Source organism: Balaenoptera borealis (assembly GCF_965194805.1).
Source record: "Balaenoptera borealis genome assembly, chromosome: 2".
Classification (NCBI taxonomy): Eukaryota; Metazoa; Chordata; class Mammalia; order Artiodactyla; family Balaenopteridae; genus Balaenoptera; species Balaenoptera borealis.
The window spans coordinates 183,246,529-183,360,523 of NC_138867.1; the positions used below are offsets into that span (position 1 = coordinate 183,246,529).

The window sequence follows — 113,995 nt, forward strand, 5'->3', positions numbered from 1 at the left end:
AATGGGAGACTTCCCTGGCGGTCCAGTGGTTAAGACTCCGTGCTCCCAATTCAGGAGGCACAGGGTTGACCCCTGGTCCTGGTCGGGGAACTAAGGTCCCACATGAGCACGGCATGGACAAAAACAATAAAAATTAAAAAATAAACGGGAGGCACCACACCCCAGTAATTTCACGTCTTCCTACCTACCCTGGAAAAGCCAACCAAGGGCATTAGACAGCAGGTTGGGAACGTTTGAAGCAGAGGCTGCAATACAGTCATATCGAGAAGGACCAGAACCTGCGTCAGCCAGGGCTCGTTAAACAGGCGGTGATGCGGTCCTGCTGTGGAATGTTACCCAGCGCCAGAGGGAACGAGGCACTGCTCTGGACCTCACATATAAAACCACTGGGAGAAAGGCTATGGACTCACAGTTTGCAGGGGACGTTCACAGCATGATGGCCATGTGATCCCAAAAAGCAAGATGTGAGCTCACATTCCTTATAGGAATACATTCACACTCGTGTGTGTGTGTGTGTGTGTGTGTGCGCGTGCGTGGGCACGCACACGCGTTGTGTGTTTTGGGTTTTTTTTTAATTAATTTATTTGGCTGTGCCGGGTCTTAGTTGTGGCACATGGGATCTTCGTTGCCACACGCGGGATCTTTGGTTGGGGCATGTGGGATCTAGTTCCCTGACCAGGGATCGAACCTGGGCCCCCTGCATTGGTAGCGTGGAGTCTTAACCACTGGACCACCAGGGAAGTCCTGCACGTGTTGTGTTTTGCACTGTGTCCCCCCAACATTCCTAGGTGAAAGTCCTAACCCCCAGGACCTCAGAATGTGACCTTATTTGGAGATAGAGTCACTGCAGATGTAATGATGTAATGATGAGTCACAGCTGGAGCAGAGTGGGCCCTAGTACAATATGACCGGTGACCTTAGAAAAAGGGGAAATTTGGACACAGACACATAAGCACAGGGAGCGTCATGTGCGCATGAAGGCAGAGATGCCGTGATGCTTCTACAAGTCAAGGAACGCCGCAGATTGCCAGGGACCCCCGGAAACTGGGAGAGCACACAGAGCATGGGACAGACTCACGGCCTCAAAAGGAACCAGTCCTGACCAAGCCCTTGATCTTGGACTTCTGGCCCCAGAACTGTAGCCCTAGGAGACTCATAGAGTGCGTGTGTGTGTGTGTGTGTGTGTGTGTGTGTGTGTGTGTGTGTGTGTGTGTGTGTCTAGGAGAAGTTTTGCTAAGAAATGTAACAAGCTGATAATGGAGAGTATGGTGGAGGTATGGTGGCCTTCATACACTACTTTAATTTTGTACAAATGAAATGAGTTTGCACATTATTTGCATAATAAAATTAATTTTGTAAACAAAGACATTTAAGCCATCCTTAACAGATCTCATATTTCTAGGACCACAAATCGGGATACTCCTACTGATTTCATACTATAAACATTTCCAAATGGAGCATAGAAATGAATGCAAAGAAACTAGCAAGACATTATATGACATTAGACAGCTAGAGTTCCTGGTTTTACTGAGAGCTAGGACTTGAGAGAACTTTGTTGCTAAGAAAAACCTATTTATAATTTGGGGGCAAAAGGATCTGCTTTTAGATAAACATATGAAGGATGTAAAGTCAAACAGCAGAAATGCTACTTCTTACATGTTGCTTGTTGGGGGGTGGTGTGTGTCTGGATTGCATGCATTGGACTGAATGCAATGCAGTTTGGACTCAAGACACTTTTGTTTTTTCTAGAAAATACCCATACAGCAAGAAATTTGTCTTGATGCCAAAGAGCTCCAAACTTCTTTCAAAATCAACCTCAATAGGGACTTCCCTGGTGGCGCAGGACTTCCCTGGTGGCGCAGGGGTTAAGAATCCGCCTGCCAATGCAGGGGACACAGGTTCGAGCCCTGGTTCGGGAAGACCTCACATGCCGCGGAGCAACTAAGCCCGTGCACCACAACTACTGAGCCCGCGAGCCACAGCTACTGAGCCCGCGTGCCGCAACTACTGAAGAGAAGCCACCGCAATGAGAAGCCTGCACACTGCAACGAAGAGAAGCCCCTGCTCACCGCAACTAGAGAAAGCCCGCGCAGCAACAAAGACCCAATGCAGCAAAAAATAAATAAATTTTAAAAAATCAACCTCAATAAATTGGAATGTTGGGATTGACATACACACTACTATTTATAAAACAGATAACTAATAAGAACCTACTGTATAGCACAGGGAACTCTACTCAATCCTCTGTAATGGCCTATATGGGGAAAGAATCTAAAAAAGAGTGCCTATATGTGTATGCATAACAGATTCACTTTGCTGTACACCTGAAACTAATACAACATTGTAAATCAACTCTACTCCAATAAAAATTTTAAAAATCAACCTCAAAACCTTTCATTTCTTTTAATTAATTAATTAATTTATTTATTTATTTTTGGCTGTATTGGGTCTTCGTTTCTGTGCGAGGGCTTTCTCTAGTTGCGGAGAGCGGGGGCCGCTCTTCATCGCGGTGCGCGGGCCTCTCACTATCGCGGCCTCTCTTGTTGCGGAGCACAGGCTCCAGACGCGCAGGCTCAGTAGTTGTGGCTCACGGACCTAGTTGCTCCGCGGCATGTGGGATCTTCCCAGACCAGGGCTCGAACCCGTGTCCCCCGCATTGGCAGGCAGATTCTCAACCACTGCGCCACCAGGGAAGCCCCTTTCATTTCTTTTTGATACACAGGAAGACCCCTGAATTCCTTGTGTGGTATCTTGGGAGTGGAAGGTCAGTTTCTATGCCAACACCAGCCTTGTCAATCAAGCCAAAGAGGCGGGGCTCGGAGGGCGGGTCTTCCCCTGTCTTCTAGCTTGGAATTCTCACCTAGATATCCATAGTTTCTAACCCAGCAGAGAGGCAAGTGAGAGTGGGAAGTACCACATCGGATGAAGCAACAGAGCAAGGTGTGGAATCTGGGTCTGTCAAGATTCCAGGGAACTGCTCATCTTCCTCAGCCCTGGGCTGGCTCTTCGAAATACAGGTTCATTGCGATTTAATTCACACACCAGATAATGCACCCATTTAAAGTGTACAGTTGCGTGGGTTTTAGTATATTTAAAGAGTTATGCAACCATCACCGCAGTCTAACTTTGGAACATTTTGAACACCCCCAAAAGAAACCCCGTGCCCATTAGCAATTACTCTCCATTGCCCCTCCCCACTGATTCTCTAGCCCCAGGCAACCACTAATCCACTTCCTGTCTCTCTGGCGTTGCTGGTTCTGGACAATTCACATAAATGGAACCATACACTGTGTGGGCTTTTGTGATGGCATCTTTCATTGAGCCTAATGTTTTCAAGGCTTATCCTTGTTGTAGCATGAATCAGCAATTTATTCCTTTTTATGGCCAATGATATTCTATTGGATGGATGGACCACAGCATTTATCTGTTCATCAACTGATAGACATTTGGGTTGTTTCCGCTTTTTAAAAAAAAATTTTTTAATTTTATTTATTTGGTTGTGCTGGGTCTTGGTTGCGGCAGGCATGCTCCTTAGTTGCGGCTCGCCGGCTCCTTAGTTGCAGCATGCATGTGGAATCTAGTTCCCTGACCAGGGATCGAACCCTGGCCCGCGGCATTGGGAGCACAGGGTCTTAACCACTGAGCCACCAGGGAAGTCCCTGTTTCCACTTTTGCACTAGTGTGAATCTTGCTGCTGTGAACATTCATGTACAAGTGTCTTTGTGGATGTATGTTTTTAATTCTCTTGGGAGTGCAATGGATGGATCGCATGGTAACTCCATGGTTTTTTTTTTAACCTTTTGAGGAACTGCCAGACTGTTTGCCAAAGCTGCTGCACCTGCCTGTTAGAAATTTACATGATTCATCTATTTGTTTATTCAACATATATGTATGGAGAGCGCCTGTGGGCACTGTTCTGGGTGCTGGGAATATAGCAATGAGCAAACAGGCAGCTCACAGGGAGCAAACGAACATATGGAGAAAAGATTAGACGAGGTGGGGTACAAGCCTGGGAAAGTCTCACTGAAAAGGGGGCCATTTAATCTGGGGGAAGGGCACTCCAGGTGGAAGAAAGAGCGAGTGCAAAGGCCCAGAGGTGGGAATGAATGAAATGTAGGTATCTGAGGAACATCGAGGTAGCCGGTGCGGAGTGAGGAGGAAAGTGCAGGGAGGTGAGAGCCGGAAGGTGATGTCGGCAGATTGTTTAGGTTCTAATGGGCCATCATGAGCACCCAGTAACCACAACTAGCATCCTGGGGTCAGAGGTAACCCCAGTCCAGGCTGTAAGAAGACCAGGCTGCTGCCTGGGGGTCCCCAAGATCCCAGGGCAGAGTCTCCTGGCCCTCCATCTTCACGAGGTCCTTGCAATTTTCCTGTCCACACCACCTTTTCCTAAATGCTTCCAGCCCAGCTCCCGGTCTCATCCTCGCAGCATCCCAGCCTCCTGGTCCTGAACACCGTGCAAAATCCCCATTGCACAGGAGAGAAAGCAGAGGCCCCTTCACAGGAAGGAGAGTAGCCCCTGCATCCAAAGGCCCCCGGCTCAGAGCAGGGCGGGGCACGGCGGGGGCGTCGGGGGCTACAAGTCCTGTCAAAAAGGGGAAATTTCCCCGCCAGGTTTGCTAAGAACAGGTCCCCACCTTGCCGTGGGGTAAGGGGCTGCTCCGAAAGACCTTAATCCCTCCCCTAGCAACCTGCCGCCGTCCCAGGGCAACTAGGGCGGGGCTCAACTCGGAGTCACAGGTCCCCAGATCCTGCAGGGGCGGGGAGTCTCGACTTCAGAGGGGGAGGAGGAGTCCGCGCCGCGCCTACTGGCCCTTTAAGAGGCTCCTCCTTGCGATGCTTCAAAGCATCCTGATTGGTCCCGAGAGCCGCCGAGCGCAGCCCAACTTGACGTACCCGCCCGCAGCGTTCCCTACTTACCTCCCACGCGGCTCAGCGGCCGTGCCAGCCAATCACCAACGGGCGCGCCGACCCTCATCTGCATGGTCACGCCCCAGGGGAAGTGCACACCCAATCCGACCTCTCGCCGAACCGTCATTAGCATGCCGGGGGCGGGCCAGGGCGGGGCGGGCGGCAGGGGTGGGCGGCAGGGGCGGGCTCGGGGCGGTTGGTTGGAGCGTCGTAGCAGCCGAGAGGTCCGGGAAAGTTTCTTTGGAGGTGAAAACAGCCGCGGAACTCGGGGCCCTGCGAGGGGGCGGGGGCGCGGGGGTCCAGGGGCCGGAGCGGGGCCCCTCCCGGGCTGGGGGGTTGCGTACCCGAGCCTCCTGGGGGGGGCGATTGCCCAACAAAGGATCCTTGGGGCGCCCGCCCTCGACGGCCTCCCCGCCCCCGGTTCCGGCCCCCCCAGGCGCCCCGGACCCGGCTTTCCGGGGCTCCCCAGCCCGGCCCCGCCGTCACCGGCTTGGGCGGCCCTCACTCGGCCACGCGTCTCCGTTCCAGGTGCGGCCGGGAGTGGCCATGTCCCACGGTCCCAAGCAGCCCGGCGCGGCCGCCGCGTGAGTGCGACATCCCCTCCCCCCAGCCCACTGGGAGCTGCAGCCTAGACCCCACCTCGTCCCGTTGGAGCTCCTCGACCCCGCCCCCCAGGGTCTTGACTTCCCCGACTTGGGGCAGGCCCTCCCCCTCGGGCCCCCACGGGCTTCTCCCTCAAACCTCCGGGCTCCAGTCCCTTTCAGGGGTCCCCTACTAGCCTCCCCTAGTGCTCTTGCCCGAACCCCGGATCCTGACCTCCTCTGACCCCTGCTTCCAGAACTCAGGCCCCTAGCTGCCAGCGCTAGCGTCGTGGGGGCGTGGATGACCCTGGCGTCCCGTGGCTCTAGTCTCTCCCACGCTCCCTGTGGCCCCCCCTAGTGCTTCTGCCTCAACCCCCGGATCCTGACCCTCTCAGTGCCCTCCTCTGAGGGAGGACTCAGGCCCCTCGCTGCCAACTCCGCCGTCGGTGTTGGGGAGTGGGGGGTGACCCTGGCTTCCCATGGCTCCAGGCCGGCGAGCGGCAAGGCTCCAGGACAGCATGGGGGCTTCGTGGTGGCTGTCAAGCAAGAGCGCGGCGAGGGCCCGAGGGCCGGAGAGAAGGGGTCACACGAGGAGGAGGTGAGAGTCCCTGCACTGTCGTGGCGGCGGCCCTTAGTCTTGAAACTCCGCCCCGAACTCAATTTGAATTCGCTGTGGCTCCGCCCACAGTCCAGATTTCCCTCCAGATGCTGAGGCCCCGCCCCGTGCCAGATATCACGCCCCAAGAGCTCCACTGCCACTCTAAGTCCAGGCCCCGCCCACTGCCCAGGGATCGAAGCCAGTACGGAAGCCACGGCCACGAGGCCACGCCCACAACACAAGCCAGCCCCATCCCTGGGCTGATCCTCTGTCCCCAGTACTTCTCTGATCCCTTCACCCCTGGCCAGGGGTCCCTTAACCCCAATCTCCCAACCCTGAACCCTGATCAGGCCATACTTCCAGGCCTTCTGGGTCCTACCTCGTGGTTAGGCCCCGCCCAAGTCTTTCAGGGCCCCGCCCCTTCCCCTCTGGGCCCGGCCCCAGCCCTCCAGGCCCCTCCCAATGGCGCGGCTGGGTTCTGCAGCCGGTGAAGAAGCGCGGCTGGCCCAAAGGCAAGAAGCGGAAGAAAATCCTGCCGAATGGGCCCAAGGCACCTGTCACCGGCTACGTGCGCTTCCTGAACGAGCGGCGCGAGCAGATCCGGACGCGCCACCCGGACCTGCCCTTTCCTGAGATCACCAAGATGCTGGGCGCCGAGTGGAGCAAGCTGCAGCCGGCGGAGAAACAGGTGGGGACGGCTGGGGACCACTGACCTTCCCTCACCCACTCAGATACCCACCTGCAGCCACTTACCCCAAAGGAACAGGTGTGGAGGGTCCTTCGTTCCTCCTGGACTCCAGGACCTGGAGAATTGACCACCCATTAGCTCTCTCCAGCTTGTTGAAAGGAGGAGAGAGTAGCAGTAGGCTGGAATAGACATAAAACTTAATAAACAACGTTAGACTAAAGAAGTAGGGGTGAGGGCTGGATTTCTGTTAGAAACCTTATGGTTTTTAAGTTCTGGTAATTAATTTAAAAATTGCAAAAATATCAAGGAAACGTTAGCACCAGCTTGCACCCTCTACCCTGGGATTTCAACAAGCAAAATGCGTTTGGGAGGGCAGTCCAGCCTGGAGGTGGGAGCCTGCAGACATTCAGACACCAGGGAGTGGTTTATAAAGGCTGGAATTGGGGTGAGGTCGGTGAGGTCAGGGAGTTGGGAGGTGGCCTGAGCAGCAGCCTGAAGGGTGGGGTTTTGTCTGGAGGGCAGTAGGGCGCTGTGGGAAGGTGCAGCACAGTGAGCTGAGGGATGGAGATGGGGTCTTGGCCTGCGAGGGCTACCCTGCCCCTGGGCTGGGCCAAGCCTTCTCATGCTGCCCCCGCCAGCGGTACCTGGATGAGGCAGAGCGGGAGAAGCAGCAGTACATGAAGGAGCTGAGGGCATACCAGCAGTCAGAAGCCTACAAGATGTGCACAGAGAAGATCCAGGAAAAGAAGATCAAGAAAGGTGCGAAGGGCCCCAGCCCCCAGGCAGCTGAGTGCCTGTTCTGAGATAGGTGACACAGGCAGACCAACCTACCCCCTCCAAAGGGCTCTCACGGTCCCATGGGAATGAGACACACATAACCAGACAGTTGTGAGTGAATAGGGCTGGTCAGCGCTGAGATTGGGCACACACAGATGCGGGGGCGGGGGGAGGGGACCAGGTGGGGATCTTGACCCAGGATGAGTAGGGCTGACTAGGGGAGGGGAATGATGGTGTTCCAGGCAGGGGGAACAGCACGTGCAGAGCAAAGCGTGGGGTCCGAGGAGACCTGGGAGGCTCACCCTGCCCTCCTCCCTCCCCCACCAGAGGACTCCAGCTCCGGGCTCATGAATACCCTTTTGAATGGACACAAGGTAAGCTTCCCTCCTCCAAGGAGGACACCTGGGCAAGAAAGGTCTGGAGGTATTTAGACCTCTGGGTGAGTGAGGACCATCGCTCCTCGGATGAAGTGAGCTCCCGGTCCAGATGTGTGCAAGCAGAGGCTGGACAGCCACACAATGGGAAGGCTGTAAAATGGACTCTGACCCAGGTGGCCTGAGGAGACCCTCCCAAGCTTAGGGGATGTCCCAGAGGGGGTGTGGCTGCCCTCCCACCCCCTCCCAAAAATATTGCTACCTTGTCCTGTCGTCCCAGGGTGGAGACTGTGACGGCTTCTCCACTTTCGACGTCCCCATCTTCACGGAAGAGTTCTTGGACCAAAACAAAGGTGAGCGCTGACCACAGGTTCTTGGAGCAAGTGTTGGGCCCAGAGGGCGCCAAGGGGGTAGGCAGTGGGTGCCTTCCTCTCCTGCCCCCGTAGACCAGAGAGCTGAGGTGTGGGGCTGGAGGCAGAGCAGTGACGGAAGGCCTGGCGGGGGGCACAGCTAGGGGCAAAGCGCGGCTGAGGGAAGGCAGGAAAGCGCCAGGATCTGACCCGGCTCCCCGCCTACAGCGCGGGAGGCGGAGCTGCGGCGCCTGCGGAAGATGAACGTGGCCTTCGAGGAGCAGAACGCGGTGCTGCAGAGGCACACACAGAGCATGAGCAGCGCGCGCGAGCGCCTGGAGCAGGAGTTGGCGCTGGAGGAACGGCGGACACTGGCGCTGCAGCAGCAACTCCACGCGGTGCGCCAGGCGCTCACCGCCAGCTTCGCCTCGCTGCCGGTGCCGGGTGCGGAGGCCCCGCCCCCAACACCCTAGCCCCGCCCCTCCCACCCCCGCGAGTCCTGCCCCGCTAACTCGGCCCTCGACTACCTCGGGCTCCGCCCAGGCTACCTCGAGTCCCACCCCCTCTGGCCCGGCTCCGCGAGCCCTACCCCTACCCCTTCACCAGTCTCTTCACAAACCCTCACCTCCCTCCCATCCGCCGCGCCCCTGCGGACCCCGCTCCCGGCTACCCGAGCCCCTCCCGTCCCGCTGCCCCACCCGTCCCGCTGCCCCACCCTGCTGCGCCAGCCCCGCCCACGCTGGCCCTCGCGCCCCGCCTCGCCTCGTCTCTGACCCCTCCCCTCATTCCGCGTTCTTTCCTCAGCTGACCTGGGCCAACTTCCCCTCCCCCACTAACCCCCGCATCCCCCCCCATCACGACCCCGCCCTCTCCAACTTCCATCGTCTGACCCCTGCCACAGCTGACCTTGATTTCCCGCGGTACAGACGCCCTGACCGCGCCCTCCCGGCCCCACTGAAGTGCGCCCCTGACCCCCTCCCCAGGACCCCGCGCTTACAGACCCCCACCCTCTGACCTCTGCTTCGGTGGAGACCCCACCGCGGTGACTCCTCCGCTGGGCTCGGCTGACGGGTCCTCCCCCCCCCAGGCACAGGCGAGACGCCCACGCTCAGCACCCTGGACTTCTACATGGCGCGGCTGCACGGCGCCATCGAGCGCGACCCCGCGCAGCACGAGAAGCTCATCGTCCGCATCAAGGAGATCCTGGCTCAGGTCGCCAGGTATGTGCCCGGGCAGGTCTGCCCCCCAGGCCCGTTCAGCCCAGCTGGGGCTGCCTTGCGTAGGGGCTGCCTCAGGCTAAACCTTCGCTGGCGGGGCCCGGCGAAATAGACTAGCTTTAGGCCTCCAGCGGGGTTTCTGGGGTCTGTGGGCGCTGCCCGGTGGGATCTGGCTGCCGGCTCTTTTACGGAGACCACAGCCCATGCGGGATCTACTAGGTGGGGCTGGTTTGATGCAGGTGGCTAATGGCCTAGCCCCTGGGGGTGCTGATTCGGCCTGGTACTCTATTACGACTCTGGGGAATCGTCCAGCACCCCCTTGGCCCAGGGGACCCGAGCTTCCCCAAAGCTTCAGGGTGGGTTTTTCTGGGTGGCTCCCAGCTGCCCAGGATAGGTGGGATCAACTCCAAGCTCCCCCCGCCCCGGCATCTGAAGGAGCAGAGGGGCATGGCCTCTAGGGTACCCAGGAAGGGGGTGGGGCTGAGAGATGATGGGGGTCCTCCCTCACAGATCTCCTCCCTTCTGTCACAGTGAGCATCTATGAGGGTGTCTGCCGCCCCATGATCCAGAGAAGACCAAGCCCTGGTCACGGCCCCTCCCCCACCCCATGGAGGAGGGGTGCGGCTCCATCCTTTGGGGCCAGGCCCAATCCTGCACCTTGGGGGCTCCAGCCCCCCTAAAATTAAATTTCTACAGCATCCCTCTAGCTTTCAGACTCCCCAGCGCCCCAACCCAGAAAAATCGCCCACCACACACAGCACACATAGAACCCCATGGCCCCAGGGCCCAGCGAGGCCTGCTCGACCGACAGGGCACATCACACCACGCGGACGTGGGAACACCACGCGTGGACAGCGTGACCCGGGACAGGAGGAGACCCACAGCCGCTCATACGCCCGGTGTGGGGAGACTTACACACCCTACACCGGCTCTCCAGGACCAGTCCCTGGACACAGGGCAGAGAAAACCCACACCTGACACACTGGGACTCCTGCCTGGCAGGTGTCACCCTAAGTGCCCACACGGCCGGGCACGCCGCAGGGATACACTCTCACACTCCGGGCGGGGCCCTCTACCGTCGCCCTCACATTCCTGCACCCCAGAATGGGGGGGGCTGGTACTGACCACCCCACCCTCATCCAGCTGAGGGACCCCCGTGGAGGGGGCCCCTTTGCCACTGCTCAATTGGACTTTTTAAATAAAAATGGAATTTGAATTTCAAGCTTGTGAGTGTGTGTCTTTTGGAGGGAAACAGGCCAGGACCCTCTGTTGGGGTCCTAAGCCTACTCTCCCCAGCCCCTGGCAACCAGGAATCCACTTTTTTTTTGGCCACACCACGTGGCATGTGGGATCTTAGTTCCCCGACCAGGGGTGGAACCCATGCCCCCTGCACTGGAAGCCCGGAGCCTTAACCACTAGACCACTAGGGAAGTCCCACGAATCCACTTTCTGTCTCTGGATCTACCTGTTCTGGACATTTCATGTAAATGGAATCACACGCTGCGTGTCCTTTTGTGTCTGGATTCTCTCACTGAGCATCGTGTTCTCAAAGTTCATCCACATTGTAGTGTATGTCAGTGCTTCATTCCTTTTTCTGGCTGAATAATATTCCATTGTGTGGATGGACCACGCTGTGTTTATCCAGTATCTGTTGATGGCCATTTGGATTGTTCCCACCTTTTGGTTGTTGTGAATCGTGCTACTGAGAACATGCACGTACAGGTTTTTGTTTGAACACCTGACCTCACTTCTGGGTAGATCCCGAGAAGCAGACTTGCTGGGTCAGATGGCAATTCTATGCTTAACTTATTGGGGAACCCTCACAGAGACTTCAGCCTTTAATGGAATGTTTGGGGCAGCTTAAAAATTCTGGGGAGTAATTTGACAAGCACTGATGTTACTGGTTGAATTTTGTCCCCTCAAAGAAAATCTTGAAGCCCTAACCCCCAGAACCTCAAAATGTGACCGTATTTGGCAATAGGGTCACTGCAGATATGATTAGTTAAGATGAGGTCATCTTGGAGTGCGGCAGCCTCTAATCCAATATGACTGATGTCCTTATAAGAAGATAAAGATTTGGGCACAGACGCAGAGAGGAGACAGCCACGTGACAACAGAGGCAGACACAAGCAAAGCACGCCTCCAAGGAAAGCCAAGGATGACCAGCCACCAACAGAAGCCAGGATGGGCAGGAAGGATGCCACCCAGGGTGTCAGAGGAGCTTGGTCTTGCTGATTTCTAGCCTCCAGAACTGTGAGAGAGTAAATTTCTGTTCTTTATAAGCCAGCCAGTTGGTGATACTTTGTTACGGTTGTCCCAGGAGACTCGAAAAACGATACTGTCACACACCCAGCTCCAAGTGTGTGCTCCCTCGTCTCATCCCCTCCCTGGCTCCGTACCCTCATCCCAAATTTGGAGTTTACCATTCCTGGGCAGATCTTTACCTACTTTTAGCACAAAAGGATGTCTTCCCACAAGAGTACCATTTTGATGGATTTTTTTTGGTTCGTTTTCTAAAGGTTCGAAAGTAGACGACTCTGTGGTTTCTAGTTTAATCACAAAGTTGTGCAACCACCAGCACAACTTAATTCCAGAACATTTTCATCACCCCCAAAACAAACCCCCCTCCCGTTAGCCATCACTCCCCATCCTCACCTCCCCCAGCCCCAGGCAACCACGAATCTACTTTCTGTCTCCATGGATTTGCCTGTTCTGGACACTTCATCTAAACGGCATCACACGCTATGTGGCCTTTGTAATCTGGCATCTTTCAATGAGCATCATGTTTCCAAGGTTCATCTGTGCTATAGTGTGTATCCCATTTTGCACGTTTTTAAACTTTACATAAATTTTCTTACATCGTCCAAAGCCTGCAACTTGCCTGTTTTCATCAATGCTTGGTTTCTGAGATCCATCCAAGGCGAAACACCTCTCTTTGGAGCTGCTATATGGCATTCCACTGCTGTTTATTGAGCCAACCAACGTTCCTGTTGGTGATGCCTAGATGCTGTGTTCCCAGGGGATTCTGAGAGACGCCTCCTGGTGCCGAGAACCTCCTTCTTTATCTGTAACCCCGTGTGCCCACTGTGTGCCAGGATACAGCAGGGGATAAAAGAGACCAGAACTCCTGCCCTCCTGAAGCTGACATTCCAGTTGGAGAGACAGAGGAAACACAAGATGAATAAATAAACTATCTGCTATGTCAGGTCATGCTCAGTGCTAGGGAGGAAAAAAGCCAGAAAGAGAGATTGGGAGGTGGTGATAGGAGGTGACAGCTGAGCCAAGAGCCGAAGGAGGTGAGGGAGTGAACCTTGGAGATCTGGGAGAAGATGTTCCAAGTGTAGGGGCACAGCCTGTGCAAAAGCCCTGGGGCAGGATTGTGCCTGGTGTGTTGAATGAACAGCAAGGAGGCCCGTGTGTCTGGAGCAGAGTGAGCAAGGGGGAGAGAGGGAGGCGGGGAGGGCAGGGAGGGGCCGGGGCAGGTCGTGCAGGGCCTTGTGGGCCAAGGGGAGGACTTGAGTTTTTACCCCAAGGGAGGTGGGAGCCCTGGAGGGCTGTGGGCAGAGGATGGACGCGATGTGGCTCAGTTTATACCAGGGTAAGCGTCCTCCCCACCTCCTATGGTTGTTGCAAGGATTAAATGAGTGCGCCCAGCAGAGAGCAAGCGCCCGGGCACCCGCGGCTGCCCCATCCTTATTTGTGATCCTTATTTTTCCCGCTCCCCGGAGAGCTCACAGCTGGCCCTGGCAAGGCCGGCACACCTGGGGCCCGCCCCCCCCCCGCCCCCACCCCGCCCCCCTGCCCCACCCCGGCCCCTCACTCCGCGGTGTCGCCTTCCCGGGAGGCTCGGGTTCCCGGATCCCCTTACCCAGGCGGCTCGGCTGTCGCTCCTTGGGCCGGGGGAGGGGAGGCTGCAGGAAGCGGCGGATCCGGCGGCTGTGGCCGTGGCCCCGGTGGCCGAGCTCCTCCTGCCATGGAGACCACAGCGGCCCGCGAGGCCCGGGGGGCCGAGGCCCCACGCCTGCCCGCGCCCCCGCCCTCGCCCGCCGAGCCCCCGGCTGCGTCCCCCACCCCGGCCGCGCCCCGAGCCCGCCCGCGCCTCGTCTTCCGCACGCAGCTGGCTCACGGCAGCCCCACGGGCAAGATCGAGGGCTTCACCAACGTCCGCGAGCTTTACGCCAAGATCGCCGAGGCCTTCGGGATCGCGCCCACCGAGGTGAGGCCCCCGGACCCCCAGCACCCGAGGCCCACCGGCTGACCGGGGGTATGGGTGGACCCTGGACGCCGGGACTGGGGCCCCAGAACGCCCATCTTCGGATGGAGGGGATCCCATCTCCGGATCTCAGAGACGCACCTCTCAGATCCTGGGGTGCCCATACCCGGTGGACCCCCTGCGCAAAACATGAGCACGTCTTAGGGTTAATGGATGCCTAGTTCGTCCAGGAAAACACTGGGCTGACCCAGCTAGGAGTGGACCCCAGCTCTCAGGGAAGCGCCTATGTTTCCTGGGCGCGGCTGCGGGGCTGTGTTTCCAGGCAGCCCCCTTTCAGGTGAGAAGTCAGAGGCCGCGGGGGGTCAGGGGCTGGGTTGTAGGAGCGCCTCGCAGCCCCGAGGGGGCGCCAGCAGATTTAGAACAGTCTTAAAAGATTGGGGGTGACAGGGCACCGAAGGGTTAAAAGGGGAAGTCTGAGGGGTGGGAGAGGGGGCGACCTCCTGCCCGAAGTCTCCTTCTCACCCTGCTCCCCATTCTGGGGGTCCCAATCTCCTCGCCTCCCACCCCATTCTGAGAGGATCCCATACTCTGCCATTACACGTGACTGCGATCCTGGTAGGGGATGATTGGAGTCAGTTTCGTGCCTCTGTGCGCCTTGGTTTCCCTATCAGGCCCCTGAGCCCAACCCCCGGTTGTTCTGCGCAGACGGTGGGGGATGAGGTCTGTCGTTAATTTTGGGCTCCCCCTCCCCTCGGGACAGATCTTATTCTGCACCCTAAACAGCCACAAAGTGGACATGCAGAAACTCCTGGGCGGCCAGATAGGGTTGGAGGACTTTATCTTTGCCCACGTGCGCGGCGAGACCAAAGAGGTGGAGGTCACTAAGACCGAGGACGCCCTGGGACTGACCATCACTGACAACGGGGCTGGCTATGCCTTCATCAAGGTGCCCGTGGGGGCGGGTGGCTTCCCGGGTGCCCCTCTCTGCCCCTCTCTGGTGTGAGCAGGACCTGAGAGGGGTCGCTGGGGTGGCCCTGTGAGTGACTCTGGGTCCCTGCAGAGGATCAAGGAAGGCAGCATCATCAACCGAATCGAGGCAGTGTGCGTGGGCGACAGCATTGAGGCCATCAACGACCACTCAATCGTTGGCTGCCGCCACTACGAGGTGGCCAAGATGCTCCGGGAGCTGCCCAAGTTGCAGCCTTTCACCCTGCGCCTGGTTCAGCCCAAGAGAGCCTTTGGTGAGGGCCACCTGGGGCCCAGGGGGCAGGCTGGTGGGGGGGGGGGGGCGGGGAAGCTCTTCCAGAAATTGGTCCTTTGGATGCACGGGGTGGCAAAGGGTGGGGGGGATGGGACAGGATGGAAGGTTCTAGATGCCTCTGGTGACAGGACAGGGAGCTTCTGGCACTGTATGAGGAACAGGAGGGTCATTTCTAGATTGTTATAGAGTTGGTCTGGGCATGGGGGTCGGGGGAGGCTTGGGAAGATTGGGAAAGGATGAGGAGGTATCTGGATCTATTTTGTAGCTGGTCTGGGAGCTTTTAAAGTACTGCTATGAGACTCTGGTGAGTTCTTGAGAGTGGCTCTCAAAGGGAGCTCTAGAATGGAGGTTTTCAAAGAGAAGTCTGTGACTGGTCCATGGATGAGATAAGGAGGTCCCCGTCGAAGAAGGATTCTTAACCTCAGCACTATTGACATTTGGGGCTGGATGATTGTTGTGGGGTGGTCCTGGGCACTGTCAGGTTCGACCTAACAGGTGCCAGTGTCTCCCCCGAGTTGTAACAATCAAAAGTGTCTCTAGGTATTGTCAATGTCACCAGGGGTGGGGGCAAAATCACACTTCCCACCCCGTGCCAACTGGGTTGAGAACCTTGATCTAGAATGTAGATCACCTTGTTTAGTTCAGCAGACAATTTTTTTCCATAGGTAGACTTTCTCAAGGAAGGAAGCAGGAGGCTTATTTCCATTCTGGCACAGCCTTCTTATCTCATCATGGACTGGCCCTTTGAGTCGCCCTGTCCCAGAACAAGAGGCTCTAAAGTTGCCCTGGCCCATCTGGAGGGAGGTCCCAGGAGAGTGTGACAGGATGGGGTCCTAGATCTGCCCTGGAGCAGGACAGTGAACTCTGAGAGCCATGAGCAGGTTAGAAAGAGCCAATTCTAGAGCAAGGAGCTTTCTAGATTGACCCTCTGGGCACAAGGAGAATCTTAACCAGTCTCTTCTAGAGAAAGTCATTTTGAGAGGAGGAGGGAAATTTGAGGGAAGAATGGATTCTCAAGCATGGTCCCTGAGGATTCACCCATGGACATAAGGAGGACTTTGAAGGGTAGGAAGGTTCTAGAAAGGCTCAGCTGGTGGCTTCTGAGTGTTTAGGAAGATATGGATCTGCCCAGAACACATGCACCTCCCCCACTCTGTCCCCTCCAGATATGATCGGCCAGAGGAGCCGGAGCAGCAAATGCCCCATGGAGGCAAAAGTCAGCAGCGGGAGGGAGACCCTGCGGCTTCGGTCTGGGGGGGCCGCCACCGTGGAGGAAGTGGTGAGTGGAGGGGAGAAGGGTGGACTTCAGGGTCTCTTGCACCTAGAGTTCTATCACTGACTCAGCATGACCTTGGGTAAGACCCTCTCCTTTGCCCAGCCTCAGTTTCCCTACGTGCAAAGTGGGCCCTTGTCAGTCAGGGCAGTAATGGTGGGACCAGAAGCATTGACTAATGGGTGGTCCCAGTCTGCTGTCACCTAAGGGGTGGGGGACTGGGGAGGGGGCTGGGCCGGAGGGATCCCAGGCTTCTGACCCTCTGCTTTGCTCCCTACACCCCCAGCCTAGTGAATTTGAGGAAGAGGCATCTCGGAGGGTAGATGACCTGCTGGAGAGCTACATGGGCATTCGGGACCCAGAGCTGGGTAAGGGGCCAGGGTAAGCCGGGTGGACCCTGGGGGGAGGACAGCCCACGGGGAGGAGGCAAGGGTCCCAGGGGAAGCTGGCGTCCCCCCAGGGAGCGCCCTCACCCACTTCCCCTCGGCTCGGCCTGCAGCGTCCACCATGGTGGAGACATCCAAGAAGACAGTGAGTGTCCAGGAGTTTGCACGCCATTTAGACTCCGTCTTGGGCGAGTTCGCCTTCCCGGACGAGTTTGTGGTGGAGGTGTGGGCCGCCATCGGCGAGGCCAGGGAGGCCTGTGGCTAGTCTGCCCCGGGGCCGAGCGCAGCCCCAGCCCGGAGCCCAGCCCCCTGCCCCAGCCCTCCCGGCCAGTTCCCCAAGCCCAGCCCTGCTCTGGAGTCCAGAAGCCCAGATCTGAGACCCAGCCCTGCTCTAGAACCCAGCTCAGCTTGGAGACCAAGCCCAGATCTGAGACTGGTATCACCTCTAGAACCCATGCCAGTTTTGAGACCAAGCCCAGCCCTGAGACTCGGCCATGCTCTAGAACCCAGCCCAGCTCAGAGACCAAGCCCAGATCTGAGACCCAGCCCTGCCCTAGAACCCAGCTCAGCTCGGAGACCAAGCTCCCCTCTAGAGCCAAGGCCAGCTCTGAGACCAAGTTCACCTCTAGAACCCATACCAGTTTTGAGACCAAGCCCAGCTCTGAGACCAAGCCCTCCTCTGGAACCCAGGCCAGCTCTGAGGTCCAGTTCATCACTAGAACCCAATCCAGTTCTGAGATGCAACCCAGATCCAGAACCCAGCTCTCCTCTAGAACCCAGGACAGCTCTGAGGCTAAGCTGAGCTCTGATCTAAAGGCAAGTTTGGGAACCCAGACAAGTTTTAAGAGCCACCCCAGCTCTGAAATCAAACCTAGTTCTGAAAGCCAGGCCAGCTTTATGACCCAGCCCTGCCTTAAAACTCGACCCAACTCTGGAACGCAAGACAGCTCCATGACCCAGCTGTACCTGGACACCTGGTCTAGCTCAGAAACGCCAGTTAGTTCTGGAACCCAGGTGAGACTCAAGAAGCAGCCCAGTTCCAGAAGCCACATCAGCTCAGGATTCAAAGACAGTTCCCAAACCCAACCCTATTGTCATGCCCAGACCAGCTCAGGAACCCAGATACATGCTGCAGAGCAGCCCAGGTCCAGACCCCACCCCCATACTAGGGCCCAGTCCAGCTCCAGTGATGAGTCCAGCTCAGAGACTGAGCCCAGCTCTAGACCCCAGACTAGTGCAACAAGCAGGCCTGTCTCCAGAATTCAGACAAGCTCTGGACCCCCATCCATCCCTGGGGCAAGGCCCGCCTCCAGAGCTCCACTTGATGCCAAGCCCCGCCCTCACTGCAGAACACAGAGCAGCTCTAGAACGTCATCCAGCTCTGGGACCCAGACAGACTTCAAGGCTTGGCCGATTTCCAGAGTTCAGTCTAGCTCAGGCACCCCACCCAGCTCCAGAACTCAGCTCAGTTCTAGAGAACAGGCTGGCTCTGAAATCCCATCCAGCTCTAAAACACAGTCAACTGCTGAGACCCACTTGAGTTCCAGAATCCAACTAGAGTCTGGTCCTGGGACCCAGACCAATGCAGCAATAGACTTAAGCTCCACAGCTCTGTCGAGCTCTGAGAGCAGGCCCAGCTCCAGGACCCAGCCCTGCCTGGGAGCTCAAAAAACCTCTGGGACCCAGCTCATCTCAGAAACCCTGCCAAGCTCTAGAAAGCAACTCCAGACCACGCCCCCAGGCAGCTCTGGTATTGAGCCGGACTTTGGGAGACAGACCAGCTCTGGAACTCAGCTCATCTCTAGAGCCCAGCCCAGCTCTGGGACCCAGACAAGTTCAATAATTCAGCCCAGCTCTGGAGCCCAGTTCAGCTCCAGAACACAGCCCAGCTCCACAATTCAGTTCAGCTCGGAGATAACACCCAGCTCTGAAACCCAGACCAGTTCAAGAATACAGCCCAGCTCTGGAACCCAACCCAGCTCCAGAACGCAGACCAGTTCTGGAACCCAGCTCATCTCTGAGACCCAGCCCAGTGCGATAATGCAGCCCCTCGCTGGAGTCCACCTCATTTCTGGAACCCAAACCAGCTCCAGAACCCAGACCAGTTCTGGAACCCAGCTCAACTCTGAGACCCAGCCCAGCTCTGGGACCCAGACCAGTGCAAGAATTCAGCCCAGCTCTGGAGCCCAGCTCTGCTCCAGAACCCAGTTCAGCTCTAGAACTCAGTTCAGATCTGAGACTCACCACAGCTCTGAAACCCAGACCAGTTCAAGAACCCAGCCCAGCTCTGGAATCCACCTCAGTTCCAGAACCAAATCTGTTTCTGAAACCCAATCCAGCTCCAGAAGCCAGACCAGCTCAAGAATCCAGCTCAGCTCTAGAAATGGGCTCCGCCCACAGACCCCTGGCCTTGACCCCAGAACCCAGCCTGATCCCACTCCCCCAGCCCGACCTCAACACCCAGGCCCACCACCCAGAGCCCCACCTCCAGGTCCTAGGAGGGTCTCTCACCCTCAGCCCCATGATCTGGTTCAAGGAGCCCAGGCCGATACTGGCCCAGGCCGAAGCCCATCCACTTCTGCCCTGGTGCCACAGCCGTGGTCCCCCTCCGCCCCGCAGAAACCAGCCCTTCCCCCCAAGCCCCAGCTGGGACCCCAGAAGTCCACCCTGCCCACCAAATCTGTCATCCCTAGTTCTGCCACCAGGGCGGCCCTCCTGCATTCCCAGCCCCCTGAACCCTCAGCTCGGGGGCCTGCCCCCTCCGCCATGCTCAGGGAGCCAGGACCGGCTCCGCAGGCGTCAGAGCCCCTCCCCTACCATGGGGGGCTATAGCTTGGGGGTGACATACTTGTGGCCCCCATGCCCTCTCCTGCCCCTCCCAGCCTGGGTCCCCCAGAAGCAGCAGGTGACCTCATTCCCCCACAGGCGGGGTGGGGGGGGTGAGGGAGGGTGGACACAGGGGCTTCGGTTTCACCTGGGCCTGGCTCTGGGAGCTGTAAGCAGATCCCAGGTCTGTGGAGGGGAGGCGGGGTGGGGGGAGGAAGTGGGGGCAGGAGGCGGTTTCCTCCTCATGTACCTTGAGGGCTCATGGGGAATAAAGGCACCTCCCACCCCTGCAGCCTGGTGTGTCATTTTTGGGGGATGTTTGGGGGAGAGCAGAGGAAGGGGCAGGCGTGAGGGTCTGGGGGGCTGACATGACAACACTGGATGCTTCTTACGTGGCTATGATGTGCCAGGCACGTTGTTAAGTGCTAAGTGTGCAGGTGCTCATGGACCTGCAGACACACGGTGCTCTATACAAGCTCAGTCGTTCGGCCATTCCGTCTGCCTTTATTGAGCACCTACTATGGGCCAGGAGCTGCTTGTTCAAGGCATGGGGAGTCTGAAGGGCTGAGCGAATAGATGGCTAAACCACAAGCTTATGAGGGAGTGCGCCCCATCTTTCGTGGAGGAAGCAGGCGTGTACCCCATGGTCTCCGTGTGTCTTGCCCTCTCTTTTCCTCACCTGCAAAATGGGTTTAATCCCAGAACCCTCTCCTAGGGGCTGTAGGGAGGCTTCCAGGAGATCCAAGCTGTAATGTGCTTAGGGAAGACTCAATAAAGGAAGTGGGGAGAGGAGCTGGAAGCCAGCCCAACCTCTTGGGGCTTCCGCAGTCCCCCAGTCCTGCTAGGCTGCCACACGGTTGGATAGGAATATTGATACAAGAAACTTCAATAATTGACAATTTCAGAGCCAAAAGAGATTATATTTTGGCAAGAGAGGGAGTCTCTTGCCCGTTCTCATTCAACCTTTTCTAGACAGAGCTTTCTCAAATTGGGCTGTCGAAGGGAATCAACTGTACCCCAGTAAGTAGGTCATATTCAGGGGTCAGAGTCCCCCATTTCTGGAGGATTTCTGCAAGGGGAGGCTTACAAGTCTGCTTTCCTCCAGACACCATACCAGCATTGCCCACACCCTTCCTGGGATTCGGAGGGGCCTCTGAGTGGGGAGGGGGCTGAGAGAGGGGAGGAGCTTTGGAAAGGGGAGTCAGGGAAGAGTTCGAGGGTCCCCAGGGATGATGGAAGACAGCACACAATCCTGCCGCTCAAACTGTCCATCCTGCACTCCTGGCTCCTGGACTTCCGAACAGGCAGATGCGACTGACAGGGAGGATGAAGGTTTGATGGGGGACATGCTGGCAGGGTGCTCTGTCCTTCCAGAGCTGCCCCCGACGTCCAGCCCTGGCCCTACTGCATCGTGGACCTGCGGGTGAGCTGGGGTTGCAGGGAGAGCGACCTGGACCCGGTACTGAGGCGAGGGTGGAGGCGCCGGATCACCGCCCGGCGAAACAGGATGTACACCCAGGGGTCGAGGATCTGGTTCCAGGTGGCCACGCGCAGGTAGATAAGCAGCTGCTGCTCGGTGGCTCGGGACAGCTGCCCGGTCGGGCTCATGGCAGGTGGGCTCCGCAGCACCGTCTGGGCGATAAAGACCTGCGGGGGGAGGGGTGTGTGTGTGTGTGTGTGGCCAGAGCGGTCAGCCGGGGGCCAGGCCGGCCACCAGCCCTGCCCTCCACCAGCACCTGCCCGGGCCACCTGCCATCCGCCGAGATCCTGTGCCAATTCTGTCCCCGAGGTGCTGTGTGACCTCGGGAGAGCTGCCTGACCTCTCTGAGCTTCAGCTGATGTGGCCGAAAAATAGCACACTTTTCCTGCTCCTCTCCTGGGCACAATTAAACGTGGTGGACAAGAGGACTTGCACACGTGAGCAGGTGGAATCACTGTGACTGCCAGTTTCCTTATTCTATCAAACATCTATATTGTACACAAATTTTATAATATAATATCAAATTATGGTATAAAATTGTATATTAAATAATTAAATTTTATGTCGTTTATTTTATTTTAAGTCAGTTTATATTATATTAAAATTTATAGTTTATAAAATTTTATGACAAATAATTTTATGTTAAATTCTTATATTAAATCACTTTAATATATTTTATTAAATATTGGATTTTATATTTAATATTATACAATATGTAATGTAATAAGGTATTTACAGATTATCATAGGATATAATTAGTTACCTAATAATTAATATATTGTTAATTATAACTATTATATAAGTTATGTTATATATATTATATAGTATTTAAAATTATATATGTAATTATATAATATATAACATAATTATAAGGATGTGACTATAAATTACATGATTGATATAATTATTAAGTATTAATTAATAATATGTAATTATAGCTATATGTTATATAGTATTTAACAATTATATAATATATATTATATGATTGATATATTATTAAGTATGAATGAATAATATATAACTATAGTTATATGTTATATAGTATTTAACAATTATATAATATATAACTATATATTATATAATGATTGATATAATTGTTAAATATTAAGTAATAATATGTAATTACAGTTATATGTTATACAGTATTTAACAATTATATGATTGATATAATTATTAAGTATTAATTCTAATATAATATAATTAATTGTAATTATTATATTTCATAATTATAATCAAATTTATACTATATTTAATATAATTATATTCATATTGTATTGCATGTATTATATTAAAATAAAATTTTTTCTTTTTTTTTTGGCTGCACCGTACAGCTTGTGGGATCTTAGTTCCCTGACCAGGGATTGAACCTGTGCCCTCAGCAGTGAAAGTGCAGAGTCCTAACCACTGGACCGCTAGGAAATTCCCCATAAATTATTATTTTAAAATTGTTTCCTGAGCACCTACAGTGTGCTGGGCAATTCTGGGGACACTGCAGTGGCCAAGACAGACCCAGGTCCCACTTGCACAGGCTCACAGGCTCACAGCCCCATTAGGACATGTGACCAAGTTGTTGCAGCTTGGCGGTGGGAGTGGGGGTGACCTAGCAGTGATGGAGGCACTGTTGGAGCCCAGAGTAGGAGCCTGACCGGGCTTGGGAGAGGTAACCAGATGGCGAATAGGAGTTTCCCAGATGAGTTTGAAGGAAGTGTCTGTGGGCCTTTCTTCTGGGACAATAGGGAGCTATGGGAGGTTTTAGAGCAGGAGTTGGCTCGTGGGCCAAATCTGGCCTGCCACCTGTTTTTGTTTTGCTTTGTTTGCTTTATTTTTGCCTTTTTGGTTTGTTTTGTTGTTTTGCTAAGAATGTTTTTACATGTGTCAATGGTGAGAGAAAAAAAATAGAAAGTATATTTTGGGGGTTTTTTAATTTAAAAAAATTTTTATTTTTATTTTTTATTTTTTGGCCGTGCCACACAGCATGCCCGACTAGGGATCGAACCCGCAACCCCTGCAGTGGAAGTACAGAGTCTTAACCACTGGGCCACCAGGGTAGTGGCCTAGAAAGCATATTTTGTGACGTGACAGTGACATGAAATTCAAATTTCAGAGTCCGTAAATGAAGTCCTACTGGTGCACAGCCGTGCCCGTTTGTTTCCATGTAGCTTTCATGCCACAGCAGCAGAGCTGCGTTGTTGTCACAGAGACTGTGTTTAAAGGGTTTACTATACGGCCTTTTAGGAAAAATTTTGCTGCCAAAGGGGACCAGGAGTCGTTTAATGATTCAATGATTCTACCTAGGATGCCTTCTTGGTTTTTACCTAACAGTTCAACCCCTATTTAGAGCAGGGCAGGGCTCATCCTGGGTATTTCAAGAGAGTCAAGGCTGGAGGGCAGGGAGACAGAAGAGGCTGAGGCAGATCCTTCTCAGGGACTTTTTGGTGAAGGTGACATTTGAGGAAAGACATGGAGGAGTGAGGGAGTGATCCATGTGGAGATCTGGGGTAGGGGGAAGCATTCCAGGCAGAGGGTACAGCCCAGTGCAAAGGTCCTGGGGCAGGACCGGGCCTGGCATGTTGGAGGAACAGCCAGGAGGCCCATGTGTCTGGAGCAGAGTGAGCGAGGCGGAGAGAGGGAGGTGGGGGGGCAGGGAGGGGACAGGGCAGGTAGTGCAGGGCCTTGTGGGTGGCAGGGAGGACTTGGATTTTTACCCTGAGGGAGGTGGGAGCCCTGGAGGGCTGTGGGCAGAGGGGGGGACCTGACTCAGGTGTTCACAGGCACCCTCTAGATGCTGCCCGATAAATAATAATGATAATAATTATAAGTGAATATAGAAATGGGCTCAGCTCGACACAGATGTAGAGAATAAACGTATGGACACCAAGGGGGGAAAGTGGCGGGGTGGGGCGGTGGTGGTGGGATGAATTGGGAGATTGGGATTGACATATATACACTAATATGTATAAAATAGATAACTAATAAGAACCTCCTGTATAAAATAAATAAAATAAAATTCAAAAATTCAAAAAAAAAAAAAGAAATGGCCTCAGCTCTATGAGACCAGGCCTGGGAGGGACACCCCGGGTACAGAACAGAAGCACATTTCTCAGCCAGAAGCATCATCCGGTAACTGCCACTCCCCTGGGACCCATCAGCGCCTGCAGCTTCACGTATCACAAAAAAATTTATGTTCCTTTCTTTTTTTTCTCCCACCATTGACACACGTAAAAACATTCTTAGCAAAACAAAGCAAACCAAATTTGCAATCTTCCTATCCCACAGGTTTAGTTTTTGTTTTAGCCTTTATCACTTCCTAATATCTACCATTTCACTTATTTATATACTATGTTTATTTTCTGTCTTCCTCATGACCTAAGAGTTCCAGGAAGTCACTCAGTTTTGTCAGTTTTGTTCCCTGTGCAGTGCCTAGACCAGAGCCAGCAACACACTCATTGCTCAATAAATGTTTGTTGAAGGAACAAATGAATAAATGAGTTCATGTCATCATCCTGACAGTCACTCTGAGAGGCTGGCACCTTTTTAGTCATCCCCATAATAAGAGGAGATTGAGCCTGGAGGAGGGAAACCCGTAGTCAGAGTCACATGATAAGTCCTTGTTGGATGTGGGCTGGAAACCAAGTATCTGATTCCAGTCTCCAGACTTGTCCCCATCCAGTCAGAAATGGAAAAATAACCACTCCAAGCGGCCAATTACATCAATCAGTGGAAGGACTTCAGCAAGCTCCCCTGACTCAGGGAAGATCTGTGCAAGGCTAGGGTCCAGCCCAGAACTAGGCACAAAGTAGAAATGATTCAGTAATTGTACCTGGAATGTCCTCCCTGCTTTTCTCTGGCAGGTAAACTCCTCTTCATCCTTCAAAACCCCAGCTCCAATGCCCCTCTTCCAGAAAGCCTTCCCTGATATCCCAGGGAGAGCCTGGGAGCCCTTCCCTGGGCATCTCAGTCCCAGGACACTGCCTCTGCCCCAGTCCTGCCCCCAGTTTGGGATTATCTGTGTCTTGCTCATGGGTTCCTCAAGGAAGGACCCTTGAACACTGGGGTCACGCCCACATTTTCTTGGGCGGACGAGAACCTGAGGGTTATGAATTCATTCGGGAGGAACCGAGGCCCAGTCACCAAGGGTGGGCGGGAGACCCCGGCAGCCCCTGCCCCCGCCACTCACCAGCAGCGGCATCCAGCAGATGCTGGCCACCACCATGATGCCCGTGAGCTGAGCCATCATCTCGACCTCGCAGTCCCGTGGGCGCTGCTGGGCGGCCTCCTGCCCGTGGTAGACGTGGCACAGGGTGGCCACGCTGATCGTGTTGAGCAGGAAGGACAGCCCCACCGAGAGGCTGCCAAGGAGGGTGAAGAGCAAACCGAAGGCCACGTCCCCCGGCTCGGCACCGAGCGTGAGGAAGCACCAGGAGCCCGGGTACTGCACGGTGTAGCGACCCACGCCCAGCAGGGGCAGCAGGCCCAGCGCCAGCGCGGCAGCCCACACCAGCCCCACCGTGGTCCAGGCCCGGCGCTGCGAGGCGGCTGCGGGCCGTGAGAAGGGCCGGGTGATGCCCAGGTAACGCTCCGAGGCCATGGCGGCCCCCAGCAGCAGCGGGCACAGGCCAAAAAAGACCATGATGACTCCCATGAAGCGGCAGAGGTTGCAACCTGGGTCCACGGACTGCCAGTCCAAGAGGGCGGCGTGCTGGGACACCACGATGGTGCCAGTGACCAGCAGCCCCATGAAGTCGGTGATGACCAGGCCGCAGAGGAAGGTCAGGAAGGAGGATCGCGCATGGGAGCTGCCCTGCCGCGCACTCACCAGCACGCTCAACGCCAGCAGGTTGGAGGCCAGGCCCACCAGGCAGAAGGAGGCCGCGAACCAGGGGGAGGCGATCAGGCGCCGTTCCTCCAGCGTGATGTTTGTTGGCCGCAAACAGGGCCCCAGAGAACTGCCATTGGGCCACATGGCGCCAGAGCGGAGTGGGGAGGGTCACCACCCCATCAGGCCAAGGCTGCAGGTGGGGCAGACTGGCACTGGCTCAGGCACACCTGGGGAGGGGGGTGGCGGAAGAGAAGATTTGCTGGTGATTCATTCTGCATTTTAGTCTGAGCAGCCCTGGTGAACTCCTACACAACCTTCAATGCCCCAGCTCAAATATCCCCTCCTATAGGAAGCCTTTCCTGACCTATCTCACTCCCCACTCAGTAAGTATTACTATTACTACTATGACTAGCTCCAGCCCTGTCCTGCCCAGGGTCAGTGACCCTCAAGGGTGAGGGTCTATCTCCTCAGTTCTATCTCCTCTGGGAACCCTGATAAGACACCAGTTAGTATTTGCCAGGTCTCAGAGAAGGGCTGAGAAGCCCCAGTTTGAACTCCAGCCCTGGTACCCACTGTGTGACCCCAGGCAAATGATTTCTTCTCTCTAAACTTCCATTTCCCTGCTGGTCATCCATCTGAGCCCTTGGTGGACTGCAGAATCCAGAACAGATTTCAGCTATTGTAAAACAGGACACAACCAGTGTGGGGAGGGCGGCTGGCTGGTGGCCAGAGGTCGCTGGTTCTCGAGCGGGCTCCAAGGTCAGCCTTGTGGGTCACAATTTCTCATGAAATTGTGGGGGAGGCCCGGCCCCATTGGTGTTTTAGGGAGAGCCTTCCTCACATGTTGGAATCATGTAGATTCTTTTTTTCCCCCCATTTTCATTTAATAAGAAATAAAGCAGGGCTTCCCTGGTGGCGCAGTGGTTGAGAATCTGCCTGCCAATGCAGGGGACACAGGTTCAAGCCCTGGTCTGGGAAGATCCCACATGCCGCGGAGCAGCTGGGCCCGTGAGCCACAATTACCAAGCCTGTGTGTCTGGAGCCTGTGCTCCGCAACAAGAGAGGCTGCGATAGTGAGAGGCCCGCGCACCGCGATGAAGAGTGGCCCCCGCTTGCCGCAACTAGAGAAAGCCCTCGCACAGAAACGAAGACCCAACACAGCCATAAATAAAAATAAAATAAAATAAAATAAAAATAAATAAAAATTAAAAAAAAAAAAAAAAAGAAATAAACCCAGAAATCCAGTTCCATCTGGGAGCAAAACTCAGGTCATTTGGAGCAACAGGATCCCCAGGGACAGGCTATAAACAATAGGAGGAGGGTAATGGGCTATAAACTACCCTGTGTGGGGCTGGGGGAGAAAACTGGAGAGACATGTAGGTCTGACTGCCTCGGGTGTGGACGAATCAGCCAGATATGGGGACGCTGAGTAGAAATAAAATGAGACCATTCAATAAGCCAACTTCCAGGGGCTTCCCTGGTAGCCCAGTGGGTAAGACTCCGCGCTCCCAATGCAGGGGGCCTGGGTTCAGTCCCTGGTCGGGGAACTAGATCCCATATGCATGCCGCAACTAAAGGGTTACATGCCACAACTAAGAGTCCACATGCCACAACTAAGAAGTCTGCATGCTGCAACTAAGAAGTCCGCATGCCGCAACTATTCCCCAAAAGGACACAGCAGGGAGGGCATAAAGTCACCCAGGGGGCCGGCACCCCACCCTGGGTGCACAGCACGAGCCATCCTTGTGCTGGCAGGGAGGGGGCACTGGGCGGCAGGATCAGAGTGGGCAAAGGTGGGGAGGCAGGACCATAGGAGGCACAGATGGCCCAGGCAGTTAAAGATCAGAAAGGTCCTCTTATGATCCCCATTTTGCAAAGGCAGGGAACCTGAGGCACAGAGAGGTTAAATAACTAATCCAAAGTCACACAGCCTAGCCGGGGTGGATCTGAGATTTAAACTTGGGCCTCGTTACATACAAATGTGTGTAATTGAGTCAAAGGCCTGCCAGTCAGGTGGAGGCTGGTGGGAGGTGGGTGTGGAGCGTCACCATCATTGGAATTTTCCTTGATGAAAAACAGATAGAATTTTTCTAGGGAATTCCCTGGCGGCCCAGTGGTTAAGACTCCGAGCTTTCACTGCAGAGGGCATGGGTTCGGTCCCTGGTCAGGGAACTAAGATCCTGCAAGCTGTGCAGCTCAACCAAACAAGACAAACAAAAAACACACCAACGAACCAAACAAACAACAAAAAGGGATAGAATTTTTCTAAAAAGTTGGTCAGACTGGATTCGAATCCACGAACCCTCTTTGCCCCGCTCTGAGTCTCAGTCTCCCTTCCTATAAAATGGGGCGGATGATGAGAACGATTTCGTCTGTGCCCAGGGCTAAGCCCATGTAGGCGCTGCATTCGTGCTGGCCCTGGGCCCGTGCCTGTGACCTGGCCTCAGCAGTGAGCGTGCTCAGCTACCCCCTCACTCCCCATCTCATTAATTCAGCTCAGCAACTCCTTATCGAGCCTCATAAATTATCCAGCTCCCGATGGCCAGCTCCACAGAGCTTCCCTCCCAGGCTGAGAGCCAAGGCCACTGCCACTTCGATGGGGGCGGGGCCTGGAGAGGGAAACCAGAACCCCAGAGGGGTGGGGGCGTTCCACGGTGCTCGGCCATCTGAGCCGTCCACTCCCGGGCAGGGGTGTGCTCTTTGCCATCTCAGATTTGGCCTGCACTCGGATTCCCCCTGGGGCGGGGCGCTTGCTCCCTCCCTCCCTTGAGAGCTGGTATGCGCTGTTTCTAAACATTCCTGGGGACTCGGGCTGTGCCTGCGGTCACTGCCCCTGCCTCAGCCCTGAGTGACCGCCAGCTCCTCCCGGGTCTCATGGTCCCCTGGTTCCCCACCTTGCGTGGGAGCTTATGCACCCGGGGACACACACCTCGTGTCTGCCTCGTCTCCCATGTCTGGGAACAAACCTGTGGCCCAGGGCCTTTGGCCTGGGGGAGGCTGGAAACTGGCACCACTCCCTCTGGCCCCAGCCGGCGGTTTCCAGTCCCCCCGAGGGGTTCAGGTGAGAGCGGCCAGCTCAAGTTCCCCAGGCAAGCGGGCCAGAGGGGCACCTGGTGAGGCCTCCCTTCCCCTCCCACATTGGCCGGGAGGGCTGGCAGGGCCCCCACCCTGCAGGGGACCGTGCTCTTCCCAGCCCGAGGTCCATAAGCACCACTGTGTGGCCCTTGGGGAAAGTGCTCTCCTTCTCTGTGCCTCAAGAGAAACATGCACCCCAGATTTGCTGGACAAACCCAGGATTCCATGGCCCGAGAGTGGGGAGGTTTGGACTTTGAAGGTCCAGGGTTCTGGAATTCTAATGAGTTCCCAGTTCTGGAAGCTGAAGGCCCCAAGAATCTAGAATTTCAAGGGGCTGACGTTCCAGAACTTTGATGGGAATTTGGTTGGGTCCTGGGTTCCAGAAATCTCTCTCTCGGGTCCTGGCTCCTCTCTGGAGGATGGACTTTCACTGCTCCCTCAGCCTCCCTCGGTGAGGCTGGGAGGGATCTATTCACCGCTGTCCCAGAGGCCTGTGCGCTGGGTTGGGCTCGGGCACCAGGCTGGTCCTCCCTCCGCCCACTATGGTGGCCCCGATGGAATGTGGCCTTTGGTTCCCAAGGGCCAGGCCCCTCCTCTGCCTGATGGTCCGTCATCACCTGCCCCATTCTTCTCCTCCTGCTCCTGTGATCCATCCGTCTTTCAACAAGTCCCTCTTCCTCTTGACACGCCACCACCTGGCCTGCCCCGCCTGCCTGTCCTCACGCCATGGACCCACCCAGCCTCCCCCAGGGGTGACGGTGACCTCAGACAAACTCGGACTGGAGCCCGCAATCTGCCACTGCCCAGCTGGGGGCTCGACCTTGCTGAGTCTCAGTTTCCCCCTCTGTGAAATGGGGATAACAAGGACACCGACTCGCCTGCTGGCATTCTGGCTGGTCTTCCCAGGCCTGACCTGCTCCTGCCACCGAGACTTTGCCTCCGCTGTGCCCCCCCCCTCCCCACCCCGCCTGGTGCACCCTTCCTGCTTCCTGGCTGTGCTCACAGCTCGTCTCCTGGCTGCGTGCATGGGGCAGCCAGGTGGGAGCCCTGATGCTCTGTGTGACCTTGGCTCACTTCCACATTTCCTAAGTCCTTTAGTGCTGCCCAGGTGACCAACGACGATGTCCTCTGGCATGAAAGTGCAGGGACCAGGCCAATCTCTGCATCATTTCCTGCCCTTACCCGATGCAGACCTGCACGCCTGAGGGCGTGGACCCCCTCCACGCCCTTGTGCAGCCACAGATGCCCACACAGACACAAACGCATACATGCAGGGCCACTGTCAGTCCCCAGGCCCGCCCCTGCCTTCCCCCACCACAAGACTCAGTTTCCGGGATCTTTTCCTGTTGGTGACAGCAGCCAGGCCCCCACCCCAGAGACATCACAGTCAGCCTGTCAGGGCTGGAGCTGAGCCTTGGCCCGGACTCACACAGTCCCTCCCTCTGAGCCTCAGTTTCCTTATCTGTCCAGTGGGCGTCACCCAGCACCGGCGGGGGACGGATGGGTGATGAAGGGACAGGACCCAGGCCAGGAGGCAGTGGTTAATGATGGGCACAACTCTGAGTGTGCACACAGACACACAACCAACCAGACGTGTGCTCACACTCACAGCCACACCCAGCACCCTGGCACCCTCTCCGGCTGTGGTGGCACCACAGGACACGGAGTGGCCGGGCACAGACCCAGCGAAACCCACACACAAAGCACATCCTCCGCCACACTGGCCACAGAGGCACACGCAGGTGCCCAGGGCCGGTAGCACTCCAGGCACGGGACCCAAGCTCACCAATGCCCCGGAACACCCAGCACCTGGCAACTGTCACCGCCCACGGTGAAACACCCACAGCAGGGCGGTTCACTGCAGGATACACCCAAGCCACACCTGCCCACTCTCATGCCCCGCCCCTAACCTGATAGCCAATTGTCCTCAGCAGGCGATGGTCGATGGGGCGTGCAGGAGTAGCCAGCCGCACAGTCGTGTCCCGGCGGACCTGCGGGTGCCGGGCTGGAGGGGGGCGTGCGGAAGCGGAAGCAGGGTGGCCCTGCCTCCGGGGCCCCTGGGGAAACTGAGTCACGGCGGGAGGACCACGCCGAGGACCCCGGCACTGCCACGTCGCGGCGGGACACAGATGGAGGGTGGGGCGGCGCGGGGTCCCGGGCCGCGGGAGGGGCGGCGAGGTCCCCTCCCGGCCTGGAGGGGGTTCGGCGGGGGCTAAAAATAGCCCGGGGCTGGGGCTCCGCTCTGCGGCCGGCGCCTGTCTCTGCTAGTGTCTGGCTCAATCTCTCTGTCTTTCGGTCTGTCTCCCATCAGCCCCTCCCGCCCGGCGCTGGCCACGCCCCTCCCGCCCGGGCCTGGCTGATGAGGGTCAGTGGGCGCCCCCCAGCGCCGCGGGGAGACCGCGAGGCCTCCTGGGGGAGGGGGCGCCCATGGGACCCCAGGGCCGTAGGGGCAGGGGCGGTGGCGTGGGTGGCCGGTGCCCTCTCGGGAGCCTCCGCCCGCTCCCCTCCCCTCCCCCAAGCCCGCCCCAGCCAGGTCCCCTCCCGGCGCTCCGGCCGTCAGGCCCAGTGTTATTCACCGTCCGGGCAGCACCCGAGGCTGAGAGGGGGCGGGGCGGGGGCGGGCCCCGCTCCCCAGGGCGCCCAGACCCCGACCCAGGGACCCAGGGCTCAGAGCTGGTGAACCCGGTGGGGTGGGGCCTGGCACACAGTAGGTGCCTCATCAATGTAGGGTCTGTCTGAGGCCCCTGTCCGGGCTGTGGGTAGGGGTGCAGGGACGTTTAGAGGGGAGAGGCGACCACACTCTCCACCCAGGAGCTTCGTGGGCAGCCTGCTGAGACAGGCTTCTCGAGCAGGTGATCTGGGAGGGCTGTGGGTGGTGGCATTCTAGGGGGAGGGTCCTGTGAGGACACAGGCTGGCATTGGGGCCAGAGGAGGCAAAGCCCCCTGCAGAGCCGCCTGTGGTCGGGGTGGGGAGGTGTGCTTTCCCTCCGCCCCCCAGTTCAGGGTGGGGAAGGGTGCCCAGAGCCCGGCACTGCAGGAGTGATTGAGGATGAGCAGGGGGCTGGAAGCAGGGCTGGGGAATGACTCCCCAGGCAGGATCGGCTTCCTTGAAAGCCCCCAGACTCACTCAGGGCTGTGGGCCAGGGTCTGATCAGCCCAAAGCCATGAAAGCAGAGGGTGACCACCTGGGTACGGCTAGAGCAAAGGCATGGAGGCTGGACCGTGATGCAGGAAAGTGAGACGCTCCTTAAAGGTCCTTCCTGCCCACAGTCCTTGGGCCTCAGGTGGGTGAAGGGGGTCCACGGGCCTGGGGCTGGCCTTTGAAGATGTGTGGAGGGCAGGGCTTGGTCATGGAGGGGTGGCCTTGGGCCTCCTTGGCCCTCAGTTAAGGCCTGGAGTGGGCCGGGACTCTCTGGCTTGGCCTTGACCTCACCCCACCCAGTCCTCGGGGGCCTGGGAGGGGCACAGAGTACAGGCTCTGAGTGAGAAAGATGGACTCCTGCCCTGGCCCTGCTCTCCCCTCCATTGGGTCTACCCACTATCCTTCCGGCCTCTGCATCCCTCCAGATGGCACCTCCTCTGTTCCATCCCACTTAACCGTAACTTCTCTTCCTTGACAAGGAGTCTCCCCAACTCCTATGCATCTGGCAGAGCCCTGGCTCCGAGGCCCTCTCCTCTGTAAAGCCTAGTTGTTCCAGGCAGTCTTGCCTCCCCCAACCCCTCCTTAAGGGCAACTCTGTGTGGCAGCCCCTGTGGTAGAACAGGTAGACTAAACCTGACCTGCCCTCAAAGATCCCCCAGGCTGGAGAGAGAGAAAGCTGGATACAGACAGTCCCAGTCTCCTGCGCTCAGGTCTGGGCCCAGGGAAGTGACAGGGCTTAGGTAGGAGCCCAGGAAGTGAGCCGGGAAGGCATCCTGGAGTGGGGGTAGGGGAGAAGGGACTGAGAACTGGGGCTTTGTGGAACGCGTAGGAGTTCCACAGGTCCAAGAGACGTGGCAGAAATTACACGTGCAAAACTTTGGAGGCAAGAGAGAACATGAGGCTTCGGGGAACTGTAAGGAGGGCAGACTTGGTGGGAAGAGGATGTGGGGCTGGGGCTTCAGATGGGGTGGCGGGTGAGATGAAAGGGGACTATTCCGGTCTCACTTCCTCTGGCCCAAGATAAGAAGGACAGTGCTCCTTCTGGGAAATAGCCAGGGCAGGGGTCAGAGAAGTGCACTTGACTTGCAATTAGCCTGGGTCTCACCACGACTCTGCAAGGCAGGGGGTAAAAATGCTCATTTTATAGATGGGGAAACTGAGGCCTGGAGGGCAGATAGGACGTGTCAAAGGCCACGTGTGGGTGGGATCTGAATATGAGTACTGGGCTTCCCCCACCTCCTCGGCTGGTGGCTGGGGTTCTCCGGGCCTCCATTTCCCATCCACCCCGCCCCCCGCCCTGCTCAAAGGGCACACGGGAGGCGTGGGAGGGGTTGAGATGGCCTGGGGGCTCCAGATGGTGGGAACAGAGACCAGGTTCAGGACGTGCCCCCCCAATGGCTGTGGTTTCCGGTGGGAGCCAGGCAGAGAGCATCTATTCTTTTTTTTTTTTTTTTTTTTTGAGAGCATCTATTCTTAGCCTCACTCACAGCCCAGGGCAGGAAGAGGCTGGGATGGGGGTTGGGGACAATCTGAGGGACACTGGGTGGATGCTGGGCGGGGCTGTGTCATGGGGCAGCTGGGTGTGGTGATGTGCCCCCAGTCTGCCTGAGGGGTCTCCCTGACACGCAACCTGTGCCCTGACCAACTCACTCACCCTCTATGGCTCCCCAGTGCCCTGGGAAAGAGTCCAGCAGCTGGACTGGCATTCAGCCCTGCCCTGGGCGCACCTGTTGCCTTTTCCTCTGCAAGGCAGGCCCCACCCTCCTTCTCTGCCCAGCAGCCCCGTCCTCCCAGGCCCAGCACCTGCATCCCTCCCCTCCTCCAGGGAGCCTTCAGTGTCCCTTCTGGGGCCCCCCAGACTCAGTGCCTCCCCTGCCCTACCCTGACTCCTTGCCTGGAGGGCATCTGAGCCCAGCTCTCCTCCCTCCGGACTGGGGGCTCCTGGCTAAACACGTGCCCAGCGAGTCGGGGTCACAGCCACCTTGTTCCCCCTGCTCAGAGCCGCCACCTCCCTTGGGGTGGACTCCCTGCCCGGATTGCAGGAGGGGCATGAGGAGGAACCAGGATGCTGGGGCTGGGAAGACTCCTCGGGGGGGCAGGTGGGGAAACTGAGGCTGGGAATGGGAGGTTGGAGAAACCCGGGTTCTAACCCTGACTGCTGCTTTCTAGGCTTGAAAACATGTGCCTCTGTGAGCCTGTTTCCCCAAATGGACACAAGTGCTGTCATGTAGGGCTGGCATGAAGTCCACAAAACACCGGCTAAAGGCCAGGCCATTGCAGCCACACAGAGCCCGTGCTCTGAGAACAGAACAAGGCCCGACCCATCTGGTGACCAAGCACCCTGCTAGGCGCGGAAGTGCCTCCTGGCTCTGCCCCCGACTCAACCCTGCTCCCAGGGCCTGTCCCACACTCGATGACAGTGGAGGAGGCCAGGGATCAATTGGTAGTGGCTGCCCAGAGGATTCTAAGATTGCTCTGGCAATCACCAATTGATTGCTAATGTCTGTGGAGGGTTCCAAAGGGGATGGATGTGGTCTGTGCGCTGTCCTAAAGGGTAGTCTTCATCCTGGACCAGGCTGGCTGGGTGGGACAGGGTCTGCAGTGGGGATTGGGTGCCCCTTGACCAGATGCAGTTCCCTGCCGAGTCCCCAAGCCCTGCTGTCTAGAACATGTTTACTGATGTATGAGCATGTGTGGGGTGGGGCAGGGCAGTGGAGGCCAGAGCTGAGCCAGAGTCTCCTGGGACATTGTTAAGTCGGGGTTGGTAGATGACCAGTGGGCCTGGGGAGTCTCAGCCTCAGTGCTGGGGACATAGGGGCAGATTACTCTCTGTGGGGGGCCATCCTGGGCCCTGTGAGGTGTGGAACAGCATCCCTGGCCCCCACCCCATGATGCCAGGAGCCCCCCAGATCATGACCAGCACAGATGTCCCCAGACACCGCTGAGCATTGTCCCCTGGCCTAGGTGAGCAGCTGCGCACCTCCTGGAGCGTTCGGGAGTACATCCTCCTTCTGCGAGCTGAGGCAGGGGGTGGGTGGCAAAGAGGGAGGAAGCCCTCAGACTACGAGGGGCTCCCTAAGGAACTGTTATTGACTATTTTTAGGTGTGGTGGTTGTTTTCAAAAGGTCTTCTTAGCTGTTTAGTGCCTTAGTTGTGACAGATGTGCTGTGGTTATGTAAGGCGTTAACCATGGGGACAGCTGAGTGTGGGGTGTGGGAACACTAGACTATCTCTGCAGCATTTCTGAAAACCTAAACTTATTCCAAAATAAAATGTTTATTGAAAAGAAACATGCAATCTCACAAGTAGACCAATTAAATGAAAATAAACAAGATTCCCCCCCCCACCCCCCCCCCACCTAAAAAAATCGTTTTAGAGGAACAGCCTGAAATGGAAATGTTTCCAGATGAAATAGGGTGTTTGGGCAAGGCTGTCTGAGGAGCTGGCAGCGGCCCTTCAGGCTTCTGACCACTTGAGGTTGGAAATGTCTCCGTAAGAAAACGCTAAAAGCAATCTGTTTCTGGGGTGGGCCTGCCTGGGGCACCGTTGACAGTCTGTGACTGGGTGAGTGATCGTACCTGCCGGGCCCTTGACTGCCCCTGTCCGAGACTTGGGGACAAGGAGGGCGGCCCTGTGGTGGTTGGGAAGTGGCCCTAGGAGCTCAGCCTTGAGGGACGTGCAAAGGCCCAGAGGCCCGATGGGGCGCCACAGCCACACCCTGGGGGCTCCTGTGCTCGGTGGCTGTGGAAGGATGTTCCCAGACCCGATGGCGGGCGGTGACGTGTCCTCCGTGCCCACTTGCCGGAGGCTGACCCCAGCCAGCACCAGGGGCGAGCTGGGGGACCACAGACGTCCCCGGATGGCCTCTCCGGGAACATGCACTCAAGGGCCTGGAGCCTGGGTCCTGCAGCTGCCAGCCATGTCCAGGGGCTGAGCAACGCCCTGCAAGCCCCCCAGAGCCCCGGCTATGCAGGGCCTGTTTCTTGGGTGGGGCTCAGCGTCAATCCAAGGACTGAGGTCTGGAGACGCTTGCTTGGTTCCCTGGGCTCTGAAAATCCATTCAGCAGCCCCTCCTGTGCGTCAATGCTCCAGGCCCGCCTGGTGGTGGGTTCCCTCAGCTCTCTGAGGCAGGCTCCGCAGCGACCCCTGTTCACACCAGGAAGTGAGGCCCCGCGAGGAGGAGGCCCCGCCGGGGGAGGCTGCAGGCTTCCCACACCCCCGGTCAGTTCGCAGGGGTCTGGGAGGGGGCCCGCCGGTCACCGGCGGTAGCGGTAGCGCTTGAAGTGGAACCAGAGCTGGAAGATGCCGTTGGCGAACTGGCAGCGGAAGCCGTGGCGGTGCGAGTACTCCCACTCGCGGTTGACGATCTTGAAGGCGATGTCCTCGTAGGGCGGCCCGGCGTGGAAGCGGAGCGTAGCGAAGTCCTTGTTGTCAGCGCAGGCCTCCAGGAAGTACTCGGGCGTGGAGCGCTTGTCGATGAGGTCGGGGTAGAAGATGTTGAACTTGTAGCCCTGCACGATCTTGGGCGGCGGGTTGTCAAAGTCGTAGTGCGTCTGGTTGTACTTGTTCCACTCGAAGCCCGTGTGCACGCGGTTGAAGAAGCGCGGCTTGCGCGGCCGGTACTTATCCGCCCACAGGTAGGCCTTGCCCGTCAGCGGCATCTCCACGCTGAACTGCGCCTCGTCCTGGCCCATGCCCTCCTTGGCGCGCCGGAAGAAGATGTCCTCCGCGCTCTCGGTGGCGTCGCCTGCGGGCGGGGCGGGGCGCGTTAACTGGGACCCCGGCACGGCACGCAGCCTCCCTTTCCCGGTCACAAGCCCCCACCCGGGCCCGCCTGCCCGGTGCCCCCGCCCTCCCGGGTGGGCACCAAACACCACGTGTCCCCTGCCGGGTTGGCCGAAGAGCCTGGTGGTCAGAAGCCCGCAGTGGGACCCCGGACCGGGGCCTTTCCGAGGCCGTTTCTCCGCTGTTCCGGGACGATGGCTGCCCAGGAAGGCCAAGGCCCCGGCAAGTGGGCAGTGTAAGGAGCTCAGAGCAGAGCTGGGCACGGGAAGTAAAGACCACCACCTCTGTGTTCTTGGGACCAGCCAGCCGGTCACGCCCAGAACGAACAAACAAGGGAGCGGGTGAATGAACGGACACCCTCAAGAGAGCAGGCGGCGGAAGAGGATCGGGAACGGGTTCACCACCAACGCCCCCTTCTGGCCCCGCCCCGCACCTGTGACCTGGAGCTGCTGCCTGGACAGCTGCAGGCGCTGCAGGTCCTCGTCCGGCTCCAGCACGTGGGCGTCCAGCGGCAGCTCGTGGGCCGTGAGCAGCCGCGGGCTGTACTTGCCGGCGTCGTAGTCGTCCAGGCTCTGTTGGATCAGATCCTCCTCCATGAGCACCGCCTCCCCGTCCGCCTCGCCCTCCGCCGGCGCGGCCGCTTCTGCCTCGGGCTCAGCAGCGCCACCCTCCGAGGGCCCGGGCGGGGTGGGGGCCTGGTCCTCAGGCTCCAGGCTTCGAGAGAGAGGGCTGGACTGAGCGGGGCGGGCAGAGGGCGGGGCCTCCAGTCCCGCCGCCCGGCAGGGGACGTCCAGACCCAGGCCTACCTGTGGCCCGGAGACTGCGGCTCCTGCTTGAGGATGGGGAACAGGGGCTCGCTCTCCACCCCCTGCTCCTGCTTCAGCTTGTACAGCTTCTGCCGCAGCACGTCCTGGTGCCGCTCGCGGAGCCTGGAACGCAGGCCGGGTGGTCACCCTGACACTCTAAGAGGAAGGCCCTCCCCCCCAAGGACTTCTCATGACCCCCCCCCCATTTTGCTGCAAGGACCCAGAGTTTGAAGGCAGCAAGTGGTCACGGCACAGGCGGACACCAGGAGGGGGCAGGTCCCTGTACTGGGGTGTTCACATGCAGGCGTGACCTAAGGGCCAGGCTGGGCTGGAAAAGGACAGGGGACAGGCGAGGAAGAGGATAAATTTAGAAGTGACTGCACTTAGCGGCAGACAGGAGCCGTGTTTACACGACAGCGCCAAGCACGTAGAGAATTCATACACAGCGGGTGTGGGGCCTGTGGAAGGCGGGGGACGGCAGCCTTGAGGGCTTCCTGTGATGTCCGCTGACCCCAGGAAAACAAAGACCAGGTGCTAAGTAGAGGCCGGAAGGAAGGCGGGCAGGCTGCTGGGGGCTGGGCGGGGGCCTTCCAGCTGGGGCCCCAGCTTGTGGCTCCCAGGGAGGCCCCGCCAGCTCACCTGGCACGGGCCATGTGGGCACGCAGCTGCTGCAGTAGGCTCTCCCAGTAGCCCATGTCTAGGTTGGGGCCCCCGGCCCGTATCTTGCCCTCGATGCCCTGGAAGATGACCTGCAGCTGGCTGTACGTCTTCCCCTTGAAGACCGACTGCACGTCGGAACTGACCGAGGCGTTGACCCCCTCTCGCCGCTCACCTGCAGTGGGGTGAGGGCTGCTCGGCATGGGGCTGGGCCCAGGTCCTAACCCTCTAGACTGAGAGGCCCCTGAGGGTGAGGCCAGTGCTGCCTGACCCCAGCTCTCCCTCACACTGGCTGGCTTCCTTGTCTGTGGCTCATCAGACAGCACGCTGTGCCCTTCCAACCCCTGCCCTGCCCCAAGGCCTCTGCACATGCGGTGGGCGCTTCCCACCAGCAATAAGTTCTTCCCCATCCAGTCCGCCTCCTAGATCCCAGCCATCCTCAGTCCTCAGCGAGAGCATCCCTTCTACTGGGAAGCCTTCGCCGACTACCAGACTGCTCCCTTGGCCTGGATGCCTGATTCTCGGCTTTCCAAGGGCAGGGAGCTCCATACGCAGATTCTGGGTGAACGTGGGGGCAGGCGACCGGCTCGTGTTCCCTGCTCCAAAGCTGGCTTCTCCAAGCCCAGCTGATCAGACAGGGTCAAGAAGAACCCGAGTCCCCTCCAGCCAACCAACCTGGGACGCTGGAATAAGCACCTGGGCTCCCAAGCAGCCCTGGCCTCAGCGGCAGACCCACAGGGCCAGCAGCCCGGCCTCGGTCTGTAGCAGGTGCAGACACATCACGGGACCGAAACCCAATTCGGCGACACGCTTCACACCCGGCCAAGCAGAGCCGCATCCTGCACTGACCTCAAACAGAAGCCAGGCCTCTGCTCGCTCAGACAGACGGAGCCACCGGTGGTAACAACCCAAACAGACAGCCCCAGTGGGCGCCGCTCCCACAGAAGCCACGGGTGCTGAGCCACTGCTTAAAGGAGGCCAGGTCCTGGGTTTGGATGCCACCCAAGGGTCCACCAACAGGCCTGGCTGGAGAGTGCCGGCTGAGTGCCCTCTGGGACACCGTTTCAGGAGAGGGGGTGGCACCGTTTGGGTGGGGGGAAGGCTTCTCCTCAGAGATGCTCCCTGGGAGGACCCACGGGGATTGTAAGGGGGGTGGGGCACTGGAGAGGCCACAGGGGTGTCCAGGGACCCACTTCCTACTGCACGCTCTATTGTACAGTTAGGATTTCCCAGCTGCAAAGAGAAGAGAAAAGGAGGGGGGGGGGAAAAAGAAAAAAAAAAGAAAAGGGAAAAGGGAAAGGAAAGGAAAGGGCCAACTTAATTTAAAATGATGAAGGCCGCCTCTGAGGGGCTCTGGGAGTGGTGGAGACAAGAAGCTCCCCCTCTTCTCTCGGAAATCAGGCCAAAAGAAGACTAACGCAAACACTCTCTTTGAGGACACCTGGCACCCTGACCATAACACGTGAGAAGGGAAGGGGGACAGAGGGGTGACTGACGTGGCAGGGAGGGGGAGAGGGAAGGGAAGTGCCACAGGAGGGACCGTGGGCGAGGCATGCGGGGAGCCCTGGAAACAGGAGGGACCCAGCACAACGTCCCTTCACACTTTTCCGCAGCCATGGGGCAGGGCTCCTGCCCCGCGGCCAGCAGCCGAGGGGAGAGAAGACGTTTCCTGACACATGGGACGCCAACAATTTCCTGCCTCTCTCTACAAGTTACTGGAGGATGCGAGGGCACAAACCACAGGAAAGAGAGATGTGGGGTCCCAGAAAGGGGCACCACCTCTGGGGCGAGTGCAGGAGCTGCAGGAGGGTGGCAGCGGACAACCCACCCGCGGTGGAAGAGGGAGGGGGGAGAAAGGGCCCAGGGACGGGGCAGGGGGCCTGATGGGAGCCTCCCAGGTGTCTGACCCCCTGGGGAAGGTGGGGTCGGTGGTGCAGAATCCCCCACCCACGGTCCTTGCGCTGAGGCGTCGGCATGATAAGAGCGGGCGCTGTTTTGAATGCTTGACTACCATGTACTCACTCCTCTTCACGCAATCCTCCCGGAGGTGTTTTCTCAACCCCGTGCGATGCAAGGAACAACCAAGCTCTGGGGAGGTCACCGATCGGCCCCAGGTGGCCAAGCTGCTGGGCGGCCTGGGTATGCACCCAGAGCCACACTGTAACTGTCATTCTGTCCAAGCGCCCTGCAGCACCCTCCCAACCAGCACGACTGCCACCAAAGCAGATGTTTCTGGACATGCATTTATTTTTTGTCGTCGTTGTTGTTTTTGGATTTTTCTGGCCGTGCCGCGTGGCTTGCGGGATCTTAGTTCCCCGACTAGGGATTGAACTTGGGCCCTCGGCGGTGAAAACACAGAGTCCTAACCACTGGACTTCCAGGGAATTCCCCTGGACACCCATTTCTGAGAGCAAAGAGTCCTTTCCTTTCTCTGGAAGTTACTACAGGATGTGCCCCGCTAAAAGGGTCGGGAGAAATAAAACTCCACTTACAAAGATAAAGGATGCTCCTCCTTTTCCTAAGAGGAAGGAAACCTACCCGACCACCCCAACTGAGCAGAGAACAGCACTTACACAGGCTCAGGGAAGGGAGGGCATTCGTCCTCAGCCACCATGGGTGGGCAGTGAGATGGAGCTGAGAGCTTAGTGACACAGGCTCAAGGCCCCCAGGAGCTAGATGTCGTTAAAACCGGTGGCTTCAGGGGGGTGGGAGGGGTGGGACTGCAGTGGTTGCCAACGAGCTTTTAGAACAGTGGGTCTCAACCAGAGTTGAATCTGCCTCCCCCCCAGGGGACACTGGGCCATGTCAGGGGACATCTGCGGTTGTCACGACCAAGGGCTCCTGCCACCGAGTGGGTGGGGCAGGGAGGCTGCTCCACACCCCACAGGGCCCAGGACGGCCCCACAGAGAACGGTCTGGACCCGAATGTCAGCAGTGCTGGGGGGAGAGACCCTGCTTTAGAGCTTGTCTCCCTTGCAATTATATGCAGGCAATCATTTTGAGGAAAAGAAAAGTTGATTAAAGAAGCACACCACGCTGCACGGGTTCCCGCCAAGTGCAGTCAGGTCCTGTTCTCACTCAAACGGACTGAGCCTCCGGCAAAAACTTGAAACCCAAACAGAAAACCCGCAGATGCCGCTCCCGGGGAAGCCCAGCGCTAAGCAGCTGTTTAAAGGAAGCCACTGGCGCTGCCTGGGTGAGCCCTCACGCCGGCGGGACGGGAGAGCGCCTCGCTCAGGACCCGCTGCCCCCGCTGCCCAGTGCTGCCCCCTGGTGGCTCGCAGACAGGCCCCCGGCAGGGAGACCCCAGAGAGGAAGCCGACGCCTCTTCTGTGGAGCCACCCGGCCCACAGAGGCTCCCACCAGACCCAGAGGTGCGTCCCCGAGGGCACAGCCCGGTGTGTCTCCGGTGGCCCGGCCTGCATTACCTGGCCCCTTGCCCGAGGCCTCCAGCTTGCGGAGCTTGGCGATCTCGTCCTCCGTGATGATGGTCATGTCCCGCCAGAAGTCCGCGTTCTTGCCCTGCTCGAGCTCCATGTACACCTGGAGGCGAAGGTGCAGACGGTAGGTGAAGGCACGCCCAGGGCTGGGGTGGCAGCGGCGGTGCCGGGCACGCAGCAGGGCCATACCTGGATGTCCTCCAGCAGGTCTTCCATGTCGGCCACCGTGAGGCCGTTGAGGAAGGTGTAGGGCTCATGCATCTCCACGGCCAGGTCGTCGTCCTCGGCGCTGATGTACTTGGCCAGCAGGTCGATGGGCTTGGCCCGCCCGTCCCGGATGCGGATCTTGGAGCTGCCGGGGAGCGGGGGGCAGTGTCAGAGCCGGGGCTGTGTCCACCCTCCTGAAGACCTCGCCCTCGGGGGTTGACCGGAGCCAGGGGAGGAGCCCGGCCTGCTGTGGGTGGTGGTCAGGGAAGGCTTCCTGGAAGAGGAGGCATCAAGCGGAGGAGCAAGACAGGTCAGCTGGAAGGCACAGGCCCTGTAAGGGGCAGAGACGGGAGCGAGGGGGTCTGAAGAGCAGGGGGTGGGTGGGGAGAGAGGGTCAGAGAGGCCCACCCGGGGTGAAAGATCTGGAGCCTCAGTGCTGCGTGTGGGAACATGCATCAGAGGCTGACCCTGGTCCAACCCCAGGGAGCCCTGTGACCAGGCAGGTCTGAGCCCCTGGGGGCTGGCGCGGCAGCAAGGTGAGAAGGGGGCCGGGCCTGGAGCTCACACACCCGGTGTGAGCTCGGGCAACTTTCGACACCCCAGGAGCCTCACTTTTCTTGACTCTAGACGAGGCTGCTGAGTGAACCACCCCGTGGGCTGGGGATGGCAGGGCACCCGGCACCCTCTACTCAGCAGCACGTTCGTGCGTCCCCTTGGCACCCGGACCCTGGGGAGACAGGCGTGATGAAGGAAGCGACGGAAAGCAGCGCCCAAAAGGGAGTCAGGAGGGACCCCGAGGAGGAGGCGGTGGTGGAAACCCGAGGGTCCAGGGGCAACGTGGGAGCAAGGCCGGGCTCCCTGTGTCCGGGCCCAGAGGGACGGCTGGAGGGCGGTAGGGCGCCCGAGCCGCGCGCACCGCAGCTTGGCCTGCTGGAGGTGGAAGTTGTCCTCCTGCTCCTCCCACGTCTTGAAGTGCTCCGCCTCCTTCTCCCGCTGCAGCATCTCCAGCTCCTGCTCCCGCATGGCCTTCTCCCGCTCCCGCTCCAGCCGCAGCTGCTTCACCTGGGGGCATACGAGAAGATGAGCGGCCAGCGGACGAGGGGGGTCTTGTGCCTTCATCCTGTCAGGCTGTGGGGTTCCCTAGGGTCGGGGTGGGACCATACCCATGGCCTGGCCCCAGCGGGCTGGCCCTGGACACAGGAATCAGTCCGGGGATGCCTGAAACGCTGGACACACCCTGTGGCAGAAGGAGCCCTCTTTTTGCTAGAGACACAGCAGCCTTCAGCAGCCAGGGCCACTTTGGCCACCCAGCAGGGAGCGTCTTAGAATAAATCCCAGAGGCCAGCAGAGCCGAGGTGGGGGGAAACAGCTCTCTGGAGTCACTGCCCGAGCCCCTGGATCCAGCCGTGTCTGAAGCCAATGTCCCCTGGACTCTCCACGTAAGCCTATCAGGTCCCCCTTGACATAAGCCAGGGTGAGCCAGCCTGGGAGCCCTCCGGAGGGAAGGAGGGTGGCCCGGGGCGCCCCACCTTCTGCAGCTCCAGCCGGTTGTCCTCCTGGATCCTCTTGTTCCGCTCCTTCAGCTCCTTCTCCTCCAGGTGGCCGATCCCCTTCTTCTCCAGGGCCTGAAAGGGCCAACGACACGCCCGCTGAGCAGAGATGCCTCCTCCTGCCGCCCTCCCCGGGACCACCTGCTGGTCCACGAGGTGGAGATCCACCAGACCAAAGCACCCGCTCTGCCGATGAGGAGCACGAGGCTGAGGGAGAAGCGACCTGCCCGCGGCCACACCCCGACTTCCACCGGAAGATGCGGCCCCCCGTTCGCCTGCAGAATCGGTTCAGTACACTCCAGCATCGTGGGGCGCCCTCTGCCCCGAGCCGTGTGCCGAGATACAGGGGAGAGGCAGCCCCACCTCTGCAGAATTCGACCATGTCACACACGGGACAGTCTTACTTGGGGCTGCTGACTCTTGTTTTACACACAAGCCTGGCTGCACCGGCTGGGTGGTGTCCGGCTCTCAGCAGGTCAGACCCCCAGCTGCCATGGGGAGGGGCGGAACCAGCGGCTGAGCGAGAGGGGGACTCTGAAAGCACACTCGCCGGGGTTCCCGCTCACAGACCCCTCGGGGCACCCCGAGCACGGAGAGCGGCTCCTCCCTGTCTGCGTCCTCACCTGACGGAGGGGCCCGGGCACAGGCTCCCAGAGACCCCTCGCCCCTCCCAAGTCATCTCACAACTGTTGTGGGTGGCAGGTGCCAAGACCCGTGCCTCCTGTCACCTCCGCCGGCTCCGAGGGTCGTTCCAGGAGCCCCTGTGCACAGAAAAACGCGCCCCCAGGGTGACACGGGGTGGCCCGGCCTGGGGCCACCACCACACAGTGACAATGACCGCACTTCGTCTCTACGGCCACACAGAACAGTCGCAGAGGGCCTGGACGGGGAGAGCCCGCACTCAGGCACAGAGCCCTCGACCAACGCCCGGCCCGGAGAGGCATGTTCGTGGCCAACACCACGCCTGCCCACTCTGCCAGCCCAGCACCCCGAGGACACCGGGACAAGATGCGTGACGCCACCCACACGGTTGGGCCGTCTAGCGCCCTCCCCCGACTACAGAGGCCTCAGAGGCTGGGCCGGGGCTTCTCAAGATGCCCCGAGGCCCGCTCACCCATTCGACATTTACTGAGGGCCGACTGCGTGCCAGCGCCTGGGACAGAGCCTGCCCCGTGGAGCTCACAGTCTGCAGGAATTACATGCCATAAAGTGGGACGTGTGTTTAGATGTCACCTTTGCAACGAGACCTCTCCGGACCCGTGTGTTTAAACTGCAGCCGCCTCGCCCACCCCCGCCTTCCTCTGCGGACTCAGCTAAATGACTTATTTACAGCCAGCCTCCCCTGAGACTGCTGGCCGCACAGGGACAGGCATCTCTGTCTGTCGCTCACTGACGCATGCGCAGGGCCCACACGGTACCCAGCACCCGGCAGGCGCATGATTCACGTCTGTTAGTAAAGCACTAGGAAGGGAGAAGCAATGCCTTGATAAAGAACGCAGGGGACCTGGGGGACCAAGGGGGCCAGGAAGGCCTCTCAGAAGAGGGACACATCAGCTGAGATCTGAAGACTGAGGAAGAAACAGCCATGGGGAAGGCTCGGGAGTGCTCCAGGTAGAGGAATGGTGAGTGCAAAGGCCCTGAGGTGCTGTGAGCTCAGAGCGTATGTATACAACGGGAGATACGGCGGCTTCCGCCTGTGTCCACCGGCTCTCACCCTCCCCACAGCTGTGTCGGGTCGAATTTGTCCTCCACATAGATATGTCCACGTCCCAACCCGGGAACCCGGAACATGACCTTATTTGGAAACAGGGTCTCTGCGGATGTGATTAGTTGATGTCGTACCGGACTAGGCTGGGCCTTAGTCCAGTGATTGGTGTCCTTATAAGACGAGGGAACTCTGGACTCAGAGACACAGAGAGGAGAACACCACGTGAAGACACAGACACGGAGGGAAGACAGCCATGTGACGACAGAGGCAGAGACTGGAGTGATGCAGCTACAAGCCAAGGGTGGCGGGCAACCACCAGAAGCTGGAAGAGGCGAGAAAAGATTCTCCCCTAGAACCTCCAGAGGGAACGTGGCTCTGCTGACACCTTGACTTTGTACTTCTGGCCTCCAGAACTGCGAGGCAAATTGTGTTGTTTTAATCCAAGTGCCCAAGGCCCCGGCTGGTGGGAAAGGGATTGGTGTGTAGTTCTGTGTTTTTTTTAGTTTTTTATTTATCTATTTTGGCCGCACCGCGCAGAATGCGGGATCTTAGTTCCCAGACCAGAGGTCAAACCCGCGCCCCCTGCAGTGGAAGCGCAGAGTCTTAACCACTGGACCGCAGGAGAAGTCCTGACGTGTAGTTTTCATCTCAAGGATGAGGTGACAGCTCTGAGGTGAAATCCCACCCTGGGCATGTGACGCTGAGAACCTGTCTTGAGGTTAGGCTGGTTCTGTGGGCAGAGTGCCTGAAACTGTACACCGCAAGAGACAGCGTGGGAAAAGCTGGCGGAGCCAGTGTGTGTGCACGTGTGGGTAAAAATACACTCTCGATGGCCAGGTACAACCTGGGCACGTGTGCTGGGAGTGCTAAACACCGTCTCTGAAGATAAGTTGTAAGCAGTTCATGAAGCAAAACCCAGCAAAAGCACAGGAAGACCTGGCGAGCAACGCGAGCAGAACTGAGGGCCACGGCCGGCGGCCACCTCGGGCTCACCTTGTTCCAGATGAAGGTGCCCAGCAGGTTGTTGTCACCGAAGGGGTTGTCGGTGTTGGTGTAGCCCATGTACTCCTCGCCCCAGCCCATCTTCTCCCGCTTCTTCCTCTCCTTGGCCTCCTTCTTGGCCAGCCGCCGTGCCCGCTTCTCCTCGGGCGTCTCGAAGGCCTTCAGCAGCTCCTCCTGCTGCTTCCGCTCCTCGCGCAGGCGCAGCCGCTCCTGCAGGCCCCGCCGCTGGCTCAAGACTGCCGCCGCCTCCCGAGGGCTCTGGGAGTGGGCCGGGGACGCGGAGCTGGACGCGGAGGAGCTGGGGGACCAGGAGTGTGTCCGCTGCTGCCACTGGCGGGCCCATCGGCGCCGCCGCTGCTGCCGCTCGTCACCCGAGTCGGACTGAGAGGAGCGGTCCTGGGAGCGCCGGTGGGCTGGCGGGGGGCTCCGGCTCTGCCTGCCTCGCCGCCGCCCCCACCGCTCCTCATCCGAATCCGACCTGCGGAGGGAACCCGCAAAGCTCTGCTTGCTGCCTGCTGGCCAGCCATCTATCCCACGGCCCTTTACTGGGCGCCTGCTGGGTGCCAGGAGCTGTTCTAGGTTCTGGGGACACGGCAGTGACCAAAACACTGATGGTCCCTGCCTTCACATCAACAAACACACAGTGTGACACTGGATGGTACCATGAGCTACCAAGATAGTGATGCAGCATTAGGGTGTGGAGAGGTCAGAGAGGATCTCTCTGAGGAAGTAACGCTGGAGGAAGTCGGGGAGGGAGCTAGGGGGAGATCTGGGGAAACAGTGATCCAGGCAGAGGGCACAGCAAGAGCAAAGGCCCTGGGGCAGGAATTTACTTGGCATATTCAAGAAGCAGCAGGCAGGCCTGTGTGGCTGGAGCAGAGTGAGTGAGGGGGAGAGAGGGAGGAGGGGAAGGCAGGGAGGCGGGCTTGGGGCCAGATGGTGCAGGAGCTATCAGCGCTGTCCAAGGTGTCCAGGGAGGGCTTACAGGAGAAGATGGTGTTTAACTGGTCCTATAGGATGGGCAGGAGTGAACTGGAGTAAGACTGGAGGGAATACAGAGCCTTGGAAGGGCACTGCGAGCAGGGAAGGCACCGTACGAATCCTGGGGATAGATTCTTTAATGTTGGGGGCCTCTGAGCAACTAAATCTGTCTTTAGTTTGTCAAATGCTCCACTTATTAAGCTCACGTCAAAGAAGCTACAACATGAAAATCAATTATTTGATTTTCAAATACGTAAATACAGACTGCAAATCTGATCAAATCTTCATAAATGACACTGACTCTAATTACAATATCTAGGGTGGCTGATTCTTGTGAATAACTAAAATCTTAGAAACCACTAGATGATAATAACAAGATTTACCACTACACGTGAACCAATGTTAAAACATCAAGGCCCGGAGCTGAAACCAGAGTTAGCAAACTTTTTCTGTTAAGAGCCAGAGCGTCTATGGCACAACTACTCAACTCTGCTGTCGCAGTGCAAAAGCAGCCACGGACAGTACAGGAACAAATAGGCATAAATTTGTTCAATAAAATTTTATTTCTGGACACCAAAACTTGAATTTCATATATTGAGTTGGCCAAAAAGTTTGTTTGGGTTTTTCCGTAACATCTTATGGAAAAACCCGAATGAACTTTTCAGCCAACCCAAATAATTTTCACGTGTCATGAAATACTATTCTTTTGATTTTTTTTTTTTCTCCTCACCGTTTAAACATGTAAAAACTATGCTTGATCCACAGGCTGTAGTTTGCCAAGCCCTGGTTTAAACCATCTCTTTACTATTTCCTCTGCTTATACCTTCCTGGAATTCCTAAATGGCAATGATCTTATGAGACGCAAAAGGAAAAGTCACCTTCTCAAACCTAGAAGGTGATCAGCTATGTCTGACAACAGTCACTCCGGCTATGGTGTGGAGAACAGGCTGGAGGGATGGGAGACAGCGCATGCCTGGAGAAGCCCCGTGGAGATCCTGAAGGCACAGATGAGGAAATCTGGGGGACAGGGGGGCAGGTACTGCCCTGAGTGTCACAGCCAGTTATGGGCTGAGCCAGCACTAGGACGCAGGTCTGCGAGTCAGTCCCTGTCACGGTGCTGGTTCCTTTGTGCTGGAGCAGACTCAAGCCAAGTCTGGCCAGGTGCCCCATCTCCAGAAGAAAAGGGCTGCGGGCTGAGGGGAGGCTGATCACCAAGTCTCAGGAGTCAGTTGAGTCCTGCCACCTGCCATCAACAGTTCTTCCCTCTCACACCCCACCTCCATTGGCAAGTGCTGTCACCTCTACTTCGGAAATCCCTCTCAAATCTATCCATTTTCCCACTGTACCTCCCCACAGCCTCCCTCTCCTGAAGGCCATCATCCTCTGTTGCCTGGACAGCTGCACTATCTTCCTCCTCCCTGGTGTCACTCCTGCCGACACGCTCAGTCCCTTCTCCACGCGAAAACCAGCAGGAGTTCTGCAAAGTAATCCAGACCACATCGCTCCCTGATTCAAAATCCTCCACAGCTCCCTACTCCCCTCCAAATAATAGTCAAACCCTTCACCACGGTACACAAGACCGCACGATCCGGTCTCCCGCTTCCTCTATGACCTCATCGACTCCCCTCCGCCTCGCTCACGGCGCCTCCTGCTGTACTTCCAACCACCAGGCGCCCTGCCTGGAACGCCTCTCGCTTACCTTTCGCTGCCTGGTTAACCCCGACGTGCTCAGACGTCCCCTTCTTCAGGAAGCCCTCCCTGACTAACTCGGTGGTCTCCCAGCTCCCCGAGGGCTGGAGCCGGACCCCCAGCGCGGCTCACACAGCGACCCTACCTGCGCTCCCAGCTCCTCCGCCTGCCCCGCCCCTCGTCGTCCCGGCGACGTCGGTTTCGCCGCCCATGGCTCCCGCTCCAACTTCGGCTCCGACTCCGACTCCCACTCCGGCTCCGCTGCCTTCGGCCCCTGCGACCAGCCGACCGCGAGCGCGAGCGTGTACCTCGACCCATCGGCCGGGACGGTGGCGGCGGCGCGAACACAAATATCCGGGACCGGCGCCGGGGGCCTTCCTCGATCGCGGCGCGTGCCTGGCTGCCCCACCCACGCCTGAGCAGGGAGATAGGAACCCATCTCGCTGCTCATCCCGCGGGGATTCCGACCCTCCCATAACCTCCCCACCGTCCTCAAACGTGGCCTGCGTAATGAACTCCTGCCGGACTGTTGTCGCTAGGGCTGAGGATTCGTTCTTCAGGCAGTACTGGGGGCAGGCGCAGGTGGGTCCTCGAGCCTTAAGGAGCCAAAGGAGCAGTGGGCGGAGCAAGGGCGAACCAGGAACGGTGAGGGGGCGGAGCCTGGGGAGGCGGGACCAAGAAGCCGGTCCAGAGAGGAACTGGAGCCGGCGTGGGCGGGGCCTAGGAGGCGGGATCAAGAGAAGGCGGGGTCGAGAAGGCGGGGTCGAGGGGCGTAGCCAAGGGAGGCGTGTCCCGGGAGCGAGGTGTCGCGGCTTGTGGAAGCGGGGAAGCCTCAAAGACCGTAGGTGAGAGTTCAGGCTGCCCAAGGAGGCGAGGGGTGGGAGCTGGGACGGAGACTGAAAAGCCTTAGATGCTGGGCTGACCCTCTGTGAGAGTCACCATCATGCTTCACCACCCGCCAATAATACCTATGTGTTTCAGGGGTTAAGATAAAAAAACAAAACAAAACTTGGATAACTCCTTAAGTTACCCATTAACCCATTTTATAGGGGGGAAACTGAGGCTCAGAGAGTGAAAGTCACTGTAACACTCCCGCCCTCAATGAGGCAGTGCAGAGCTGGGATTTGAACTTGGTGGTCCAGCTTTGTCCTCTGGGTGCTGGCGAACCGTAAGAGGGCTTTGAGCAGGGAGGGATGAAAGGGGTCATTAGGTGGGGTCCCTTCAGGGCAGGCAGGCAGGCAGGGGCAAGACCACAAAGGGGCAAGAATGGAGGCCCGGAGATCTGAAGGACCCCGAAGTCCTGCTCTGAGCTCTCCCAGCCCACCCCAGAGAATGGCACTTAATACTTTAAATGTTTATCCTATGATACAACTTCCTAACACCACCCTAGATGCTAGCTTTGTATGCTCTGCTTGGTGCCGAGGTGGCGGTGGTGGCGCCAAGGGAACCCTTGATGACTGCCTGTCATGGGATGTGGGTTGTCCTGGTGATTTTTCTGATGCAGATGCATCCTTTTTTTTTTAAATTAATTTATTTATTTTTGGCCGCATCGTGTCTTTGTTGCTGCGCGTGGTCTTTCTCTAGTTGCGGCCAGCGGGGGCTACTCTTCAGTGCGGTGCGCGGGCTTCTCATTGCGGTGGCTTCTCTTGTTGCGGGCACGGGCTCTAGGCGCGCGGGCTTCAGTAGTTGTGGCTCGCGGACTCTACAGCACAGGCTCAGTAGTTGTGGCGCACGGGCTTAGTTGCTCCGCGGCATGTGGGATCTTCCCGACCAGGGCTCAAACCTGTGTCCCCTGCATTGGCAGGCGGATTCTTAACCACTGCGCCACCAGGGAAGCCCACGATGCATCCTTGAGCGTATCTGGATACTCATCTCTGAACGTAAGGTGAGCACATTCTCTGTCGCCTAGTCTTGTGTATAAACAAGACGAGCCGTCTGCGTCTGGGATTAAAACTGGGTTTTCCAAGGGCTTGCTTACAGACAGGATCTTATTTTCAATGCAGTGTTTCTCAAATTGGGAGTCCGGGAGAAATATTTTCCCCTTAAAAGGGGTCCATGCATTACTCAATTTGAGAGACTCTGGCAGAACAAATACAAACTCTGGGGAGTGTTTGTTCCTTCCAGCTGGGTTGCACTGATGTGAGCTTTTAAGTTTTTCCGAGTTGAACTGGAACTCACTACTATTAAGGCATTCGGGTCCGTTGTTGTTATTTAATTATTTTGATTTTTACTAAGGTTTCTTTGTGCTCTCCTTCAAAGTCAGTCCTTAAACTCCCACTCAGACCACCGGAACGCACAGAGAGACAAAGAGGCGGCTGATGCTTATTACCCGATTTATTAGAGAGATCTCTTCCACGTAAAAAGGGGGGGGGGGACGGCGGGGCTGGGGGTTGGGGTTCCGGGGCTGCATATGAGTGTTATGGGACCAGCAGTGGCTGCGGTTACAGAGGCGCCCACGGCTCTGGGTTTGAGCGGGATGGCGTCCTGTGCCCGAGGAGGCTGGGCCCCGGATTGTCACACACCAGACCATGGGGGCTGAGCACACAGAAGAACCCCCGGTGAGAATTAAGACACACAAGGTTTGCAGTTTCCTTGTGTTTGGAAATCAGTTCGGCCATAAAAACAGGGTTGGGATGGGGACAGGCGATGCAACTGAACCACCAGAGAAGGTGGCCAAGGGCGCTCGTCCCAGGGTGGGGACCGAGGGGCTGTGGCGACAGTACCATGGCAGGGGGCCCCAGTGGGACGGGAGTATTGCACTGAGCCAGGTGGTGGAGGGAGAGGGCGAGAGGAGGCAGAGGCCAGAGGCCAGCAGGGGACACACCGGAGGTTCCACCTTGTCAGTCTCAGAACACGCCTTTCATTTGTACATTTGTGCCCACCTTCGCAGTGACAGCAGCCGTCAGGGACGAGCTGCGACAGAACCAGGACATCGCCACAAAGGAATCGGCAGACTTCCATCCTGGGGCGGGGTGGGGGCGACAGCTGGGTGGGTCCAGGGCCCTCCTTGCTGGGGGTCTGGGGAAGGCCACGAGTTCACTACACGTGATAAATAAGGTCCTGCCTTCCTACTCTTGCCCTGACCATAAGCACATGCCTCCCAGTCGGCCCAGTCCGCAGACCACTTTGCATCCGTGTGACAGTTCTCTGAAAAAGGGACAAAGAATGCAACTAACACAAAGGGGGCCTTCAAAGGGGTGTTCATGACTTAGCACAAAAATGAAAACGTCTTAATCACCAGGTTTGCAAATTTCTCCAAGTCAGCATCCCACTGGTGCATTTGTTCCGTGGTTCACTCAGGAAAGCCTGAGGGGCCCAGCTCCTGCAGCTCCAGGTGGCTAAGGGCGCCCTGGACGTGGGGCCTGATGCTCTGGTGGTCCCCACGGGACACAATGTCTCTGTGCCCGGCCTCTGGGGGCCTGGGCGGGGACTCCGGTCGGCTTTTGGGCGACTCAGCAGTCCCTGTTCGTCCCCTTCAGACCTCTGCCCACTCAGCCCGCCTCCCCCCGCGCAGAACGGGGCAGGCGCTGCAGAGGGCGCCCGTGTGAAGTCCAGGCAAGGACGTTCTGGAGTCTGGACACACCTTCCGTGGACAGGAGGGGAGGACGCTATTTTGCTTCTAGCCCAGGACACCCGCAGGCTTGTTCGGACAGGTCCTCTTCTCAGAGCTGCTTCGTGCTGAAGTGTCCCCGGCGGCCCTGCGTGGGGAGAGCCCCCAGGGCGCAGCCCGGTTCTCCAGGGAGGAGAGGCGCAGCTAGACACCAGGTTCCGGCCAGGCGCACGAAGCGGGCTGTGCCGGGGAGGTGGGGAGGGGCCCGCCGAGCAGGAGGACAGCAGTGTACGCAGTTTGCAATGGACTCAAAAAATCAAATTCCTGGGTCGGTGGGTTCTCCAGCTGTCTCAGGCTCCACCAGGGAGGCAAAGGTGGGGAGAAATTTTCCCAGAAGGTGCAACTTCCACTCCACGCTAGCTCGCAGCTCCTCCCACGCAGGGCGGGGCAGGCCAGGGGAAACCATCCCCGATGTGTCCCTCTCCAGAGGCGGGAGAGACCCTGCAAAGCTGCCAGCTCCAGCAGCCTGCTGTGGACACAGCAGGGGCCCCTGGCGGCCGCCCTGTGGGGCTCTGGGCCCAGCAGTGGTTGCCCTGCTGAAGATGACCATCCAAAAAAAAAAAACTTGTTTTTCACCGAGAATTTCTTCTGTCCTTCAATGGGCACAGGTGCCCCCACCATCAAAAAGAGAGAGGACGCCCAGCTCAGTCCTCTTACTCAAGGGAGTCTGGTCCTCTAGGCCGGGCACCTGACTGGGGGGCTCTGCTCCAGGACACGGCTCTCGGGAGGTCCCGTGGGCTGAGGGCCCAGCCGCCTCCTCCCAGCTTGGCCCGTCTTCTGGAGGAGAAGTAAGCCCACGGCCCTGAGCTCCACCGAGAGGGGGCGGCCTTGCGTCCACATGGAGGTTCTAATCACGCCTGGTGATTCCCGCTCAAGGTCACCGGGGAGGTGGGTGGTGGGAAACAGATGCTGAGCGACAGCAGGGGTGACAGGGTGGAGAGCGCCCCCAGCCACCGCCCGGCCACCCTCAAGGACGGTGTCCGGCTCTTGGCCCAAAACCCTGAGCCAAGAGCACCTGGCAGGCGCGGTGGAAGGCCTCCAGTGGCGCCCTGGGGACCTGGCGGCCCTTCTGTCCCAGGGGCCCGTCCATCGCGGCCAGGACTTGGAATGGATTCCACTGGGGTGCAGGTCCCCAGAGCCTAGGGCCTGGTTCCCTCAGCAAGACACATGCAAGCACAGCAAAGAACCAGAAGTGCAGTGGAATGGAGTTTTTTCTTTTCCATTGTGTGGTGGTTTTTTTTTTTTGGCCTTTTTCTTTTTCTAAAAAAACACACACGTGTGCTGCCATGTCTGTGCAAAGAATAAGGGCCCCAAATAAATACATGATTGGAAACGGAGGGTTCACAGTATCAGGCGTAGGGAGCTGATGGGGAGCCGGGGCCAGGCGAGCCGCCCGGATTGGGATCGCTGCAGCCCGAGCGTCGGCGCCGTCGAGGGGAGGGCGAGGGCGAGGGCGAGGGCCGGCGGCCAGGCGGGCGTCTCCCGAGCTCTGGGCTGAGCGGGTGGGCAGCACCTCCAGGGAGCAGCCAGGGCAGCAGCGGACACTCGGCTCCGTCAGTGCCTGCATAGGAATTACTGCAGAGGCAGGGGCGCGGGTGAGGCCATGGTGGGCCGGGGCCGGACCCACACCCGCCGGGCCTCCCCTGGCCGGGTCGGGCCCCACAGCTGATGCCGAGGGCCAGGGACCCCAGGAGCCATGAGGGCTGGACACAGGCCCCCGCGCGGTAGAGCCCGACTGCCCCTCCCGCCCTGGGCCTCAGTTTCCCTGTCGGTCCCGGGGTGCCTGGAGGCCAGGCTCTCAGGCCCTCCTTGGCCAAGGCCACGGGCCTGAGCCCCGAGTGGGCCCGGCTGGCCAGCCGTGGCGCACTTACTGTGTCACTCTCGCCGTCGGAGGCGGGGTGGGCCTGCGTGCTATAGTGAAGCGGGGAGTACACCCAGCTCCTCTCATCGGTGGGCTGGAGGGCAGGCGGGCGGCACGTGCGGGAAGGGCGCAGAAGAAGAGCAGGGTGCGAGGAGGTGCGACAGAGGCGACAGGAAGGAAGGAAGAAACAGAAATAAAAGAGGGGGCCCCCAAGGCGGCACGGGTGGGCGGCTCAGCCCCCGCTGCCCTCTCCCTGACGGGGACCTGCCCCAACCCGGATGGCCCTCGGGCTCGGCGGGGCCGGGGGCCGGGCCTCTGGGGCTGAGTGGCCAGAGCGCGGTGGGGCGGGCAGCAGGAAGCGGTGAGCGGGGTCAAGGCAGGGCCGGCACAGCGGGAGGCGGGGAGGGCGGGCGGGGCTTGGCTTGCTCTGCTGTCCACCACCCGCCCCATGGCACCCTGACCTCCGGCCTAGCCCGGCAGCGCCCTGGAGACCCTCTGCTGGGGGTCCTGAGTGGTGGGGACTCGGGGGGAGCCCATTTCCGGACCCGGGAAGACTTTCAGCACCGGCACACACAGGTTTGCTCAGGGGAGACCCAGGCAGGCGCCACCCAGAGAGCAAGCAGCAGAGGCCTCCCTGCCCCACTCCAAGAGCCCGGGGTCACTGTCCTGGGGCGGGGGCGCAGCGGAGCCCAAGTCCCGGCCTGGGGACAGGCAGAGCGGGGACTGGCCGCCGAGGGGCCGCAGGCTGCTCTTCCTCCAGCTGCGTCTAGGGAGGGGTCCCCATCCGGGTCCCACTGCGGGGAGGACATACATTCCTCCGGCCCCCTCGTCCCTCCCAGGTCTGCTCTCACCACCACAACATTCTTGGGGCTCCCCCGGCCGCCTTCTTCTCTCTCTTCCTTCAACGTCCCCCGCAGCCTCTGACCTCCACCCCCCACCAGAGCACACACCTGTCCTGGCCGCGTCCCCCTGGGCGTCCCATGGCCCCTAAGCCCACCATGGCACCCCAAGCCCCACCCCTCCTCAGCGGGGTTGGGGCACCACCAGCAACCAGCCTCTGCCCTGCTGCCCTCGGGGCCCGCCGGCCGCCTCTGCACCTGCTCCACCCCACCCTCCCCGCAGCTCCCGGGCCGTCCCGGCACTCGTGTGGGCCCAGGCCACGCACCCACGAGACCCGTGTCCACCTACGGAGGGGTTTGCACAAAGTGTCTGGGGCAGCAGGGCGAGACCCCAGCTCGGGCCCCGCTCATTCCTTCAGGGGGTCACAAAGCAATAAACCCCCTGGCTCCCTGCCCACCTGGGAGCCCGGGGGGCGGGGCCAGACCTGTCTGGGGCCACAGCAGGTCCTGACACTGGCGTGGCTGCCCTGCTGGGCTCAGAGTGGGGACGACACGGGGGTCACGCAGGGAACCCCGTGAGGAGCCGGCCCCGGGTGACCCACGGAAGTCAGGCCGAGGGCACGCCTGCCCCACACGGCGGGCCTCAGGGTCCGGCCTTCCTCTTGCCGCTCCCTCTCCTCCCGTCGGCCTCCAGCCTCCTGCCTCTTTGGTGCTCCAGCTGAGACCGCCCTTCCTCTTCCGCCTCCCCACACCCCACGTGTTTCTCAAAGTCCGGGTCAAACCCCCTCCAGGCAGCGTCTGCCACGGCGCCCCACCCCAAGGCCCCTGTGGGCCACGTGTCCCCGACTCTGGGACCATCTCTGGGGAGCAGCACCCCCGGCTGGACCGAGCGTGGCGGGAGGGCTGTGGAAGCGGTCTCCCTTTTTCGGGCTCGCCCGGCAGCGCCCGACACCCAGTGACGCTCAGAGGGGCTGCTGACGGGGCTGGAGTGTGGTCTCCAAGGGGCCTCATCTTGAGAACACAAAGTCTCGCTTTAGGCCTTTGCCTTGTCCTGCCCGTTCGAGTGCTGTGTGCCTCTGGGAGGTTACTTGGCCTCTCTGGGCCCCCATTTATTGCTCACAATGACAATAACAAGCACTAACGATGCCACCGCTACACAATATCCCCACAGCATCCCAGGCACGCTGGGTGGATAAGTGTTTATTAGACACACAGGTGCCTGAAGCTTGGGATCCAGATTGTGTCTACCCTGCACTCTCATGGGCTCCCTGGAGAGCCAGGGACTCGGTGTCTCCATCTGTGAAATGGGTATGGAGACACCAGCTCCTTTCTCCTGCAATTAAGAGCTTGGCTTTGCAGTCCCTCTGCTGACTCATGAGGCCACCCCCTTCAGGGGACAGACACCCCGTGGAAGCCGTCAGCAGCGAGGTCTGAACGAGTGGGAACAGTGCACCTGGCACGTCCCTGACCCGGGAGGGTTGGGACAAGGGGCAAGGGCAGCCAGGGGCTGGGGGTCAGATGCAGACCCTGCCACAGCCAGGCCGGCCCCCAGAGCCCCAGCTGTGTGCCCGCAGGCCCAGTGACGCCCACCTCGGAGGGGAGTAAGCAACGTCCCCATGGGATGCCTGCAGCACAGAGCCCCATACGGGCCAGCGCGGCCGACCTCAGCCACAGTGACATTTTCCCCAAGTCCCTTCTCAGAGGAAGAGGAACAGCCAGGACCTGTGGCTCCCTGCTGCCCACGGCGCAAGGCGGGGCTGGGCTCCCTGGAGGCCTGCCATGGTCACTTACAGTCCCTGAGGAGCTCAGCGTCACGGCCCGCAGTCGGCGATGCCGGGGAGAGTAAATCCAGTACCTCCCATCGGTGAACTGGGCGGGCCGGGTGGGCGGGGGAGGAAGCAAACAGAGGACAGGATGAAGTGACAGGATGAGGCCACGGGGATCTGGCAGGCGGTCAGGCAGGGAGGGCACCGGGAGGGGCAGGTGAGCCGGTGGCCAAGCAGGAGGTGCGGGCGGGGGTCCCACTGGCTTCCTTCTCTGCTGCGCGTGGGGCCCGGCTGCCCACTTGGGGGTTTCGGGACCCTGACGCACATGACAGGACACGGCCCCAGGGGCCACCTCCCACACAGATCCAGAGAGTGGGAAGCAACCAGCCCCGGCGGGAGCTGACGGCAGGTGGGGGGACACACAGGGTGCACTTGGTACCCTCCAGGCCAGGCAGGGCCGTGTTCTGGCAGCACTGGCTCGGGGACCGAGAGCAGAGAGGTCGGTGTTAGTTATGAAGCAGCGATGCCAGCGGGAGGGCCAAGCTCACCCAAACAGGCCCCAAGGCCCAGCGCCGGGGAGGGGGCAGGCCCCAGCTCACTTTCCTGGGGCAGGGTCGGGGGTCAGAGGGGAGAATGAAGGTCCGGGAAGAGGACGGGCGGCTGGGCGCGTGTCTGGCCCTCTCTGTTGTAACGGGGACCATGTGATCCCTGAGCGGGGCCACCCAGGGGAGATGGCTCCAGGACCCACTGTCGGGGGCTCCCTGGCCCCCGGGCACCCACTTCACCCAGGCTCCTGGTTCAGCTCCCTGCCCGCCCATGGGAGGTGTGTGGGGAAGGAGACCCCCAGCTCTGGAGAGAGGTGCCGGGTCCCCGGGGCAGGGCCCCTTCCTACTCTGACAGACGCCACCTCGTCCAGGAGCAGCTGTGCGTCCTCATCCTGTCAAGTCGGCAGCGTGGAGCCCACCTGCCCCTCTCGGCGGGACCCTGGCCTCCCTGAGCACGGAGCCCACCCTCCGCACCCACCACCCAGAGAGAGAAGGTGCGCGTCATGCCAGCCCACCATGGCCAGCCTGGGCTGCCCCGGGACCCAGGGCCTGGGCCTCCCCTCAGGCCAGCGGGGCTGAGCACTTGAGGACTCCAGATGTTTCCCGGGGCACCACTGAAGACAGGGCCTTGGCTCGTGGCCAGATGTGGTCATGAGGCCTGGGCAGGAGGGCCTGGGCTGGATGGCAAGGGACGGGGGTGCTCCCCAACACCTGAGTGTGAGCGTGCTGGGCGGGCACGTGGCCCTGAGTGTTGAAAGGTGAGCACACATGTGTGCCTGTGTGCCTGAGTGTGAGTGCACGTGCAGGTGTGCACAGGCGCCTTGTGTGCGTGATGTGTCAGCACGAGCCTGTGAGGGAGCAGGGTGCGCGTGTGTGAACGGGTGTGGGTGTAAGCACACATGGGTTCGTACAGGCACGTGCGTATGTGTGCACGTGTGAGCACAGGTGGTGGAGGGTCCGGCGACGGGAGGGATCCCGGGAGGACTTACAAAGTAAATGTCTGTGGCGGGCGCGTCCTCCTCGTCTGAGGCCTGGCTGGCGGGCTCGGAGGCCTGGCTGGCAGTTTCCACTTCGACGGCGGCAGAGGCACAGGCCGGGGACGCCCCCTCCCTGGGGACACGGGGAAGACACGGGAGTCCTGGCTGGGGGTGCTCTGGACAGCCCACGCCTTCTCCAGCCCGCACCCCAGGGCCCTCCCTGCTCCGCACCGTCCTTCATCACAGAGACCACCGACGCGGGGAGTCCAACTGCAGGGATGCATCCTGTCTGACATGGTCTAGTTCCCGCACAAAACAAACAGAGCACCCCCAAGCACTGCTGCGGCCCAGGGAACAATGTGCCCGCCCCCGAGCAGGCGGGCCCTTCCCCCTCTATTTGCTCAGGTGCACGCCCGTGGGCAGATCCCCGCCTCACCACTCACTTGCTGGGCAGCCAGGAGGACCACGTTCTTTCTCGGAGCCTCAGTTGCCTCGTCTGTAAAGTGGGGACACATGGCACCTACCCCCGAGGGGCCAGAACCTCTTTCTCCTCTTTCCTGAGCACTTACTAGGTGCTAGGCCTGTCTGAGGGCCTTGCGTGAATGAACCCACTGAACTTCCACTGGGGAAGGGGGGATGCTGCTGCTGTCCTGTGTTACAGATGAGGAAACTGAGGCTCAGAGTGAAGGTGAGGAACATGCCCGAGGCCTCGGCTGGCGGCCATGTGACTGGTGACTAAATTTCACCTCCTGGATGAAATGACGAGTTCTGAGAAGAAAGAGCACCTGTAACCGTGCAGAACTGGTTCTCCAGTCACGTTTGAGGGCAACTTGTTTTGTGGGGCAAAGACTGAATGACATTTCCCACGGTGACACTTCAGTTAATGGCAAAAAAGCTGACAGTGGCAGGAAATGGTGCTTGTGTGTGAAATAATAGCAAAGTGCACCTGGGAATGTGTGCTAGGAGTGCTAAGTAAAGTCTCTAGAAATAGAACAGAAATTCTAAGAAGTATATAAAGCAAAAATTATGGGAAAGGCAAGAAGAACTGGATAAGGCAATTATAGAATTAAACAGCCCGAACAGACAAGAGGCAAGTAAGGATGTAAAGGAACCGATGACACCAATCAAGACACTGGACAGAAGAGGCTTGTAAAGAACTTTCCATCCTTTCACAGAGAAGACACTTTTCTCCCAAGTGTCCATGGACACTTAAAAAGTAAATTTTGGGGACTTCCCTGGTGGTGCAGTGGTGAAGAATCTGCCTGCCAACGCAGGGGACACGGGTTCGAGCCCTAGTCCAGGAAGATCCCACATGCTGCAGAGCAACTAAGCCCGTGCGCCACAACTACTAAGCCTGCTCTCTATAGCCCGAGAGCCACAACTACTGAGCCTGCCTGCCACAACTACTGAAGCCTGTGCGCCTGGAGCCCTTGCTCTGCAACAAAGAGAAGCCACTGCAATGAGAAGCCTACGCACCACAACGAAGAGTAGCCCCCGCTCACCACCACTAGAGAAAGCCCGCGCTCAGCAACGAAGACCCAACCCAGCCAAAAATAAAATTAAAAAAAAAAAAATAGCATAGATTTTTTTTTGGCTGCATTGCGTGGCATGCGGGATCTCAGTTCCCCGACCAGGGATCAAACCCCTGCCCCCTGCAGTGGAAGTGCAGAGTCTTAACCACCAGGGAATTCCCCAAAGCGTAGACTTTTTTAGGCCATTTTCTTCAGCTCAAAACCTAATAAAGTTAGAAGTAAGTAACAAAAAGGTAAACAAAAAATCTTAAACACTTGAGAGACACCCCTAAAAAGCCTTAGTCCAGGGTCTCCCCCTCAGCACTGCTGACATCGGGCAGGTCATTCTCTGCTGCGGGCCATCCTGGGCGCTGTGGGGTGTGGAGCAGCGTCCCTGGCTCCCACCATGATGCCAAGAGCACCCCCGGTCGTGACCACCAAAGATGTTCCCAGACACTGCCCACTCTCCCCTGAGGGCAAAATCACCCTCAGGTGGTCGAAAGCCCCTACCTTAATTCAAAGAGGAAATAAGAAAAAAATCACTAACCATGCACATGCGAGTCAGTATAAAAGAACTGCTTCATGTCAAAACCCATGGGACATGGCAAAAGCAGTACTCAGAGGAAACTACATAGCCTTAAGGGCCTCATTATTTAAAAAAAAAAAGGAATTTAAGCACTGGAAAAAAGAAACAAGTGAGAAAACAAACCAGAAGCAGCTAGAAAGAAGTCATGGGAACATATGCATATGTATGGGAACATATGTATATGTATAACTGATTCACTTTGTTATAAAGCAGAAACTAACACACCATAGTAAAGCAATTATACTCCAATAAAGATGTTAAAAAAAAAAAAGAAGTCATTACTGGCGAGTTACAGTGAATGAGATAAAAACAAAACACAACAGGGGAAAAGGAGGTAACTAAGTCCCCAACCGGTTCTTTGAAAAGCTTGTAAGTCGCTGTCTTCTAAGCCCCGGCAAAGCTAAGAGAGCGAAGAGAGGAAGGGTGGGAGGGAAAGTGACCTCAGAGGACAGGGCGGCTCTGAGCCCTGGAGGAGGCGACCCTTCCCCGAGTGCAAAACCCCCGCTGCTCCCGGCATCACGCGCCCCCTGCCCCCCCCCCCACGCCTCACTCCCCGGAAGCCTCATTCCCTCCCCCAGCTTGCGGACTACTTTTCCCAGCCTGCCCCGCGGCCAGCTGGCCACGTGACCACGCTCGACCAATGGGGCCAGAGCAGAACGGGAAAGCAGGAACCAGGTAACGGTACCGCAGGGACTCAGGGGCTACTTACCCCGCATCCTCCTCTTTGGGGACCACGATTTCCACGCTGCACGCGGGCTCCACCTGCACCGTGATCTGCTGCAGGTCCTCCTCCGTATGCGCCTCCTCCTGGGGCCTGGAGGCAACGGGAAGCCGCGCCTCAGTTTCCCTCCTCACCGCCCCCTCCCCCCGACCAGGAGCACCAACCGAGCTCCAGGCCAGTGCCAATTTCCAGTCCCGGTAACAAGCTGGAAGCCTCCACGAGGTGCTGTCTCCGCGCACCATCAGACCAGGGCCCTGAGCCAGCCCAGCTCGCACCTGGTCCCTCTGGCCGTCATGCCCGCCTGGGGGCTGCAAGGGTCCACCTGGGGCTATCCTGTGACTCTGGCACCAGCAGAGGCATAATGAGTGAATGGTGGCCTGGATCCCGCCCACCCCCTGGGGGCAGCTAGGCACCTGCCTGGGGCCTGGACTAGGGGATGAGGTGGTTCTGGGGTTCCAGGCTGAGACCCATGGTGTAGGTGGGTCAGAACATTCCAGCATCCAGGCGTGCAGAATCTCTGGATGGCAACACCAGGGAGTAAAATGGTGGCTGACGGCAGAGCAGGTAGCTGGACAGAGGGGGATGCACTTTGCACCAAAGATGTTTTGTACCATGACTTTTTTTCAACTGGCAGGAATTATCCCAAAACAACTAATTACAGAAATGCCCTCTTCATTGCAGTCCTGTTACAAGATCAAACAACTGGGAACAACCCAAGTGTCCATGGCCCATTAGAGGGACGGCAACCAGCACATGCTCCACCTGCTCAGACAGGTGACCTTCTGCTGGTAGGTAACAGAGTAAAGGGCAGTGTGCCGCCCAGAGTGCACGCTGGTCAAAATGCGAGGAGAGACAGGCCCGAATGTGTATCTGCTTGTATATTCACAGATATCTCCGGAAGGAGACAAAAAATCCATCCGGGGGGTTGCTCCCAGAGAGGGGAGCAGGCATGGGGCAGGGGGAAACATCTTAACTATTTTCCTTTTTGTATCTCTTAGAATAAGAATATTAATAAAAAGAGAAAGAAGAACCAACAGGCAGGTGTGGGAGCAGGGTCCTCTGGGCACCCAGGTGGGAGACAGACACAAAATGACCTGAGATTCTATGCGGTTCTAGAGCCTGACTTGAATCTGTGCCCAGAAAGGAGCGGTCAGAGACGAAGGGCTCTGGGTGGGGAAAGCGGAGGAGGGACTGGGGCGGGTGGGCGGTGGCGGGGTCGGGGGGAGAGGAGAGGGCTGGGGTCTCAGCTCACCGGCCATCCTGTCCGGAGGACTGCGTGCGCCGCCTGCAGAGAGACCACAAGCAGGTGGGAGAAGTGGGGCGAGGCCCCGCCCACGCACAGCCCCCCACGGAGGGACATGGCTGGTCTGCTCACCTGTACCGTGGCTGTTCTGATGTCTCCGAGGGGGACCGCTCCGGGATGGAGAGGGACGTGGAGGACAGGGTCGTGGCAATGGAGGCGGTGGTGGCCTCCTCAAAAGAAGGCGGTGTGCAGGGCAGGAGGTCTGGCCGGCCTGTGGCGAGGAGCGGGTGGACACTTGCGGGGGCCTGGGAGGCCTCTGGGCTCCACCTACAACTTGGCTCACCCTCCACCACCCATGCCCCCCACTCCCACCTGCCACCCCACACTGTCATCCCTGCCAGCTTTAAGCGGGCAGATGTGCTCCAGTTTCCCCCCGGCATAAGGCCTTCCAGTAGCTTCCCACTGCTCTCAAACTAAAATCCGAACCCCTCCCTTCAGCCCACGGGCCTCACCTGCCCTCTCCCCACTCCCCCTCTCCCCCCTCCCCCTCTCCCCCCTCCCCCTCCCCCTCTCCCCCCTCCCCCTCTGCTCCAGACACACAGGCTCCTCGCTGTTCCTCCCACACAACAGGCTAGGCCGGGTCCCACCCCAGGGCCTCTTGCACAGGCAGCTTCTCCCTTCCTTGATGCTCTTCCACCAGCCCCTCCCTGCCTGGCATCTCTGACCCAGGGGATGGGAGGGACCTTCCAGAACATCAGGCCCAACCCCATCAAGCACTTCATCCCTCCAGGTCTCTGTGCACCTCTGATGTGAAGGGAGCCTGTCACCTCTGGGGCGTGGGTTGGGGGGGATGGGCGGGGAGGCAAATTCTATGCTCAACCCTTGCTGTGGCTCTTCTGGGGGCCCCATCCCAGCTGCTCCCCACTTCCCAGCTGCAGGGGCCCCTTCCTCCCGTTGGACTGCTGCTGTTGCTCCCTGAGCCCCTCCCTTCTCAGCCCCCCAGGGACGACGCCTGCCCCAGGGGCCCCCTTACCTCCCGGCCCGCCTGCTCACCTTCGTCCTCCAGCGTGGGGTAGCTGCGGGCCCCCCGCAGGTCGTACTGCGCGTCCTCCCGCTCGCTGGGGATCTGGCTGGCCGAGAAGGCGGCAGTGGGCCCCAGGGGCTTGACGGCCAGCAAGGCACCGCGGCCCTTCTTGGACGGCGAGGACTTGAGGGCTGCAGAGGGAGGGCAGTTAGTGCTTGGGTGGCAGCACCGAGGCCGGGCCCTGCAGCCCCCGGTGCCTCCGTTGTACAAAAGCCTGGTTGCCCCCACCCTGCCCCGCCTCCAGCCTGTCCCCCAGTGCTCTTCACTCTTGGTGGAGAAAGCCTGCCCTGCTTTCCACCCGGCTTGCCTCGGGAGGTGCCGGGAGCCCCAGGTACCTGTCCTGCCCATCAAGAGAGATGGGACGAGCTCCCGGGGACCCAGCACTCCCACCCCAGCCCCCAGAAACAGCAGCAGACCAGCAGCTGCCAACATTTACCAAGCACTTTGGGGCCTCACCCACTGTGTCCCAGCCCACCCGGCCACGGCCCCGCCGCTGACATGGAAGTCAAGGGCCTGGGACAGTGGGGCTCAGCACCAAGGGTCTGGCGCCCATGCAGGCTGCACGGCCTGGGGAATGCAGCTCAGCTCTCGGGGCCCCCAAGTCCTCGTCTGCAACATCAGGGTCAGGGGAGGGGGGTAAACCCCGGGATGCCCTCTGCGCCCCATCAGGACCTGTCACCACCCTCTCCCAGCGGCCCCTGTGACCTCTGCCCCCAGCATGGCGAGCTTAGCTCCCGCATACAGTAGGTGCTCGGTTTGCCTTAGGCACAGCCATCCAGTCCCTGGAGGCTGGCGAACTCCCTGGACCACAGTGGGAACAGCGCCCTGAGAAGGTTCCAGGAAGAGGTGTGCTGGTAAAGGTTAACGACCGGCTCTCTGGGGACAGATGCTGGGTTTGTGGTATTTGCCGATTTCCATGGTGTAAACATTCCCTCCACAGTCAACTTCAGCGTAAAACTAGATGTCACAGAATGTGGAGCTGTGCCAAGAGCCAGCTGCAGGTGACTGGCACTGGCTCGCGGCCCGCACACGTCTGGCCCAGGCAGGGAGAGCGGCCCCCCAGCTGAGGGCCAGACACTGGGCCTGCCCCTTCCCGCTGCCTGCGTGGAGCCCCCATGGAGCGCAAGGCCTGGACAGTAAGGCGCACACCAAGCCCATCCCCACGCCCACAGACACTTACTGAGCACCTACTGTGTGCCAGGTCCCGGGCTGCACGCTGGGGATGTGGAGCGACCAGAGTGAACAAGCACCCTGCCTTTTGGGGGTGGGTGAGGAGTTGGGGGGGGGCCGATGACAGACACGTAGGGAGAAAGACCCCTTCAGGCCCCATGTGGGGTCTGGCCTGGGGTGCACCAGGGTCTGTGACTCCGGAGGTCCAGCACGGACATCGGACCTCCAGAGGCCATGGGCTAGGGCCACCACGCTCGCCCTGTGCCCTCCCCGATGATGCTCAGTTTGGCTGATGACCAGCCGCTTCCGTGTGGCAAGGTCCCGTTTCCTTGGCAACGGTGCTTCCCCACTGATTGCGTGCGTGAACACACCTCCCCCCTCCTGGCTCTGTACAGATGGGGAAACTGAGGTGCGGAGGGGGGGTCACTTGCTCGAGGTTGCGCGGGAAGGATGAGGAAGAGCAGGACGGGGACTGGGCGGGCACCAGGCCCTGTGCCGTATCCCGGAAGGGCCACCCCGACTGCCCTGTTCCCTGGACCAAGTCCCCGCCTGAGGCCCAAGGCTGGCCGAACACAGGACCAGCGCTCCAGGTTTACCCTGCCCTTGACCTTCCACCCTCCTCCCTCCACGCCCCCACCCAGAGGGCCTGGGCACTCACAGGAGTTCTTCCGGAAGACCGTGTTGCTCATGAACTTGAAGAAGCGCTCGGCGTAGAAGCTGGGCCGGTGGACAGAGATGGTGTCCTGGGAAGGGAAGTAAGGGCCCGAGGGCAGGCAGGGGTGAGCGCTGCGGCCCCATGGGGGCTCCCGTGTCAGGGGTGAGATGTAACCTCTGTGGGGAGGGGACCCAAGGAGCAGGTAGGGACGGGGAAGCAGGGAGGTGGTTTCCTAATAACCACATCTGTAATTTTAACTTTTTGAACCATGTTTCAAAGAGGTAAACAGGTAAGTATCAAAATCAAGAAACCGGAAAGAATCTCTAAGGCAAGGGTCGGGGAGAGCGCGGCCCGAGGCTGCTTCGAAAGTCGGGTTGCAGGCCTGTCCCTGCGACAGAGGGAGGTTGGTGTCCTCGGGGCAGGCAGGCCCGGCGTCCTGCACTCAGGTGGGGGCGGCCCTGGCCACGCACTGTTCCTCATCTGTGCCACGGGGAGACTGGAGGCTGCCGGGCTCGCCAGGACGTAGGGACAAGATGTCCGTCAGGCAGGGAGCCCAGCACGCGGTCGGGGCGCGGTACGGGCTGGGCCCCTGCACGGACACCCATGCTGTCCCCGGGATCCCGTCTCCTCGCCTGCTATGGCACAGTCTCCCCAGCACTGCTGACAGCAGGCCGGTCGTTCTCTGGGGGCCGTCCTGGGCACTATGGGGTGTGGAGTAGCATCCCTGGTCCCCACCCACTCGATGCCAGGAGCCCCCCAGTGTGACCACCACAGATGTCCCCAGACACCGCCCGGTGTCCTCCCCCCGCTGTAACAGAACAGAACCCATCTGGACACGGGGCCTCCCACAATGAACGCTGTACTCGATCCTCGCCTGCGTGGAGGCAGGGCCACATGGCCACGTGACCACGTCCTGGCCAATGGCTGGCGAGCTGAGATGAGCTGAGCTACCGGAAGTCTCTCCGCCCTGAAAGGAAGGGCGCCCCTCCCTCCGGCTGGGGCCAGGGGCCGAGGACGCCTGGGGGTGTGCGGCAACACACAGGAAGAACCTGGCCCCCAACGCTGAGGGCCGTCCTACTGGCCCCAGGTCGCTCACACCTGGATGGTTACTTCCATTGACATTTGAGGCTCCTGGGGAGTCGGCTCAAATCCTCTGACGGGGGTTGCGGCCGCCTGGCTGCAACCTGGACCTTCTCAGCGCTTATTCCGGAAGCTCGCCCAGACGCTCCAAACCCTCTCTGAGTGGTGAGCGGGCTTGTTAGGACCCGGGATTTTACAGACTGCGGGCACACACAGCCCTTAGCACTTGAGTGAGAGCTGGCCTGCGGGGGGCGGGGGGGCCCATGGGAGGAGAGGCCTCCGCCTGAGGGTCCACAGCTGGACCAGGGGTCCGCGGGCTGCCTTGGGCCCACAGGCAGGCTCTATTTAGCCCCAACTGTTGGTCCTCACAGTCTTTTACATTTTGAAGTAATTCATTGCAAGTGTTCACGGGTTGGCTGCGCTCACAGGAAAACACGAATTTCAAGCTTTTCTCAAATAACTGAGCCGGTCCGTCTGAGCAGGCCCCACCCCCATGGGGCAGCAGGGGTCAGAGTTGTGCAGTATTGCCCCCGGGGCGCAGCTGGGGCCCAAGACGCCCTCCACATCACACGTTTCCAGAATGCTCTCTGCCTGGCCGGCCCCTGACTTTCCGGGTCAGCCTGTCCTTGGGAATCCTTCCCACTCAGCTTGGGGCCCCCCGACCAGCTCCAGGAAGCCTTCCTGTACCCCTCACGGATGGCTCGGACCCCTCGTTGAGGATCCTGCAGCTGCCTTGCTTCCTCGTCTCGGCCCTGACCCCTTGGCCCGTGACTGGCTCCAGAAAGGGGGACGCATCTCTCAGCTCTTTAGCACCTGTGCCTGGCCCAGGGAGACGGTCAGTGCGTTTGTGGACAGATGGACGGAATGAATGAACAAACGATGCTCACCCCATCGTGGACGAGAGCCTTCCAGGTGTGTTCCAGCTTCTTGATGAACCTGCAGAGAAGAAAACGCCCAGGACGTCAGCCAAACCTTCAGGTCCAAGGGTTCTCTTCTGGGCAAGCCCGTCCCAGGGGACACTGGTAGTGTCTAGGGACGTTTGTGGTTGGCATGGGTGGGAGTGTTCCTGGCATCAAGGGGGTACAGGAGCCCTGGTCTAAAGGAACGAGGCCACCTGTTGCATCAGCCAGAGGCCGCCTCCCCTTTCCTGCCCCCTTGACCCCCCCGCCCCCCGCCTGCTGGCTGCTCCCACCACATGCTCTGGGCACGGCAGTGGAAAGGTCGTGGTGCATAGCCCCCCGTGGGGGACAGAGACCACCCTTCCTCTCTGCCACGGGCCAGACTGAGCCCGGCCCCTCGCTGCTGGAGTGAGTGCCCTGCGCCGTGACCCCCAGCTAGGCCCCGCCCGACACCGGGGCTGGGGAGAATGTTGCCTCCTCCGGGCAGCCTTCCTGGACACCTCTAGGCTGCAGGGGGAAGGAGCCCCTCCTTTGGCACACACCTCTGCCCCGGGGTGAGCGTGTGGCTGCCTGCCCCGTGCTGTCCCGCTCCCCTCGCCCCACCCAGGGCCTCTGCAGAAACCCTGGCTCGCTACTCGGAAAGCTGCCTGCTCCTGCTCCAAACGGGAGGGAGACGCCTGCAGGGGATGGGGTCAGCCCTCAGGTGAGGAAACAGGCTGCAAACGTCAGCAGTCTGATGGGCAAGAGGTGACCGGCAGGCAGAGAAGTCACCCAACGCCAAGTGGAGTTCCCGGCACGGGGTGGGGTGTGGACGGGAAAGGGGGACCGCCACGGCCACAACCTGCCTGTCATGGCTGGACTGTGTGTGATGCATGTGTGTAACTCCTTCGATAAAAAACTAACAAGTAGGGGTTTCCCTGGTGGCGCAGTGGTTGAGAATCTGCCTGCCAATGCAAGGGACACGGGTTCGAGCCCTGGCCTGGGAGGATCCCACATGCCGCGGAGCAACTAGGCCCGTGAGCCACAACTACTGAGCCTGCGCGTCTGGAGCCTGTGCTCCGCAACAAGAGAGGCCGCGACAGTGAGAGGCCTGCGCACCACGATGAAGAGTGGCCCCTGCTTGCCATAACTAGAGAAAGCTCTCACACAGAAACGAAGACCTAACACAAGCATAAAGAAATAAATTAATTAAATAAATAAATTCTTAAAAAAAAAAAAAAAAACTAACAAGAGACGCTCACTGCTGTAAGCGTGCAAAGCACAAAGCATGGGTAACGGAGCTGCCTGTCACCCAAGGGCGTCTGTTCCTTCAGCTACACCACGCTCGTGTCCACACTCGAGACCACACAGCACGTGGCACCGGCTGTGAGCATTTATTTCTGGAAGTGTAGGAACCTTCCAGAGATGTTGCGCTTCCCAGCCACAGGGTGTTTCCGTCTTGCTCTGTTCAGCCCAGCACTCGGCACACGGCAGGGCCCAGAGTCAGTCAGCTGGCGACACCTCACCCACCACCCAGCCCTGCACTGGCCCTGACCTGGCCCTGACCGGGCTCTCACTGGGGAGTGGGGAGACAGGGCGGGGGCAGGCACCCACCCGTAGGACCGCAGGCTGGAGGTGGCGCGGGCTCCCACCTGGAGGACCGCAGGATAGGGGGCGGGCACCCACCTGTAGGACTGCAGGATGTCGATGATACCAATGTGTAGCAGAAGCCGCTCCCCGCGGCCATTCACAGCGGGGATCCCGCCCATCCTGGGGAAAGGGGTCGAGAGTATCAGCACCTGCAGAGCTGGCCCAGGGGCGGGCCCGCCTGTCAGGGGCACAGGCTGGAGGTGGCCTGGAGCCCCGAGCCTGCGGCCCTGGGCCTGGTCTGGGACTTGCGGGGACAGAGGTGGAGGGAGACGCAAGCAGGACTGATGGGGCCTGGGGCTTGAGGATCCACACGCTCCCTGTAGGTGGCAGCCTGGCTGGACCCTCAGAGGGTGTCCAGGCACCTGGGAACCCCATCCTGGTGAGGGGTCGAGCAGCTCTCCCGGCCAGCTCACCAAGTCAAAGCTGGAGGCCACAAGGTACAGAGGGGTCCCGGCCACGAGACCCGTATGTGTGCACACCCACCCACACGTGCACACGCGGCACTTGCACCCACGCGCAGGCACACGCACACATGGCCGCACGTGCACGCGCAGGCTCCCGGGCAGGACCAGGCTTCCAGGTGCAGCCTGGGGAGTTAATGGCCTCACGCAGCCCCAGGCCGAGCCTGCCCAGCGCACTTAGTGAGGTCGGACGATGCAGCAGCCGTCCTGCAGTCACTAGGGCCCCAGAGGCTCTGCCAGCCACACTCCACACCCGAGCTCACCTGCACACCCTGCCATCTCGCCTGGTCTGGCACCAACCCTACGAACGCCAGACGGCTGAGCTCCGGGCCAGCTCGTGTCCCCCCAGCCTCAGCCCGGTCAGGGCCCTTCAGCTGGCGGCCCAGTGTGGTGGCCAGGCCGGGGTCAAGCCTCGGCCCGTCCCCCAGCCGGCTGTTGCACCCTGACGGCTACCCCCAACTCTGAGCCTCCTTTTCCCAACTGAAGACAGGGGGATGCCACCCTCCTCCTCCAGGGCCCCCTACGCCCCAAGGACTGAACAGCGTCCGGAAGTGGAGGGTGCCGCCGGTTCCTGGCATGGTCAGTGCCTGGTGATGAGGGGACAATCGTGACACCTGTCCACAGCAGCGGTTTCCATCTGGGGCGGCTCTGTCCCCAGGGGACAGTGATGCTGTCTGGGGACATGTGTGGTTGTCACGACTGGAGGGCAGGGACGCTGCCCCACCCACCACAGTGCCCAGGACGCCTCAGAGAAAGTGACCCGACCCTGAACGTGAGAAGCACAGCGTGGGCGGTAGGGCTACCCCGTATGTCTGTGACCGCGCCCAAGCCCCCAGGGCAGGACCAGGTCGGCCGGGTGGGTGGGGTCGGGGGACGCACTCCTCTCTGGACCCGGTCACCCCTCACTGCCGCCTGGCATCGCCAGGGAAGGACCGTTCTCAGCCCTGCCCCTGGTGCACCCCGGGTTTGGTATCTTGCTATGAAAGGGTCCCTCATCCACAGCTGTTTCCACCTTCTCCGGGGCTGTCTTTCAACACCTTTCCAGCTTTGCTGCCTACGGTGGCGCTTTAACCCACCCTGGGGTCCAGCGGGAGGGAAGGGGATCTGTGCTTCCCACAGGGATGGCCAATGACCTCCGTCTACTGACTGACTGATCTGGACGCCCTGGTCAGAACACCTGGCCGCAGCTGTGTGTCCGCCGTCCACCCCTCGGGGCGCGGGGGGCTGGGGGATGGGTGGGCGCTGCTGTCCGGTTGACAAACCAGGACCAGGCCAGACCCTGGACTCGGTCGTATCCCTCTCACCTTCCTCATGACTCCCCCCGCCCGCTTCTCGCCTGGCAAGGGGGCCGGGGCAGAGACGAGAGCGGGAAGCCCCCGAGCCCCGCCACCTACGTGTCGTCCGTCTCGATGGCCTCCCCGCGCGCGGCCCCGCCCTGGATGGACTCCATGGCCGTGGAGTAGAGCGCCTTCTGGCCCAGCGGCCGCTTCTCATCAGCGGTGCTCTGGGCGCCCTCGGCCTGCCGCTCACGCTCCTGCTGGTCGATGTTGTGCACGCCCAGGAGCAGGCTGTAGTCCATGATCTTGAAGCTCTCCAGCACCTGCGGGGCCGGCGGTCAGGGGGAGGCGCCAGCTGCCCCCCGACCCCCACACCCCGCCCCACCTGCGTCTGTGTCCACTCAGTCCCCACAGCCAGGTGGGAGGCCCCGTCCGCATCCCACTGGGGACCCCAGCGTTGGGCCTGGGGCACAGCTTCTGACTCGAGGCCAGGCTGCCCTCGCCCTGGTTCAGGAGCCCGGTTCGCTGGCCGCCACTCCTGCTCCAGGCCCCGAGGTGCAGCCCAGGACGTGGACACCCGGGCCCTGCGGGGGGTGGGCTCTTGGAAGCTGTGGGGCCCTGAGGTGTCTGGTGGATTTCTGGGGAGTCTGTGTCGAGCTTCCAAAGGGGCCTGGGAGCCGGGGTGCAGAGGGGACCCTGGAGGACCCTGCCAGGCCTCCGTATCCTCGCCTCTGAGGCCGAGGGGGGCGCGGTGGACTGCAGCTGCAAGGCCTGCAAAGAGCCCGGCAGGCCTTCTTTTTTCTTAAGAAGCACCTGCCCGTGGAGGAGGGCAGCTCGGAGCCCGCACGGGCCCGATGTGAGGTGAGGGCCCTCCCTGAATACACCAGGCTGCTCCTGGGGCTTTGTTTCGGCAGCAGGAATGCAGCCTGAGGTGCGGCTGGGGCAGGGAGGGAGCGCGTATCTCGGGCTCACACCGCGTCCCCGCTTTACAGGTGGGAAAACCGGGGCTCAGAGATGGAAGCCCCGTAATCACGGCCCCGGCCCAGCCCCTCCTCACCAGGCAGTCGCGCTGCAGCGTCTTGACGAGCGCGGAGAAGGTGTCGGCGTCGAGCATGAGCCCCTCAGGCATGTCCTGGATGAAGTCCAGGTCTTTGTAGGTGGGGATGCTCTTTTCCTTCTCCTTCTTGCTGGCCCGCCGCTTGTACGTGGAGCCCTTGAGGTCGAACTTGAGGTGCATCTTGACCACGCGCGGCAGCACGTTGTTCATCACCACCACGCGGATGTTCTTCCCGCCCGACTGCACACAGTACAGCCCGTAGAACTTGGGCAGCAGCGTCCGTGGGTTCTGGTTGAGGTTCTGGGGGGGAGAGGGTCAGCGGAGATGACGCCGGGAGCTGTGCCCGCACCCTGTGCGGCACCCTGTCTGCCCCACAGATCTCAGGCCAGAGGCCACCTCCTCAGGAAGCCCACCCTGACCACCTCTCCCAGGCTCATCCCTCTCTCCACGCCCCCAGCACCCTGACTGTACAGCCAGCCAGATGAGTTCCCCATCACCCCACCTGGAAGAGCCAGGAGGATCTGTTTCTACAGAGCCAGGCCCAGCGAGAGACAGCCTTTCCATAAAGGGCCCCAGGGCATGCTCCCGAGGTGTCTGGGCCTGGCTTCCCACCAGGTCAGACCCAGGTGTCCCACCTCCCCAGCCCAAACTGGGGGGATGGCGGGCACGGCCTCCAGGCGTGCCCAGGGCAGGGGTCAGCAAACTCCGGCCCGAGGGCCAAATCCAGGCCACTTGTCTTTGTACAGTCGGGAGCTAAGAATGGTTTTACACTGTTAAAAAACTAAAAGAAAAACAGTGTCCTATGACACCTGAAAATTATGTGAAATGCTCACGTCAGTGTCCACAAAAGAAGTTTTACTGGCACTCGGCCATGGCTACTTGCTCTCGCCTTGTCTGTGGCAGCTTTCTCGCTGCAACTGCAGAGCTGAGCCGTGGAGACAGAGGCTGTCACTCACAAAGCTGAAGATGTTTAGTATCTGGCTCCTTATAGAAGTTTGCTGACCCCCTGATCTAGGGGAGCCGGGGGTCTCACCCAAGATCATACACGGCTGGGGTGGGTGGTGCACCCCACAGGGAGAGATGGGTCACCAACTGTGCAGAGCTGCCCGGGGCCTCTGCCCCCGCCCCCATCTGTGTGTGTATCAGGACCCCCGGCTACTGCGGGCCAGGAAGTCTGAGGCTCCTGCTCCCACCCCCGCCCAGCGGCCCAAATGCCAGCTGGCAGCCAGGCCCACCTCCCCAGTGCTTCTCTGAGTCACTGGCTGTTGAGACACGAGGCGCGAAGCCATGATTTCTAGGACCCAGGACTCAGGGCAGTGGGTTGGGGGGCGATGGCCAACAGGGCCCAGATGGCTGTTCCTGCTCGCCACGTGAGGGGGTCCTGCGGGTGAGGCTCAGTGACCCAGGACGGCATGTTGAGGCCTGCCTGGAGGGGATGGTGCCCAGAGTGGGTGGTGCCAGTGGTGTGTGTGGGGGTGGGTGGGAGGTGCCGGTGTGGTGGGGGGATGAGTGCCCAAGGCTCCTCGGGCAGAGGGAGGAGGAGGGTGTGAGGTCGGGGGCACTGGGGCTGGAAGGGCACGGCGCTCCCACCATGTAGTAGCCGGGCAGCAGCTTCTGCAGGAACTCGGCCTCCTTGTGCATCACCGTCTTGATGATGAATTCATCGTCGCTGGTGACGTAGAACAGGGAGCCGCTGGCACCGGGGTTGGACAGCTCGATGAGCGGCTCATTGCACAGCGAGTACTGAAAAGGGGGGCAGCGAGTGGGCGGGGTGCTCACCAACCTCCACCGCCCGCGGGCCCAGGGGCTGGCGGGCAACCCCGAAACTGGTCACCGTCAGCTCCATTTTACAGACAAGGCCACTGAGGCTTGGAGAGGGGGACGGTCTCGCCCAAGGCCACACAGCAAGGATTTGAGCCCGGGCTAAGCCTGCAGCCTCAGTGCTGACCCACTAGAGTGTGTTCCCTCTCCGGTGAGGGACAGACACCGGGCCGTACGGGGAGCCGACACACGTGGCCACGACTCGCCTCCCAGCCTCCCTGCAGCCACAACGGTCAGCTCTGGCCTGTGAGCCGTAAGCACAGGCTGCCGTGTGGGACTTGGGAGAGGCTTTCTAAACGGGTGGCAGGAGCTGGCGCACCTCCTGTCTGCACCCTTCTCTCCTTCCCACCTGGAACCCCGCAGCCGCACTGGACCATGTGGTGACCTTGGGGGTAGAAGCCGGGCACCGGGAACGGCAAAAACAGCAGCTGCGTGCCTGGTGAGCAGCCCCACCTGGCCCCCCGGACACCCGGCCCCTCCCACCTCTCTTCCCCACCTCCTAGTCCCTGACATCCACGTTCCACCTCCGCGATCACTGCCCAACATCCCCGCGCACCCCCTCCACACCATTAGATAGTAAGTTCTAGGGAGACAGGAATATCTATGTGATTTTGTTCACATAACAAGGGGATCCCCAGCACATACTTCAGTGCCTGGCACAGAGTAGATGCTCAATCGTTAAGCAAATGAATGAAAAGCAAGGCCTGCAGGCCTTTTCAGCTGAGTCAATGAAGTACTTTTTGGGGTTGAGGCTGTCTGGGTCAGGTTTTCTGTTTCTTGCACCCCCCAAATCCTAATTAAGTACCGCTGGTATACAAAGCATGGAGGACGGGCCCCCTTTCCTATCCACAGAGAAAAGCAGGGAGACAGACACAGGACCCCACTGCCCTCGGCCCAGCTCCTGGATCCAACTATGCCTGACGCCACAGCTGCCCCTGGATGTCCAGGCCCCCGAGCCAAAGGCTACCCTGCGTCCACAAGCACTAGGTGCGGGGGTGCTCACAAGCTGAAGCCCACTTCCAGGGCTTCTCAGAGCCCAGGGACAGCCAGCCCTGGATCCCACCCACCATCACCCCTTCCGGGCACAGAGCAGGACTGCACTGCCTGGCTTCTCCGGGGTGGGGTGAGGCTGTCTGACGAGCACTGGCCAGTAAACTGTGAGCACAAGTGGTGCGTCATCCCCAGGCTGGAAGATTTAAATGCTGCTGTGAGCCTTCCAGAACTCTCCCTCTGCCACGGAGACCAGACGTCTGGGGTGGGAGCTGCTTCGTCAGCCTGGCTGTGCCAGTGATGAGCACGGCCCCCAGCCAACCCAGGGCAGACACAGAGTGTGAGCAAGAAACACACCACTGTCATTTTAGGCCACACGGATGCAGGGGTCTGTTTCTTACCCAGCATAATCTGCTGCGTGCTGACTGATGCATGCTGTTCCCAGAGCTCCTGTTTCTCACGTATTACTGACTCTCAGGAGCACCAGCGGAGGCAGATTCAGGCCCAAGGGAGGAGAAGGGCCTTCCTCGGTCCCTTGACCAAAAGCCAACTGCCACTTTCTCAGTACTACCTGACACCCAAGCGTATTTCCATGTACCCCCTGGTCTGCTGGTGCCTGACTTCAGCCTTGAGAGGTGGGAGCCGGCAGTTTTATTGCCCCCACTCACTGTGATGGAGGCAGAAGCCAGCTCACACGGCAGTCAGCACAGTCAGGATATGCTAACAAGCAGCCCCCAGACAGCACTTACACTGTGTCTGCTGTGGGTCAGCTGGGGCTGTGTTCTTCGCTGTCACTCAAGGGCCCAGGCGGGGGCCACCCCGAGTGAGGCACTAACACTTCAGGCATCTCTCCTGGAGCAGTGGGGGGACAGTCAGTCCTCCCGCCAGGGATTCTGAAGCCCAGTCTTGGCACTGGGGACACAGCAGTAAACAAAACAGGCTGAATCCTTGGCTCTTGGAGCTGACTTTCTTTTTTTTTAATTTATTTTATTTTTAGTTTTGGCTGTGTTGGGTCTTCTGCTGTGCGCGGGCTTTCTCTAGTTGTGGTGAGCGGGGGCTACTCTTCATTGTGGTGCACGGGCTTCTCATCGCGGTGGCTTCTCTTGTTGCGGAGCAGGGGCTCTAGGCTCGCGGGCCCAGTAGTTGTGGCGCGTGGGCTTCAGTACTTGTGGCTCACGGGCTCTAGAGCGCAGGCTCAGTAGTTGTGGCTCACGGGCCTAGTTGCTCTGCGGCATGTGGGATCTTCCTGGCCCAGGGCTCTAACCCGTGTCCCCTGCATTGGCTGGCAGGTTCTTAACCATTGTGCCACCAGGGAAGCCCTGGAGCTGACATTCTTGTTGAAGCCAGACAGATAAATAAAGTAAAACACAGTGTGTCAGATGGTGACAAAGGGCACAGAGAAACATCCCGCGGTTGAAAGGCAGACGTGCTGGAGGCAGCTACGGTGGCCGGGGGGCCAGGAAGGGTGTCTCCCCTGAGGAGCCAACATCGAGCAAAAGAACGTGACCGAGCCCGTGCAAAGGCCCTGAGCGCGTGCAGCTGGTGGAGGACAGCACAGGGAGGAGGCCGGGGTGGGGGGCGGGTGGCAATGGGGATGGTGCAGCGGAGTTCGTTTGGGAAGGGAACCAAGGAGGCCGACCTTTACTCCGAGTGCGGGGACAGCTAGGGAGTGACATGGTGTGATCTGTGTCTTAAGAGGCGCCTCTGGACTTTGGGGGTGTGAGCCTGACGGGGTGCCCAGGTGGGCGGGGCGGGGGCTGGCCAGGGGCATCAGTGGAGGGTGAGGAGTGGCCAGATTCCGATGCATCCGACAGCAGGGTTGGCAGGACCCCAGCAGGGCTGGCCGTGGGAGCAAGAGCAGCTCAGGGAAGGCTCGTACGGGGGCGAAGGGCGTGCAGCTGCGGCCACAGCCATTGTCCATCCCCGCTCCGCCCGCAGCCACTAGCCACAAACACCCACAGCACAGAGGCCCCGCCCAGGTGCCCCGTCCTCCTCGCACTCTGCCAGGCATGGGCCCACAGCCACCGCCGGGCACCTCTGAGCACAGACTGCAGCAAAGCACCCTGCAGGAGAGCAGGGACGTCGAGTGGAAAACCCAGCAGAAGGGACGTGTCCAGCTCTGTACAGGATAAATCTACAGGCGGAGAAAGTTCTGGAACCAGATGGCTGACAGCAGCTGCCCTGGGGAGCAGCTTGGTCGGGGCCTTGGGTCTTGGGCCTCACTGGGCACCGCTGCCGAGGGGCAGGCGGGCGACAAGTAAGGGCTCCTGAGCCAGGTAACCCACCGTCAGGACGGGGTCACGGGCAGACAACCCCCGATTCAGGAAACAGTCCGCCCCCCCCGACCATGCCCTGCTGTCCTGAGCTGAGATTAAATGACATTTAACCCCAGGAGAGCGCAGGGGTCTCACAAGGGGTGAGAGTGACTCTGCACAAGAAAACTCGGGCCTGGTGCCTGTAGCTGGGGCTGGGGCGGCAGCCAGGGGCCGAGGCCGTGACCGTGGAGGAGAGGGGAACCCCGGGGGAGGCAGAGCTGGCGAGGGAGGCTGGGGACAGTCCGGGCGCCCGGTCCATCCCTGCCCCGCCGCGTGGGCTTCACTCCTGCAGCTCGGAGCGACCCAGCCCGCAGGCTGAGGGGCTCCGCTTGCCCTCCACACGGCACCCATTTCCTTGCCGCATTTCCCGGCTCGCTCCCTGACGGCCAACCCCAGCAGGCTCCCCGAGGCCCTGTCTGCAGCACCCCCCCACCCACCTTGGGCCCAGGATGGACACGCCTCAGGTCTGAACCTTCCAGCGAGTTTCTAGCCCACCAGGGCCCCACGGCCCAGAACACCCGGGCCATCTCCGCCCTCCTGCTGCCATTCCAGGCTCACGCTCCCTCCGTGGCCTATGTTGGAGGCCGCAGGGCTGCTGCCTGCCTGTCCCTGGCGGTGTTGGTGGGAGCGGAGGTTAGGGAGAAACGAGAACACTCCCCCTCTGGGAAGAGCAGGGAGAATGAAGTTGAAGGTCGCCAAGGTGGGGCCAGGTGACCTCAGACGTCTGAGGTCCCTGAACTTTGCTTATCAAGTTCGAGATCAGGCCCCAGCCGTCTCCGTGGCCCGCCTCTGTGGACGTGGCAGCTCCACTGTCTACTCCCTGCTAATGGACACCAAGGCCACTTCTCCCCGACTGTGAACAAGGCCGTAGGTTTCCCCTCCTGGTAACATGATAACACAGAGTCCGGGTAACCGGCGTCCTTTCTGCTGTAGAACCACCAGGCTGCACACGAAATGCTCCTCCTCACGCCACGGGGCTCGCAGACGAGGGAAGCTCTTCCCAGGGCTGGGATGGGAGAGGCCACGTGGGACCTGGTGACTTCTGGGCACTGACCGGGCAGAGCTGGAGAGCCTCAGGTCACGTGTGTCCCCGGCCAGAGCAAACGCTGGGCCTCCAGAAGGACGTGGCCCCGGCTGAGGGCACAGCTTTCCCACAGATTAAGACCCGAACGGGAGCAGTCGGAACACAGTCAAGGCCCCCCAAACCCGAGGATCGGGTCTCCCCGGGGATGGCAGGTGCTGGGAGGTCAGACGTGGGCGTCTGCGCAGACGCCGAGGCCTCCACGTGCAAAGTCACAACGTGTGACCAGGTGGGCCCGGAACAGACCAGCCGGACCTTCTGAAGTGGAGACTCTGGCTGATGACCCAGACGCTGCTACCGTGAAGCCCCATCTGGACGAGTCCTGACTATGGATGCGAGGTCAGAGGATCTGGCCTAGGTTTTGGTTTTTCTAACTTGAGAGACTAAAACCACACCGGAGCCGAGAGGACAGAGTCCAGGCTGGTGGCCAGGAGCACGAGCATGGCCGGTGACGGGACAGTCCCTCCAGGATGAGCGCGCGGCAAACTGTAATGTCTGGAAGGAACAGACGGCCCGGCCAACAGCCAGCGAGGACCGAGTCCGGCCCACCTCGACTACAAACTGAGCAGGGAGCCCGGCGACGCTGCACCCGCGTTCCTGCCCCACAGAGACCAAGAGGCAACAAACGGGGTGATCCGAGCCAGCGAGCCTGGGCTGGAGCCGGGGGCGGGGGACGCAGCAGCAGCCGAGGACACACTCACCAAGTAGTCATCCGGCCGGATCCCAAAGAGCTCCCGGAAGTAGCGGAAGGCGACGGGCGCGTAGGTCTTGAACCTGAAGTCCTGGAAGTGATGGGCGGGGGTGAGGTTGCTGCCTTCACTGCAGAGGAAGCAGGGGGGGAGGTCTGTGAGGGACAGCGGCTCGTGTGCTCTCCCCTCACCCACTGACGGCCCGCCCGCCCGCCTGCCCAGGCCCAGGCTCGGCCCCAAGGTCCCTAAAGAGCCAATCCAAAAAGCAACACGGGGCTCCCGATGGGACAAAGGGCCGTGGCCAGCCTCGGGCTGTCCCCCAACAACTACCCTCCCTTCATCAGCAACAGAGCCCACAGCATTGGGTGTACACATGGCTGCCCAGAATAAGACCACTGCCAGCCTCTCCCACAGCCAGGTGTGGTCAGGGGGCTGTGCTCAGCCAGTCCCCTGTAAGTGGAGGAGCAATGATGTGGGTCCTTTCCTGGTCATGCCCTTAAAGGGCAGGGGCATGTGCTCTCCTTCTCCTTCCTGCTGTTGGAATGCAGGTGTGATGGCAGGAGCCTAGGCAGCCCCCAGGGGCCACTGGTAAGTAAAGCAGCATATTGAAGATGCTGGAGAAACCAGAAGGAACCCGGGCCCCCCAACATCATGGAGCCACCTGACCAGCCCTAGACTGACTATCAGTGTGTGTGAGTGTCGCGCACGCGCGCACACAGGCACACAGGCACACACGCACACATTTGAGAAACAACGAACTTCTGTCTTTCCCTATTTTTAAAAGTCACCATTATATTGCGTCCCTGTGATTCAGCAGCAGACTAACATCCTGACACAGGGTTGGACCTCAAAGCCAGGAGACCCCAGGAGGGGTCAGTGCTATTTTTGGCAGAGAAAGGAGCTGAGAGAACGGGAAGACTATTTCCTATCACTGCTGTCTGCGAGCAGGGCAAGCTGCTGAAAGCACAGGAGCTGCTGAAGGCACGGGAGCTGCCCCCGCGGACCAGGCCAGGTACCTGGGGAAGAAAATGCTCTCCACCACGTAGAAGTCCTGCATGAGCACGTCGCGCTCCGGCTTGGAGCTCAGGTTGCCCACGGTGTAGCCAATGCCCAGCTGGATGGCCCCCTTCAGGGTGGAGGACGTGGTCTGCGGAGAAACCCAGCCACATCAAGACCCCCGGGGCCAGTCCCTGGCCCACCCAGGGTGAGAGGCAAGCTGGGAGGCCCCCTTGGGATGGGGGGGCAGCATCTGGCCTGCCGCTCAGCCTGCACAACCACACAGCAAGGAAGTGGCCTGGCTGAGACACCAACACCACCTGGCGCGGCCCCAAGGCCTGTTTTCTCTCCAGCTTCTAGAAGGTTCCCACATCTCAAAACTGCCCCAACGCAGCAGGGGTCTTTGGGGGATTTTGCCAGAGTTTCCTTTGGGGGGAGGGCACAAAACACAGCGGTGCCCAGGCTGCACTTCCGAGACCAGGGTTCCATCTGTCCACCTTCGAGGGGCTCTGCCTCTCTATTCCTTGGTCCCCACCCTGGTCGGGGGTGGAGGTAACAGCGTCAGCCCTCCCGGGGCCACCCTCATGCCCGCCCACACTGGAGAAGCACCAGCTGCCTGTCCGTCTGTCAGCACCGCCGTTCATGTTACTGTCACTGTGAGCCCTAAGCAACGCGCCCACCACTGAAGAAAGACACCTCGGCCCCCAAGTCACTGACTCTGGTCCCCAGCACCCCCACTGCAGGAGCAAGCCCTTCCCCGGCACCCGCCTCTCCTCCTGAAGCCCCCCGCGGGCCACTCCCTCAAGATGCTACTGACTGAACACAGTTCTCCAGAGGAGATACGCAGACAGTCAACAAGCACAGGAGAAGGTGCTGAGCGCCACCAGCCACCAGGAAGATGCAAATCTGGACACAGTGAGACCCGCTTCCCACGTGCTGGGAGGGACAGAACCAGATGGACAGACAACAAGCACCATGGAGGACCAGAGAGTGGAACCCTTGTGCTGGGCTGCTGAGAATGGAAAAAAGGGCAGCCGCTGTGGACAGGGTCTGGCAGCTCCTCCAGTGGGTTACACATGGCTCTCATGAGACTCCGCGGCTCCACTCCTAGGTGTGCAGCCCAGAGGGAGAAGCGCCGTCCACGCGAAAACCTGTACGCAAACCTTCACAGCAGCACTACTCACAACAGCCAAAAAGTGCAAACAACCCAAGTGTCCATCGACAGATGGTGGATACACAGAATGGTTCCCTCCACACACGGGAACATCACTCGGCCATGAAGAGGGGTGAAGCCCTGACACTCGCTACCACGTGGACGGACCCTCAGACCACGATGCTCAGTGAGAGAAGCCAGACACAGAAGGACACACAGTGTGTGATTCCATTGATGGGAACCGTCCAGAACAGGCTGATCCACAGACGCAGAGAGTGGGTTCCTGGTTGTCAGGGGCTGGGGAGGGGGTGGAGGAGGCTAATGGGTACGGGGTTTCTCTTGGAGGTTAAGAGAAATGTTTTAAAGTTGACCGTGGCGATGGCTGTACAGCTCTGAATACTCTAGAAACCACCTAACTGAACACTTCAGAAGAGTGACTCATAGGCTGCACGCACTGGCTCCCAGCAAAGCTGGTATTTTAGGAGGCGCAGCAAGGCGGGGGGAGGGGGGGGACCAGAGGCAGCGGGGCCCAGGGTTGCCTCTCACATCCCCGGCCTGACCCCTCCTCTCCTCAGCCCCACTTTCAGAGGGAAGGGAGGGAGCTGTGATTTCCTCTTGCCCAAGGTCACGCCCAAGGCCACAGGTGACTCAAGGAGCCTGGCAGGTGGTGCAGCCTCAGAGCACCTGCCGGCAACCGAGAGCAACTGTCTCCAGCCACCTATGGCCGCGGCCCACACCCGACCTTCAGGGCCCTGTGCACCCACGAGGACCCCTCGTCCCACCCCCGCCGGCGGAGGGCGGAGCAGGAACCTTCTTGTAGGTGGTTTCGCCGGATGCGTCCACACCCCGATGACCCAGCTTCTTCCCGTGGCCAGGGCCTGGCTGTCCAGTCATCAACGGGGCCTGGAAAAGAGGAAGCAGGAAGCGTTCAAAACTGGCAACGAGGCACTGCTGCAGGGGCCAGAATGCTCCGGAAATCCTGCCGAGAAAGGGGCTTCGTCGCCGTGCCCAGCTGGAACTCAGGGCGGGGGCCGCTGGGGGTGGGCTGCAGGGCACTTGGGCTCCACGCCCGGGGGGGCCACCCCCAGACTAGGACCGCCGGCTCCTCTAGACAGCAGGAAGGTCGGCAGCCCCGGCCCTCTGCAGGCGGGGAGAGAAGAGCCCCAATTTCAGGGCCTCCCCCCGCCTGGCACTGCTGACTTGGGGCTGGTCACTCTGTGAAGGGGGTGTCCTGGGCGCTGTGGGGTGTGGAGCAGCATCCCCGGTCCCCCCCACTCGCTGCCAGGAGCCCCCCAGTTGTGACAACCACAGACGCCCCCAGACATGGCCAGGTGAGACCCTCTGGGCTGGAATGACTGCAAACAGCATCTCCTCCCTGAGGGAAGAAGTCCCGCTGGCCTGGCTCCTGCCAGCTCCAGGGGACACATGTGGCATCCCAGCAAAGTCGTGTGGAAGCCGCTGGCCCCCGTGTGTGACATCACAGAGGGAGGATGGTGGATGGGGCAGTGGGGCCTGGAGGGACACAGATGCCAGCTCAGGGCTGGGGCTCCACGGGTCACGGACATTTAAGAAGCACCTGCCGCCACTTGAAGGGCTCAGACCAGCCTGTTCTGCACACTGGCCACCAGGGGGCGGGCTCCGCTCAGGGAACGTTGGTTGCCAGCCCTGCTCCGCACCCCTCGCTGGCTCCCCACTGCCTGTGGCCTGGACGCCCTCCGGGCCCCCAGCAGGTGGACAAAGCTCGCCTAAGAAGGACCTGAGTGCCCAGCGGCGTCCTGGGAGAGGAGCCTGGCTGGGAGGGAAGGCGGACACCCAGGTGGGGCGGGGCTCCTGTGCACCTGAGCTGCCTCTAACCCGCTGACCGTGGCTCCTTGGACAACAGGGCTCACAGATGCCCCCCGCAGGCGGCCTCCAGGAGTGACCGGAAACTGACCAGGGGCTGGGCGCCCGGGGCTCACGCGAGCGGACAGGACTGGAGGGACCCGGGCAGGCGTGTAGGGTTGTGGGGGCGCCGTCCTGGAGGCGCGGCTGGCGGGAGGTGGCACCACCCTCTCCAGGCCCCTTCCGCCTCCCCGCTCCCTGGACAGCCCAGGGTAGGGTCCTCGGGGCCCTCCCCGCCCGCCCCACCCCTCCCTGAAACTCAAGACGCTGGCGGGACAGACAGGTTTTCACTGTCTGATGACAGTTGCTTATTTGCTTGGCCAGCATCTGGGGCCCAGAGAGGTGCAGGGAGATGCCCGAGGCCACAGAGCAGGACGCGGGCTGGGCCGGGCACTTCCGGTCCACCTTCGCGAGGCAGGCCAGGGTGGGGCCCGTGGGACACTCACCTCCACCGGGGTCATCTTTTTCGGGGCTGAACCTGAGGGAGAGAAGGGAGACTTCAGTCTGGATACGGGGGCACCCCCATACATGCACCCTGCACCCCTGGGAAGGCCGTGAGGACCCCACATGGGCGACGGGCCTGGGGACGTGATGCAGGCGGGCTGAACGAGGGGCCCCGAGGTGGGAGAAGCTGGGGGAGCGACCACCCCGACGTGGCCTCGCAGACAGGGGTGGGGGGCGGGGACGGGAGAGGAGAAACAGCACGGCCCACGGCCAGGAGGGCCCCAGGTGAGGGCAGGTGGTCGTCGCAGGGACGGGGCAGCAGCGGTCGGCGCTGGGGCCCAGGCTGGAGTGATGGTGCGGCTCCCGAGGCAGCCGGGCCAGCCAAGGACGCTGCCTGGCTCCCACCCACACGGCTCCCAGCTGGGGTCCGGGGGGCCCAGGAGGCTCACGCGGGGAGGCCTCAGGCCAACCACTGACCCCTCTGACCTTGGTGTCCTCACCCAGAAAGCAGGCTTCTGCTGAGGAGTATCTGTTCAGTGAGTGTGATCAGCAGATATCCATCGCCCCAAGGATGTCCACATCCTGATCCCAGAATGGGCTTTAAAGGTGGGGTTAAGGCCCCTGAGACGGGGATGACCCTGGATTCCCCGGGGGGCCCAGCATCATCACAAGGGTCCTTATAAGAGGGAGGCGGGAGGGTCAGAGGCAGAGAGAGACGGGAGAGGCTGCGCTGCTGGCTGTGAGGATGCAGGAGGGGCCGCGAGCCAGGGATGCGGCGCCTCTAGAAGCTGGAAAAGGCGGGAACCGATGCTCCCCTGGAGCCTCTGGAAGGACCCGCCCTGCCCACGCCTGGATTTAGCCCCGTGAGACCCGAGTTAGAATCCTGACCTCCAGGACTGTGAGAGAACCAGTCTGTGTGGTTTTAGGTCAAGTTTGTGGTGATTTGTCACAGCTGCAACAGGAAACTCAGACACCGGTATCTACCAGGTGTCAGCTTGGAGAGGGGAGGCAAGTGGTGACCAGGACAGTCCCAGCCCCCGCCCTCAAGGGCTCACAGCCCAGGGGGAGCAGAGAAGGGCCTGGACAGTGCAGCGAGTGCCAACAGGATGACTTGGGGTGACAGGTGGGGGGTCAGATCAGCAAGGGAGGACTTGGTCTTTTACCCCAGGGAGGTGGGAGTCCTGCAGGGCCAGGGATGGGAAACACACCGGACCTGACTCAGGTGCTCACAGGTGCCCTCTGGTGGCCATGGGAGGACAGACAGGGTGAGGACAGAGCCGGGGACCAGTGGGGAGGGGACCGCACTGGTCCAGGTGGGAGATGATGGGGTGGACCAGGGTGGCTGCCGTGGAGGGGTGAGTGAGAAGTGGGCGGATTCTGGTTAGCTCTGAAGTCAGGAGAGACAGGCTGTGCGCACTGGGGGCGGAGTGAAGAAAAGTGAGGAGTCGGGAATGACTCAGGATCTTGGAGCAACTCACAGAAGGAGAGAGCTGCCTCGGCCAAGATGGGGGACCGGGCAGGAGCAGGTTTGGGGGGTGGTCGGGTGCAGGGTGGCCATGCTGAGTGCGAGACCCCCGTGAACCCTCTGCGTGAAGATGTCAAGGGGCAGCTGGACCCTGAGTCAGGAGCTCGGGGAGGCCCAGGCTGGAGACAGGGCTGTAGGCAGCTGTCCGGGGGTAGAGGGGGTTCGAGCCCCAAGAGTGGACAAGGCCGTCCGGGGGAGGTAGGGGTGGGGGAGGAGAGACGCCCACGGTGGCGGGGGGGGAGCAAGGGCAGCCGGGGAGCAGCAGGCCCAGGTCAGGGGTCAGGGGTCAGAACACCCACTCTATCCACCCGGTTCGGGCCAGGGCTGGGGGGTGAGGACTGACAGCGAACGGGCATTCGGCTTCCTCTGGGAGGATGAGAATGTTCTGGAATCAGTGGTAACGGCTGCACAACACTGTGCAAGAAACACTGAATTGTACACTTGATAGGGAATTTTATGCTATCTGTGAATTATCTCTCAATAAAGAACATAAACCCAAGACGACACGGCCGTGGTGCAGCCAGGCTGGGCAGGGTGGGGACGCCCCTGAGCGCCCATCTCTGTGCGCGACGCCCAGAAGACAGGAAACTGAGGCCAGGTGGGCAGCCAGCTGGGCGCTTCGTGGCAGCAGGGCCCACAGAAGGGACCCCCACCCCCAGAGGACAAAGCCCACAGGCCCTGGAAGGCGCATACCACCACCAGAACGGGAAACGCCAGCCACGTGTGGGTCACACCAGCCATGCCCGCCGGCAACACGTGGGCCTCCCAGCCCGGGCTCCCCGGCCACAGGGATGAACCTGGGCTCAGCCCCTCCCGAGGCCCGGGGGGTGGCGGAAGGTGCTGGAAAGCCGACATAATATTTTCGTTGGCTGTCCAACAGCAGAACAATGCATGGTTTTGTGTCTGGGGTGTGGGGGAAGGAAGAGGGAACAAGGCAGGAAGCGGCAGTGGACCGCGCAGAACATTCCAGACTTCGTCTGGGGGCCCCAGGCAGCCCCTTCTCGGCCCACCTGGGGCACCTGAGCCCACAGCCCAACCCCTGTGCCCACCCGAGTCCTCTGCAGCTCCCGGCCCCTCATCCCGGGGTCCAGCTGGTCCAACACGGTGGTCTCGATTCCCCCCCCCAAGCCCCAGCCCACCACCGAGGCCTCTGCAGTCTCAGGCCTGTGGGAGCGGCCTGGCCAACACCAGCATGGGACGCAAAGTCCCAGCCGGGTCCGCCCTGCCTGGGGACACTTGAGGGACTGACCTCAGGGTCTCCCCGCTTTGTGCCTGGATCTCACCCCCAGGCCCCCCTGCTTCTCCTGCCCAACTCACACGCTGGCTGGTGAAGGGGGAGACCCACCCCACCCGGAATACCCCCAGGCGTGAGGCCAGGAGGGGCAGCAGGCAGGCTCCACGCTGGCCCAGGTCACAGGGCAGGGGTGGCAGGGACAGAGCGAGGGGAGGACAGGGAATGGATGGCACACCGGGGACAGCGCCGCGCCCTCTGCCCGGACACTCGCCGACGTCCCCTCGGAGGGGCCTCCTCATGGCCTCCCCGGGTCCCGCCATCCACACGCCCTCACTCACTCTCTGCAATTCCCTTTTGGAACCTTGTCTGTCCGTCGCCCCTGTGACCAGGTGGCCCTGTTGCCAGGGGCCACGCGGTTCCTGCACCCACTTCCACCAGCCGGGCCGGGGGCGGCAGGGACCACGCCAAGATGTCGAACTCCTCCCAGCCCAAGATGTGACCAATTATCTTTTGAATGAGCCACCCCGTTTTCAAGGAAATTAAGTTTTAAAAATAGCCGGGGGGAGGGGGAGAGTGTGAGGCGCTGCAGGGCTGAGACCTGGGGGAATCTGGGGGCACAGCTGTGCCTCGGGCCGGGCTCCCAGCAGACACCTCTGAAGCCCGCTGACGAGGGACCCACCCCCTCCTTGGCACACACAGGACCGCTTCTCTACATTTGATGTGGAAAATGAGGCAGAGAAAGCTCCCCAAGGACCGGGGGAGGGGCCTTAACATCTGTCCTTCAGCAAAACCACTAGGTTTTTTCTACCTTGACGTCTACCCAGAATCCACCACTGTCCCCGGCTCCTCTCAGCCCCCATCCTCTCCCACCTGGACCAGCTCAGTCCCCTCCCCTCTGGTCTCCAGCTCCCACCCTCCCTCCAGTCTGCCGTCCCTGCAGCAGCCACCAGGGGGCACCTGTGAGCACCTGAATCAGGCCCCGCCCCTCCTCTGCCCACAGCCCTCCAGGGCTCCCACCTCCCTGGGGGTAAAAGCCCAAGTCCTCCCTATGGCCCACAGAGACCTGCACAACCTGCCCCGTCCCCTCCCTGCCCTCCCCCTCACTCACTCTGCTCCAGACACACAGGCCTCCTCGCTGTTCCTCCAACATGCCAGGCCTGGTCCTGCCCCAGGGCCTTTGCACGGGCTGTTCCCACCACCTGAAATAACCTTCCCAAGACCCCTGCAGGATTTGCTCCCTTGCTTCATCCAAGACCTGGCTCAGACATCACCCCCTCAGAAAAGCCGTCCCCCGACCACCTTGCCCCAAACTGCCCCTCTGAGGCCACTCTCCCCACCTCTAGGCTTTCTCTCTTCCCACCACTTGGCACCACCTGGTGCTTGTGTGTTGTATCTTCCCCCAACTACAGGGGACCAGATCTGCTTTGTCTCCTGCCAACAGGCACCTGCAGAGCTCTCTGAGTGCTAAGGGGGAGAGGCCCCGCCAGAAAGAGGCGGCAGGGGGCATGAGGCCTGTGGGGTCACTGCAGGGGCTGTGCCCCGAGCAGTGCCCGCCTGGTGCCCAGGAGAGGGCTGGCTCCCCGACTCAGCAAACAAGAAAGCACAAGGCCTTCGGGCCTGCAACCCCGAGAAAGCAGGAAGCGGTGCCAGGGCCAGCGCTCACTCACTTCCCCTATTAGCTGGAAAGGTCTAGCCACAGAAGCAGAGTCCTGCAGGGAGGCCGCGGGGAAGCCAGGCATCCCATGGGCATGGCAGGAAGCTGGGGCCCCCGGTGAGGCCGGGCCGCCCACAAGCCACACCGGGAAATCTGCTTGTAACCCATAAGGACAGTCGGCTCTGTGGCCAGCAGCCGTGTGACTCACTCTGAGCTACAGAATTCGACGGAAGGGACCGTGTGACGTGAGGAAGGCGGGCAGCTTCTGGTTCCACCCTCGGGGTCCCTGCTGGGGCCCTGGGGGAGACCCCCTGGCGGGGAGGGGCAGGCAGCCCCCTCCCCCGAGGCCTGTGAGCACAGGAGCCTCCTAGACTTCGTGCCGCCCGCCAAACCCGACCCAGATGGCAGAAGCGCAGGCAAGCGTGTGCAGTTTGCAGCCACGCAGCTCCGAGGTGGCTGTTACACAGCAGTAGCTGACTGACGCAGGTACCACACCTCCACACCGAGAGCACTTCCGAGAGGAATATAAGGATCCAGTTCCAGGGACTCCTTTGGGAGAGGGATAAAGGAGAGAGCACTTTACCTCCTCTGCCCAACTTGCATTCCTCACGCTCACAAAAGCATTAAACGTGCCACACGACAGATCACTCATCCTTAAAAAGGCATGAAGCACTGATACTCGCTGCAACGTGGATGGACCCTGAGAACACGATGCTCAGTGAGAGAAGCCAGACACAGAAGGACACACAGTGTGTGATTCCACTGATGGGAAACGTCCAGGACAGGCAGATCCACAGACACAGAGAGCAGGTTCATGGTTGTCAGGGGCTGGGGAGGGGGATGGGGGGATGCTAATGGGGACTGGTTTCTTTTTGGGGGGGATGGAACGTTCTGGAATTAGATTTTGGTGGTGGTGGCACAACAAAGCAAACATAATAAAGACGACTGAATTGTGTATTTTAAAAGGGTGAATTTTATGGTATGTGAACTCTATCTCAAAAAAAAATTTTTTTTTTAAGGAATGAATCCCTTTAGTTGCAAAAACACCACCCAGTGATGTGCAGCACCAGAGCCTCCTCCAGACCCTGCTCCTCTGCCAGTGATGTTGCAAAGCAAGAGGATGCAGGCCTCAGTCTCCCCACCTCTGAAACGGGGTCGTGCAACCAGATGGAGGTGTCTGAGCTCAGGAAGGACAGCCAACCCTCCAGGCCGCCGCTCCCCCAACCTCCTGTGCGGAAGGACCGGCTTTTCCTTCTATTTCCAACCCATCCTGGGGCCAGACATCCATAAAACACAGTTAAGAATCAGCTACTGGAGAAGTGAAGCGAAGACACGCAAGATCAAGCCCGAGGTTTTGCTCCTGATTCCACGCGCACACAACTGCAGTCAAACCAGACAGAAGTCACTGCCCCCACCTCCTGCTCTCACCTCGTGGAGGACCCACCGTCGTGTCAGCTGTGACACTCTGCGCAGCCCGGCCTCGGCCTCTCCTCTCCCCTCTGCGGACAGTGTGGGGGGCTCCGGGCACCCCCAAAGCCCACTCGCTGACCCAGCCCGCCCCCCAGCACTGCAGACACGAGGGCCGGGTCGCTCTCTGTGGAGCCGTCCTGGGTGCTGTGGGATGTGGAGCTGCATCCGTGCCCCCCCACTGGACGCCAGGGGCCGCCCAGTCGTGACGACCACAGGGGACAGGGTCCCAGGGGACAGGGTCGCCCAGGTGAGACCGTCTGCCCTAGTCCCTGTGGCTGAAAGCCCTCGGACGAGACATTTACCACGGCAGTGACGGCCAGCATCACGCCCTCCCGCTGTGCTGGGCGCTGTGCGGGCCCTGTCCCGCAGACCGCCCGCCCCGCCCCGCCACTCGTCCCTAACGCCACACTGACCGGGTGACATGGGGACTGGCCTCCCCAGTCTGCGTGGGGACCTGAGGCGACGGTCCCCATGGGAAAGCAACAGGCAGAGGTGAGAACCCAGGCGCCCCTGACTCCACAACCCCGTGCTCGGCGAGTTTATCCCCCGGTTACACCATCAGAAACCCCCTACCTGGGCTCTCTTTCTGGACGTACAGCGTTGATGTGAGTTGAGTCAACTTTCAAAATCACAATGTTTTGGAGATAAACCTGGGTTTCTTGAAAAGCGAGCAGATCTACATAGACAAGGCCAACATCCTCACTTGCCTGGATCCACGTTCTTGACCTTCGTGGTCTGTTCCCCCCACGGTGCCCAGAGGACGCCGCCGAGTACCTGAGCCAGACCCCATCTGATTTAATGACCACATTTCACTACCACCATTTTACAGAAGGGGACGCACGGGTTTGGAGAAATTTAGGAAGTTACTCCAGGTCAAAGGTGAAAAAGCTTACGATCACATCTCAGAATCCAGAAAAGTGTCCCATAAAATTCAACATGAAAGTCATGTCCAAAAAACTACAAAGAAACTACAGGAAAGGGGGAAAAAAAAAAAAAAGCAGGGGTGGGTCATGAGGCAGGAACCACCTTTACTTAAAAATAAGTAGGGTGGGCTTCCCTGGTGGCACAGTGGTTAAGAATCCGCCTGCTGGGCTTCCCTGGTGGCGCAGTGGTTAAGAATCCACCTGCCAACGCAGGGGACACGGGTTCGAGCCCTGGTCCGGGAAGATCCCACATGCCGCGGAGCAACTAAGCCCGTGCACCACAACTACTGAGCCTGCGCTCTAGAGCCCGAGAACCACGACTACTGAGCCCACGCACCACAACTACTGAAGCCCGTGCGCCTAGAGCCCGTGCTCTGCAACAAGAAAAGCCACCGCAATGAGAAGCCCACACACCACAACGAAGAGTAGCCCCCGCTCGCCACAACTAGAGAAAGCCCACGCGCAGCAACAAAGACCCAACACAGCCAAAAATAAATAAATAAAATAAATAAATTTATTAAAAATAATAATAAATAAGTAGGGGAATTCCCTGGCAGTCCGGTGGTTAGGACTCTGCGCTTCCACTGCAGGGGGCACGGGTTCGATCCCTGGTCGGGGAACTAAGATCCCGCATGCCGAGCAGTGTGGCCAAAACAAAAACAAAAACAAAACAAAATACAAAGCAAACACAGTAAACATATTCATATCAACCACAAGACAAGGAGTGCAGCTGTGAGGGTTACCACTCCAGTGGGGGCACTGGCCAATGCAGTAAGAAAAAAGAAAAGGAATGAATATTGAAAAGAAAAAAGACAAAATTTTAGAAAATCTAAGAGAACCAACTGACCAATCATTGAATTAAATGGAGCGGAGCAAGGTGGCCAGACAGATACCAGTGACTCACCTGAGGTCATATTGCAGATACGTCAGGAAGAAGTGGGATCTGGGAGTTTCTGCCCTTTGCACCCACCATCTGCTCTTATATGTCTGCCTATCCATGGTTTCACACTTGGGTTAATTTTAATCTGTCAGATGTAGATGACCTCTCTGTTTAACAGACGTTAACAGGGCAGCTGCTAATCCTTCCTTCACCAGGGTCACACCTGGTGTGACACTGAATAGATGCGAATCTGGGGTCAACACCACACAGTGACAGAAATAAAGAACTTTCATATTTTTATATTACCGCAGACTTTCACCGCCAGCATTCATGACAGGGAAGGCTAAGAAGTCTAGAGTTAATAACTGATGAGGGTAGTTAACGTCCCAAAGAACATGTTGAAAAATATCAAACTCTAGTTAATGATACACAAATGTAAGTGTTTCAGGTGGAGTGTGCTGATGTCTGCAACTCTGAAATGCATCCGTAAAATTAGATGGAGAGAAGAATGGATGAGTGATGGGCAGGTGGATGGAGGGATGAAGTAAATACAGCAAAATGTTAATTGTAGGATCCAAGCGGTAATCAGTCAATGTCCACTGTCCAACTCTTTCAACTTTTCAGTACGGCTGAAGATTTTCTTAATAAAATCTTTTTCCTCCGGATTAAAGGTGAATTTTCCCCTTTGATGTCAGGTGTTTTTGAACTTTGGAGAAACACATTTTTGAGCAGATTATGCCCAAAGAATGTGAGTGATCACAGGGGCAGTAGTGGACACTACTGAGCACCAGCGTGCCAGGCCCGACGTAACAGGCATTGCTCATCACACGTTGGAGGAGGCACGTGCCTACCTCAGGGCCTTTGCACTTGGCTGTGCCCTCTGCCTGGGACGCGCTATCCCTACACCTCCTCGTGGCTGGCTCCTGTCCTCCGTGCTCGGGTCTCAGCGTGAATGTCTCTTCCTAGAGACCTTCCTCAACCACGCCGGCCCCTTCCCACCCCCGACCCCTTGCACCCTCTACCACGCCCGTTTATTTCATGATACACATCACTGTCTGAAGCTAACTTCTTGATCGCCTTGCTCCTTCCTGGGAGAGCAGAGACCAGACTGTCTCGTTCACAGCCGCTTCCCCAGACCTAGCCCGCCTGCTGGCACACAGTAGGAGCATAGTAACTACAGGTCCAATGGAGCTGGGGCAGGGGAGGCTGGGATGGAGAGAAGGGGATGGACGGATGGGGGAGCAATCTCAGAGGGGGACGGCCAGGATGAGGAGACCCCGCTATGGGAGGAAGTGGGGCTGGGACCCCTATCACTGAGACAGGGGCCCGGGAGGGACATCCTGGAGGTGGCTGGACATGCAGGGCTGGGGACACGTGGGAGGCGGGCTGTGGAGGTGGCAGCTGATGCCTAGAGCAGCGCTCAGTGCACAGCAGGTGCTCGCTGAGTCAGCGGTTGAATGGATGAAGACATGGACACTGGGAAGCACCGCCCGGCCCACAGCGGGGCTTGGCTGGGCCCACGGGAGGAATCCACACCCGAGGTCTGATTCCCCGTCCCGGCCAGGTGGCTCCGAGTCCACAGCCACCAACCAGCTGGGGCTGCGGCGTGGTGAGTGGGGCCTCACCGCGGGAGGACTTGGGCCATGGTCTGGAACTTCAGAACAGATGGCAAGTCTCCAAAAAATGTGTGGGGATTAATACAAGGTATTTCCTTCCTCTTGCGTATGTTTTCTCTTATGATTTTGCATTTATCACTTTGCACCCCGGAACGGTGAATGGAACCAGGTGAGGAATGAAAAATTTTCCCCGGTGAGCGACTTCCCAGACGATATTCTGTCTGTTCACTCATTCATTCATTCCTTCATTCATTCACTCGTAACAAACTCAGTGAGCATCCCTTAGGTATAGGGTCCTGTTTTACAGATAAAATACTCCAGAGGAAACTGGTTCCTTGCCTAATGTTTAATAAGAAGAGAGTTTAAACACCCAGGAAAGCACACAATAAAAGACAGCAATGTGTTACTATGCAGGTTAAACAAATCTTTTTTTGTTTATCCCTTAAGTCAGGGGTCAGCAAGCAGTTTCTGTGCAGGGTCAGAGGAGACCCAGCAGAGGCCACCCAGGCGTCCTGGTGAGGGGAGTGACCTAAAGGTGGGTCTCACCCATGGTGGCCTGCTCCCAGGGGACACTGCACCATGTCTGGGGACATCTGTGGTCGTCACCACTGGGGGGCTCCTGGCATCCAGTGGGTGGCGGCAGGGATGCTGCGCCACACCCCACAGCGCCCAGGACACCCCCAGGGAATGACCCGGCCTGACATCAGCAGTGCCGGGGGGAGACCTGGAGCAAATATAAAGATGTGTGGTACGGGGGGCAGAGCCTGCACATGCGGGTTCATTATACCATTCTCTAGGTGTTTAAAATATTTCATGATAAAAATATACTTACTCGTACTATCCTGTCTGCCTTGCATTCTGTTTGAGGTGCCCCGTAATACAAGGCTACGGCACACACACAGCCCCACCCCCTGCGCTGGGCTGGCGCCCCACTAGCTGAGTCTCCAACCCTCTTGACACCCCTGCGAGGTAATCACCATTGGACCCACTTCATAGCCAGGGAGGCTGAGGCCCAGAGGTCCAGCGAGTTCAAAGGCTGCAGCGTCACCATTTGCCGCACCGAGAGCCACATCGCAGGCCTGAGGGGGAGGAAGGTTCTGGTGCCGTTTCCAGGTAAACCAGGGGTTGGAGCCACGGAGCTTGACCAAGGCTGCGTGGCCAGCAAGCCCCGGGGCCTGGGTGGGGTTCTCGACCTCTGAGATCGACTGGGCTCCGGGACAAGCCCCTTCCCTGCCCCCGGCTGCCCATCCAGCAGCTGGCGGAGAGCTGCAGAGGCCCGGACAAGTGCACTGTGTGCAAACACGCTCTCAGGAGGCCAGGCTTTCGGAGAGCCAGCTGTGCTGCCACACAGCTCTGGGCCCGTTCACCCAACAGCGCGGGGCTGGGGGCAGGGGGACAAATGGAAAGGGCCCCCTCTTAGCAAAGGTATCTCATCAACTCAAGCCGTCAAGACACACGAGGTCCTGGCACCAGGAAATAAGGCCTCTTGTCTCACCATGAAGCAGTTGCCAGTCCCATTTCCCTCTTCACTCTGGCTCCTAGGGAGCTCAGAGTCAGACTGGCAGCCTCGCCCCCCAGCTCCCTGTCCCTAGAGGCAGGACAGCGCCAGCTCGCGAGGTGACACGGGGAGCTCCCCTCCTAGCCTGGCAGTTCAGGGGCAAGTCCCAACCTCCCCGAGCCTCAGTTTACCCACCTGCCAAACAGGTAAGAACAGTGCTGAGCTCCCAGGGTGTGGAGAGGAGTCTGAGGCACATAGAAAGCCGTCCCCAAATGCACCTTGTTAGTTTTCCCATCGTCACCCTCCCCCACCTTCTTCCGTTCATCACGCATGTTCAGTTGGCGAGTCTGGTGGGGACGGTCACGGGGGCGCAGGCAGGACACGGTGGAAGCAGCACAGGACAGCTGGCACCACACGCACCCCTGCCGACCCGGGTGTGCAGCCACGCGAGGTCTGAGCTCCCCCTCAGCGAGCATGGCCCACTTCACACCCTCCCATCTGGTTCCTGGCCTCGTGTCCCTTCACACCAACATCTCCAGGGAGCCACACAACCCTCGCCCTTGGAATAACATCCCCGCGTGCCTGGGTTCCCTTCCAGAGTCCTCTGTGTGGGGAGGGAGTTGTGGCTGCCCTCCAGGGCCACGGCCACCCCCCTCTCGGCAGACTCGGCGGCTGCGGGGAGCCAGCTGGGCGGCCTGAGCCCCGGGCAGGGCAGGCATCAGGGGAGCCGAGAGCAGCCTCCCGCCGGACGGTATGTGACAGGGCGCTGCAGGTCTGCTGGGGGACGCCCACCTGACGCCCAGACAACCAGGTGCTGGGGACCCCCGCCTCACACCGTACACAGAAATCAACCCCGGACGGGGAAAGACTTAAAAGCAAAAGATAAAAAAACTTTAGAAGGAAATCAAGGAGAAAATCTTTCTGTCCTGGGGCGGGTGGGGATTAATGTCTCCCGTGCAAAGTGTGAGCTAAGTGGAGCTCCAGGGGGTCCCCAGGGCCCCGTGTGCACCTGGGTCCCTGCAGACTCACTGAGCCCCCGAGGGCAACTCTCGGAGGTGCTCAGGCCACCAGGCCAAGCTGGGCCGGCCCGTCCGCACAGCTACCAGAAGCTTCCTCCTGAACCCTTTCTGGGGCTTTCCCTGACCCTCCGGGTGGGGCCGTGCTGCCGACTGTGTCCTGCACCTGGCCTGGGGCCCTGCGGCCATCTGGTCATCTGTCCCCGCCTCCACTGGGCTCAAGGACAGAGTCGCTGCCAGGGCCGGCACCGGCCTGGCACGGAGCGCAGGCTCACCTCATGTTGGATGACCGACTTTCACTCTGCCCCGGGGCACAGACGTGCCTGGCCCACACTATCACCGCACCTCCTCCTCTGCGGATTTGGGTGCTGGGGTGAGGAAAGCCGCATCCGGTTCACACCCAGGTGGAGCTCGCCTTCCCCATGCCCATCCTGGGACCTCGGCAGTCCCAGCTCTACCCTCTCCTGGCGGCCTGGGTCTCTCCCTCCGGCACGACACACTGCGACCCCACCTTTGGTGCTCTCCTGACTCCACTGAGAGCTCCACGGGGCAGGCTTCCCCTCTCCAGCCCCCTCAGTGCCCCCGCATCAGCCCAGGGCTGGGCATGGAGTGGACCTCAGTGAGTATCCGCTGAGCGAGAAACCCTGGACGGCTGCATGGAGGAGGCTGAGGACAAGCACCACCGAGAGCCTCAGAGAAGAGCAGTGGGGACGCAGCACTCACGAGTCTCAGACACGTTCCCCCGAGCTGGACATCAGACAAAGGGCTGAAGGCCCAGAACGGCCACGGCCCGTGGTGCTTCCGGCCCAGCCTGTCCTGAGTGATGCCCTACTCGTCTCTCCTATTCAGTGGGGGAAACTGGACTCAGAGAAGGGGTATTTGGGTGTTTTGAGTCGAGACAGAAACCCAATTCACACTGCTTGGTGAAAAAAGATGTGTGGGGGGAGGAATATTTGTTCATGTAAGTCAAGGGCCAGCAAACTGCCCTGTGGACTCAACCCCCCACTGCAATTGTTATAAATAAAGCTTTATTGGCACACGGCCCCACCCACTCATTCACAATCATGGCAGCATCAGCTCCCACACAGACCACCCAACCCCTCACAGAGAAAGCTTGCAACCCGGCAAGACCAAGGAGGCTGGGCGATGGGCTTCAAGCCTCGCTGGGCTGGGGGCCCCGAGGACTCAGTCTCCCCATCTCAGCTCTGCTGCTGCCCCACCGGCAGGCACCTGGGTGTGGGGTGGACCAGCCCCTCCATCCTCTTGCCCCACATGAAGTCCCAGAGCAGGGAGGCTCTGATGCAACCAGGCCTGGTCCCACTCACCCAGGGCCGAGGCGCCCTGCCTGTGGGTTGGACAGGGGCTCACCAGGGGAAACCAGGTGGCCAGCGTCAGTGCTCGGGAAGGGGCTGGCAGGCGGGAGCCAGGTCGGAGGACAGTGGCCGGAGCGCGGTGGGGACAGTGCTCCCCTCACCCTGCAGGCACCTGGCGGAGGGTCATGCACTATCTCAGGACTGATGCTCGAGGTTTCTTGGCCCAGTTTGCCTCCCAGATGTATTTTTATTCTCCAGCAGCCCGGGCTGAGTGGCACACACCGCACTGGATTTCAGCAGACCGAGGGCACTGAGGGAGGCGGGGCCATGGCCGGAGGCCCCCTGGTTGCTCACGGGGGGGTGCTGCCGGTTGGGGGGTGCTGCTCTCACAGTCCAGTTCTGGGCCCCATATCCCAGGGGCCACCAGACCCTATAGGCCAGACCAGGAGCCAGGCCCCTGATGGCCAGCTGGGCCCTGGGGGTGTCACAGGGGCTCCTGCACTTCGAGGCCCCTCTGAGCCAGGCATGGGGGAGCTGACTGCCCAGCTCCACCCAGTGAGACAAGGGCTACAAGCGCCCCGCTTTACAGATGAGAAAAGAGAGGCTCCAAGGCCAAACAAGCTGCCTGATCCCACAGCCACAGCACGGGCCCATCCTGGGGGCGGCTCCTCCAGCCTGGCCCACAGCCTCACTGCAACCTCGCGAGAGATGGAGCCGCGAGGTTTGGGGCTAAGCCACCCTCAGATTCCTGACCCACAGAAAGTGTGAGATGATAAATGTTTATTACTATGTTAAGCCACGAAGTTCTGGGGTAATTTGTTACACGGCAATAACTAACCGATGCTACCTGGGTCTCAACATGGCCCCTGAGGCACAAACGGGAAGAGTGGATGGAGATGGGAGAGCTGTCCAGATGGAGGGCCCTCCCGGCCCGCAGCTCCTCCTCCTTCCTCCCCCCACTGTGTTCCCCCTGCGTGGCCCCCTCACTGCTCTTCACACACGCCAGGCACAGTCCTGCCCCAGGGCCTTTGTACGTGTTTCTCCTCTGCCTGAACGCTCTTCCCCAGCGCACCATTCAGGCCTGGATCAAACGCCACCCCCTCAGAGAGGCCCTCCCTGACCACCGGCTGCAGCTGGCTCCCCACCCCACTCTCTGTCACTTATAAGTCTGCTTGGTTTAAACCTTCTTTTTTATAGTTTTGCTCCTCCGGTGGCTGCTCCCTTAGTAGCCATGAGCCCCGTGCGGGCAGCAATCACACCCTCCTGCACATCTACAGCCCAGGGAGCAGGTGCCTGGCACTTGGCAGGACCGCGGGCACCGGCACCACCCCCTTCTCCCTGGTGATGGCCCCAGGAGTCATGACGAGGTCTGGAGCCAGGGCGCCAGGGCTTGGCTCAGAGGGCACACAGGGGGCAGGAGCCCCAGGGCACAGGCTGCTTTGTGTGAGCCACCAGCTCCAACCCTCCAGTCACTCCAGAGACCAGCCAGGGCAGCAGGGACAAAGAGTTAACGCTGACCGAGTCTGTACCATGAGGCCAGGGCTGTCGATTTGTTTAATCTGCCCAATGGACCTGTAAGGCAGGTATTATGATTACCTCCACGTGACAGATGTGGAAGTTGAGGCTCGGAGAGACCAGGTCACTCGCCTGAGGTCACCCAGGATAGAGAGGGAACGGATGGACTTGATTCCAGACGGCAGGCTTCAGCCTGAGCAACGACTGCATCCAGGAAAGGATGCAGGAAAGGAAAGAGCCAGCTGAGAGCCAGCACAGCCTCCCAGGCAGCGGGAAGAGCCAGTGCAAAGGTCCTGGGGTAGGACCGTGCCTGCAGAGCTGGAGGGGGGTGCGGGGGGCGGTCGGCAAGACGCTGTGATGCCAGAGCAGAGTCAGCAACAAGAGGTGAGGGCAGGGAGGGGACAGGCCCTGACACCACTGTCACCACTGGACCCACGTGTGGCTGGTGATTAGGGTCCATCTCCAGCGCTTCCCAGACGGGGGGCTTCCTTGGAGGCAGGGCCAGGGTCTGTCTTGGCCCCCGCTATGACCAGAGGCCAGGCCACAAGGGCGCCCAGACAACTGGATAGGGGAAACACTGGGGTCCCACCCACAGCAACACAAAATTAACTCAAAACGCATCACAAACCTACACGAACGCAAGAGCTGAGACCATAAAACCCTTAGAATAAAACAGGTAAATCCTCATGACCTCGGGTCAGGTAGGGATTTCTTCGCTACAACAACCAAGGCACAGCAGCCGAAGAAAAAAGAGAGAAATGGAAGCTGGTCAAAACTGACACCACTAAGAAGATGAAAAGACAACCCACAGAATGGGAGGGAATGCTGTGGATCATCTATTGGAAGAGGGGCTCATGTCTAGAACACAGAAGGAACGCCTACAATTCAGTAATGAAAGGAAAACTAACCCAACTGGAAAATGAGCAAAGGACTTGAATAGACGTTTCTCCAAAGAGGACACACAAATGTCCAACACGCACACGAAGAGATGTTCACCATCACTAACCGTCAGGGAAATGCACACCAAGACCACGGTGAGCCCCCCACCCCCTGGTGAGGATGGGGGAGGGGAAGTGGCGCGGCCGCTGTGGGAACGGAGCGGCAGCTCCTCAGAAGGTTAAACGGAGTTTCCATCTGACCCAGCATCACCACGGCTGGGTGTCCACCCAAGAGAAATGAGGACACGTGTCCACACAAAGGCTGTACGTGAATGTTCTCAGCAGCACGAGTCACCGCATCCAAAAGGTGCAAACACCCCAAATGTCCATCGACGTATGATGGATAAACACACATGTCCTTCCACACATGGGAGCATCACTCAGCCATGAAAAGGGGTGAAGCCCCGACACCCGCTACCACGTGGATGGACCCTGAGAACACGATGCTCAGTGAGAGAAGCCAGACGCAGAAGGACACACAGTGCGTGATTCCATTTACATGAAATGTCCAAACAGGCAAATCCACAGACACAGACAGTGGATTCGTGGTTGTCAGGGGCTGGGGAGGGGGATGGGGGTGACTGCTCATGGGGATGGGGCTTCCTTTTGGGGTGATGGGAATGTTCTAAAATCGATTGTGGTGATGGTCACACAACTCTGTGAATATAGTAAAAACCACTGAGTTGCACACTTTAAATAGGTAAAACCATGTGGCATGTGAATTATATCTCAACAAAGCTGTTACCCAAAAAAGTGTTTAGAAAAAAGTCTAAGTGCAGAATGAGGTCTGCAGGCCGACCTCGCTTTACTGCACTGAGCAGATACTGAGTTTTTGACAAAATGAAGGTTTGTGGAAGTCTATCAGCGCCATTTTCCCAACAGCATTTGCTCCCTTCGTGTCTCTGAGTCACACTGTGTTATTTCTCACAACATTTCAAACTTTGTCCCTACTATTATATTGTTATGCTGATCTGTGGTCAGTGATCTTTTATGTTACTATCAAAAAAAAGATTACTACTTTCTGAAGGCTCAGGTGACCGTTAGCGTTTTTTAGCAATAAATTATTTTTAAATTAAGGTATGTGCATTGTTTTTTAGACATAATGCTACTGTACACTTAATAATACTACAGTATAGTGTAAAGATAACTTTTTTTTTTTCTGGCCGCATGCGGCTTGTGGGATCTTAGTTCCCCAACCAGGGATCGAACCTGTGCCCCCGGCACTAGAAGCGCAGAGTCCTAACCACTGGACCACCAGGGAATCCCCAAAGATAACTTTTATATCTGCTGGGAATCCAAAAATTCATGTGACTTGCTTTATTGTGGTATTTGCTTTATTTCAGGGGTCTGGAAGCAAACCTGCAGTGTCTCCGAGGTCTGCTTGCATTTTACAAACGCAACAGTAGGAGGTGTGTGACCAGGGCAGGTGTGCACCGCGAGTGCCTCCCAAGGGGCTGGCAACAGAGGTCCCTGGGGTGGGTATGAGGGTGGGGCCAGGCCTGTATCTCGTGCCAGAAACACACAGCAGCTTTCCAAAGGAGGGAAAAGAAAAATCACGAGAAAGCTGAATTCTGGGGGGGCGGTGGGGGGCACATGCAAAGGCCCTGTGGTGACAGGACACTCTCCAGGAACAGCAAAGAAAGGGTCTGTTGTGGCTGGAGGGGAGGGTGCAGCTGGGGGCCAAGCCCTGACCAGCAGCCCATGCTGCCCCCCCCCCCATTTCACTGCACAGAGCAAGTGTTTCCACAGTGGTAAACAGGAAACCTTGCAAAGGACAGGGCCAGGGGTGGGGGTGGGGGGCAGGGTGTTAATCCAGAACTCACAGGCCCTAAGTGAAAGAAGGTTCCAGAACCTTCACCACTCATGCCACAGACACAGCCTAACACCCGTCTGGGCTGAGCACCGGCCTGCCACCAAAGTTCAGGGCCCGAGGCTCTGGGCAGAGACAGCCCTCAGGTCAGCAGACAATAACCACATGGAAGGTCTAAGGGGGGCGGACTCGGCCATGGAAATCGGGTGGGCTTCCTGGAGGAGCAGGCAGAGGACGGACTGTACAGGGGGGAGGAGGACCGAGGCAAGGAGGGTGGCTCCGGGGGTCACCAGGCACATTCTCAGTGGCTCCGCAGGTGGAAGGGTTCAGGCGGCTGGGTCAGGGTCACAGAGGGGCTGTCAGCCCAGGAAGGAGGCTTGTCCAGTCTCGGGCCCTTGGAGGGCCCCGCCGACCCCACGTCTCCAAATGCCGCGTGTGATCCTGGACTGAATCCGGGAGAAGGAAAAAAAGTTACCATACGGGACGGTTTGGGTTAATTCACAAAACTGTGAATCCCGACTGCGGGCTGCGCCGATGTTCCATTTCTTCCACGTGACCCCTGCCCTCAGCTCAGAGAGCATCTTTGTTTATCGGACGTACAGCCCGTCCTCCGTCCTCCTTCCTTAAAGATTCCACGTCTGCAAGTCCACCTACCGGCTGGAATTTATCTGTAACCCACACGCGCAGGGCTGCCACGCTCCTTCTCAGGCACACGCAGGGCAGCGAGGTCTCGGGTGCCCTACACACGTGCCCAGCGAGCCCAAGCCAGGCGACGCCCTGCCTGCTCGGTTCAGCTCTCAGACCACAGACAAGTGTACTTTCCGTGGTCTCTTTAGTGCCATGTTTTCTGCATTTTTGTGTTTTTGGTGAGTGATTCTGCATCTAAAACTGCCCCCCAGCATAGAGCTGAAGTGCTTGCTGGCCGGTGTCCCAAGTGCAGGAGGGCAGTGACGTGCTCACGGGGACAGTAGGTGTGTTAGATGAGCTTCGTTCAGGCCAGGGTTACAGCCCCGCCGTGAATGAATCAACAACTGGTATCAGACAAGGCGTCTTTAAACAGAAACGTACATCACACGAGGCTGCTGCATGGGGATCAGTTGTGACAATGGGGTGACAGAGGCGGAGCCTGGCCCCGCGTGTCCTCCCTCCCTTGGCAGAGGGCGTGTGGGTGTCGCCAGAGTGTCCCTGCAACTTTCCGCAGGCTTCAAAGGTTTCAAAATAAAACGTTAAAAAAAATAATAATATATACGGAGACAGGTAAACATCCAGAACAACAGTCATTACCTCTGTAGAAACGGAGGGTCGAGACAAATAAATGCTCACTTTCCACTGACTGCAGGTCTGGGCTGCTGCTTTTTTCCAGTAAGCATGTTATTATTTGTAGCTGAAGGCATGCCTTTCACACGAAGACAGAGGCAGATGAGGGGAACTGAACAGAAAGCCCAGAAATAGACCAGCTACACACAAGAATCTGGTCTGTAATCAAGGTGGCATCTGAAATCCGTGAGGAAAGCAGATTATCCAGGAAGTGGGGCTGGGCTGACCCTGAGCCACCTGGGAAGACTTGGCTCAATTAAACCCTTGTACATCTTATGCCAGGATAAATGCCAAATATAACAAGAATTTAAATGTAAAGAAAAAAATAAGTAAAATTATAGAAGTACTAGAAGAATTTAACTGTAACCTCGGAACAGAGGACACATTTCCATCATGACACCAAACTGGGAAACCATAAAAAGAGACTGATAGGGACTTCCCTGGTGGTGCAGTGGTTAAGAATCCACCTGCCGATGCAGGGGACCCAGGTTCGAACCCTGGTCCAGGAAGATCCCACATGCCACGGAGCAGCTAAGCCCGTGTGCCATAACTACTGAGCCTGTGCTCTAGAGCCCGAGAGCCACAACTACTGAGCCCACACACCACAACTACTGAAGCCCACGTGCCTAGAGCCCGTGCTCTGCAACAAGAGATGCCACTACAATGAGAAGCCTGTGCACCACAACAAAGAGTAGCCCCCGCTTGCTACAACTAGAGAAAGCCCACACGTAGCAACGAAGACCCAACACAGCCAAAAATAAATTAAATAAATAAGAAAATAGAAGATACTATCTAAAAAAAAAGAGAGAGAGAGAGGCTGATAAATGGGACCACATGAAAACAAAAACACCTGCCTGGCATTGATAATCATCTTAAGAGAAGATGGGGAAAAGCTACTTAAACTTACTTGTATCGTGGATTTAAAAAAAAAAAATCTTCCATAATATATAAAGAGCTCCCACAGATCAATAAGAAAAAGACTGGTAAGTAATTTGAAAATGGGAAAGATACAATCAGTATACAGCTTCCAGAAAATGAATAAGAGTCCTGAGATGTGTAGGATTAAATGCAGGAATGGGGTGAGTGGTGAAAAGGGGTCTGTGAGTGTGGAATCAAGACAAGACAGAGTGGAGACCTGAACGCTTGTGGGGGCAAAGGCACCAAGGACTCCCTGGTGGTTGATGCTCCATTTACCAGCTCTGACAAAGTGCAGGATGCTATCAAGGTGAGGCAGTCCAGTGCCACTGGACTGCCGTGTGACCTGGGCGGGCAAGTCTCTGCTCCCTTTGCTAGGATACATTTTTAATAAAACAAAGATGAAACATTAAAAGGAAAAAATACGTGAAGACATTTCCCTCTGATTCACGTTTCCCTCTGATTCACGTTATGATAAATACAAGCTGCAACTATGCCCAGACCTCCCTTTGTGCCGTAAGTTTGGCAAAGATGGAAGAAATGGGCGAGGCACGGTGCTCTCACCCTTGCTGGAGGGAACTCAGAACGGTTCACCTTGGGTTCATCACGTGCATCTTATGATGCTCTGACATCTCGGGGGCCTTGCAGACCTGGGGACTGTCCCTCCTGGAGTCAGCCAACCCCTAGATCACAAACCACCTGCCTGTGAGCACATCTCTGCTGTGCCAACCAAGCCACTACGGGCCACACCCTCAGCACTCCTCATCCTGCTCACACGCAAGCCCAGGGGCACCGCCTCAACCGCCCCCAGCCAGAGCCCATGCCAGCCCACAGCCGCCGCCATCGAACGAGCCGATCCCAAGCTGGCTCAGGGTGCCAAGGGTGCCCGTCCCTCCCATCCTGCGGAAACCCCAGGAAAGACCCATGTTTTCTCTGCGTCCAACCTGGCTTGAAGAGACGCCTCCATTCCCCACAAGCTAAGCCCCGTCCTGGACGGTTCGCATGAGCTGGCTCATCTAATCCTCATGGGATCCCCGAGAGGAAGGCGTGCCTGGATGCCGCTTCACCAATGCGCTTCCCGTGGCTGCTGGGACCCTGCATCCTGCCTCTTCTCCACCTGCGCCCGCCCCCTTGGTCACCTCCCCTCGTCACACGCTGTAAAGGCCATGTCCTGCCAGGGGCGCTAAGACGTGTCCCCCCATGGACCCATCGGCTGCCTGGTCATCGCTCTGCACGAGGAGGCCCTTTCCCTGCCTCGTCCCCACCTCCTCGCCCCATGGCCGTCTGCCCAACCACCCCCTGGGCTCCAGACTCGGTCCTCTGCCCCCCACGTCTCCACGTCTCATACTCGCACTGCGCCCGACCGTCCCCCATCTCAGCCGAGGCAGCTTGTCCTTCCAGGGTCTCAGACCCCAACCTGGCAGTCACCCTCTACTCCTCTCCCCTCCCCCGCCACACTCAACCCTTCAGTAAGTCCGGTCGACTCGGCTTCTAAAATCTACTCTGCATCACTCCTTCCTCCTGCCTCCACCCGAGCCCAAGTCCCAGCATCACCACCTGGACCAGCACAGTCCCCTCCACCCTGGTCCCCAGCTCCCACCCTCCCTCCCCCCAGTCGTTCCCCCACAGTGGCCAGAAGTAGCTCATGAGCACCTGAGTCAGGCCCCACCCCTCCTCTGCCCACAGCCCTCCAGGGATCCCTCCTACCTCGGGGTAAAAGCCCAAGTCCTCCCTGCGGCCCACAAGGTCCTGCCCGACCTGCCCTGTCCCCTCCCTGCCCCCCCTCTTCCCTCTCTCCCCCTTGCTCACTCTGCTCCATCCACATGGGCCTTACTGTTCCTGCAACAACCCAGGCACAGTCCTGCCCCAGGGCCTTTGCACGGACTGTGCTCTCTGCCTGGGAGCCTCTCCCCACACCCCCTCAGTGCACATCCCCTCCTTCCTGCAGATCTCTGCTCAGATGTCGCCCGTCACCCCTCCTGAGTACCTGGCCTCTATCAGCTCCCCCAATGCCCGTTTTTCTCTCCCCTTCTCTGCTCTGCTCTTCCCCGCGGCACTCGCCTCCCCTGCCGTGTTACACCTCTCTCTCCTTTCTTCACTTACTGTTTGCACACACCGCGCCCGCACCCCCGGCATGCACACAAGGACCGTGCCCGTCCCATTCGGGCCTCCCCAGCACCTGGCCCGAGCAGTCTTCAGCAGCATCTGCTCACAAACACCTGACCTATACCCCACAGCCCGAAACCTTCAACGGCAACCCCGTGCCCCCAGGATAACGGCCCATATGTGTGCATGACATGCGCATGATCGAGACAGAAGAGCAACTGGGGCAGATGCTGGGGTCCCTTTCCTCAGTCAGAGCCAGAGGCCAGGTCTCCAAATGCCTTTCCACTGGCTCAGGCACTTGGGGCCCCTCAGGCTGGACCCCTAACCCCTCCATGGGGCCTGGTGGCACCTAGTACAGGGGTCCCGAGGCTAATCCCCAGGTCAGTAATCCCCCCACGTGGGCAGTCCCCACTGTCCAGCTGGCAGCAGCCAGGAAATCCCCAGCGGGGTCCTGACCTGCCCTGTCACATGTGGTGCCACACAGCTTAGTGGGGACAGCGGGAACAGGAGGGCCCGGGGCCTGGTCACCAGGCTGGTAAATGCCCGGGCCACACGGCTGTCACTTAACGAGCACCGCCGGGGGTGCGGGTCTCACCTCTCCATGCCCCGCCGAATCCCTGGGACCCCTGCCCTCATTCTGAGAGGCGGAGGCAGGCACACTGTCCTCAGCCCAGGCAGGGCTGAGCCCGGTCAAGCCCCAGGCCGCCCTGCCCAGGATCCCGTGGGAATCCACCAGCCTTGGGGGCCCCGAGCAGCCCCCCAGACCTGCTCCTCACCCATCAGCACAAGCCTGCCAGGGCGTGGACCCCCAGACCTGCTCCTCCTTGGGCCTCGCCAACCGCCCTCCCCCCACCAACTCCAGGGTGCAGGCCTCCCTCCCCTCTCTCCCCCACCACGAGACCACCGTCCAGGCCCCCAGCCCCACTCACCTGGACGCCCACCCCCGCAGCCCCTCCCCACCACGCAGGCAGAGGGCTCTCGCTCTGTAAAACATGACTCTCTGCCCTGCTTAAACCCACCAGCACCACCGACTGGCCTCAGACCAGAACCCGAGCAGGGCCAGGCCCCCCATCCCTTCCCTTCTGAGGAACGAATCACGCTCATTCCTGCCTCAGGGCCTTTGCACTGCTGATCCCTCTGCCTGAATGCTCAACTGCGGCTGCTATGTCTCACTTGGGTCACCTGCTCCCCTGACCACCTGGCAGCAGCAGGCCCTGGTCACCCCCTGGGGCCATGGCGCCCGTTTCACTGCCCTGGCAGCTCCCCAGGGGCCGGCGTGGTCTGACTTAGGGGTCGGCAAGCGTTCTCCGTAGAGGACCAGCCAGTGAGTGTCTCCGACTTTGCAGGCCACGGGTCTCTGTCTCAACTCTCAGCTCTGCCGCTGTAGCTAGACAGCCCCGTGGACCACAGGCGATTGACAGGGAGTGGCGAAGCGCCAAGAAGACGTGACAGACAAAAACCGGCGGGCGGGATGGACCCGGGGCCTCAGTCTGCAACCGCTGGCCTCACCTATTTACTAGCTCGCCATCGCATCCTGACCCGCACCAATCTGAAGGTGAGGGAGCCCAGGCGCCGGACACCCGCCCCCCCCAGCAGGTGCTCCATAACGTCCAACAGGCCCTGCCCAAGGGCAAAGCAACAGGTGATCGCACGTCCCCGTGAGCCGAGTCAGATGGCAGCCCCGCCTGCCCAGGCTCTGGGGGAAGCGGTCCCTCGAGCTGGCACCCATGTGGGGCCGGCCAGGCCAGCACCCTTCCAGGGCTCTACAAGCCAATCGACCTGATCCAGCTCCACGAGAAAGGCACAGTCATCACACCCATTTCACAGATGGAGACACCGAGGCAGAGGACCCCCTGGCTGGCAACGGCGGTCCGGCTCCCAAGGCCTCTCCACAGAGAGGACCAGGCTGCCGGCCCAAGCGCCGGACATGGCCTCACTAGAAAGTGGCCAGGGCGGGATTAGAACCGGAGCCTTCTGCCTCCAAAGGCCATTGTTGACTCCCAACGAGCAGACGAGGGACGCTGCTGCCCGCGGTTACAATCCGCCCACAGCTACAGAGGAGGCCCCTGGTGATGAGGCCCCACCCCCAGCCATGCTGGCCCGAAGCTGCTTTTCGAGCACATGAGGCCTTTTGCTTGGGCCCTGCTGGCTTCCTGCGCCTCCTTCAGGCCTCCCTCAAATGTCATGGGAAGCCTCGTTGAGAGGACACAGTAGAGCAAGAACTTGAAAGAACTAAGGAAGCAAATGGCAGCGATACGGAGGATGAGCATCCCAGGCAGAGGGCACAGTGGGGCAGGACCAGGCCTGGCGAGCTGGAGGAACCACGAGGAGGTCAATGTGTCCGGAACAGAGTGAGCGAGGGGGAGACAGGGAGGAGGGGAGGGCAGGGAGGGGACAGGGCAGGTCGTGCAGGGCCTTGTGGGCCGCAGGGAGGACTTGGGCTTTTACACCCAGGAGGTGGGACCCTGGAAGGCTGTGGGCAGGGGAGGGGCGGGGCCTGAGTCAGCTTTTAGTGGGAGCCTTCTGGAGTGAGCGGGAGGGAGCACAGGAAGAGACAGGGGGCCAGGCCAGCCATGGATGATGGGACTGAACCAGGTGGTGGCAGAGGAGTGGGGAGCAAATGGGTGGATTTTCGGTCCACTTTGAAGACAAAGCCGACATAATTTGCCACCAGGTTAGACGTGGGAGGGGCCAGGGGTCAGCGGGGAATGCAGCTGACTATTCTGAGAGATCACGGAAGCAGGAAGGACAGGAGGGAAACTGCTCAGAAACACCAGGCCACAGTGCAGGCCAAAGCTCACAGGGGCCCCGTGAATGTGCCCAAGAGCCCAGCCTTTCTGAGATCCTCCACAGAACCAGGCACCCCACAGAGTCCCCAAAAGCCAGCAGAGAACACCATCGGGCCTCCCTGGACCGGGGCTCGGGAGCCCGGGAGTTTAAAGTAACCGGATTCTAAAACACCACCGATACATTTCACCTCCCATCAGATTGGCCAAAATGACCGAGGCCGATAACATCCGGAGCTGGCAACGCTGCGAGGAGACAGACAGTCTCTCTTGGCTCCTGCCGGACCTTTCCAGAAAGCCAGGGGGCATCAGTCTGGTTGCGCCTGACCCAGCGGTTCCAAGGCGGGGACTCCAACCACTAGAACTGAGAGCACCACGGCTACAGGCCCACGTTCAAAGATGTTTACTGCAGCATCGCTTGTGACAGCAAAAGGCGGCTCCAGAAACCACTGGATCGTCCCTCAGCAGGAAGCTCGTGCCTAAAGGGGGTGGGCTGTCACTAAAGTTCACCAAGTGCCCTCCACCTGCTGATGCACTAACTCAGGTAAAGCTGGCAGTGTGGCCCCATTTTACAGATGGAGACAATGAGGCTCAGAGAGATCAAAGCATTTGCCCTGTGAGGTCACACAGAAATTGAGTGGAACCCAGGCAGGATAAGGGGTTTCCACCTTCTCAATCACAGCACCATATTCTCTCTCTCTGAAGAAAAGAATTGATACCAACGTGGGGAAAAAAAGCCGTATTATGGATAAAAAGCAAGCAAGTTACAGAATGATGGGTGAAGTACGGCAGCCCTCACCCCGGGTGACTGTGTCTTCAGGGAACACTGGGCGATGTTCAGGGACATCTGTGGTTGTCAGGACTGGGGGGGCTCCTGGCATCAAGTGGGTGGGGGCAGGGATGCCGCTGGACCCCACAGTGCCCAGGACGGCGCCCACAACAAAGAACTTTCCAGTCCCAAACTAGCGCTGAGGCATCGAGACTCTGGCATCGTACGAACCCCCTGGTGAGCAAGCAGACCCATCTGAGTGTTTACGCATCTGTTCGAGCAGCAGGAAAGGCATGAACAGTTGTTCCCCAAACTTAAGAGAAATGGGTTCGGCGGAGGAGAGACAGCTATTAGCCCTAAAGTGAGTGAAATAAGTGATCAGCTGTGGGAACCGGATTTCTGCTGGTTTGGGGACAGGAGCGGGGACGGCCCCTTATGGGCCAGGTCCCTGTGCTCAGACCCAACCACAGCCAGGGCCTGGGACTTTATCTGCCCCCATCAGATCACTTAGCCCCTGATAAGACAAGTGTATGCTGTGTGGCTTTCCTGTGGGCACTGCATCCTAGGCTATTGTGTCTCTGCCCAGCACAGGGCAGAGGGCTGCTGAAGGAGGTCAGGGGGCTGAGAAAGGACTTCAGCCGGGTCCCTCTGCCATGTCTGGGGCTGGCCAGGCAGGGCATCGCCGCCAGCAAAGACCGGGAGCCAGAGGGCCGGATGGTTGGAGCTGAACCAGGGTAACCCACCAAGCAGCTCCAGATGGCAGCAGGAAAGGAAGCGGTGGGAGTCCTCTGGAGCCCGGGGGAGCTCGCTCACTCTGGCTCTTTCTCCAGACATTTCTCCCAACTCCCAGGCAGCACAGCATCTGCTTGCCTGCCAAGGAAGCTTCGGGAGGCCCGGGGGAGAAGGAGGATGGATGCCCCTGTGGGTGTCTACAGGGGACTCGCCAGAGAGGGCTGCCTGGAACAGAGAACTCCGCGGATCCAGAAACTTCCTATTTGGGAGCCTGCAACCTTGACCAAGAAGGAACCAGGCAGTGGCTGGGCTCTGCACACCGCCCCCGGGAAAGGCAGACCGTGGGCCCACAGGGCTGGGCGAGGCTGCCTCCTTCCCCAAACCTGCTCTGCTAGAGGGCCAGGGAGGCATGCCAAGGAGAGAAGCTCAAGAAAGCAGTGCCCCTACAGAGCTACGGCAGCCCCCCAACATCCAGGGAAAAGGCTGCAGGGGGCCTTCTCCTCCCCCACCTGCTTGCCAAGCCCTGGCACTGAAGGTGCCTGGAGATGTCATCCCCCTACCTACCTCCGGTTACAGGAGGTAAACTGAGACCCAGAAAGGGAAGGAATGGCCAGTGGACTAGAAACCAGGTCTGGTGAATTCCACAAAACTGAGGTAGTCAGGAGGCTGACCCAGCTGGCCTCGGAGACCCCCCACTTCCGCCACAGCAGCCCCTGCCCTTAACGACCAGTAGGATGTGCCCACAGGGTGACGGCTTGCAGGGGAACGGGTGAGGCCCGGAAGCTGATACCAGCAAAGTGGACGGCCCCGAGCAGTGGGTCCAGACGGTGGGGGGGGGGGGGGAACATGTGGGACAGCGTCACCCCTTGGAGGCAGGGCCCCCCACCGTAACGGGGGTACTCCACTATCCCACATGCAGAGCAGCCCCCTGACAACAAGACTGGGTGGGACGTCGTCCCCAAGCGCCCTCAGCAGGAGGCAGTGCACCCACCTACCGCGCGTCCTAAATAGGGGTCGCATCCTTCTCAGAGGTGAGGACCCATCTTCCCCGCATGCTTCCAACGGGGTCTGCTCCACCCACAACCTCCCAGAATGGGGCCCTGCGCCCACCCCCGCTCCCAGACAGGCGGCTCCCCCAAGAACCCCGGGAATGGGCGGCGCCACCCCGACCCCAGGGCGGGGCGTCTCGGGCCCCGCGGAGCGTCCCCCGGCCCCGGAGTGGGGCGTTCCATCCCCCCCGCGAGCGCCCCCGAGTGGAACGTTCCGGTCTCCCCGCTGCGGGTCCCGACGCCCCTCCGGCGCTCGGACGGGTCCACTGGGCCTTGGCAGGGGGGGGCAGGCGGGTCCATTCGGGGAGCGGGGAGAGAAGGAGGAAGGTCCGGAACCGTTACCTGCTGCCGCACTGCTCTCTGCCGCCCAGGCCGCCTCCGAGGTCACGGCCCCCGCCTCGGCGCTCTCCGCCTCGTCCGGCACCTCCAGCTCCATGGCCGCGCGCGAACCTGCCGGCGGGCGGGCGGGCGGCCGGAGGCTGCTACCCGAGCTGCGGCCGCCGCCGCCGCTGAACAACAACCGCCACCGGCTGGAGATCTGAGGGAGGGGGCCGGGCCCAGGGAGTGAGGGGCGGGCCCGGGGCGGGGCCAGGCGCTGCGCCATCGCGCACCGCGCGCACCGCCAATCGGAGCTCGGGGGCGGGGCCTGCGTGCGTCCCGGGCCCCGGGAGCGCCGCGAGCGCCCTCACGTGCCCAGGGGGTGGAAGGGCAGCGCCATTCCTGTCAATATTACTGTAGTACGTAAGAGCGTTATTATATACATAACGACCATAAATAATAATTACAGTTAAAAATTGTCATCATATTAAAAATAAAATTTATATTACATATGCTTATGTTTGATATAAATAATAGTTACGTAATAATAAGAAACAAATTTTTATCATTATGCACAATATACAAATTATATGTGATATTGTCATGATACATTAACGTGACTATTAAACAAACAGTAATATGGTTTTGTAATAAGTAATATTAATATTTAACGTAAAAATATTATTTATGATATATAACGTAGTAAAAATTAGTTATATGTAACAATAATATCCTTAAATGCCAAGCTTAGTGCTAAAGCCTTTATATGCAATACCTCCATAAGTTAGGGACCTGCTTTTTGTTTCCTTTTTTTTTAACTACTACCATATTCTCAATACCTAATGCAGAACATTACACCTAGAAGACAATAAATATTTGATAATATTGATCAACCGGATGGAAACTATTATCATCCCCATTTTACACATGAGAAAACAGGAGCGCAGAGAGCTGAAGCCACGTGTTTGGTATCACACAAAGGACCGTGCTGTGAAGCGTCCCCTTTACTTATTGTATTAAGAATAATAATATTATTTAAGTCTAATGGTGAACTCACCAACGACATGGTTAGGCAGTCATTCATTCTGAGGTCATGGTTTGGGGAGTAATAAATGTTGCTATTAGTAGTTTTATTCATTATTAATGATTTCTGCTGGGAGGCAGGTGGGGGAGTCCAGACGCTCAGCTGGTGTGGGTGAAGCTGGGCTGTTTTCACCCAGGTCTGTCCGACTCCAGACACATGACCCCTCTTCATTGTCAGGGTGCTGGCGAGGTCAGCGGGAGGCCGACAAGGCTGGGCTTAGGGGTGCTTGGTGGTGGATAAGGGGGAATCAGCAAGATGGAGCAGGCCTCGGTCTGACCCAAGGCTTAGAAAGATGCTCCTGAAATGTTCTCCATCAAAACAAGGAGAAACATCAAGAAAAAGGAAGACGCAGAGAACAGGACCCAGGACGAGGTGGAGGGATCCCCTAGGTTAGCTGTGTCCTGTTAGAATTAAGCCTACCCAGAGAGGAGGAGTCAAACAGCTCCAGGGAATCAACAGATGATGGATAAACACAATGTGGTCCATTCATACAATGGGATATGATCCCGCCTTAAAAAGAAGGGAATTCTGACACACGCTGCAACGTACGTGAACCTGGAGGACGTGATGCTCAGTGAGAGAATCCAGACACAGAAGGACAACTACTGTCTGATTCCACTCACAGGAGGTCCTAGAGGAGTCACATCCACAGAGACAGGAAGTAGATGGTGGGGACCACGGGATTGGGGAGGGGCTGGGGAGTCAGTGTTTCCTGGGGACGGAGCTCCAGTTTGGGAAGATGAGAAAGTTCTGGAGATGGGCGGAGGGGATGGATGCATGACAATGAGAATGTGCTTAATGCCACTGAGCTGTGCACTTAAAAACGGTTAAGACGGTAAATTTTATGTTATGTGTATTTTGCCACCATTTTTTTTTTTAAATAAATTTATTTATTTATTTATTTTTGGCTGTGTTGGGTCTTCGTTTCTGTGCGAGGGCTTTCTCTAGTTGCGGCAAGCGGGGGCCACTCTTCATCGAGGTGCGCGGGCCTCTCACCATCGCGGCCTCTCTTGTTGTGGAGCACAGGCTCCAGACGCGCAGGCTCAGTAGTTGTGGCTCACGGGCCTAGCCGCTCCGCGGCATGTGGGATCTTCCCGGACCGGGGCACGAACCCGTGTTCCCTGCATTGGCAGGCGGATTCCTAACCACTGCGCCACCAGGGAAGCCCGCCACCATTTTTTAAAAAGGCTCCAGAAGTTCTCTGGACACACGCCATGGATAGAACTCCTGATTCATTTTGAATCTGTCTCCAGAGAAGATCTACATCAGTGATCCTCAAAGCTAGGTGCCTGGACTTGCCCCCATCAGCATCAACCAGGAGCTTGTTAGAAATGTAGGTTCTCGGGCCCCAGCCCAGCCCTCCTGCATCAGAAACCCCGGGGGCGGGGACCCACAGTCTGTCTTTCAGTGAGCCTCCCAAGGCAATTCAGATGCCTGATAGAGTTTGAGAACCACTGGCTCAGACAACTGGGAATGGAGAGGAGGGGCCGGGATCCCGTGGGGTAGCGGCTTTTGCTCCTCTTGCTTCATCCCCCCAAGTGCCTGCTCGATATTCCCATTTTGCAGGATGGAAAACTGAGGCTGCCCAGCTGGGGCTGGTTGCCTGGTTTCGGGCACCCCCTTGTGGCTATCGTGGCTATTTCTGTCAGCACTGGGTCCTGCAGGTAAGAGGGACTTTATAAGTCTTCCACTCCCTCCCCATATTCCATTCATTCATTCCACAAATATTTATTGAGCACCTACTGTATACCAGACACTGTTCTAGGCCAGGAGGATACACAAATAAGCAGGACCAAATCCCCGACCTCAGTGAAGAGACATCTACGGAATTCCCTGGTGGTCCTGTGGTTAGGACTCCACGTTCTCACTGCCGAGGGCCCGAACCCTGGTTGGGAACTAAAATCCCACAAGCTGCGTGGCGTGGCCAAAAAAAAGAGAGAGAGAGAGAGAGAGAGAGAGAGACATCTAGAAGACAAACAAACAAGCAAACAAGACACAAGGCGTTTCAGCTGCTAATAAATACTTTGAAACTAATACAGATGTGATACAATGGCAACAGAATGTGATTGCAAAAGACTCCACAGCTAATACGTATTAAGCTCCTATTCCAGTGTTTTCTGATAGAACTACAAGGCAAGCCCATTTCAGTTTAACTTTTTAAATGTCATTTAAAATTTTCTAGCAACCACATTTAAAAAAATTAAAAAACCAAAAGCAGGTGAGATAACTTTTAACACTATATTTCATTGAATGCAATACATTCAAAACTATTATCATTTCTACAGGGAATCGATAGGTAAAACCAATGAGCTATTTTACATGCTTTTCTGCACAGCTGCTCTTCCAAATCCAATGAGTATTTTACCTGCATGTCATTCATTCAGGCC

At 59.1% G+C, this 113,995-nt stretch overlaps 5 protein-coding genes across 16 annotated transcripts; 2 read left to right on the forward strand and 3 right to left on the reverse strand.

Moving 5' to 3' along the window:
* The first annotated feature begins 5,068 nt into the window (after positions 1–5,068).
* HMG20B (high mobility group 20B) lies at positions 5,069–10,721 on the forward strand. 2 transcript variants are annotated; one of them, XM_082380687.1, is made up of 10 exons: positions 5,069–5,160; positions 5,443–5,498; positions 5,985–6,093; positions 6,578–6,781; positions 7,420–7,540; positions 7,886–7,932; positions 8,213–8,285; positions 8,511–8,726; positions 9,370–9,502; positions 10,196–10,721. In XM_082380687.1, the coding sequence occupies exons 2-10, from the start codon at positions 5,461–5,463 to the stop codon at positions 10,644–10,646; spliced, it is 1,392 nt and encodes a 463-aa protein (XP_082236813.1). In that variant the 5' UTR covers positions 5,069–5,160; positions 5,443–5,460; the 3' UTR covers positions 10,647–10,721. The 2 variants fall into 2 exon arrangements, with proteins under 2 accessions (XP_082236813.1, XP_082236814.1); XM_082380688.1 differs by lacking the exon at positions 10,196–10,721 and adding an exon at positions 10,031–10,170.
* Positions 10,722–10,819: 98 nt separating this feature from the next.
* On the forward strand, positions 10,820–19,672 carry GIPC3 (GIPC PDZ domain containing family member 3). 4 transcript variants are annotated; one of them, XM_082380684.1, is made up of 7 exons: positions 10,820–12,929; positions 13,617–13,715; positions 14,496–14,658; positions 14,773–14,953; positions 16,140–16,252; positions 16,533–16,627; positions 16,746–19,672. In XM_082380684.1, the coding sequence occupies exons 1-7, from the start codon at positions 12,895–12,897 to the stop codon at positions 19,462–19,464; spliced, it is 3,405 nt and encodes a 1,134-aa protein (XP_082236810.1). In that variant the 5' UTR covers positions 10,820–12,894; the 3' UTR covers positions 19,465–19,672. The 4 variants fall into 4 exon arrangements, with proteins under 4 accessions (XP_082236810.1, XP_082236812.1, XP_082236809.1 ...); XM_082380686.1 differs by lacking the exon at positions 10,820–12,929 and having other exon boundaries at positions 13,283–13,715; positions 14,473–14,658; positions 16,533–16,614; positions 16,746–17,031; XM_082380683.1 differs by lacking the exon at positions 10,820–12,929 and having other exon boundaries at positions 13,294–13,715; positions 14,473–14,658.
* An 897-nt stretch (positions 19,673–20,569) lies between these two features.
* On the reverse strand, positions 20,570–31,306 carry TBXA2R (thromboxane A2 receptor). Of its 3 annotated transcripts, none has more exons than XM_082380689.1 (3): positions 30,743–31,306; positions 25,116–25,984; positions 20,570–21,105 (listed from the first exon to the last, which is right to left on the reverse strand). In XM_082380689.1, the coding sequence occupies exons 2-3, from the start codon at positions 25,899–25,901 to the stop codon at positions 20,860–20,862; spliced, it is 1,032 nt and encodes a 343-aa protein (XP_082236815.1). In that variant the 5' UTR covers positions 25,902–25,984; positions 30,743–31,306; the 3' UTR covers positions 20,570–20,859. The 3 variants fall into 3 exon arrangements, with proteins under 3 accessions (XP_082236815.1, XP_082236816.1, XP_082236817.1); XM_082380690.1 differs by lacking the exon at positions 30,743–31,306 and adding an exon at positions 29,309–29,551; XM_082380691.1 differs by lacking the exon at positions 30,743–31,306 and adding an exon at positions 28,687–28,925.
* Positions 31,307–36,094: 4,788 nt separating this feature from the next.
* Positions 36,095–49,414, reverse strand: CACTIN (cactin, spliceosome C complex subunit). 2 transcript variants are annotated; one of them, XM_082381138.1, is made up of 10 exons: positions 48,945–49,414; positions 46,121–46,427; positions 43,399–43,494; positions 42,786–42,931; positions 41,852–42,014; positions 41,651–41,765; positions 38,205–38,397; positions 37,566–37,688; positions 37,193–37,473; positions 36,095–36,721 (listed from the first exon to the last, which is right to left on the reverse strand). In XM_082381138.1, exons 1-10 carry the CDS (start codon positions 49,115–49,117, stop codon positions 36,231–36,233), a joined length of 2,088 nt encoding a protein of 695 aa, XP_082237264.1. In that variant the 5' UTR covers positions 49,118–49,414; the 3' UTR covers positions 36,095–36,230. The 2 variants fall into 2 exon arrangements, with proteins under 2 accessions (XP_082237264.1, XP_082237263.1); XM_082381137.1 differs by having other exon boundaries at positions 46,121–46,607; positions 48,945–49,410.
* Positions 49,415–51,115: 1,701 nt separating this feature from the next.
* On the reverse strand, positions 51,116–110,772 carry PIP5K1C (phosphatidylinositol-4-phosphate 5-kinase type 1 gamma). Of its 5 annotated transcripts, none has more exons than XM_082381140.1 (19): positions 110,549–110,772; positions 83,143–83,174; positions 81,626–81,718; positions 79,683–79,813; positions 78,679–78,796; positions 73,361–73,513; positions 71,771–72,070; positions 70,831–71,036; positions 69,012–69,095; positions 67,335–67,383; positions 65,371–65,455; positions 63,512–63,673; positions 62,591–62,729; positions 62,468–62,500; positions 61,204–61,308; positions 58,410–58,530; positions 56,901–56,978; positions 54,281–54,364; positions 51,116–53,984 (listed from the first exon to the last, which is right to left on the reverse strand). In XM_082381140.1, exons 1-19 carry the CDS (start codon positions 110,640–110,642, stop codon positions 53,982–53,984), a joined length of 2,070 nt encoding a protein of 689 aa, XP_082237266.1. In that variant the 5' UTR covers positions 110,643–110,772; the 3' UTR covers positions 51,116–53,981. The 5 variants fall into 5 exon arrangements, with proteins under 5 accessions (XP_082237266.1, XP_082237270.1, XP_082237267.1 ...); XM_082381144.1 differs by lacking the exon at positions 110,549–110,772 and adding an exon at positions 90,851–91,738; XM_082381141.1 differs by lacking the exon at positions 56,901–56,978 and having other exon boundaries at positions 110,549–110,771.
* Between the last annotated feature and the right edge of the window lie 3,223 nt (positions 110,773–113,995).

Excerpts from the sequence above, each read along its gene's own strand:
- HMG20B (XM_082380687.1), top strand. The coding sequence starts at position 5,461 with ATGTCCCACGGTCCCAAGCAGCCCGGCGCGGCCGCCGC. Across the intron at positions 6,782-7,419 it reads TGCAGCCGGCGGAGAAACAG|CGGTACCTGGATGAGGCAGA; the intron begins GTGGGGACGGCT and ends TGCCCCCGCCAG. Across the intron at positions 7,541-7,885 it reads GGAAAAGAAGATCAAGAAAG|AGGACTCCAGCTCCGGGCTC; the intron begins GTGCGAAGGGCC and ends CTCCCCCACCAG.
- PIP5K1C (XM_082381140.1), bottom strand. The coding sequence starts at position 110,642 with ATGGAGCTGGAGGTGCCGGACGAGGCGGAGAGCGCCGAGGCGGGGGCC. Across the intron at positions 78,797-79,682 it reads GAGAGCATTTTCTTCCCCAG|TGAAGGCAGCAACCTCACCC; the intron begins GTACCTGGCCTG and ends CTTCCTCTGCAG. Across the intron at positions 65,456-67,334 it reads AGGCTCTCGTCCACGATGGG|GACACCATCTCTGTCCACCG; the intron begins GTGAGCATCGTT and ends TTCCCTTCCCAG.
- CACTIN (XM_082381137.1), bottom strand. The coding sequence starts at position 49,117 with ATGGGTCGAGGTACACGCTCGCGCTCGCGGTCGGCTGGTCGCAGGGGC. Across the intron at positions 46,608-48,944 it reads CGGAGGAGCTGGGAGCGCAG|GTCGGATTCGGATGAGGAGC; the intron begins GTAGGGTCGCTG and ends TTCCCTCCGCAG. Across the intron at positions 42,932-43,398 it reads ACCGGCTGGAGCTGCAGAAG|GTGAAGCAGCTGCGGCTGGA; the intron begins GTGGGGCGCCCC and ends GTATGCCCCCAG.
- TBXA2R (XM_082380689.1), bottom strand. The coding sequence starts at position 25,901 with ATGTGGCCCAATGGCAGTTCTCTGGGGCCCTGTTTGCGGCCAACAAAC. Across the intron at positions 21,106-25,115 it reads TCTGCTGGATGCCGCTGCTG|GTCTTTATCGCCCAGACGGT; the intron begins GTGAGTGGCGGG and ends CTCCCCCCGCAG.
- GIPC3 (XM_082380683.1), top strand. The coding sequence starts at position 13,473 with ATGGAGACCACAGCGGCCCGCGAGGCCCGGGGGGCCGAGGCCCCACGC. Across the intron at positions 14,659-14,772 it reads CTGGCTATGCCTTCATCAAG|AGGATCAAGGAAGGCAGCAT; the intron begins GTGCCCGTGGGG and ends GGGTCCCTGCAG. Across the intron at positions 14,954-16,139 it reads TCAGCCCAAGAGAGCCTTTG|ATATGATCGGCCAGAGGAGC; the intron begins GTGAGGGCCACC and ends TGTCCCCTCCAG.